The 110,781-nt window shown below is 47.2% G+C and overlaps 4 protein-coding genes, 1 long non-coding RNA gene and 1 other non-coding gene across 16 annotated transcripts; 4 read left to right on the top strand and 2 right to left on the bottom strand.

Moving 5' to 3' along the window:
• Positions 1 to 10,083: 10,083 nt before the first annotated feature.
• Positions 10,084 to 19,051, top strand: LOC103126069 (ribonuclease 8-like). The gene is made up of 2 exons (XM_007536935.3): positions 10,084 to 10,558; positions 18,056 to 19,051. The coding sequence occupies exon 2, from the start codon at positions 18,061 to 18,063 to the stop codon at positions 18,526 to 18,528; it is 468 nt and encodes a 155-aa protein (XP_007536997.1). The 5' UTR covers positions 10,084 to 10,558; positions 18,056 to 18,060; the 3' UTR covers positions 18,529 to 19,051.
• A 1,742-nt stretch (positions 19,052 to 20,793) lies between these two features.
• LOC132533629 (small nucleolar RNA SNORA70) lies at positions 20,794 to 20,924 on the top strand. The gene has a single exon (XR_009545487.1). It is a non-coding gene; the product is annotated as a small nucleolar RNA SNORA70 (small nucleolar RNA).
• A 3,356-nt stretch (positions 20,925 to 24,280) lies between these two features.
• On the bottom strand, positions 24,281 to 36,356 carry LOC132533489 (uncharacterized). The gene is made up of 2 exons (XR_009545382.1): positions 36,084 to 36,356; positions 24,281 to 24,484 (listed from the first exon to the last, which is right to left on the bottom strand). It is a non-coding gene; the product is annotated as an uncharacterized LOC132533489 (long non-coding RNA).
• ARHGEF40 (Rho guanine nucleotide exchange factor 40) lies at positions 35,303 to 59,776 on the top strand. 10 transcript variants are annotated; one of them, XM_060175381.1, is made up of 24 exons: positions 35,303 to 35,659; positions 38,146 to 38,343; positions 38,972 to 40,214; positions 40,359 to 40,529; positions 40,972 to 41,092; positions 41,665 to 41,755; positions 41,840 to 41,926; positions 42,054 to 42,170; positions 43,659 to 43,754; positions 43,840 to 43,955; positions 44,548 to 44,674; positions 48,130 to 48,252; positions 48,356 to 48,499; positions 49,629 to 50,236; positions 50,368 to 50,602; positions 50,960 to 51,046; positions 52,688 to 52,903; positions 53,761 to 53,931; positions 54,724 to 54,901; positions 56,602 to 56,706; positions 56,916 to 57,059; positions 57,535 to 57,665; positions 58,486 to 58,532; positions 58,634 to 59,776. In XM_060175381.1, exons 1-23 carry the CDS (start codon positions 35,657 to 35,659, stop codon positions 58,525 to 58,527), a joined length of 4,554 nt encoding a protein of 1,517 aa, XP_060031364.1. In that variant the 5' UTR covers positions 35,303 to 35,656; the 3' UTR covers positions 58,528 to 58,532; positions 58,634 to 59,776. The 10 variants fall into 10 exon arrangements, with proteins under 10 accessions (XP_060031364.1, XP_060031361.1, XP_060031360.1 ...); XM_060175377.1 differs by having other exon boundaries at positions 35,449 to 35,659; positions 40,398 to 40,529; XM_060175380.1 differs by having other exon boundaries at positions 35,449 to 35,659; positions 38,972 to 40,052; positions 40,398 to 40,529.
• Positions 59,629 to 68,247, bottom strand: ZNF219 (zinc finger protein 219). Of its 2 annotated transcripts, XM_060175386.1 has the most exons (5): positions 67,878 to 68,236; positions 63,126 to 63,217; positions 61,271 to 62,867; positions 60,895 to 61,026; positions 59,629 to 60,688 (listed from the first exon to the last, which is right to left on the bottom strand). In XM_060175386.1, exons 2-5 carry the CDS (start codon positions 63,129 to 63,131, stop codon positions 60,084 to 60,086), a joined length of 2,340 nt encoding a protein of 779 aa, XP_060031369.1. In that variant the 5' UTR covers positions 63,132 to 63,217; positions 67,878 to 68,236; the 3' UTR covers positions 59,629 to 60,083. The 2 variants fall into 2 exon arrangements, with proteins under 2 accessions (XP_060031369.1, XP_060031370.1); XM_060175387.1 differs by lacking the exon at positions 60,895 to 61,026 and having other exon boundaries at positions 67,878 to 68,247.
• A 2,938-nt stretch (positions 68,248 to 71,185) lies between these two features.
• On the top strand, positions 71,186 to 73,728 carry TMEM253 (transmembrane protein 253). Its single transcript, XM_060175389.1, has 6 exons — positions 71,186 to 71,365; positions 71,870 to 71,980; positions 72,076 to 72,132; positions 72,906 to 73,016; positions 73,140 to 73,286; positions 73,598 to 73,728. The coding sequence occupies exons 1-6, from the start codon at positions 71,258 to 71,260 to the stop codon at positions 73,676 to 73,678; spliced, it is 615 nt and encodes a 204-aa protein (XP_060031372.1). The 5' UTR covers positions 71,186 to 71,257; the 3' UTR covers positions 73,679 to 73,728.
• Positions 73,729 to 110,781: the final 37,053 nt, after the last annotated feature.

Consider the following 110,781-nt stretch of genomic DNA (forward strand, 5'->3'; position numbering starts at 1 on the left):
CTAAGCTGGGACACCATTTCTGCGTGTCATGTGAGCAGAGCTGGAAAAAAAAAAAAAAAAAGCTCTGTGGTGGAAAGTCCAGAGAGCCCTCCTATAGTGCCTGAAACCCTGCCCCTCACAGCCCCCTTTCTCTCCCTCTGAGTCCTAGACAATCTGTGTTATGCTTCATACATGCCCAGCCTCAGAGCCCAACTAGGCTGGCAGACTTTTTCTTCCCAGCAACTCCAGGGCTCCTTTCTGCCTGGTCAGTGTGTATGTGATCGAGTGAGTGCGTGAGTGAGTGGAGTGAGTGAATGAGTGATCAGAACACTGCTCGCCCTGGTTTGCGACAGTACCAGGGGCTGAACCCGAGACCTCTAGGACCTCAGGCATGAAAGTCTGATACTCTACCAATGAACAGAAATTAAATCCTGTGGTCAGTATACTATTGACAACCTTTATCTAATTGATGATTTTCAACCCAAGTCCACAAAGGTTCATACTTGGAGGTAACTGATTTTTCCCTTTATTCTCTTTTCATATATATTCCCTACATATTCTCCCCCCCACACATACCCTGTGAACTGTGATGTGAGTGCTCAACCAGTTGCACCGCCACCTGGCCCCTCCATATATGCTTTACTGAGGTCCTTCATTGTGGATACGATGATTTTGGAGACGTCCTTGCCAGACTCTGAAGTGGCTCAAAAATTTTGCGTTTAATGAATCTTCTCAAAATGAGAAGAGCCTACCAATACAACTTTTTCTTGAAAGTTTGATGACAACTGAATAGTGTTTAAAAAATTAAAATTGGGAGCTGGGTGGTGGCACGGTGGGTTAAGCGCACGTGGCAAAAAGCGCACTGACTGGCAGAAGGATCCTGGTTCCAGCCCCCGGCTCCCAACTTGGAGGGGAGTCACTTCACAGGCGGTGAAGCAGGTCTGCAGGTATCTATCTTTCTCTCCCCCTCTCTGTCTTCCCCGCCTCTCTCCATTTCCAACAACAATAACAATAATGACAATAAACAAGGACAACAAAAGGGAAACATAAAAAATAATAATAATAATGAAATTTTAAATCAAGAGGGCGAGCCAATGGTGTACCTGGTTTTACATACATTACCAGCACAAGGGCCCATGTTTGAGCCCCCACACGCCACCTGCAGGGGAGGAAGCTTCACAAGTGGTAAAACAGTGCTGCAGGTGTCTCTCTGTCTCCCTCTTTATGTCCCCCTCTGCTCTCAAATTCTCTCTGTTCTGTCAAATAAAGAAAAAAATTAATTGAATTAGAGGGGCCAGGTAGTGGCATACCTGAATGAGCGTACACATTATAGTGCACAAGGGCCCAGGTTCAAGCCCCCAGCCCCAACCTGCAGGAAGGAAGTTTCACAAGTGGTGGAACAGTGTTGCAGGTCTCTCTCTCTCCCTCTCTCTCTTGCTTACCCTCTTGATCTCTCTCGTTGCAGGTCTCTCTCTCTCTTGCTTACCCTCTTGATCTCTCTCTTTCCCCTTTTCTTTTTTTAATTAACTAATTGATTTATTATTATATGGAGACAGAGAAAAATTGAGGAGGGAGGGGGAGATAGGGAGAGAGACAGAAAGACACCAGCAGCCCTGCTTATCACTCGTGAAACCTTCCCCTGCAGGTGTTGGCACACCTGGTTGAGCACACACATTACAGTGTGCAAGGACCCTGTGTTCAAGCTCCTGTAATGTGTGTGCTCAACCAGGTGTGCCAACACCTAGCCCTTCTCTCCCCTTCTTTATTTTTTAATTTATTTATAAAAAGGAAACACTGACAAAACCATCGGATAAGAGGGGTACAACTCCACACAGTTCCCATCACCAGAACTCCATATCCCATCCCCTCCCCTGATAGCTTTCCTATTCTTCAACCCTCTGGGAGTATGGACCCAAGGTCATTGTGGGATGTAGAAGGTGGAAGGTCTGGCTTCTGTAATTGCTTCCCTGCTGAACATGGGTGTTGACTGGTCAATCCATACTCCCAGCCTGTCTCTCTCTTTCCCTAGTGGGGTGGGGTTCTGGGAAAGCAGAGCTCCAGGACACATTGGTGAAGTTGTCTGTCCAGGGAAATCTGGTTGGTATCATGGTAGCATCTGGAACCTGGTGGCTGAAAAGAGAGTAAACATATAAAGCCAAACAAGTTATTGACTAATCATGAACCTAAAGGCTGGAGTAGTGCAGATGAAGAGTTGAGGATGTAGATAGCTAGTAGGCATATTTTAGTTATATTCCAAAGGGCCTGTGGCTATACTAGTTTTTTTTTGTTTGTTTCTTTGTTTTGTTTTTCCCTGAGCCTGAAATCTGATATACAGGTGGATCTAAGTTATTGTGTGGGGAGATGATGTCATGACTGGAAAAAGGACCAGAAAGCTGGATCAGGGAAGAGAGTAGCTCCCTAATATGGGAAAGGGGTATAAATATTGTTGACTGTAAACCCCATCTCTCCCTTTCTATCTCACCCTTCCCTCTCAATTTCTCTGTCTCTATCCTAAATAAATCTTTTAAAAATCAATTAATTAGTTAATTAAACAATTCAAATGTAACCTATAGTGATAATAGCAGAATATCAATATTCTTAGAGGAGTACTAGCCGGGAAAAAATATGTGGTAGGATGGGAATATTTTGGTTTTGGTCTGCTGTGTTTACTTTGTGAAAAATTTTTAAGCTATACCTTACTTAACATTTGTGTACTGTATGTAAATTATACCTCAATAAAAATTATCTACCTGAAAATATAGCTCTTAATTATTTTTAGTGAAATAAATGCTAACAAGTCAACTGATTGTTTTTTTTTTTCCTTTTTTTGTTATTGATGCCATTGTTGTTGGATAGGACAGAGAGAAATGGAGAGAGAAGGGGAAGACAGACAGACTGAGACAAAGATAGACACCTGCAGACTTGCTTCACTGCCTGTGAAGCGACTCCCCTGCAAGTGGGGAGCCAGGGGCTCTAACTGGGATCCTTACACTGGTCCTTGTGCTTTGTGCCAAGTACGCTTAACCTGCTGTGCTACTGCCCAACTCCCAGGATATATATTTTTCTAAAAAGTTTTTCAGTTAATAGATATTCTTCTATTATTTATATTAACTGTCAGCTAGTTTTTAACTTTGTAATTTTTTTTAATTTTATTGATTTTTTAAGAGAGCAAGAAAAGGAGAGACAGATCAGAGCAAACTACTTAGTGTCATATGATGCCAGGGATTGAACTCAGGGCTCTACATATGCAAAGCATGCACTCTAAAGGCCCGGTGGTGGCACACCTGGTTAAGCACTCACATTATAGTGCACAAGGACCCAGGTTCAAGCCCCTTGTCCCCACCTGCAGGGTGAAAGCTTCACAAGTGGTGAAGCAGGACTGCAGGTGTTTCTCTATCTCTCTCCCTATCTTCCTCTCAACTTCTCACTGTCTTTATTATAATAAAATATATATATATATATATTTAAATGCACTCTAGGCGGAGGTAGATAGCATAATGGTTATGTAAAGAGACTCTCGTGCCTGAGGCACCAAAGTCCCAGGTTCAATCCCCCGCACCACCATAAGCCAGTGCTGAGCAGTGCTCTGGTTAAAAAAAAAAAAAAAAGTAACAAAAAAATGCACTCTACCCACTAAATCACTCCCCTAGCTGCTTAAAATTTTTAATAATTGCTTTTGCAGGGTCAAGTGGTGCAATACCTGATACGACTCACACATTACCATGTGCAAGGATCTGGCTTCAAGTCCTGGTCCATACCTACAGGGGGGAAGCTTCACAAGTGGTGAATCAGTGCTGCAGGTGCCTCTTTTCTCTGTATCTCTCCCTCTCTGTATCTCTATCAAAGAAGAAAAGGGGGGGAAATGGTTGCAGGGAGCCATGCAGGTACCGTAGTAACCCTGGTGGAAAATAATAATAATTTTGGGAGCTGGGCGGTAGCACAGCGGGGTTAAGCGCATGTGGTGTAAAGCACAAGGACTGGCATAAGGATCCTGGTTCGAGCCCCTGGCTCCCCACCTGCAGGGGAGTCGCTTCACAGGCGGTGAAGCAGGTCTGCAGGTGTCTATCTTTCTCTCCCCCTCTAGGTTCTCCCCCCCTCCATTTCTCTCTGTCATATCTAACAATGATGACATCAATAACAACAACAATGATAACTACAACAACAATAAAAAACAAGGGCAACAAAAGAGAAAATAAATAAATAGGAAAATAAATAAATAATAATAATAATTGTCTTCCATATAAGTCTTCATAACCATTATAACAGTTTTCTTAAAATCACAGATATGCATTTATACTTCTTTGATTACTAATAATATTTCAATATTTTTAAATGGTGAAATCACCATTTTTTAAATTTTATTATTTTATTTTTTTTTGCCTCTAGGGTTATCGCTGGGACTCAGTGCCTGCACTACAAATCCACTGCTCCTGGGGGCTGTTTTTTCCCATTTTGTTGCCTTTGTTGTAGTTATAGCTGTTGTTGTTGTTGGGTAGGAAAGAGAGAAATCGAGAGAAGAGGGGAAGACAGAGAGGAGGAGAGAAAGATAGACACCTGCAGACCTGCTTCACCACTTGTGAAGTGACCCCCTTGCAGGTGGGGAGCTGGAGGCTCGAACTGGGGTCCTTAACACCGGCCCTTCCGCTTTGCTCCATGTGCATTAACCTGCTGTGCTACCGCCCAGCTTCCATATTTCAACATTTTAAAAAATTTGTTAGCATAATTTTACTTCCAAATTGCATCCAGAATGTTCACTACTATTTGAAAATGACCAGTCACATAATTATATCAATTATTTTATATAATTATATCTTAATTATCATAGTGTTCTGTGATAATTATTCTAGCATTATAATAATAGGTGTTAATTATTAATTAATAAATGGCCTCACCACTGATTTTTTTAACTGATTAGACTTAACAGTTACCCAGTCTTTCATAGCCAACTTTAGGAATGCCAAGAATAATGTTGAAATAAGCATTTGGCTATTCAGTTTTCCAAAGACCAAAGCTAAGGTCTAAAATAAATAATAGGTTTGGACCAAATACTGAAGTTGGCTGACTCTGGATGAATTCCTACTTGAAATTTGAAGAATGAAAAAAGGAGACTGATTAGTTCTTTTTAAAAATTACATTGCTTAGGGTGGGAACATAGAGAGGGGGAGAGAACATATAAATTCATTTATTTATTCATTAACTGACTGACTGTCGTCAGTGGGTCGTTGACAACCTCTCTGGGATGACTTTTTCAGACAGAAAAAGAGAGACACAGAGAGAGGAATAGACCACACACTGAAGCTTCCTCTACTGCTGTGGAGGCCGGGCTTAAACCCAGCTAGTGGGAGTCAGGCGGTACCACAGTGGGTTAAGCGCACTTGGCACAAAGTGCAAAGACCGGTGTAAAGATCCCGGTTAGAGCCCCCAGCTCCCCACCTGCAGGGGAGTCACTTTACAAGTGGTGAAGCAGGTCTGTAGGTGTCTATCTTTCTCTCCCCCTCTCTGTCTTCCCCTCCTCTCTCCATTTCTCTCTGTCCTATCCAATAACGACAACATCAACAACAACAACAATAACTACAACAACAATAAAACAAGGGCAACAAAAAGGAAATAAATAAATATTTTTAAAAACCTCATTAGTACACATAGCAAAACAGGTGAAATATTTTGCAGGCCCCCATATAGGTGGTTTTAAAGAGGATTGTTTCAACCTAGGCCTAAAAGGTCAGAAACAGAGTCCAGCAAAGTAAACGACTTAAAACCCAGAGTTAGAGTGAGCTGACTTTCCTTAGAGTGAGATTTTACAAGGTAGACTAGGTAGGAAACTTTTCTTTTTAAATTTATTTGTTGGGGAGTTAATGGTTTACAGTCAAGAGTAAAACACAATAGTTTGTACATGAATAACATTTCCCAGTTTTGCACATAACAATTCAGCCCGCACTGGGTCCTCCTCTGCCATCATGTTCCAGGACTGAACCCTCACCCCACCCCCACCCCAAAGTCTTTGACTTCGGTGCAATACACCAACTCCAGTCCAAGTTCTGCTTAGTGTTTTCCCTTCTGATCTTATTTTTCAACTTCTGCCTATGAGAGACTTTTCTTTTTTAAGATTTTATTTATTTATGAGAAAGATAAGATGAGAGGAAAGAACCAGACATCACTCTGGTACATGTGCTGCTGGGGACTGAACTCAGGACCTCATACTTGAGAGTCCAATGCCTTATACAGTGTGCCATATCCCAGACCATGGGAGAAGACCCACGTGCTCTGACCCACAAACCCTATGGAGAGAACAAACTGAGTCAACATGAAAAAATGGGTCTTGATGTTATGGGTAGGGCGTAAGATGAAGAAACACTTGAGATCAGGGTCCTTTCCTACAACTGGATCAGTTGGCCCTCTTCATTATGTCTGTGGTACCAGGAGAATTCAGGTAAGCCCAGAATTACTGGCAGCTGAATCCCAACACAGTAGTAGTGACCACATCCAGGGAACCTTCTCTTTGAGAGAGCCTTTGCCCATTTCATCACACTTCTGTTAGGCTTCTACATAACTGAGCTCTTCAAAAAATGCTCCAAAGACATCATAGTCTCAATCTTTTGCATAACCATTATGCTATCTCTTCAGCCCCATAGTCTCAATCTTTTAAAATTTGCTTCTTGCCCATCCCACCATGGGGAAAATGAGGAAGTAGAAGAGCAGTTACAGTCCATACCAGGATGCTTTCCTGTGCAGGACTTCATGGTCGGTAAGGTTTGGGAACATCCCTGGAGCTGGAGCAGCTGGGGAGGCTCATGAGAAAGCCTACATTGTCAAGGAGGTCTTGTAGGGCGTACATAGTTCACACTGGGCAGGTTATGTAAGATGCCTATCCTCTGATGAAAAATCCTTGACTTCAGGGTGGGGAAAGATAGCATAATGGTTATGCAAAGAGACTCTCGTGCCTGTTCAATCCCCCATACCACCATAAGCCAGAGCTGAGCAGTGCTTTAGTAAGAAAGGAGAGGAAGAAGGAGAAGGAGGAGGAGGAGCAGGAGGAGGAGGAGAAGGAGGAGAAGGAGAAGAAGGAGGAGGAGGAGGAGGAGAAGAAGAAGAAAAAGAAGGAGAAAAACAAGAAGGAGGAGGAGAAAAGTCTCTGATTGTCAGAGAAATGCAAATCAAGACAACAATGAGATATCACTTCACTCCTGTGAGAATGTCACACATCAGAAAAGGTAACAGCAGCAAATGCTGGAGAGGGTGTGGGGTCAAAGGAACCCTCCTGCACTGCTGGTGGGAATGTCAATTGGTCCAACCTCTGTGGAGAACAGTCTGGAGAACTCTCAGAAGGCTAGAAATGGACCTACCCTATGAACCTGCAATTCCCCTCCTGGGGATATATCCTAAGGAACCCAACACATCCATCCAAAAAGATCTGTGTACACATATGTTCTTGGCAGCACAATTTGTAATAGCCAAAACCTGGAAGCAACCCAGGTGTCCAACAACAGATGAGTGGCTGAGCAAGTTGTGGTATATATACACAATGGAATACTACTCAGCTGTAAAAAATGGTGACTTCACTGTTTTCAGCCGATCTTGGATGGACCTTGAAAAAATCATGTTGAGTGAAATAAGTCAGAAACAGAAGGATGAATATGGGATGATCTCACTCTCAGGCCGAAGTTGAAAAACAAGATTAGAAAAGAAAACACAAGTCGAACCTGAAGTGGAATTGGAGTATTACACCAAAGTAAAAGACTCTGGGGTGGGTGGGTGGGTGGGGAGAATACAGGTCCATGAAAAATGATGAATGAAATAGTGGGGGTTGTATTGCTAAATGGGAATCTGGGGAATGTTATGCATGTAAAAAAAAAAAGTAGAAACGCAAAAAAAAAAAAAAAAAAAGGAGGAGGAGAAGGAGAAGGAGGAGGAGGAGGAGAAGAAGAAGGAGAAGAAAGTCCTTGACTTCTGGAGATGGAAATTTCCTCATCTAAATAAAGGCAATCTATTTCATAGAACTCATAAGTAGATTAATTGTGACAATATCTGTAAAGCACTTAGCACAGTGCCGGGCATTTAGGAAGAGTTTGAGGGGTGTTATAATCTATATTTATTACCTGGGTGTCAAATGTTTAGTGGCCAAACCTGTGATGGATGGGGCAGGCCTGATTTCCATGACAGGAGAATAAAGGACTTACAGAAAAGAGGCCAAACTCCTCCTCTTATCTCTCCTTGCCAAAAATTTTTTTCTAGCAAAGAGTAGATCAAGTCAGGTTCAAGGTCAGATAAAAGGGATAGTATGCATTAATTTCTCTAGCCGGAGTACTTTGGCATGGGGTTGGGAGAGGAGGTGGAGGGGGATGCTTTCACGTGTAGAAAGAAACGGAGACCAGGTATTTAGGACTAACTTAAGGGAAGATTTGTCATCTCTGTCCTCCACAAACCCCAAGATGGAAACGAAGGCAAAGACCTTAGGGCCTTTAAAAGAAGGGTTCAATTATCACAGCGGTTGATGATAATAAGAAAGCTCCAGTTATATATCTAATGTCCTCTCCCGAGACATTTAAACTAGTTCTTAGGGAAGCTTTCTCTACTTTCACTTCCTTCATGGAAGAGCGCCTCTATTTTCCTATCCTCTGACTCAGCCCCACATCCTACTTTGTCTTCCCCTCCTCTTAAGCATCATTTTCCACTACTCGCTCGTCTTTGAAAAGAGCCTTTGGTTCATGGTCTTCCACTGTTCTCTAGTAGATCAGTTTAAGTGGAGGGGGGAAAAAATCATAGTTGTTACTATCTAAAGCTTTCACATAGAAACTTAGCTGTGTTTACACACTTAAAATATAAACTGATGGGGGGCCAGGTGGTGGCGCACCTGGTTGAGCACACACATTGCCATGCACAACGACCCAGGTTCAAGCCCCCGGTCTCCACCTGCTGGGGTGAAGCTCCACAAGTGGCAAAGCAGTGCTGCAGGTGTCTCTCTGTTTTTCTCCTCTATCTCCTTCCCTCTCAATTTCTGGCTGTCTCTAGCCAGTAAATAAATAACAACAATAAAATTCTTTGGGAAAAAAAATAGCATAGGGCAGGGGTAGATAGCATAATTGTTATGCAAAGAAACTCTAGAGGCTCCAAGGTCTGAACCTGAGGCTCCAAGGTCTCAGGTTCAGTCCCCCACACCACCATAAGCCAGAGCTGAGCAGTGCTCTGATAAAAAAATAATAATAATAATAGCATAAACTGACGTTGATGTGAATTAAGACATATCCCTACCTGGGCCATGACGTTCAACACAAGATGGGACTTCACATCTGCTTATTGTCAGGCTCCTTTAGTTAATATTTACAAAGTTGTAATGTTGCAAGAGATAGTATCCAGTGACATCAGAGATCGTCTATCTTCTGCCTGTATAATCTAGCAAAGGAGAAAAAAAAAAAAAAAAAGACCCAGAAGACCTAAATGTCTTACCCAAAACAACATGGTTAGTTTAGTAAGAATTCAGTTTCTAATTTTAGTAAGAATTCAGTTTCTACCTGGGCCAGGCAGTGGTGCACATTACAGTGTATAAAGTCCTAGGTTCAGGTCCCTGGTCCCCACCTACAGAGGGAAAGCTTCACAAGTGGTGAAGTAGGGCTGTAAGTGTCTCTCTGTCTCTTGTCCTCTCTATTCCCCCCTCCTCTCTCAATTTCTCTCTATCTCTATCTAATAAAGATTAATAAATAAAAGATTTTTTGAAAAGAAGAATTCAGTTTCTTGTGGTCTGGGAGGTGGTGCAATGGATAAAGCATTGGTCTCAAGCATGAGGTCCCGAGTTCAATACCCAACAGCACAGTACCAAAGTGATACCTGGTTCTCTCTATTTCTCTCTCTCTCTCTCTCTCTCTCTCTCTCTCTCTCTCTCCCTCTCCTATCTTTCTCATTAAAAAACAAAACCTTTATAGAAAAAAATAATAATTCAATTTCATGAAGGACCCAAGTTCAAGCTCTTGGTCCCTACCTGGAAGGGAAAAGCTTCATAAACAATGAAGCAGTGTTTCTTTCTCTCTCCATCTCTGTCTCCTCCCCACCCCCAATTTCTCTCTGTCTCTATCCAATAAATAAATATATAAATACAATTTTTTTTCTTAATTCAGCTTCTTGAACCAGTCAATGATGGTATTATTCATGGTCCCACGTGGACTACAGACATCTTCCAAGGTCAAACTCACTCTCCATGATTTGTAAAATCAACCTACCAATAGACAGATTCCCGGAAGCAAGAAAAAAGCATGTTTATCCAAAAGAATGTTAGGTGCACATGATCCGGACACATTCACAGTGCTGATTCTCACCTGTGGACCACATCTCCTTCACCTGAATGCTCACATTGTGTCAGTCACATGAAAACAAAAACAAGAACATCCAGGAACTAGAGGGCAATTGGTCAAGCATATCCCTGGACCATCCATCCCATTGGCTGTTGAAGGTATAAATAAGGGCACACAGTAAGACAAAGCTTTGTCCTTACGTCTCATCTGCTATTCGGGACCTCCGTGAAACACTACAGAGAGGATTTGCTGGTGTTCCAGGTGTGCCTGTGACATACTGAAACAATTTGTCTTGGGTAAGTCACTTTTCTTTTTTCTTTTAATAGAAGCAGAGAGAGAATGAGAGACCACAGCACTGAAGTTTCCTCAATACAATAGGAGCCAGGCTCACACACATGACAGAACAGTGCAGTATCCAAGTGGAATATTTCACCAGCCCAAGGTCACCATTCTTTTTATTTTCTTTCAATTTCTTTATTGGGGGGTTAATGGTTTATAGTAAACAGTAAAATAAAATAGTTTGTACATGTGTAACATTTCTCAGTTTTCCACATAACAATTCAACCCCCACTAGGTCCTCCTTTGCCATCATGTTCCAAAACCTGAGCCCCAAAACCTGAGCCTTGAAATTATCTTTTATTTTGGTGCAATACACCAACTCCAGTCCAAGTTCTGCTTAGTGTTTTCCCTTCTGATCTTGTTTTTCAACTTTTGCCTATGAGTGAGATCATCCCATATTCATCCTTTTGTTTCTGACTTATCTCACTTAACATGATTTCTTCAAGCTCTTATCCAAGCATACATGTTACAGTGCACAAGACCCAGGTTCAAGTCTCCCTGCAGGGGGAAGGTTACCTGAGTGGTGAAGCCATGCTGCAGGAGTCTCTCTCTCTCTGTCTCTCACTTCCCTCTGAATCTCTCTGCCTCTATCTTATAAATAAATAATTTTTTAAAAGACATCTTTATGTCAATAAATCTTTTTAAAATTTTGTAGAGGGACAGAGACCTAGCATAATGGTTACACAAACATATTTTGTGCCTGTGATGCCTAGGCCCCAGGTTCAATCCCAACATCACATGGCATGATCTGGGTTCAAATACAGCCCCCATCACATGGATAAAACTTTAGTGCTGTGGTGTATTTTTCTCTTTATCTTTATCTTAGTCTCTCTTGTTGGCTGAAAAAGTTGGCTCAGAGCAGTGAAGTCCAATAATGACAAAGTAATATTTCTTTTGGGCCAGGTAGTGGTGCACCTGGTTGAAGATACACACTGCCAGGCACAAGGACCCAAGTGCAAGCTCCTGGTCCCCACCTGCAGTGGGGGAAGCTTCATAAACTGTGAAGCAGTGTTTCAAGTGTCTCCCTTTCTCTTTCTCTCTCTCTCCCCCTCTCTTTCTGTGTGTGTGTGTGTGTGTGTGTGTGTGTGTGTGTGTGTGCGCGCGCGCGCACGCCTGTCTGTCTGTCTGTCTCTCCCTTCCTTCTTGATTTTACTGTATCAGCAAAAATAAAGGAAAAATTGGCCACTGGGAGAGGTGGATCTGTGGTGTAGATACTCATCCCTAGCAATAACCCTGATTAGGGGAAGAAGAAAAAAGAAAAGAAAAAAAGCAAAGAAATATATTTTCAATTACCTTTATTTATTTAAGAGAGACAGTCAGAAGTCAAGAGAGAAAGGGGAGATAGAGAGGAAGAGAGACAGAGAAACACTTGCAGCATTGCTTCACCACTCACAAAGCTTCCCCCCTGTAGGTAGGGAACAAGTGCTCGAACCTGGGTCCTCGTGCATTGTAACATGTGCGCTCAACCAGGTGCACCACTCCCCAGCCCCAAGAAATATATTTGTTTGATGAGATATTGGGAAAGAGAGAAGCAGTGCATCATTCTGGCATATGCAGTGGCAGGGACTGAGCCCAGGGCTCCACTGGACAGGAAGGCTCCTGCATGTGATTGTGACTAAACTATGCTCTGAAGGGTGGATAATATTTGAGGAAAAGTTCTCAGGAGAAAGAAAGAAATCAGAAATAAAGTTGAAAAGAACAAATGTCTAGGAGACCAAAAGGAAGATATATCTATTAGAACTTGGTTCAGATAGGAGGTGGTGGTGATGGTAGTGATGGTGGTGGTGGTGGTGGTGGTGGTTGTTAGAATACTTTGTGTTTAGAGAGAAGTAGGAGAGGCTACTCATAAGGGCTGAGTGAATCTGTGATTAAGAAAAAACATGGAGGTTATAGGAGGAGATTTAAATCTAAGTGTCTATTTCTCTCTCTCCCTTTCTATCTTCCCTTCCCCTCTTAATTTCTTTCTGTCCCATCAAATAAAAGAAAGGAAAATATGGCCTCCAGGGACAGTGGTTTCATCATGTGGGAACCAAACTGCAGCAATAACCCTGGTGGCAATAAAAAAAAAATAGCAATAATAATAATAAATGAAATTAGTCTTATGTAACTGTGACATAAGGTAAGAAATTAATTGAAAATTGATTTTCATAGTTGACATTTCCTATGTAGGAGCCAATATTCTTTTTTTTAATATTTTATTTATTTATTAATGAGAAAGATAGGAGGAGAGAGAGAAAGAACCAGACATCACTCTGGTACATGTGTTGCCGGGGATTGAACTCTGGACTTCATGCTTGAGAGTCAAGTGCCTTAGCCACTGCACCACCTCCCGTGCCACAGGAGTCAATATTCTAAGTCTCAAGTATTGCAAGCCCTTGAAAACCAACCAGGCCCTGGCATTTGGAGAGACATGAGGTGAATGACTAAGATCAAGTAAACAATCAAAAGAATGCCTTCCCAAGGCCTCTAGGGTGTGTGTGTGTGTGGGGGGGAGCCTGGTCAAAGCTGAGTTATCCTGTACTTGACAGAAGGCATGTTTGCAACTTAACTGGATTCAGAACTTGCAAAGTTTGTGGTCAGTCATCTTAATCAGCATGAAATTCCTATGCTAGTCCTTGGCTGCTGCCACCATCCCTCCCTACAAAGCCCAGAGACAGATCAGTTACTGTTAATGAATTACTTGCAATCCTTCCATCTCTACAGGAGAGGATGGGAGAGGCTTCCGTGAGGACCTACAAAAGAGAAATGACTTCCTGGACAAATACCTACACGTATTTGCTCCCTGGGGCCCAAGTCAATTGCTGGCTGGATAATGTTCTCCTGAGTTCAAACACCGACGTTTTGTTAGCTTTGTGGAGAGGAATGGATAAGGGGGTCTCCACAGTGAAATGGGGGAGTTCTGTTGGGAAACCAGGCTACCCTTGGAAGTAGGGGTACAAACATCTCAGGTGTTTCCCATGTGGCTTGCAAATCAAAGCACCCTCAGTGACTTTTGCTAAGTTCAGGAGCATTTTGTCTCAGTGGCAATGAATTCATATAAATGCCAAAGCTGGAGATGCTGGCTGGGTAGGTCCCCAAAGTGATATGGACCTGAGAAGCTATAGTCAGAGCAAGTTCCCCAACTTCAGCCATTTGCTTCCTCCCTCAGTAAGTGCAATATCACTTACTGCCAGGTTTATAATTTACTGACAAGGCTGACAAAATAGCTCAACTGAATAGTGTGCTTGCTTTGCCATACACACAACCTGTTTGAGGCTGGTCCTCACTGCACTGGTGGAAGCTTCAGAACTGCAGTCTCTGCCCCTTTCCCTCTTTCTGTCTCTATTTCTTGCTCTCTCTCTCTCTCTCTTCTTGTTTTGGGACTGTGAAGCCCAGCGAAGCAAATAAATAAATATGTTACTGACTACAAATATATTCGTTTCACTTAAATTATTCTTTGAAAAAGAAACTACACTGCACCATATGTCTCCTGAGTGTCACTTAATAGAAGTAAAAATATTCAATCAAAGGGGACAGGTGGTGGTGCACCCGGTTAAGCACACACATTACAGTACACAAAGACCCAGGTTCAAGCCCCTGGTCCCTACCTGCAAGGGGAAAGCTTCACAAGTGGTGAAATACAGCTGCAGGTCTCTCTCTCTCTCTCTCTCTCTCTCTCTCTCTCATTCTCCTCCTCCCTTCTCAATTTTTCTCTGTCTCTATCCAATAATACATAAATAAAATATTCAATAGAAATAATGAGTGGCCAGGGACTGGGCAGTAGCACAGTGGGTTAAGCACATATAGCAGGAAGCACAAGGACTGGCGTCCCCAGCAGCCCACCTGCAGGGGGAGCACTTCGCAAGCGGTGAAGCAGGTCTGCAGGTGTCTTTCTGTCTTCCCCTCCTCTATTTCTCTCTGGCCTATCCAACAACAGCAATAACATCAACAGCATGGCAACAGTAACAACAAGGGCAACAAAATAGGAAAAATGGCCTCCGGGAGCAGTGGATTCATAGTGTAGACACCGAGCTCCAGTGATAACCCTGGAGGCAGAAAATAAATAAATAATAAATGACCATCCAATTAAAAAAATATTTATTTTACAAAAGAGGAAAACCATAGCACCACTTGGTATATGCCTCAAACCTGGAGCTAGGCTTGAAGCTGGGGCTCCACGTATGTAGTCCTGCTCTCTGCCTACCGAGCAAGCTCTACAGCCACTGATTTCTAGAATTTCTTGAGAGCCAGTCCTTGTGCTTTGCGCCACGTGCGCTTAACGCGCTACACTACCGCCTGACCCCCTTGATTTCTACAATTTCTTTCCAAATACTGTTTTCAGGTGAAGACTGAGCTTGAGATTTGTTGTCTTAACTGAAAAGAGGAAATAACAACAAAAAAAAAATTTTTTTTTTTTTACTTTCTTGCTCCAATAGATTTTTCTCCTGAATGCTACCAGTAAGATTAAAGGAGAATTACTAAAAGACAATGTTTGTGTACCACCCCAAATCATAGCAATACACTCATCCACTCGGCCTCTATGAGCTATAATTTCTCCTTCCTTTTTCAGCTGGGTACTAGACCAAGGAGGTGAGAAGGAAGTTGAAATTCCTAGTGCTTGCTCCGCCACTCACTTGGTGGCCTTGGACAGAAACTCACATCTCTCTAAGGTCTCTTTCAGTTCTGATCCTCTGTAACACCAAGACTTTCTCCAACACAGCAAAAACAGGACCACGGAGGGAGCCCAGCTAAACCCGCTGCTTTACCAGCTGAGGCAGTGACTGAGTCCCTTTCTGCAGGTGTCTGTTTTACTGGTTTTAGTGAGAAAATACTGTGGCACAGAGGGGAGTTAGCCTGACTACCCAATCTCAACGTCAATGCTTTCAGGAACTCCCAGATTAACCTAGGCTAGAACTTTGGCAAAGTTTTCTTCCAAGATCAGGGTTTTGTTTGTTTTCCTTGTTTTGTTGTTGTTGTTGTTGTTGTTTTCTGTTTGTTTATTTTTACCACAGCACTGTTAAAGTCTGGTTTATGGTGGTGCTGAGGAATTAAACCTCCTGAGTTTTAGGTATGAAAGTCTTATGCAGGGAGTCAGGCTGTAGCGCAGCAGGTTAAGCGCAGGTAATGCAAAGCGTAAGGACTGACATAAGGATCCCGGTTCGAGCCCCCGGCTCCCCACCTGCAGGGGAGTCGCTTCACAGGCGGTGAAGCAGGTCTGCAGGTGTCTGTCTTTCTCTCCCCCTCTCTGTCTTCCCCTCCTCTCTCCATTTCTCTGTGTTATCCAACAATGACAACATCAGTAAAACAACAAGGGCAACAAAAGGAAAGAAATAAATACTTGAAAAAAAAACTTGAAAAAAATTAAGTCTTATATATAACCATGATTCTATATCCCTCCCCCCAGTTCTACCTTCTCAGAATTTCAAAAAAAGAAACATGGGAGCGAGAAAGAAAACACTTTGGATGCCAAGAAGCCTTGATTAACATCCTTTATGGTTTTTTATTACACTCTAGCTGTGTAATTGCGGGCAATTTTCCTTCATTTTTTTTTTCTTTTTTGTTTTGTTCTGTTTGTCTGCTTGTTTTGTAGAACTGAAGCCTCACACATCTGCGACTTCACGCCACTCAGAGTCCCTTTTTCAGTCACTGAAAGAGTGGGTCAGGGCATCACAGCACCTGACAGTATTTTCCACTTGGTCCTGGGGCTCAAGCCTGGACCACATTCCTGGCCTAGCCTGTCAGCTACTTCTTTAGCCTTGGTTTGTTTGTATTTTGCTTTGTTTTAGTGTCATGTGTCAGGCTGGGGAAATAGCACTATCTTTAATGCAACAGACTTTCATGCCTGGGATACCAGAAGTCCCAGGTTCAATCTCTGTAACCACTAAAAGCCAAAGCTGAGGAACACTCTGTGGGGTGGGGGTGGGGGAAATATTTTATCTCAAAGCTATCATAAGGGATAAAGAGTGTAAGTATTTATTGGTCATATCTTCTGGAACTGAATATTTTAAATACCAGGGGTATTCTTAAGTATCTGAGACTGTTGGAAGCCTAAAAGAACTCACTTAGAGTTTAAACTTATCAGGAGGTGCTGCCCACGAGATGGCTGAGAATGGTGCACACTGTCTCCACAGTACATAAAGTGTTAGACTCTAAGCATGAGGTCCTGAGTTCAGTCCCCACCATCACATCTGCCAGAGTGATGCTCATTAATAAATAAAAACAGGGAGTCGGCGGTAGCATAGTGCATTGAGCGCAGGTGGCACGAAGCACAAGGACCAGCGTAAGGATCCCAATTCAAGCCCCCCCCATCCCCACCTGCAGGGGAGTCACTTCACAAGCGGTGGAGCAGGTCTGCAGGTGTCTGTCTTTCTCTCCCCCTCCCTGTCTTCCCCTCCTCTCTCCATTTCTCTCTGTCCTATCCAACAACGAAAGAAAATAACAACAATAATAACAACAACAGTAAAAAACAATGGCAACGAAAGGGAAAAATCGATAAATATAAAAAATTAAATAAGTAAAAACAAATAATTCTTGGGGCCAGGTGGTGACGCACCCAAGGACGAGGCCAATGCGCAAGGTTCAAGCCCCTCAGTCCCCACCTGCAGGAGGGAAGTTTGTGAATGGTGAAGCAATGTTTCAGGTGTCTCTCTGTCTCTCACCCTCTCTATCTCTCCCTACCCTCTCAATTATTGATTGTCTCTATCCAATAAATAAAGATAATTTTTAAAAATTTTAGGGGCCAGGTGGTGGCACACCTGGTTGAGCACACATGTTACAATGTGCAAGGACCCCAGTTCGAGCCCCCGGTCCCCACCTGCAGGGGAAAAGCCCTGCAAGTGGCGAAGCAGGGCTGCAAGTGTTTCTCTTTCTCTCTCTCTCTCTTTCCTTCTCTCTCTCGCTCTCTCTCTTTCTTTCTCTCTCTATCTCCCCCCACCCTCTCAATTTCTGACTGTCTCTATACAATAAAAAGATAATTTAAAATTTTTTTTAAATTCTTTAAAAAATAAGATTCTAGGGGCCAGGCAGTGGCACACCTGGTTAGAAGCACATAGTACCCAAGCAAGGATCTGGGCTAGCGCCCCCAGCTCCTCACCTGTAGAGAGGATGCTTTACAAGCAGTGAAGCAGGTCTGCAGATATCTTTTTCCCTCTCTATGTCCTCCTCCTCCTCTCTCAATTTCTCTCTTTCCTGTGAAATAAAATGGGAAAAAATGGGCACCATAAGTGGTGGATTTGTAGTGCCAGCATCAAGCCCCAGCAATAACCCTGGAGGGAAAAAAGGAAAAAGAAAGAGAGAAAGGAAGAGAGAAAGAAAGAAAGAAAGAAAGGAAAGAAGGAAGAAAGAAAGAAAGAAAGAAAGAAAGAAAGAAAGAAAGAAAGAAAGAAAACATTCTTAGAATGGTTAACCAGGCTTCCCCACCTCATGGGGACCTACTCACCCACGTACCCCTGCCTCTGTTCCACCATTTCCTTTAGGAGGGATGACACCAACCAGAACAATCTTCCACCTGCTGCCACTCCTGCTGCTGGGACTGTGGCTGGCTGTGGCCTCCGTCAGTGCCAAGCCCAAAAACATGACCTCTGCTCAGTGGTTTGAAACTCAGCATATCCAGCTAGACCCCCAGAGCTGCAACGCTGCCATGCATGCCATCAACAAGTACACCAGACACTGCAAGAACCGCAACTCCTTCCTGCATGAGCCCTTCTCCAGTGTGGCCACCGCCTGTCAGACCCCCAATATAGTCTGCAAGAATGGCCGGGAGAACTGTCACCAGAGCCTGAACCCAGTGCCCTTGACTGACTGCCGCCACACCTCGGGGAAGTACCCAGACTGCAGGTACAAGGAGAAGCAAATGGATGCGTACTTCATCGTGGCCTGTGAGCCTCCCACAGTGAAGGATGATCAGGACTATGAGCTGGTTCCCGTGCACTTGGATGAAATTATATAATGCCCAGCCCCGTCCCCCGAACTCCTAATGCTGCATTCTCTCTTGAGCTCTTGTTTCCTTGATTTACGAATCCTTACTTTAACAAATACCAGTTCACTCCCACACACCCAGCTTCACTCCACTTAATCCTTTTTTTTTCTACCAGGGTTATTGCTGGGGTTCAGTGCTTGCATAATGAATCCACAGCTCCTGGTGGTACTCTTAAGATTCTTTAGGGGTGTGGGGGTTCACTGAGGCTCCAGATGATGTTGCTTTCAACACATGATACCATGAGGCCCTTCAGGTGCTAAGGACTTTTTAGCATTGGCTGGTGCAGGTTGGGGAATGAGAGCATCTCAACTGAAAAGAATATACAATTAGAAATGGAAGCTAAGGTCAGGGCCTTTGGAGGGCAATGATTGGCCAGTCCAGGAGAATCCTGGGTAGGGGAGATTACCAGAGGAAGGAGGGCAGGAGAACCTGGGCTGTTAGGCAAAAGAATGTGTCTTATTTTCCTGCAATAAAAGCCTTTACTTAAAAAAAAAAAAAAAAAGCCTTTGCTTTTTCTGACTGAGTGTGTGGTATTATTCAGGGAAAGCCTGTCACATGTGTGGGTGGCAGCCGCTTCGCTGCCCTATGGTCAAAGAGAGGGCAGGACTCTGAAAAGGTTGATTTGAGACATGCCTGGGGGTCCCATCTCTGAGCCCCAGGATGTCAGATTTGCAGTCTAACTCTTTATTCAGGCTCAAGACCTGACCTCATTCCTCATTGGTGCAACCTGGAGCAGAAACTTCTGACTTTGTTTTCTTTTTGCCTCCAGGGTTATCTCTGCGGCTCGGTGCCTGCACTACGAATCTACTGCTCCTGGAGGCCATTTTTTTTCCATTTTTTTGCCTTTGTTGTTGCGCTTGTTGTAGTTACTATTGTTATTGTCATCATAGCTGTTGATGTTGTTGGATAGGACAAAAAGAAATCGAGATCTGCAGACCTGCTTTCCCACTTACAAAGCGACCCCCTGAAGGTGGGGAGCTGGGGGCACGAACCGGGATCCTTACACCGGCCCTTGTGCTTTGCTCCATGTGCACTTACCCCGCTGTACCACTGCCCAGCCCCCAGAAACTTCTGACTTCTAAGAAGTGTTTCCTTTCTTTGAGAATTTCACTATCAGGGCATACCAATAATATTTCAAAAAATATATATTTATTTTAATTTGACAGGAAAGAAAGAAATTGCAAGGGGAAAGGGAAAGAGGTAGAGAGAGAGAGAGGGAGGGAGAGGGAGAGGGAGAGAGATGCAGTTGTATGAAACTGTCCCCAGGTGGTGGTCCGGGAGGTGGCACAGTAGATAAGGATTTGGACTCTCAAGCATGAGGTCCTGGGTTTGATCCCCAGCAGCACATGTACCAGAGTGATGTCTGGTTCTTTCTCTCTCTCCTCCTATCTTTCTCTTTCTCATTAATAAATAAATAAAATCTTTTAAAAAAAAAACTTTCCCCAGCAGATGGGGGCTGGGGACTTGAACCTGGATCCTTGTGCATAGTAACATGTGCACTCAACCAAGTGCACCACCACCGGGCCCCACATTCCAAGAATCTTGATCTGGTTAACATCAGTCTTGATCTGAAAGCACTAAGGAGAGCATCTCTAACAATGCTGTGAATGGTAAGTTTGAGATGCAATCTACTGCAATAATTTGATAAAAATAATTTGATAAAATTCAATTATTTGATAAAATATAATAAAAGAATTAACTAGAAAAGGTTAAAAAGAAAAACAGAAAATAAGGTCAAATGTTGCTGCTTGGGGGTGGGTTATGGAGATTGGGTAGTGGGAATTGTGTGGAGTTGTACCCCTCCTACTTATGTTTTTGTTCATTAATCCTTTCTTAAATAAAAAATTTTAAAAAAAAAGTTGCTGCTGCTCCTGCTGTTGCTAAGATCAGCTAACCTGGGAGTCGGGCGGTAGCACAGCGGGTTAAGCGCACGTGGCACCAAGTGCAAGGACCAGCATAAGGATCCCAGTTTGAGCCCCCGGCTCCCCACCTGCAGGGGAGTCTGCTTCACAGGTGGTGAAGCAGGTCTGCAGTTGTCCCTCTTTCTCTCCTCCTCTCTGTCTTTCCCCCCTCTCTCCATTTCTCTCTGTCCTATCTAACAACGATGACATCAACAGCAACAACTAATAACAACAACAATTTTTTTAAAAAAGCAACAAGGGCAACAAAAGAGAAAATAAATATTTTTTAAAAATTAAAAAAAAAAAAAAGATCAGCTAAGCTAAGACCACTCAGCGGCAGCTGTTTCAGCTGACATGCTCAGTCCCCACGGGCCCAGCCTGCCTGCGCAGTAAACAGCAGCCTTCCGGGGAGTGTCCGCAGTCTGTTGCTTGTCTGCATGACCCCAAGGGGCCTTGCTGACAGCCTTCCCCACTGGGCACTCTTATTTTGTAATTTATTAATTAGAAAGATAGGAGAGAAAGAATCAGACATCAGTCTGGTACATGTGCTGCTAAGGACTGAGCTCAATACCTCGCGCTTAGGAGTCCAATGCTTTATCCACTGCACCATCTCCCAGACCACTGGGTATTCGTTTCATGTCTGCCCTCCTGTTGTCCCCAGCCTTATGCTCCAGAGAAATATATGGCACCTTTGGATAGCCCCAGACTAGGTTGCCCAGGGTCCACACTAAGTAGATCGTTGTGTCCAACAGAATATGTGATTCAGGCCCTTCACAGAACCAAGTCCAAGCTCCCCAGCTACCAGAAAACCCTCACCTAGGGAGGGGATGGGATACAGAGTTCTAGTGGTGGGAATTGTGTGAAGTTGCTCCTCTCTTATCCTGTGGTTTTGTCAACATTTCCTTTTTATAAATAAATTAATTAATTTAATTAAATTAAAAAAGAAAGAAAATCCTCATCTTCAAGAAGGAAGCTTTGATAAGCTTAGTGTGGGTGGGTTTGAGGACAGGGTGGATGAAAGGCACCTCATTCCAGACGGCTGTGGGGTCACACACAGGCCTCTGTAATCACAGCCCCCTGAACAAGCGGCAGCCTGGACTCATGAGAGCTTTGGAGCTGCCCTTCCTTTGTCTTTCCTAATCTATCTACTTCCTGTCATGGACTGGGGAAGTGGTGGAGTGGGCAGTGCTGAACCTGGGTACATGAGGTCCTGACTTGGATCCCCGGGATTGCATGTAGCAAAATGATGCTCTGATTCTTGTTCTCCTCCCCGCAACACAGCCTCTCTCTCATGTTAATAAATAAATATTATTTAAAGCCCATGTCCTGGGCTGGGGAGACTGTGTAACAGTCATGCAAAAAAAGCTCACGTGGCTGAGGCTCTGTGGTCCCATGTTCAGTCTCTATTACCACCATAAACCAGAGCTGAAGTAGTGCTCTGGTCTCTGTCTCTCTCTCTGTCTGTATCTTTCTTTATACGTCTATCTCTTATTGCAATAAAATATAGAGGGGTCAGGTGGTGGCACATCTGGTTAAGTGCACACATTACAGTGGGCAAGGACTTGGGTCCAAGCCCCTGGACCCCATTTGCAGGGGGGAAAGCTTCATGAGTGGTGAAGCAGGGCTGCAGGAATTTCTCTGTCTCTCTCCCTCTCTATCTCCCCCTCCCCTCTCAATTGCTCTCTGTTTCTATCCAATAACAAGTAAATAATAAAATATGAAATCCGGGCGTCAGGCTGTAGCGCAGCGAGTTAAGCGCATGTGGCGCTAAGCTCAAGGACCAGTGTAAGGATCCTGGTTCCAGCCCCCGGCTCCCCACCTGAAAGTGGGTCACTTCACAAGCGGTGAAGCAGGTCTGCAGGTGTCTATCTTTCTCTCCCCGTCTCTATCTTCCCCTCCTCCATTTCTCTCTGTCCTATCCAACAACGACAACAACAACAATAATAACTACAACAATAAGGAGTTGGGCGGTAGGGCAGCGGGTCAAGCGCACGTGGTGCGAATCACAAGGACCGGCTTAAGGATCCTGGTTGGAGCCCCCGGCTCTCCACCTGTAGGGGAGTCGCTTCACAGGCGGTGAAGCAGGTCTGCAGGTGTCTATCTTTCTCTCCCCCTCTCTGTCTTCCCCTCCTCCCTCCATTTCTCTGTCCTATCCAACAATGACAACAACAATAATAACTACAACAATAAAACAAGGACAACAAAAGGGAATAAATAAATAAATAAATTTATATTTTTTTAAAAAGGGGAATTGTGGTCCGGGCGGTGGCGCAGTGGATAAAGCAAGGACTCTCAAGCATGAGGTCTTGAGTTCAATCCCCGGCAGCACATATGCCAGAGTGATGCCTGGTTCTTTCTCTCCTATCTTTCTCATTAATAAATAAATAAAATCTTTTTTTTTTTAAAAAAAAGGGGGGAGTCGGGCGATGGTACTAAGCGTATGCGGTGCGAAGTGCAAGGACCCACCTAACGATCCCGGTTCGAGTCCCCAGCTCCCCACCTGCAGGGGGGTTGTTTCACAGGTGGTGAAGCAGGTCTGCAGGTGTCTATCTTTCTCTCCTCCTCTCTGTCTTCCCCTCATCTCTTCATTTCTCTCTGTCCTATCCAAAAACAACGACATCAATAACAACAACAATAATAACTACAACAATAAAACAACAAGGGCAACAAAAAGGAAAATAAATAAATAAATAAATAAATATAAAAAAGGAAAAAAATTTTTTAAATTGCAGTGTGAGGAGAGAAAGCTAAGAATAAGATGCTGAAACACACTGTCACTTAAGGTACAGACAGAAGAACTAGAACTTGCCTATAGTACTGGGAAGAAGCCAAAGGGATTCAAGAATTTTTTTTTTTAATCTTAGATCCACAAGGATGGACAATTATTGCCTGTGACGGGCAGAGTCATTGGAGTTATCTGCAGGATGTTGGAGGGGGTTCTGGGGTGTGCAGATGTGGTGTGTAGCAGAAAGGTTTGCCTAAGGGAGCTGGGAGTTGGAATTTTGGGATACTCTTCTCTCTGTGTCACTTCTTATTTCACCAGGCATCCTTTCCTTATGTTGAGCTCTAGTCTGTGGAGGAAACCCTCTTTCTAAATACGGGGTGGTGTTGGGAGGTGGCAGACAGAGGAGAGAATTGTGTACATATGTGCGAGTGCACATCCCAGTGTGTGGGGTTGTGAATGTGCTTGACATATGTTGGTGTTTATGTGTGTATACTTGGATAATATGTGTATATTTTTCTTTCTTTTTTCTTTATGAGGGTATTAGTGGCTTACAGTCAACAGTAAAATACAGTAGTTTGTTACGCGTATGCTTTTCTTTGTGCAAGTATCTGTCAGGAAAAGTACAGAAATTAAGAGGAAACATGGCAAATTGATAGACTGATTTTTTTTTTTAATCCTCCTCTGCCAGAGCACAGCTCAGCTCTGGTTTATGGTGGTGTGGATGATTGAACTTAGGACTTCAAAGCCTCAGGCATGAGAGTCTCCTTGTATAACCATTATGCTATTGAGCCCTGCCCTGCACTCTCCTGAATGACTTGATACATCCCCATGACTTCAACTGCCACTTACCTCCACACACAAGTTTGTCTCTGCCTCAGTCTCCAAAGTTTCCAGCACATGTATCCATTGACCAGTTGTCACTAAACCCCCTGGTATCATACAGGCATCTTACCCAAAAGGATTCAGAACTGAGTTCATGATCTTCCTTGGTTTCCAAATACACATCCCCTCTGCTCCTGCAGTATCTCACTTTTGGTTAGTGGTAACATCATACCCAGTCATTCAAAAACCTAATCTAAGACACGCCTGCACCAACTCGTTCCTTTTTGTTTATTATCTCCAGTAGTTCCTCATCTATCCCAGAAATTGCCCTAGGAGGACACAAAAGTTCTTGGGTTTTCTTTCTTCCAAATATCCTTGGGCTCCTAGCATGTGCTCAGTACACATTGCAGCACTGGGGCAGGGCCAGGATTTGGAGTTAGGTAAACACTTCAGTACATCTAAGAATTCACTAGCCAATCTAGGAGACAAGAGAAAAGAATGTCTTCACAACACCATAGATGATAACAGAACAGAATGAACCAGATGGAGTCTGTAACATTTTTCTCCCACATCCCCCAGGAGTTTATTCATCCTAAATTTGTCCTCTGTTAAATGTTTATCTCCTTGTCTATGTCTCTGCATAACATTAGACCTTTAAGCAGTCAGGCAACACCAAGGGAAACCCAACCATTCAGTATCTAAAAGTTACGTGTACACTTATCAGTTTCTTACACTATTTATCAGTGACCTCCCGGCACAGTGTGAAAAAAAATACAGAATAGAATAATATTTAAATAGATTAATTAGACCCCAACAAGTGGTGTAGTAAGCTGGGTAGGAGTTCCTGACTTCCGTACGTAGTATCAACAGTTAGATGCGTGTAATTTGAGCGTGAACACCATGAGCTGTGAAATTGGTTTTCTCAGAGAGTAATTATTCAAGTATCCATTAACAGGGCTCAGTGGAGCAGTCAGGGTCTTGAGAAGAGTTACTCAAAAACCTTGGGACAAAAATCTCTGCTGGTTATGTTCTCTGGGTCACTGAAGACACGTTTTTAAAAAAAAAATCATGAGAGTTAGGAGGTAGCGCAGTGGGTTAAGCATACGTGGCACAAAGCACAAGGACCAGAGGAAGAATACCCGTTCGAGCACCCAACTCCCCACCTGCAAGGGAGTCATTTCACAAGTGGTGAAAGCAGGTCTGCAGGTGTCTATCTTTCTCTCCCCCCGCTCTGCCTTCCCCTCCTCTCTCCATTTCTCTCTGTCCTATCCAACAACAATGACATCAACATGTTTACGTTAAGGAATCTGTGCATATTTGGTATTTAGGGTATTTGCATTTTTTAATATGTATTTTATTTATTTATTCCCTTTTGTTGCCCTTGATGTTTCATTGTTGTAGTTATTATTGTTATTCTTATTGATGTCATCATTGTTGGATAGGACAGAGAGAAATGGAGAGAGGAGGGGAAGACAGGGGGGGAGAGAAAGACAGACACCTGCATACCTGCTTCACTGTGGGTGAAGCAACTCCCCTGCAGGTGGGGATTTGGGGGGGCTCAAACCAGGATCCTGGTGCGGATCCTTGCACTTTGCGCCACTTGCCATGTGCGCTTAACCTGCTGCACTACCGCCCAACTCCCCTAGGGTATTTGCATTTTTAAGAGAATTCTGTTTGTTACAGGAACAATTGACCTTGAGATTCTAATTTTAAGTGTCACTGGTTTAGATGTGCAATTTGAAGTAGAATTTTCCTTTAAAGTTAGTTTTGGAACATTTAAGAAAGCTTAAGAAATGAATCACCGTATTTGTAAGCTATTAGATTTCTAAGAGGTCTTTTTTGTTTTGGGTTTTTTTTTTTTTCTTTTGGTATTCAGGAACATCTTGTTGGTTAGCTTAGATGAACAGATTATAAGAGCATGGAATATGCTGCACTTATAATTTTTTTTTGCCTCCAGGGTTATTGCTGGGGCTCAGTGCCTGCACCATGAATCCACTGCTCCTGGATGCCATTTTTCCCCGTTTTGTTGCCCTTATTGTTGTAGCCTTGTGGTTATTATTGTTTTTGTTGATGTCATTCGTTGTTGGATAGGACAGAGGGAAATGGAGAGAGGAGGGGAAGACGGGGGGCGGGGGGGGGGGGAGACACCTGCAGACCTGCTTCACTGCTTGTGAAGCAACTCCCCTTCAGATGGGGAGCCAGGGGAGTCGGGCTGTAGTGCAGCAGGTTAAGCACAGGTGGCGCAAAGCACAAGGACCCACATAAGGATCCCAGTTCGAGCCCCGGCTCCCCACCTGCAGGGGAGTCACTTCACAGGCGGTGAAGCAGGTCTGCAGGTGTCTATCTTTCTCTCCTCCTCTCTGTCTTCCCCTCCTCTCTCCATTTCTCTCTGTCCTATCCAACAACGACAACTACAACAATAAAACAACAAGGGCAACAAAAGGGAATAAATAACATAAAAAATTTAAAAAAAATTTTTTTAATGTGTTAAAAAAAAAAATGGGGAGCCGGGGGCTCAAACCGTGATCCTTATACAGGTCCCTACACTTTGCACCACCTGCACTTAACCCGCTGTGCTACCGCCCAACCCCCTTGGATTTATAATTTTTTTTAAATGTTTAAAGGAATCTTACTAACTATGCTTATGTGTGGTACAAAATTGCTATCACATCCTTTAAAGTTTGTAGCTGAAATATAAAAACTTAAGAAAGAACTGCGATCCTGATTGGCATAGTTTAATTTTCTTATATATATATATTATTTTACAAATTTATTTTGTTATATTTATTTATTTTCTCTTTTGTTGCCCTTGTTTTTTTTTATTATTGTTGTAGTTATTGTTGTTGTAATTGATGTTGTTGTTGTTACGATAGGACAGAGAGAAATGGAGAGAGGAGGAGAAGACAGAGAGGGGAGAGAAAGAAAGAGAGACACCTGCAGACCTGCTTTCACCGCCTGTGAAGTGACTCCCCTGCAGGAGGCGGGGGCTCGAACCGGAGATCTTTCAGCCAATCCTTGAGCTTTGCGTCACGTGCGCTTAACCTGCTGCGCTAACGCCTGACTCCCACAGATTTATTTTTCACAGTGGTGGAGTCCTGCTCATGTGCATATTTACTGGTTCCTAGCTGGTTTATTTATTTGTTTATTTATTTGTTTGTTTGTTTATTTATTTTTCTTTTCCTCCTCTTTTATTTGATAGAACAGGGAGAAATTGAGGTGGGGGGAGATAGAAGTCAGCGAGATTTGAGCATTGTTTCACAGCTCATGAAGCTTCCCCCCCTGCAAAAGGAGTTTTTTCCTCCTTGGCTAAACTTGAAGCTTTGAGACTGTATTACCAAGTAAAGAAAACCCAAACCAACAGATTGTCAAGCAACTGGTTCCTTCAATAAACCAGGCTGCTTGCCTGCAAGTGTGTATGTAAACACATTTGTTCACAGCAGCGCGGGGATGTGGTTAGTGGAGTCAGGAGTGCTATATTCTACAGTTAGACTGACAACTAGAATTCCTTATTTGAAGTACAGATGTCTCTTAGCAGAAATATGCATCAAGACAACGTAACATTCACTTGGCACAGCTTGCAGTCTGGGTTCGGCTTGGGAGGATCTGGAGCCATGACACATACAGATAGAGGAAGTTCTATAACTCAAGGTCTCAGGAAGAGGTGGAATGTGGGCAGAGACCTAAAAGTAGAGAACCGGCAGAGAAAGGGGTATGTCAGAGAACTAGAGACAAAGTGATACCCACCTGCTCAGCACGTCTAAAGACTGGGGGCGGCAGTCGGGGTTAAATGCTTGTGGAGCCAAGCTCAAGGACCAGTGGGTGAGGTAAGGATCCCGGTTTGAGCCCCCTGCTCCCCACCTGCGGGAGAGTTGCTTCACAAGCAAAAAAAAATAAATATATCGCACCAAAGTAAAAGACTCTGGGGTGGGTGGGTGGGGAGAATACAGGTCCATGAAGGATGATAAATGACATAGTGGGGGTTGTATTGTTAAATGGGAAACTGGGGGATGTTATGCATGTACAAACTATTGTATTTACTGTTGAATGTAAAACATTTCCCAATAAAGAAATAAATTTAAAAAAATTAAATTAATTAATTTTAAAAATTTTATTTATTAATGAGAAATATAGGAGGAGAGAGAAAGAGCCAGACATCACTCTGGTACATGTGCTGCCGGGGATTGAACTCAGGATCTCATGATTGAGAGTACCATGCTTTATCCACTGCACCACCTCCTGGACCACTAAACTTTCCACATTTTTTCACCTGCACATTTTTCTAGCCTCAATCCATTGCTCTGAAAACTAATTTTGCTAAGCAAATATTTATTCTGCCCGAACAGTGCCAGGTATGTCTTATGGCAACCCCTGCCTTCTTTGGCTAACTCCCCACAGAGTCTCCTCAGGGCTGTCAGTGTGTGAATTACAACAGCATGAAGTCACCCCTCTACCCCACCCACCCCTGCCAGGCCCCCAGTCTTTTTTTTTAAGATTAAAAAAATATTTATTTATTTATTTATTCCCTTTTGTTGCCCTTGTTGCTTTTATTGTTGTAGTTATTATTGTTAGATAGGACAGAGAGAAATGGAGAGAGGAGGGGAAGACCGAGAGGGGGAGAGAAAGATAGACACCTTGCAGACCTGCTTCACCGCTTGTGAAGTCTGGCAAGCTCTTTATATATGTTGGTTATTAAGCTCTTATCTGATGTATGGCATATAAAGATCTTCTCCCATTCTGTGAGGGGTCTCTTGGTTTGGGTAGTGGTTTCTTTTGCTGTGAAGAAGCTTTTTAATTTGATGTAGTCCCATAGGTTTATACTTGCCTTAGTCTTCTTTGTAATGGGATTCGTTTCATTGAAAATGTCTTTAAAATTTATGCGGGAAAGAGTTCTGCCAATATTTTCCTCTAAGTATTTGATAGTTTGTGGTCTAATATCCAAGTCTTTGATCCACTTGGAATTTACTTTTGTATTTGGTGAAATACAGTGATTCACTTTCATTCTTCTGCATGTTTCAACCCATTGTTTCCATTTGTTGAAGAGACTCTGCTTTCCCCATGTAATAGTCTGGGCCCCTTTGTCAAAGATTAGATGTCCAATTACAGAAGCCAGACCTTCTACCTTCTGCAACCCACAATGACGCTGGGTCCATGCTCCCAGAGGGATAGAGAATGGGAAAGCTATCGGGGGAGGGGGTGGGATATGGAGATTGGGCGGTGGGAATTGTGTGGGGTTGTACCCCTCCTACCCTATGGTTTTGTTAATTAATCCCTTCTTAAATAAAAAAGAAAAAAAATAAAAAAATAAAAAATAAAAAAAAAGATATATATCTAGAAATAGAAAAAAAAAAAAAAAAAAGATTAGATGTCCATACGTGTGGGGTCTCATTTCTGGGCTCTCAATTCTATTCCACTGGTCAGTGTGTCTATTCATGTTCCAGTACCAAGCAGTTTTGATGACAATGGCCCTATAATACAGTTTGAGATCTGGCAGTGTGATGCCTCCAGTTCTGTTCTTTTTTCTCAAGATTGTTTTGGCAATTCTAGGTCTTTTCTGGTTCCAGATAAACATTTGTAGCATTTGTTCTATTCTCCTAAAAAATGTGCTTGGGATTTTGATGGGGATAGCATTAAATTTGTAGATGGCTCTGGGTAATATATTCATTTTGATGATGTTAATTCTTCCAATCCATGAACATGGACTATCTTTCCACTTCTTTGTGTCTTTTTCAATTTCTTTGAGTAGTGACTCATAATTTTCAGTATACAAGTCTTTCACTTCCTTGGTTAGATTTACTCCTAGATATTTTATTGTTTTTGTTGCTATAGTAAAAGGAATTGATTTCTGGATTTCAATTTCTTCTAACTTAGTGTTTGCATAGAGGAATGCCACTGACTTTTAAATGTTAATTTTATAGCCTGACACCTTACTGTATTGCCTGATGATTTCCAAAAGCTTCTTGCTGGATTCCTTAGGTTTTTCCATGTATACTATCATGTCATCTGCAAATAAGGACAGTTTGACTTCTTCTCTTCCAATCTGTATGCCTTTAATTCCTTGCTCCTGCCTGATTGCTATGGCAAGAACTTCCAACACTATGTTGAATAGTAATGGTGATAGTGGGCAGCCCTGTCTAGTACCTGATCTGAGTGAAAATGCTTCCAGTTTTTCACCATTGAGTATGATGTTGGCTGTAGGTTTGCTATATATAGACTCCACTATCTTCAGGAATTTTCCATCTATTCCCATTTTTTGTAGTGTTTTGATCATAAAGGGATGTTGTATTTTGTCAAAGGCTTTCTCTGCATCTATTGATATGACCATGTGGTTTTTGGTCTTGCTTTTGTTGATGTGGTGGATCACATTGATTTACGTATATTAGACCAACTTTGCATGCCTGGGATAAACCCCACTTGGTCATGATGAACAATCTTTTGATATACTGCTGTATCCGGTTGGCTAGAATTTTGTTTAATATATTTTCGCATCTATGTTCATCAGAGATATTGGTCTGTAGTTCTCTTTTTTTGGTTGTGTCCCTGTCTGCTTTTGGTATCAGGGTGATGTTGGCTTCATAGAAGCTGGCAGGGAGTATTCCAGTGTCTTCAATCTTCTGGAAGACTTTTAAAAGTAGAGGTATTAGTTCTTCTTTGAAGGTTTTGTAGAATTCATTTGTAAAACCATCTGGTCCAGGACTTTTATTTTTGGGGAGATTTTTGATAACTGTTTCAATTTCATTAGTTGTGATGGGCCTGTTCATGTTATCCACTTCCTCTTTACTTAGTTTTGGAAGTTGGTAGGTATCTAGGAAATTGTCCATTTCTTCCAGGTTCTCTAGCTTGGTGGCATATAAAATATTTTTTTTAATATGGAAAGTTTATGAAAAAAACTGTTGTTGGGAGTCGGGCTGTAGCACAGCGGGTTAAGCACAGGTGGGGCAAAGCACAAGGACCGGCATAAGGATCCCGGTTCGAGCCCCGGTTCCCCACCTGCAGGGGAGTCGCTTCACAGGCGGTGAAGCAGGTTGCAGGTGTCTATCTTTCTCTCCTCCTCTCTGTCTTCCCCTCCTCTCTCCATTTCTCTCTGTCCTATCCAACAATGACAACAACAATAATAACTACAACAATAAAACAACAAGGGCAACAAAGGGAATAAATAAATAAAATAAATATTTAAAAAAAAAAACTGTTGTTGTTGTCACTGGGGCTTCACTGCTCCAGACTGACTTTTTCAGATAGAAAGCGAGACAAGAGACCACAGCACTGAGGCTCCTTCCAATGCAGTGTGGGCCGAGTTCAAACCTGGGTCTCACACACGGCCTGAGCAGGAGCTCTATCAGGTGAGCTATCTTGCCAGTCCTGAGAGAGATTTTCACAACTCTCTCATGATGCTGAGATTATTTTTTTCCCAGAGAAAGGGAATTTACTACCTATGGAGACAGGCTACACCATTCTCAGGCATCTTGAAAAAGAAGAAGGAGGAGGAGGAGGAGAAGGAGGAGGAAGGGAAGGAGAAAGAGAAGAAGAAGGAAGAACCCTTTCTTATCTACATGAGATCCTCTGTAATTACACAATGCACCACAGAATAAATCCAGTTCCTCACCACACTCAACTTTCTAAATCACTTAGGAAAGTTTCATGACACTTGTCTTCCAATATTGCCTCATTAGGCAGTAACAAGAGCTATTAAATAGTCCCTATGGTTTGATCCAATAATTCCCCCTTGGTAAATATACTAAATTAAAATATATCAAAGTGAGGAGGAATAAATTTGTGCAAATCTGTTTATATTCTGTGCAATAGAGAAAAGTTAGAAATGTCATAACTTGGGAGTCGGGCGGTAGCACAGCAGGTTAAGCACACATGGCGCAAAGCTCAAGGACCGGCATAAGGATCCTGGTTCAAGCCTCTGGCTCCCCACCTGCAGGGGAGTCGCTTCACAGGCAGTGAAGCAGGTCTGCAGGTGTCTTTCTCTCCCCCTCTCTGTCTTCCCCTCCTCTCTCCATTTCTCTCTGTCCTATCCAACAATGACGACAACAAGAATACGTACGACAATAAAACAATGGCAACAAAAGGGAATAAATAAGTGAGTAAATATTTTTTTTAAAAAAAGAAATGTCATAACTTCCCCCATACTGAGAAAACTGGCTAAGTAAATGATATTCTCCTGATTTGGGGCTTTAACTGAAACAAAATTTTCATTTTAACTGAAGACACACACATAACAATTACACCATTACATGGAAATGCACATGGTCAGTGCTATATACGGAAAAAGAGGATGTCAGACTGTACTTTTTTTTATTATTATTTCTTTATTGGGGGATTAGTGGTTTACAGTTGACAGTAAATACAATAGTTTGTACATGAACTTCCCAGTTTTCCACATAACAATACAACCCCCACTAAGTGCTCTGTCATCCTTTTTGGACCTGTATTCTCCCCCCACACACCAGAATCCTTTATTTTGGTGCAATACACCAACTCCAATCCAAGTTCCGTTTAGTGTTTTCTCTTCTGATATTGTTTTTCAACTTCTACCTGTGAGTGAGATCATCCCATACTCATCCTTCTGTTTCTGACTTATCTCACTTAACATGAATTTTTCAAGGTCCATCCAAGATGGACTAAAAATGGTGAAGTCATCATTTTTATTAGCTGAGTAGTATTCCATTGTGTATATAGACCACAACTTGCTCAGCCACTCATCTGTTGTTGGACACCTGGATTGCTTCCAGGTTTTAGCTATTACAAATTGTGCAAAACTGTGATTTTTAAATGGTCTGCAATCTGAAAAAAAAAAAAAAAGGTCTGCAATTAGCACCAAACTTTCCCCCAAAGTAGTAGAGTCAGGGCTTAGATCTGGGCTGTGTATATGGCAAAGCAGGCACACTATACAGGTGAGCTATTTTGCCAGTTTCTTTCATTCTTTCTTCCTAATTTTTGTGTAGATCTAGAGAAGTTTTCCAGGCCCAAGTTTTTCACTTCCTATGTTAAGACATATAGGACAGAGGGAGAGACAAACCCTGAGGAAAGACACCACTGCACCCTTTGCTACCAGCCATGTAGTCGACCCATGGGATGCTAGATTTGAACCTAGGCCTCATGCATGAAAGGCATGTACTCTACTCAGTAAGTTATCTCCTGGCCCCTAGAGATGTAATATATAGCATATCATAGTATATATATATACATATATATATATGTGTGTGTGTGTGTGTATATATATATGAAGGAGAACAAGGGTATCACTCTAACACATGTGATGCCAAGGACTAAACCCACCAGTTTTCCCCAAAAACAATTTGCTGGAGCATAAGAACTGTAAGACCTGGTAAGAAAAAGCTCGAGTCTTTCTCCACACTGAGAAGAGGTGAATCAGGTTTGAAATAAGTGAATAGGGAGTTGGGCAGTAGTGCGGTGGGTTAAGCGCAGGTGGCACAAAGTGCAAGGACCCCAGTTAGAGGCCCCGGCTCCCCACCTGCAGGGAAGTCGCTTCACAAGCTGTGAAGCAGGTCTGCAGGTGTCTATCTTTCTCTCCCCCTCTCTGTCTTCCCCTCCTCTCTCCATTTCTCTCTGTCCTATCCAACAATGATGACATCAGTAACTACAACAATAAAACAAAGGCAACAAAAGGGAATAAATAAATATTATTTTTAAAAAGAAATAAGTGTGCTCAATTTGTTTAACATACAAAAACAATTTGTTTTTGTATGTTAACTCTCTTTTCAGCCACCAGGTTCCAGATGCTAGCATGATGCCAACCAGACTTCCCTGGACAGATGACCCCACCAATATGTCCTGGAGCTCCACTTCCCCAGAGCATCAACCTACTAGGGAAAAAGAGAGGCAGGCTGGGAGTATGGATCAACCAGTCAACACCCATGTTCAGTGGGGAAGCAATTACAGAAGCCAGACCTTCTGCCTTCTGCATCCCACAATGACCCTGGGTCCATATTCCCAGAGGGATAAAGAATAGGAAAGCTATCAGGGGAGGGGATGGGATATGGAGTTCTGGTGGTGGGAAATGTGTGGAGTTGTACCCCTCTTATCCTACGGTTTTGTTAATGTCTCCTTTTTTAAATTTTATTTTAAAAAGGAAAAAAAAACAAAAAAGAAATAAGTGAATAAGTTTATAAAATTGTCTAAGTATTCTAAGCGTTTGGTCTCTGTTGAAAACTGGACAGCATGTGCTGAGTGGACACCAAGGGGTAGCAGAATCTCATTCTCCCAGCTCCCAGGGCACTAATTATAAGGAAGCTGGGGACAGTCTCTGGGGAGCTCTATAGTCCACTGATGAGAGTTCCAGTTTCCTGTTTCCAACTTTCCTGGGAAGATGGTCAATGGGGGCTTCTGCCACGCCTTCAAAGCGAATGAACACTCTCACCTCTTTCGCAGGTCCAGCAGAGTGCAGAAAGTGGAGTTTAGCGTTCAGAAGAGGTGTGAGAACCCATCACCTAAGCCTTACACACCACCACCACCACCATGCAGAATTGCCAGGTACCAGCTCAGAACAGGGTCAAAGCACCTCCCCGCTGTGTTTCAGCCTCCCCAGCCCTCCTGAGACACCCTTGCTGGGCCTTCATTTCCCATGCGTCTGCGGTGGAAGATGGGTGAAACTAGAGCTTTCTTAAGTAGCCAACCCCCTTTGTCTGCTGCAGAGAGCCACCCCATGATCAGACGCCCAGAACTAGTTCGATCACCGCCCCCTCCCTCCCTCCCCTCCAAAAAAAAAGGATATGATGGGGGGAAGGGGTCCTTACTGCCTTCCCTGCGCTAGAGGAAAAGGGAAGATGGGAGCTGGAGAGGGCAAGAGGGCAAGGGGCTGCGAGGAGAGAATTCAGAAAACGCCCGATCAAGTGCACGTTCCTTTGGGGAGTCCTGACCCCGGGCCCCGGCCCCCCAAGAGCCACGAAGTCCACCCCAGTCTGCGCCGCTCCCTAAGTCCCCCACGCCTCCGCCCTCCCCTGGCCGCACAGTGGGGCCCATTGTGGAAGCCCGAAGGCTCAAGGCCCCGGGAGATGGGAGAGGAGGGAGGCGGGTCACCCCCCGGAGGGTGGCAGGAGCCCCCCTGATTTCTCGCTCCACCGCTCCACCCCATGCGGGCTGTGGCGGGGCAGGGCGGCGTGTCTCCTCTGAGCACCAGGTTTTGCCCAAGTCTGGCAACTTGGTTTCCAGGGGAGTTGAACCGCTCAGCGACCTCAGGCCCAGGCTAGCGACCCCCGGGATTCGCGCACACCAGGGTCTCCAGCTCGTCTTCTGCAGGAGCTGAACCCACACAGGCGGTGGCGGGAAAAGCGGCATCCTCGGTGGGGCGGGTCTCCGAGGGCCGGACTCCGGGTTCCCGCCACCCCCAAGAGAGGGGGGTGCGGGGAGACCCCGGCGTGGAGCTGGCGCCCCTGCAGGGGGTCCGGGGAGGGGGGGGCGGAGGCGGGCGGAGAGGGCGGGGCGGGGCGGGGCGGCCGTCTCGGCCCTCCCTGGCGGGGCCCCGCGGCCTGGAGCCGGAGCGGGCGAGCCGCAGCCGAAACCGCGGCCGGAGCTGTCCCCTCGCCAGAGCCGGCGCGACGCGAGCGGCGGGCGGGAGGGAGGGAGGAGGCGGCGCGCCCGGCCCCGCCTGCCGGTCGGAGCGGCGGACGCGGCCCCGCGCCGAACCATGGTGAGTCCCGCGGCGCAGCCCGGGGTCCCCGCCGCCTCCGCGGAGCCCGCTCGGGACCACGGTCCCCCTCCCCGCCCCCAGCCTGGCAGCTCCGGAGTCTGCTTGGCTCCCGGGACTCTCCTCCCCTCCCATCCCCCCCCCTGCTCGGTCGGTCGGTCTGTCTGGCCCAAGGGGACTGACTGTCCTCAGTCTCTTTCTTTCTTTCTTTCTTTCTTCCTCCTCTTCTCTACCCCTCCCCCACCCCGAGGGCTGGCCCCCAGTCTGCACACACAGCACCCCTCCCCACCCCCAGCCCTGCGCGGTGCTGCCTTTGCATACCCGGCCTCCCCCTCCCCATCCCAGCTCCTGGCCCGCGGGAGACCCCTACGGGGCGGTCCCCGCAGCGGCCCTGGAAGGAGCCCGGCCTCAGGGCATGAGAACTGACCTGCCCTGGAACCACCATTTTCCATCCCCAGTCCCCAGCCCGGTGAGCCGGGTCCACCCATCCGGCCCTGGGGGACCGGCCACAGCTGGGGCTGGGGCTGGGCCAGGGCCAGGGACGTGACCAGGGAGGGAAATTCCCTGTGAGTGAGGGGCTCCCTCGGGCCAGTGGGCAGGGTGCGGAGGTGTGTGGGGGGTGGGTGGGGGTGTGCTCACAGTGCCAGGGGGCGTGACGTCTCCCGAGCTGGAGGGAGCGGGAGCACCACCTGGGAGCACTCTGGCTGCAGAGAGGGAGCCTCGCGGAGGGGCGCGCTCTGCAAGGGCCGGGGGACACTGACAGCAGCTGCTCCGAGCACAGGAAGCTACAGGGCGCTGTTAAGGGGGCGCCTAGTTCAGCAGGAGTGGCCACTACTCCGGGAACTTTTGCCCAGAAGTACTCCCCGAAGAATCCAGGCACTGCCAAGGGGAGCACCCACCCTTGGCTGGGGGAGGGGACGCACACTGCAGAGTGGAGGAGGGGGAGAGGCCCTGCCAGGGGGCTCTCCCTGCAGGGAGTGGAGGCGGGGAGGAGCACTGCCCGGGCTGCTGGTCTACCGCGGGAAGGGCACCTCCTGGCAGGGAGGCTGGAGCAAGAAGAAAGAGGAACTGAGCCAGGGAGAGCTGACTCAGTCTCTCTGGTCCCGGCCGGGGGGAATGGAGGCTGGGACTCGGCTCCTGCCTGCCGCCTCCCACCCCAGACCCCTCCTCCCCTCCTGCCGCTGCTGTTTCCTGTGGCTGAGACTCGCTCTGCCATGAGCTCACCGCCCCTAATGGGTTGCAGCTGCCTCGCAGCTCTAGTCTAGTTCCCCCCTCTTCCCCACACCCCTGGCCTCAGAAAGGATGGCCCACTCTGCCTCACCCCCTTCTATCCACCTCCCCCCACCCACGCTCCCAGCGCTGGCGGGTCCCCGGAACACTGGGGGGTTTGTCTGCTCGCCCACACACCTTGGGGCCAGGGCTCTGCTGACGCACTGGATGGCCTTCTCCGGAGTGGCTCCTCCTGCTTCTTGGACTGGCAGGCCACTCTGGAGGGGGGGGACGCAAAGAAAAATAATCCAGTTTGGTCGGCAGGGCAAAGTAAGGTGGGGGGGGGACTTACTTGGTAGAGAGTTTGCAGAAGTCTGCAGAGGGCACCCTCTTGCCGTGCACAACAAAGAAACTTGATAAAAAGGAACTTCAAAGCCATCTTGAAAGAATCATAAGTTTGGAAAGGGATAGCCAGAGGGGTGGCTGTTGAGGGTCTGGGCTCACAGCTGTGGCTTCAGGTGAAGGCTGGCAGAGAAGTTCTCTGGAATCCCCAACTATATACCACCAAGGCCACCTCTTCCTCCACATGCTCCACTCGTAACTTTTTTCTTTTCCTTCTTCTTTTTTTTTTTTGAAGATTTACTTTATTACATCTGAGAAAGAGTTTCACATGAGGCAAAGAAAAGAAAAAGTCAAAACACCACACTGGTACACACGTTATCAAGGATCAAACCAGGAACGGAGGACGTGAAAGTCCGATGCTCTACCAGTTGAGCTGTCTCCCCAGCTATGATTTTTCCTCTTTCAACTGCTCCCACCCAGATTGTGAGCCAATCCTGCATGCTCTGGGAATGAGTAGTTGCTTTAGAGCCGCTGAAAACAGCCTTCCACCCTCTTTCCACCTGGCCACCATCACTAACATCCTCTTTAGATGCATGTCCCCATTCGAAAGTTCCCCCCGATGACGTAGGAACCTGTCTCTTCTCCCAGGGAAGGGCTAGTGCAGTTGTCCCAGTTCACGTGAGGACCTGAGACTGACCTGATCAGAGACAGTCAGCCCTGGACCTCAAAGCCCATACCTCAGAGCTCAGGAAATGCACTGCTCTGAGGACTGGCTCCTCCCCAGCTCTATCCCAGACTTGATCAGCTCAGGAGTTTGTTGGGTGCCTTTTGGAGACACAGCTAACCCCTTATCAGTATAGTCCTCAAGAAGCCACGCTTGAATGAGCTGTGTGTGGGTGAACCATAAAGGACCTACAGCCTGGTCTTGTCCCTCCTAGGAGCCCGAGCCAGTGGAGGACTGTGTACAGAGCACACTCGCCGCCCTCTACCCACCCTTCGAGGCAACAGCCCCCACTCTGCTGGGCCAGGTGTTCCAGGTGGTGGAGAGGACATACCGGGAGGACGCACTGAGGTACACGCTGGACTTCCTAGTGCCCGCCAAGCACCTGCTTGCCAAGGTCCAACAGGAAGCCTGTGTGAGTGGCCGTGATCCCTATTTGATCTCCCCTGAAATCCACTCCCTCACTCCAGAAATGATCCAGACTAATTGTGCCTTACCAGGAGACCCACCTTGCCTGATTCTGTCTTAATCCCCTCCCCTTGACGCACAGCATACACATCCTCACACCTCTGACCCTCGTCTGCCCCGATTACTGACCTCTAAAAACCACCAGTTCCAAAGACTGTGAGCTTCTCGTTCCAATTCCAGATATTTCCCCTCTCACATGTCTGAATTTCTTAAGATGCTAACTTCTCCAGACATGCCTCATCAAAGTCGTCTCACATCTCCAGATAGAAAGCCCTTCCTCATGGTCTGACTCCTCCAAGACAATACATCTGCCAACCATGTCTTGGTGATGACTCACACCTATTCTCCCACACACGGAACCTGGTTTTCTAGAGAAGCTTCCTACCACCAGAAAATTAACCAGCTTCAGCCCTCCCCCATACCACAAATATCCCAAGAGACCCTCTCTCATGGCCCTGGGATTATAACTCACCAAACTAAGGCCAGTCCTGCTGAGGGTGGTCCCGTTTCAGCCGCCTTCTCCTGCTGGTCTCAACCAGCAGAGGCCTGAGCATAGCCTCCACCTCTCTCCCCAGGCCCAGTACAGCGGTTTCCTCTTCTTCCATGAGGGCTGGCCCCTCTGTCTGCACGAGCAGGTGGTGGTGCAGCTAGCAGCCCTGCCTTGGCAGCTGCTGCGACCAGGAGACTTCTACCTGCAAGTGGTGCCCTCAGCAGCCCAAGCACCACGCCTGGCACTCAAGTGCCTGGCCCCAGGGGGTGGACAGGTACAGGAGCTGCCTGTGCCCCATGAAGCCTGTGCCTACCTGTTCACACCAGAGTGGCTCCAGGGCATCAATAAGGACCGGCCCACTGGCCGCCTCAGTACCTGCCTCCTGTCTGCACCTTCTGGGATTCAGCGGATACCCTGGGCTGAGCTCATCTGCCCCCGATTTGTGCACAAGGAGGGCCTCATGGTTGGACATCGACTGGGCACACTCCCCCCAGAACTGCCCTCTGAACCCCCTGACCTCCCTAGCCCTCCCCTCCCAGAGGAGGCCTTGGGCACGAGGAGTCCTGGGGATGGACACAATGCCCCTGCTGAGGGACCCGAGGGCGAGTATGTGGAGTTACTGGAGGTGACATTGCCTGTGAGAGGGAGCCCCACAGATGCCGAGGCCTCCTCTGGCCCCTCCAGGACCCGAACGGTACCAGCTCGCAAAGGTGCTGGAGGGAAAGGCCGGCATCGGAGACACCGGGCATGGGTGCACCAGAAGGGGCTGGGACCTCGGGACCAGGATGAGGCACGGCCGCCTGGTGAGGGGAGTAGCACCGGAGCCTCCCCTGGGTCTCCCTCTGGAGCTGAGGCTCTCCCAGAGGCAGCAGCCTGGGAGGTGGCTGAGCCCCTAGCAGAGGTCTCGGGGGAAGCCTCAGACTCTTGCCTCCTGAGGCAGGGAGAGGCTGGGGGAGCAGGCCAGGCAGCTGAAGGACTGCCTGGCACCCCTAGGAGAACAAGCAAAGGAAACAGGAGAAAAAAGCGAGCTGCGGGCAAAGGGGCTCTTGGCCGAGGAGGGGACAGTGCCCTGCCGAGCCCTGGAGACAAGGAAGAGACCCGACAGCAGGAAGCTCTTGTTACTCCACCCTCTTCAAATGAGCATGAGCTTTCAGGATGCTGTCTGGGTAAGGAAGAGTTCAGAGACTTGGGGAAGCCAGAATCTGTGCCAAAAGGGGAGCTGGAATCAGCAGATGGACAGGAACTCCAGCCCCCAGAAACATGTGGGCCTGTAGAAGAAAGGGCTGAAGAGAATGAACAGGAAGGGCCAAACCTGCTATGCATGGCAGGTGAGCGGGTTGGCCAGTGGGCAGGGGACAACATAAGTGAGACCTAGGCCAGGGAATGGAGGAGGGACGGGTGAGATAGACAGCATAACTGCCTGGCCCACACTACTTACATTATAGTTCTGTCCTCTGCCTGTGTCTGTGCAGGGCCCTTAGGTCCTGAAGGACTCCTCCCTGACCCCCTAGCACCTCCTGTGGAAACAGTACCGGAAGTAGAAGGGGACAGCAGTGTCCCAGAAGAGATGCCTCCAGTGTCCACGTCTGATGAGCCTGATGTACCTTGGGGCTTGATGGCATCAGGGTTCCTTGTCCTGACTGGTCAGTGAGAATGAGTAGTTGAAGGGAAAGATGGGCTTTGGGGGCTAGATGGTGGTGGTACACCTGGTTAAGTGCACATAGTACGAAGCACAAAGATCCAGGTTCCAGCCCCCAACTCGCCATCCCAACTTGCGGGGGGGGGAGGGGCACTTCATAAGCAGCGAAACACGTCTGTAGGTGTCCATCTTTCTCTCTATCCCCCCCTTCTCTCAGTTTCTCTCTGTCCTATCCAATAAGATGGAAAATATGGCTTCCAAGAGCAGTGGATTTGTAGTGCAGGCACCAACCCCAGCAATAACCCTGGAGGCAAAATTTTAAAAAGTGGGGTTAGGACAGAGGGCAATCTGGGGTGGGCTATAGAGGGAAACTGGGTGTGTGTGTGGGTGGGAGGTAGCCACGGCCTGCCCCCAGCCAGGACAGCCTGGCCATTTTGTGTCCTCAGGAGGGGTGGACCAGAGTGGACGAGCTCTGTTGACCATTACCCCACCGTGCCCTCCTGAGGAGTCCCCACCCTCCAGAGACATGCTGAGCTCTGCTCTTCATTACCTCCACTCAGTGCTCAGGTAACCGATGCCAACGGGCACCCTGGACAGTCACTTCCTGAGTGGTGAGGACCCTGACTTCCTCAGTACACTGACCTCTAAGACATTTCTTCAACCCTCAGATTTTCAAGCCACTGACCTCTGACTTTACTGACCTTTGACCTCTCATTCACTCCCCAAATCAACAATGCTGATGTCCGATAACCTAAGAATGACTAGATTTTCAAAAATAACACTGATTTACTCTTCAACAGCTATTTGCTGAGCACCAGATCCGACTAGGCACCATAGTACCATGTTGGCATTGAACTAATATTTTCAGAGTGAAGAATTCCTGACTTTTTCAGACCCCAATTCCATAAGCCAGAGCCATGTGAACACTGAATCTTGGTTGTCATGGCTTCTTGAACACACAGCTTATACTTTGCCCCTTTGCCCATTGCTTCCCAAACATACCAGAAACCTACTTCTCCTGAGGACTGTTAACACTAAAAACAGACCCTATACAACTGCCCCAATAGTGTATACACACACACACACACACACACACACACACACACACACAGCCTCCTTGGTTCTTCCTGCTCCCACAGGCCTGAACTACAGATACTGGGGTTGTCTGTCTTACTGGATCTCCGCAAGGCACCCCCACTGCCTCCAGCACTCATCCCTGTCCTGAGTCAGCTTCAGGTAATCAATTCTGAAACAGGTACTTACGATCCTAATGTTTTCCTGGTGGCCATCCCATAGTTTAGGCTTGTTCTCTACCTTCAGGACTTGGGGGACCCTCCTCTTATTCAGCGACTGTTACTTCTCACTCATGATGACCCTCCAACTGAACTCCATGGGATTCAGGTTTGGAACCCTTCCTTGCTGCCTAGTACCCCATTAGCACTGGAGAGAGACGACTTCGGAGCCCCATGTGAGTCTCTGACTTGGTGGGTTCCTAGATGAGCACCCCTCTGCCTTCATGTATCTACAGGGTGCTGAGTTGCTGTCAGAGAGTGATCTGAAGAGAGTAGCCAAGCCAGAGGAGCTACAGTGGGACATGGGAGGTCACAGGGATCCCTCTCCAGACCACTGGGTAGAGACACACCAGGTGAGCTTTTTCTCTCCCATCCAGAACACAGGGAGCCAGAAATGACTCCGTCATGAACATCCTAAAGGAGAGAGGACAGGTCTGAGACATGAACGTTGGTTGGGAAAAAGAGGCTTCCTTTCTATTCAATTCAATAAGCATATATATGGCTCACAAAACATGAGCAAAATACTGTGTGTGCACCATGGATTATTAGGGCGATAGGGATTAAAAATGTTTGGTTTTGTTTTTGCTGTCATCACCAGGGCTTCACCACTTCCACCAGACATCACTCTGGTACATGTGCTGCCAGGGACTGAACTCAGGACCTCACGCTTGAGAGTCCGATGCCCTATCCAATGCGCCACCTCCCAGACCACCAAATAAATTCTTAATACAGCACTAACCAGCACATAGTTTTTGATGAGCGATAATCAGAAACAACTGGAAAAGAGTGTTGATGTCACTGGGACTCAGAATCTTTTTGCCAGGAGGCAGAAAGGCTGATGATGGCCGCGTGTGGCCTGAGACAAGCTACTGCACTTGTTCTTTCCAGAGATGGTGGCTTTCTCTTCCATGTGCCTACACCCTGGCCTCAGAATTCTCACATGCACAGCACAGCAGTTGTGTTGTAATCTTTCAGTCTATAATTCTAAATGCTCTCAGTGCTGAAGAAAAGAGGTATAAATCTGAGCTGAGCTTTTTAAGGGTGTCTGTAACCTGGTCTCTATGCTGTGATGGAGGAGAGTGACTTGGACTAGGAGAAAGAAAGGTTTCAAAGGGTGCAGACTCAGGGCCAAGAGAAAGGTGACATGTTTACTAAGCTATATGATGTGTCAAGCCCATGCTAAGTATTTACCTGGCATAATCTCTTTATTCTGATTGACATATCACTCAGAATAAATATATATTGCCTCCAGGGTTATTGCTGGGGCTCGATGCCAGCACTACGAATCCACTACTCCTAGAGGCCATTTTTCCCTTTTTGTTGCCCTTGTTATTTATTTTTGTTGTTCTTATTGTTGTTGTTATTGCTGTCATTGTTGGATAAGACAGACAAATCGAGAGAGGAAGGGAAGACAGAGAGGGGGAGAGAAAGATAGACACCTGCAGACCTGCTTCACTGCTTGTGAAGCGATTCCCCTTGCAGGTGGGGAGCCAGGGGCTCGAACTGGGATCCCTACGCTGGTCCTTGCACTTTGCACCATGTGCGCTTAACCTGCTGCACTACCGCCCAGCCCCCTCTGTTATATTTTTCAAAGGTTTATTTTCTTCTTTGTTTTTTCCTTTTTTTCTTTTCTTTTTCTTTCTTTCTTTCTTTTTTGTTTGTTTGTTTGTTTGTTTGTTGTTGTTGTGCTTGGCTTTTTAAATAGTGAGTGAAAGTTAGGAATTCAAGGTAGCACTACCTCTAGAAATTTGGGGGTGTCCCACCTCCATCCTAGGGCTTCAATTCCTTCTCCTAACGTCTCTAAAACCTCTCCTTGGACTCTGTCCTTGTGTGTGCTCCAGGAAGTGGCAAGGTTATGCCGCCTTTGCCAGGGTGTCCTGGGTTCCGTGAGGCAAGCTACTGAGGAGCTGGAGGGCGTGGCAGCACCAGAGGAAGAGGTATGAAATCAGAGGGCTCAGCTGCATGGGATGGAGCGAGGTTGCTTTGGTGAAACCCCAGCTGTCAACTGCTCCCTGTCCCCAGGAGGCAGCAGGAATGCCTGAGCCCCTTCAGAAGGTGTTGGTGGATCCCCGACTGACAGAGCTGCAGAGAGACGGAGGCGCCATCTTGATGAGACTGCGTTCCACCCACAGCAGCAAGTAAGAGGGGCCAAGGGGGTTCGGGACAGGAGACACAACAGAGGGATGCAGACAAACATGAACTGCTAGTCAGTTTCTTTTTCTTAATTTTTTTATTATTATCTTTATTTGATAGAGACAGCCAGAAATCTCAAGAGGGAAGGATATGACAGAGAGAGAGAAAGACAGAGAGACACCTGTAGCCCTGCTTCACCACTCACAAAGCTTTCCCCCTACAGGTGGGGACTGGGGGCTCGAACCCTGGTCCTTGTGCACTATAACATGTGCGCTCAGCCAGGTGCACCACCACTCAGCCTCCCCAGTCAGCTCCTTATTGAACACATGTTCAAATAAGATGTCATCATTTTTTGCTTATTATCTTATGATCTAGGGAGGAGTGATCTTCACATCACTCCTCCTAGGTGTTGGTTATAATCACACAGGGATTTGAAGGATCAGAAATATTGACTGTCTTAGCCAAGATGAAATACACAAAAAGAAGAGTCAGAGTTCAAATGCAGCCCCACAGTCTGCACCATTCCACATCAGGATGCTAGGAGAGGTGGAGGGTCTTGACAGGGCAGTGGTTCATTTTGCTATCCTGCTCTCCCAGACTAGAGGGCCCTGGTCCAGCAGCACTGTATCAGGAGGTAGATGAAGCCATTCACCACCTTGTGCGCCTCTCCAACCTGCACGTACAGCAGCAGGAGCAGCGGCAGCGCCTGCACCGACTCCAGCAGGTGAGCCAAGGCCCCATCCACTCCCTTCTCACCTGGCCCTGGGAGCCCAGCCTCCAGCTTTCCCTTTTGTGCTGATACTTGTAGCTGACCATGTTCTCCTAACCTGGCTTGACTGAGTAGCTCTCCAGATTCAACAAAAGGAAGATGGCGTCTCAGCTTCAGCCAAGAAGAGGAACCAGCTCTCCACTGTTAACATCTGATGGAGAATTCTCAACTTCCTTTTTATTTTATTTTATTTTTATTTATTTATTATTGGATAGAGATGGGGAGAAATGGAGAATGGAGGGGGAGACTGAATGGGAGAGAAACTGAGAGACAGCTGCAGCCCTGCTTCACCACTCGTGAAGTGACCCCCCCACCTGCACCCCTACAGGAGGGGACTGGGAGCTCAAACCTGAGGCTTGTGCGCCACTGCCTGGCCCCTTAATGGAGGATCCTTGTAGACTGTGAGGTACTCAGGAGCCCGAGCAGCTTCTGTGAAGATCTGATTGGCCCAGGAGTACTGGCCTCCTCAAATTAAAAGTAATCCGTGTCTGGGCTGGGAAAACAGCATAATGGTTATGCAAGAGACTTGTTGCATGCCTAAGGCTCAAAAGTTGTTGGTTCAATCCCCAGCACCACCATTTTTTAAGTTACTTATTTATTCCTTTTTGTTGCCATTGCATAGTTGTTATTGTTGTTGCTATTGATGTCATTGTTGGATAGGACAGAGAGAAATGGAGAGAGGAGGGGAAGACAAAGAGGGAGAGAGAAGATAGACACCTGCAGAACTGCTTCACCGCTGCTTCACCACCTGTGAAGCGACTCCCCTGCAGGTGGGGAGCCGTGGGCTCGAACCAGGATCCTTACACCAGTCCTTGTGCTTCGCACCACATGCACTTAAGCCGCTGCGCTACCACCCAACTCCCCCAGCACCACCATTTAATCAGAGCTGGGCAATGCTCTGCCATGACTGCATTGCCACCCATGTTCCCTTGACTCCTTGTACAATGTAACCTCCCAAACCTGAGGCTGGAAAGGTCCCGTCCCCTCCCTCCACACCTTGGAGGGAGAAGGGAAGAGAAGGTGTTAAATGCTTTAGGAAACAAGGTCGCACTGTGGAGAATATTCGGGGATTAGACTGACTTCTCTGAATGTTAGTTCTTCTCTCCTGGGCCAAGAACTCTATGGGGATTTGTTCTCCACCTACCATGTGAGGGAGACAGGAGGCTCTGAAATCTGATTCTTTTTTTTTTTTTTTCCCTCCTGAGTCCCAAGTATACTGAATGAACTACCTTTAGGAAAGTAAAGTGACCTCAGGGTCAATGTCAAGGATGGGAGAAATGACAATTTCCTGGGATTTCTGCATATTGGATTCCTCCATCCCAGTGTCTAAGAGCTATTTCACTTTATGTTTGTTCCTTGACTACTAAATAGTCTCCTATTTGAAAATGTTAGAACAGGGCTGGGAAACAGCTCGCTGCATACAGTGCTCACTTTCCCATGAATAAGGTCTTATCCCCCGGGAGGGAAATCTTCATGAACAGAGGATTAGTGCTGTGGTGTCTGGTCTCTCCCTGTCTCTCTCTCTCTCTCTTTCTCTCTCTCACTCACTCTTAACCCTCTCTGTCTTTCCCTTTATTTTTCTCTCTCCCTCTGTGTCTATCCAAAATTGAAAGGGGGTATGGTGATTCCACCTAGAGCAATGAGTACAGGAACAAAGCCCCAGCAGGTAAGGGCATTGGGAGATTGGGGAGTTAGTGCATAAAATTTTTGAATTTTTGCTCCCAAATTGTAAGGTGTGGACAAGTCTAGAAGCGCCTCTGAGCACCCAGGCTCTCATCTGTACAGTGGGGATGATAGTAACACTTCCTTCCCAGACTGCTAGGTGTTAGGATGATGACCAAGTGGAGTCAGTAAAGGACTGGAGAAGTGTTTATTGTTGGCACTAGTTACGAGAACTTTGTCAGACGTCACATCCTCACGCTAGCTCTAGTCATTCTTCAAAGGGAACAAAAAAAAAAAAAAACCTGGGAGTCGGGCGGTAGTGCAGTGGGTTAAGCGCAGGTGGCGCAATTGCAAGGACCTGCTAAAGGATCCTGGTTCAAGCCCCCGGCTCCCCACCTGCAGGGGTGTCACTTCACAGGCAGTGAAGCAGGTCTGCAGGTGTCTATCTTTCTCTCCCCTTCTCTGTCTTCCCCTCCTCTCTCCATTTCTCTCTGTCCTATCCAACAACAATAAAAAAAGAAAAAAAAAAACCTTCCTCCTTTGTTGTCCAAATACATTAGAACCTATATTAGAGCCCCATAACAGACACCTAGAGCTAGAAGTACACACAAACACACCTACTCTAGGTCCTCAGGCCTGGTGCCTGGAACCCTTGCCCACCAGTCTGTAGGCTCCGGGAACTGAACTTTCTCCCCACCTCAGACACCTTTTTATCCTGTCTTGGACTCACACTTACGTTGATCTCACTTCCAGGAGCCTAACCCACCCCTTCAATGCTCCCTTACTTGAGCTGGTAAAATAGCTCGTCACTACCATAGCACACCTGCCTTGCCAGACCCAACCCCAATCCCACTGCCAGAGGCAGCCGTGTTGTTTCGTTTTGTTTTTTTCCCTCTGTATCTCTGTCTCTTCTGTCTGGAAAAAAAAAAAAATGGCCTGGAGGGGTGGGGAGATAGCATAATGGTTATGCAAAAAGATTTTATTGTTCTAAACTTCCAAGTTCAATCTTGCACCACCATAAGCCAAAGCTGAGCAGTGGTATGATACAAAATAATATTAATTTGTTTAAAAGCCTGCAGCAGCAAAGCCCCAATAAAAGGGGGGAGTCAGGCGATAGCGCAGTGGGTTAAGCGCAGATGATGCAAAGCACAAGGACCGGCATAAGGATCCTGGCTCGAACCCCCAGCTCCCCACCTAAAGGGGGGTCGCTTCACAAGCAGTGAAGCAGGTGTGCTGGTGTCTGTCTTTCTCTCCCCCTCTCTGTCTTCCCCTCCTCTCTCCATTTCTCTCTGCCCTATCCAACAATGACGACATCGGTAACAACAATAACTACAACAATAAAAAAAAAGGGCAACAAAAGGAGAATAAATAAATATTTTTAAAAAACCACCAAAAAGATCCTTTGCTCACTTTCTCATGTGACCCATGAAGACTACTATTATTCACTATTGTAGTTGCCACATTACAGATTAAATAAGACGATTCAAGGCTGGTACTGTGGTATCTCTCTCCTTCTGTCGTTCTTCACCGTCTGTCTTAATCTGGGGGGCAGGGAGTCATTCAGAACTGTGAAGTTTTGTGAGCACAAGGCCCCAGAATTTCCAAATAATAAAAATAGATAAATAATACAGCAGTTCCCCCAAGACTCAACACATCAGGGCAATGGGGCTGGACTGGTTCTTAGCTTCCCTCTTGTGTCTGTCGCACGGCTTCTCTCACCACCCTGTGCTCCCGCCCCCTCTGCCCAGGTGCTGCAGTGGCTCTCGGGCCCAGGAGAGGAGCAGCTGGCAAGCTTCACAACACCCGGGGACTCACTGTCTGCCCTGCAGGAGACAGAGCTGCGATTCCGGGCTTTTAGCACTGAGGTTCAGGTGAGGAGGCAGGACAGAGGCAAGAGAAGGGAGATGCGTGGGGCAGAAAGGGGTGCCGATCTGGGACCGAGGACTGGGTCTGAGCATAGCTTCCCTTCTCCAGGAGCGCTTGGCCCAGGCAAGGGATGCCTTGGCTCTGGAGGAAGACACAGTCTCCCAGAAGGTTCTGGATGTTTTTGAACAGCGGCTGGAACAAGTAGAGAGCAGCCTCCATAGGACCCTGCGGCTCCAGCGCTTCTTCCAGCAGGTGTGAGCAGGTGTCTCCTGGGCCCGCCGTGGCCTTTTCTCTGCCCGGAGAGGCTTAGCGGGTTGTTGTCAAAGGCAGGAGCCCAGGAGTTCTCTGCCACCTACTTGCAGAATGACCTAGAACAAGTCCTTGTAGGGCTGCTGTGAGGATTATGTAGGTAACACGTGAGAAGCACTGAACTTGGAGCCGGCCAGTTACAAATTCTTCTTCTTTTTTTTTTAATATTTATTTTTTGGGAGTCCGGCAGTAGCGCAGAGGGTTAAGCGCATGTGGTACAAAGCGCAAGGACCAGTGGAAGGATCCCGGTTTGAGCCCCCGGCTCCCCACCTGTAGGAGAGTCGTGTCATAAGCGGTGAAGAAGGTCTGCAGGTGTCTATCTTTCTCTCCCCCCTCTGTCTTCCCCTCCTCTCTCCATTACTCTCTGTCCTATCCAACAACGATAACAATAACAACAACAATAATAACTACAATAATAAAAAAATAAGGGCAACAAAAGGGAATAAATAAATATTAAAAATATATATTTATTTATTCCCTTTTGTTGCCCTTATTTTTTTATTGTTGTAGTTATTATTGTTGTTGTTATTGATGTCGTCATTGTTGGATAGGATGGAGAGAGGAGGGGAAGACAGAGGGGAAGAAAAAGAGACACCTGCAGACCTGCTTCACCGCCTGTGAAGCGATTCCCCTGCAGGTGGGGAGCCGGGGGGGGGGGGGGCTCGAATTGAAATCCTTACGCTGGTCCTTGTGTTTTGCATCACCTGCGCTTAACCCACTGCACTACCACGCAACTCCCGCATGAGAGTTTTATATGAGGCAGAAAGGAGAAAGGAAGACAGTCCCCCAGAGCACACACCAGTATATTGCAGTGCCGGGAATCAAACTGGAAACCTCAGGCAAGAAAGTCAGACACTTTACCAGTGGAGCTATTTCCTCAGCCCATCGTCTCATCTAGACTCAGGGTGACACAGTTAGGTGGTGATTCTGGGAAAGTGAGGGGAAGTGTTTGGAAAGAAAAGGGGAGTGAAGGGCACGAGGAAGCCCTCTGTGCAAGGCAGAGGTATCTGTGATTGGGTCGTGAGCCCTCCTCCCTCCTCCCTCTTCCCTCCTTACCCCTCTGGCCTTGCAGGCACATGAGTGGGTAGATGAAGGTTCCGCCAGGCTGGCAGGAGCAGGACCAGGTCGAGAGGCAGTGCTGGCAGCCCTGGCCTTGCGGAGGGCCCCAGAGCCCAGTGCTGGCACTTTCCAGGAGATGCGGGCCCTAGCCCTGGATCTGGGCAGCCCTGCAGCCCTGCGAGAATGGGGCCGCTGCCGTGCCCGCTGCCAAGAGCTGGAGAGGAGGATTCAGCAACAGCTGGGTGAGGATGCCAGTCCTCGGGGTCACAGACGGCGACGGGCAGACAGCACCAGCAGCAGAGGAGCCCAGCGCAGCCCTCACAGCCCCTCGCCCAGCCTCAGCTCCCTGCTGTTACCCAGCAGCCCCGGGCCACGGGCAGCCCTGTCCCATTGCTCCCTGGCACCCTGTGGAGAGGACTATGAGGAGGAGGACACCGAGCTGACGCTGGACGAGGGCCGGGTGCCCAGGACTGTGCTGATCCGAGGCCTGGAGGTCACCAGCACAGAGGTGGTAGACAGGACATGTTCACCTCGAGAACATGTGCTGCTGGGTCGGGCTGGGGCCCCAGATGGGCCCTGGGGAGTAGGCACCCCCCGGATGGAGCGCAAACGAAGCATCAGGTGAGAGTCCAGCCCAATGATACCTAAGGGGCGGGTCCAGCTGCCCTGTAGGCAAAGAGCATGACATTGCTGGGGGTGGTGACACCAACCCCGCGATCCAACCTCCTCTGCCCGCTTTGTGGTACCCGCAGCACCCAGCAGCGGCTAGTGTCAGAGCTGATTGCCTGTGAGCAGGAGTACGTGGCCACCTTGAGTGAGCCAGTGCCACTGCCAGGAACTGAGCTGACCCCTGAGCTTCGGGGCACCTGGGCCGACGCCCTGAACACCCGGGAGAGGCTTCGCAGCTTCCACCGGACTCAGTTCCTGCGGGAGCTCCAGGGCTGTGCCAGCCACCCCCTACGCATCGGGGCCTGCTTCCTTCGCCACGTGAGTTGCCTCTGAAACTCCTTCCGGTTCTCCCTGTCTCACAGTTCAGCTCTGTTCACCTGCCCTTGCTCAGTATTCACCCCCAGCCCCCAACCCATTGCCACAATGTGTGGTTCAAGACTGGAACTCATAACCCCAAGCCTTCCTGGCTCCATTCAGCTGTCTCTGTCTCTGTCTCTGTCCCCTAGTGCTGCCTAGCCTTCACTTTCCTCATTAAGCCTGCCAACCCTCAGGCAGACTGAGTGTCCTCCGCTATGAGCTGTTCCTCCAGGCTTCAGTGAGGGTGGGAGGGGGCAAAGGAAAGACATGTCTCCGGGGCCTTACCAGAGATGGCTTACCTCTTCCCCACTGACACAGGGGGACCAGTTCAGCCTTTACGCCCAGTACGTGAAGCACCGACACAAACTGGAGAATGGTCTGACTGCACTCGGCCCCCCAGCCAAGGTAACCTTTCCTCCCATCCAATAGGAAGGGCAGGGGCCAGGAAAACCTAGAACCTACCCCAACTCAAAAACCTCGGGGAGGAAAAAAGCTTTCCTGGTGTAAACAGGAGCATCGCCTACTAATAGACTCCTGCACTGCCGAAGTGTAAGATGAGCACTGGACGGAGAGCCAGGTGAACTGGGGATCTTAGTTCACCTGACTGGCTTTGGGCGGCAGTCTTGATTTCTTGGGGCCTCTGTGTCTGCACCTGTCAAATGGGGCTATATCCATATATCCAGCTCACAGTGCTTGGGGGGATTGAAAGCCCTATCATCAAAATATGTAAAATAGAGAGACAGAGCGCACTGCGTAGGGCCGATGCCTTACTATGCACATGGCCCAGGTCCAGGTCCCAACACCGCATGAGCAGGCCACAGCCCCGGGGGCAGCTTCAGTGCTATGGCCTGTCCACCACCTCCACCTCTCTCCTTCCCTCCCTCTCTGCCACAGGGTTACTACTGGGGCTCAGTGCCTACACTATGAATCCACTGTTCCTGGCAGCCTTTTTCCCCCCTCCCTTTTTTTAAATATTTTATTGATTTATTTTAATAAGAGCTATCTAGAGAGGGAAGAGTGACCAGAGCACTGCTCAGCTCTGGCTTATGGTGGTGCTGGGGATTGAACCTGGGACCTTGGAGCCTCAGGCATGAGAGTCTCTTTGCATAACCATTATGCTATCTACCCAGCCCTTCCCCCTCCTTTCTAATTTGTATTAGAAAGAGCAGAAAGAAATTAAGAGATGAGTGGTCCAGGAGGTGGCTCAGTGATAAAGCTTTGGACTCTCAAGCATGAGGTCCCAAGTTCGATCCCCAGCAGCACATGTGCCAGAGTGATGTCTGGTTCTTTCTCCTCCTATCTTTCTCATAAATAAATTTAAAAAAAAAAAAAAAAAAAAGAAAGAAAGAAAGAAAGAAAAGAAATTAAGAGAGGAGAGGGAAGAAAAAGATAGACACCTGCAGACCTGCTTCACCAGTAACAAAGCATCCTCCCTGCAGGTGGGGGGTAGGTGGGCTTGAACCCAGGTCTTTGCGCATGGTAATATATGCACTTAACTTAATATACTGCACTACCACCCCCACTTCTGATATTTTATTTATTCATTGAGAGGAAGAGAGAACGAGAGTGTCACTCTGGCACATGCAGTGTCAGAGATCGAACTCAGGACCTTATACTTGAGAGTTAAGCACTTTGTCTACTAGACCACCTCCCAGCTACATCTCCCTCTTTCTGTCTACTGAATGAAAAAGTCAGTCCAGGAGCAGTAAAAGTGTGTGTGTGTGTGTGTGTGTGTGTGTGTGTGTGTGTGTGTGTGTGTGTGTTTTCCCTGCCCTCCCCCCAGGAAAAGAAAAGATGTGAAAGGGATTTCGAAAGTGAAGAGCCAAAGAATATTCAGGCTCATCTGTATTCTGATAAAGAGGATGATGAACTCCCCCGAAAGCCTGTGCTTTCGTCCTGGGGGAGGGGTGTGCCATCTCACCTTTGGGAGTATCTATCTGGGTTTTGTCTATCCCCCCAAAAAAAAAAAACTCCTAAAGAACCATCAGTGTTTCCCACAGAACTCGGCGCCACCCGCCTATCCTTGTCTTCTCCTCCCTAAACTAGGGCTCCACGGAGGGAGGCCCTCACCTGCCCTCAGCCCTTCAGCAGCCCCTGGAGCAGCTGGCCAGGTATGAGCAACTCCTGGAGGAGCTTCTGAGGGAAACTGGGCCCGAGCTGAGTTCTGAGCGCCAGGCACTCGGGGCTGCTGTACAGCTGCTCCGGGAACAGGAGACACGTGGCAGAGACCTGCTGGCCGTGGAGGCAGTGCGTGGGTGTGAGGTAAGACTCCAGCTTTAGTCACTCCAGCTCTGATTGCCTAGCTCTGTGGTCTGATGACAAGAGAACTAGACTTAAAGTCAGAGGGCCTAGAGCTCTCATTCTAAGATGTCCCATGAGCCAACACCTGCCTATTCTTCCCTGTTCCTTGTCTTTTCTCTCTCTGCCCTGCATTCCCTCCTGCACCGGTACACCCAGAATATACCTTACTCTCCTCCACCCAGTCTCTATCCAGCCATGAGGTTCCAGAACCAGTAGGAAGCCCACCTCCTTTGGGATAAATCTCTCTTCCTTTCATAGCTTTGCTGACTCATCCAACTTGCAAAGCCTTCCCATGGGGAGCTGTAAATTCTGCAATGAATTTTACAAGCTGCAAGGTGTGGCAGTGCTGCTAGGCCAGGTGTGCGGTCTATGGTGACTCGTGCAAGGATTCCAGGCTGAGTGCTTCCCTGGCTTTCTGAGTCTGCCTGAGAACCAAGGCGTTAGCACCCTTGCCACTTAAATCCCATCTTTTTTTTTTTTATTATTTATTTTCCCTTTTGTTGCCCTTGTTTTATTGTTGTAGTCATTACTGTTGTTGTTGATGTTGTCATTGTTGGATAGGACAGAGAGAAATGGAGAGAGGAGGGGAAGACAAAGACGGGGAGAGAAAGATAGACACCTGCAGACCTGCTTCACTGCCTGTGAAGCGACTCCCCTTCAGGTGGGGAGCCGGGGGCTCAAACTGGGATCCTTACGCCAGTCCTTTTGCTTTGCACCACATGCGCTTAACCTGCTGCGCTACTGCCCGGTTCCCTTAAATCCCATCTTTATATCTTTAGGGCTCCTGGGCCAATAACCTTTTCATTTCCCTTCCTCAGACAGATCTGAAGGAGCAGGGACAACTCCTGCACCGGGACCCCTTTACTGTCATCTGTGGACGAAAGAAGTGCCTTCGCCATGTCTTTCTCTTTGAGCATCTCCTCCTGTTCAGCAAGCTGAAGGGCTCTGAGGGAGGGTCAGAGGCTTTCGTGTTCAAGCAGGCCTTTAAGGTACATGGGGCCAGGGAACCAGGCCAAGGCAGGAAGTCATGCTCTTCTTGACATGTACTGGAAATTCCACCCCAACCCAGGCTCAGAAGCTGTATCGTGGAGCAGGCTTGGCCTGTGGTCAGCCATCATTGTCATTATGACCTGTGGGGGTCTTACTGGGGGTTTGATCCTTGCTGGAGGTTCAAGAGGCATTCCAGGCTAAAGGAGGACCTTTGCCACTAGGACACTTGTGCCCTTTGAGCCAGAGGTGGCTCCTGAGAATGAGGACAAAGGATAACACACGCACACGTGCACAGATATCCACAGAGATATATGTTTTACACATACACATATGGCCTAGCTTGATTAAAGAGCCAGAGAACATGGAAACCTTACTTGGAAGATCGTCCTAGTACCTAGATAAACATCTGTAGTCATATGGCCCTAGTCCAAACAGCATGGTATGAGTCTTAAGGGTTGATACAATTTGTCCCACCGTACTAGTTCCGACTGCAGGCAATACAGTATAGACAACAAAGCCTAAGGTTTAGATGTATCTAGATGTGGCTTTGAACCCTCTTTTAATAAGCTGTGATAAGCTCTCGGGCAAGCTGCCACATCTCTGGGCATCCCCCTTCTGTGAATTATGGCTGTTAGGAAGACTAAATGTAGAGCACTTGGCACATGGTAGGTGTTGAGCAAACATTTACAGAGCTTCTACCAGATGCCAGGCTAAGTGTGGTGTTTCTCCACGTGGTACCATTGAGCCAGGGCTCGCTGCCTTCACCTTCTCTCCTCTGCTCTTTTTTTCAGACTGCTGACATGGGATTAACAGAAAACATTGGGGACAGCGGGCTCTGCTTTGAGTTGTGGTTTCGGAGGCGACGTGCCCGAGAGGCATATACTCTGCAGGCTGCTTCACCAGAGATCAAACTCAAGTGGACAAATTCTATTGCTCAGCTCCTGTGGAGGCAGGCGGCACACAACAAGGGTACTAGAAAGAGCCGGGGGGGGGGGGGGGGGGCGAGCACGGCTGTGGTCAAGGACATGGAAGAGGCTAGCTGCAGGGCTTGGAGACTGCTCAGGGAAATGCTATAGGGTGAAGAAAGAGGAATGCTTGATGAGGTGATCAAGATTAGGTTTGAGATTGCCAAGGGAGAAATAAATCTAGGGCTGGGGAGACAGCATGATTATACAAAAAGACTTTCATGCCTGGAGCTCTAAGATCCCAGGTTTAATTTCTAGCACAGCCAGAAACCAGAGTTAAGCTATGCTCTGGTAAAAAAAAAAAAAAAAAAAAAAAATTAATTAATTAGGAGTGGGGGTAGGGGGGGGCTGATGGCATATAATGGTTATGCAAAGAGACTCTCATGCCTGAGGCTCTCAAGTCCCAGGTTCAATCCTTCACACCACCATAAGCCAAAACTAATCAGTGCTCTGGTAAACAAAAAACAAAACAGTGGGCCGGGTGGTGGCGCACCTGGTTGAACGCACATGTTACAATGCACAAGGACCCAGGTTTCAGCCCCCATTCCTCACCTGCAGGGGGGAAGCTTTACAAGCGGTGAGGCAGGGCTGCAAGTGTCTCTCTGTCTCTCTCGCTCTCTATCACCCCCTTCCCTCTCAATTTCTGGCTGTGTCTATGCAATCAATAACTAAAGGTAATAAAAACAATTTTTAAAAAAACAATAAAATTAATCGAAAATGTACAAAACAGAATGAGAAAGCCAGCTAACAAAATTTGCTGTATGAGCCAGACTAGATTCTACTTAAGCTTTTCTTTTCTTTTCTTTCTTTTTGTCTTTATGCAGTGCTAGATGTCAGACCTTGGGCTTCATGCATATGCTTGACTGCCCAGTCATCTCCCCAGCCCAAGTTTTTAATTTTATTTTTAAATGTATTTTTCCACCACTCCCATCCCCAAAGGTATTTTAAATATATATATTCTTATTTATTTATTTATTTGATAGGAACAGAAAGAAATTGAAAGGGAAGGGGTAGAGAGGGAAATGACACCTGCAGCCCTGCTTCACCACTCTCAAAAGTTTTCCCCTACAGGTGATGGGGGCCAGGGGCTTGAACCCAAATCCTTATTGTAACATGTGTGCTTAACCAGATGCACTGCCACCCAACCCTTATTTTATTTTTCTTATGAAGCAGGATTGGTCCACCATCCATCGAGTTCTATTCATTGTGTCTTTTTTGCTGTCATGTTGTATCAGGGATTGAACCCAGAGGCTCACATGTGCGAAACAGGTGCTGTGGTTGAGCTCGTACCCTGGACTCATTTAGGGTCTAATTCTCTGAATCTCACCCCACTCATCTGAAAAGAGGAAAGTAACGACTCCATTTTAGCATGGTAGGAACGATAAAATCAGGTGGTCTATATGGAGACACTTGATCCACTGTAGAGGGATATGGTTTAAAAATAGAAACAGAAATGGGTTCCTAATGCCCAAGACAAAAGGAACAAAGCGGGAGATCAGAAGAGGAGTTGAGCAGCAGGGAGAGAAGCTACAGTTACCAGCACGCACAGCAGAGGACCAGCGTGGCTGTCTGTGCTGGGAGAAGCAACAGGAAGAATAAGGGCAGGGAATAGGGGACAGCAAAAGGCAGAGCTGACCAGGACAGAGGCAGGGCTGGAGCACAGCAGCAACACAGGGTGTTGGTAACAGGAGTTCTGTTCCCTAGAGCTCCGAGTGCAGCAGATGGTCTCCATGGGCATTGGCAACAAACCTTTCCTGGACATCAAAGCTCTTGGGGAACGGACACTGAGTGCCCTGCTCACTGGAAGAGGTGAGGGCCAGAGTACTGGGGGGGGGGGGCTCCCTCCCCACAGAAGTCAAGCTCTGTAGGACAAGGGCCCAGCAGGGAGGTGTGGCTGAGCTTTCCCAGAGTGGGGCTGACTGGAATGCCTTCGGAGACTGAGGGTCACTTCAGGGAGGCAGGAGGGCTTTCCCACACCAGCACCCCACTCCCCACCCCACCCTCCCGACTCTCTGCAGCCGCTCGCACCCGGGCCTCCGTGGCCGTGTCATCTTTTGAGCATGCCGGCCCCTCCCTTCCCGGTCTCTCGCCGGGAGCCTGCTCCCTGCCTGCCCGCGTCGAGGAGGAGGCCTGGGATCTGGACATCAAGCAGATTTCCCTGGGTGAGGCACCTCTCAAGGGGTGACTCCCAACAGCTGGGTCATCCTGGTGATGTTCGGCTGCCTGCTGCTGAGTGATGCCCTTTTCTGGTCAAGTCCCTGTTGCCGTGACAACTGTACAGCTTCCCCACTGCTAAAAGAGCCTTCCATCTGGTTGCTAGAGTGATGCTTGCGGCAGCCTGTTGCTAAGGACACTTCCTCTGTGCCTCTCCAGCTCTCCTTGGTTTCTATGGAAACTGCCTCAGCTTCCTGTTGTACCCTTCTGGTTCACCACCAGCACTCCTTACAGACTTCCTGTTGCTTCTTCCCTGGTTGTTCTGATGCTGCTGCTGACAATTTCCTGCCTCTTGATAGGAGGCTTTTCTTGCAACTAGATGGCTTGGTGACTCACAGCTTCCTGTTGCTATGGAATTCTGGTTGCTTAAGGTAATCTAGGGAGGGTGCTATACCCTGCTCTCACCCTAGCTTCTCCCTGCAGCCCCCGAAACACTTGACTCTTCTGGAGATGTGTCCCCAGGACCAAGAAACAGCCCCAGTCTGCACCGCCCACACCCTGGGAGCAGCACTCCTACTCTGGCCAGTGGAGGGATCTTGGGGCTATCCCGGCAGGTAATTCCCTGGGGGCAGGGGGTAGCGTGGTCTCTTTGGTCACTTTCAGGGGGGAGGGGGCTCTTCTGATCACGGAAAGGGCAGGAAACCAGTAAGACTGTGCTCTCCGTGAAGCTAGTTTTTTTTTTTAATATTTATTTTCCCTTTTGTTGCCCTTTTTTATTGTTGTAGTTATTGATATCATCATTGGATAGGACAGAGAGAAATGGAGAGAGGAGGGGAAGACAGAGGGGGAGAGAAAGATAGACACCTGCAGACCTGTTTCACTGCCTGTGAAGCGACTCCCCTGCAGGTGGGGAGCCGGGGGCTCGAGAAGCTACAGTTTTGAATCCATTGTCTAGGTTTGGCTAAGAGGCATCCAGGTTGAAGTGGGGTCTCTAATAAGCCTAGTACAGTAGTGACAGGAAAGGGGAGAATGCACACAGCCTGCTTCAGACTTGGATGAAATCAGCCAAGCTCAAGAACTTTGGGAGGAGGAGCCAGGCAGTAGCGCAGCGGGTTAAGCGCACGTAGCAGCACAAAGCACAAGGACCAGCTTAATGAGCCCAGTTCAAGCCCCCGGCTCCCCACCTGCAGGGGAGACACTTCACAGGCAGTGAAGCAGGTCTGCAGGTGTCTTTCTCTCCTCCTCTCTGTCTTCCCCTCCTCTCTCCATTTCTCTCTGTCATAGCCAACAATAACGACATCAGTAACAACTACAACAATAAAAAACAAGGGCAACAAAAAGGAAACTATATATATTTTTAAAAAAGAAAGAACTTCAGGAGGAAAGATAGGTGGAGTGATCCTGTCAGTTGACGGCCATTCCTCTCCCCCTTAGAGTCATGCCCGAGCCTTGAGTGACCCCACTACACCTCTGTGACTTGGGTGAGTCAGTCCCACCCTTCCTCTTCCTCCCTCCACCCCCAGCAGCTTGCAGGTCAGCTTCCTCCCTCCCCCCATCTCCATTCTTCTCTCCTGGCTTCTAGAGAAGATCCAGACATTGGTTACAGCCCCTGTGCTCAGCACATGGCTGTGGGACTTGATGGAAAACTGAAGGAGCACTAAAGTCCTTCCCTCGGCTTCTTGGGCGGAGGAGTCAAGGCCCCCACATGCCCCTCCGCTCCAGTTATCTCCAGATCCTCGCAGCCTGGTTGGTGCCTTCTGCAGGGACCTTAGCAGTCACGCTTGCCTTCATACTCTGCAGGTGGGGACATCCCTCATGCAGTCCACGGCCCTCCCAGCACAGGTGTCAGCTTGTGCTCTCCCCCACTTTCCACCCCAGCTGTCCCTGAGAAGACTCCCCCTGCCAGGATCCATTCTGGGGGTGTCTCAGGGCATGGAGCTATGCAAACCATAGCCAAAGTGTGGGGCAGGAAACTGCAGGCTTTCTATATGGAATTGCTGTTATTATGTGATTGTTATATTAAATGCATTTACTCACACTTTCTAAAGAGGTGGAGGCCTCTTCTATGTTGAGATGATCCTACAGGTCTGAGCATATTACCTCACCCAGCCATTAGCTAGAACTCAGAAAATTAAACCGCAGCTGCTCCAAACTGGAGAATATATGGAGACTACATTCCCTGCACAGTGACTCTGAGACCATCTCAGAAGCGCTTCCTTCCATGCAGTCCCATTTCTTTTTTTTATTTTTTTCCCTTTTGTTGCCCTTGTTGTTTTATCATTGTTGTAGTTATTATTATTCTTGTTGTTGTTAACAGTCCCATTTCTTGGGGCTGAGTTTAGTCTCATCAAATGGAGATTCAGCACAATCTAGTAGTTCTCAAAATGAAGGCTTCAAACCACAAAGCAGAGAGAAGAAGCCTCTTGGCTACTAGTTAAATGCTGACTCCTGGCCCTCCACCTCAGAGCAACTGAGTTTAAGGAGGAAGGTGAAGCCCTAGATTACAGCCCGGAGAGGTGATTATTTACAGACAGAGTGGCCCAAGGAGTACAGGACACAGGCAAAGAAACACAGGGCCCTGTGCCTCAAGACACCTGTTTATTGGGGACACAACTCTGCGACAGGGATGACAGGGATCGTACCAAAAATAGCGACGTCTACGGGGCCCCAGAAGGGGCTAGAAGGGAACAGTGGCCCCCACCCCCACCCATTGTACAAAAATAAACTTTCACGCCTATGGACCAGCAAAGACTAGCGGAGCGGCTCCTCCAGAGACACAACACTCTGCCAGCCCTGGGACCTCGTTCTTTGATCCTCACCCCTGCCACTTCTAAGGCACTGTGACTCACCCCTGGGCTGGGTGGGTGTGGTCCCATCTTCCTATGCCCTCCGCCCCCAACACCTCTGGTCCGCCTGGGGCTGGGAATCGGGTCCCACGTCGCCCCCTGCTGGCTGCTCTACCCAACTACCTCTAGCGCTCCCCCGCTCCGGCGAGGTGAGCTCGCTAAACTAACCGCCCCTAAAAGGGCTGCCTATCGCTCTTGCCCCCCCAGCCCGACCTCTCCGGACCTCGACAGCCCTGGGCCCTCCTCCCCTTCCTGGGGTGGACTGGGAGGGGACTCCGCCGACAGTGCTCGCGCAAAGGGCGGGGCAGCATCGGCCTGGGGCGGCCGGCGCCCCCGAGCCCTGCGGCTGTGGTGCACTTGCAGGTGCAAGGCCATAAGCTCGGGGGCTCCAGTGGCGAAGGGGCAGAAGAGGCATCGGTGGAGGGCACCCCCGGGCCCGGCCTCGCCTCCCGGCCCCGCCCGCAGGGACAGGTCCAGGGGTTCGGCCTCACCACCTCGCCCGTTGCGCAGGGTCCTCCCGGGGCTGGCAGGCTTCCGGCGGGACCCGGGTGCGGCGCTGCTAGGAGGCGGCCGCGGGCTGGCAGCACCCTCCACCCAGGCCGCAGGCTGGGGCGCCTGCTTGGCTCCCGCGGGCGGGGCCGAACCCCGCTGAGCAGAGGGCGGCGGCTCCGGGGGTGGCCCAGGCCCTGCCCCGCTCCGCTGCTCCCGGTGGTGGCGCTGCAGATGATACTTGAGCGAGCCGGACTGGGTGCCCGCGTAGTCGCAGTGTGGACACTTGTAGGGGCGTTCACCTAGGGAGGGGTGCGATGGGGCCAGAGTTAGATCACCGCATGCTCCTTCACCTCACAGACCGCCTCCCTCAGGAAAATGAAAGGGAAAAAGAAAAAAAAGATCGCCTCCCACCTCCTCTGGTATTCATCAAAAAGCCTGTCCCCTCGCCCAGCCGGGCCCTTGCTCCCAGCCCTGCGGGCCCTCCCCGTCAGGTAGCCCTCCTCACCGGTGTGCACCCGCAGGTGCACTTTGAGGTGGTGCGCTGAGCGGAAAGACTTTCCACAGAAGGGACAATCCTTGCCAGTGGCTCCCCGGCTCCCTTCAGATCGGGTCCCTCCAACCAACAGCCCATTCTCTTCTGCAATACAGGTTACTGGAAGTCAGTGTCCCCATATCCCACAACCATGCACAACCATGCACCCCTACACTCAACTCATAGGGATGTTGGGAGCAGCCAGGAGCTGATTCGTGGAGTTGAGCTGCTGCCCCTGCCAGGTGGTAAAACAAGGGTGGAGGTGGGGCAAAGGGGTCTATTTAATGATGACGGAGATCAGAAGGGCCCAGAATGCAAGAACCTCCGAGAGAAACGCTCCCTTACGTACCCTGGGCAGCAGCAGGCCTCGCCTGGGCCCCGGTAGCAGGTGCTGAGTGCCCCGGCCCCTCTCCCGGGCGCGGATGCAGTGAAGCCAGAGGGCCCAGCGTCCTGCCCCGGGCCCAGGTCTCCTCCTCCGCCTCCACCACCTCCTCTTCCTCCTCCGGAGGCTCCTCGGTGCGGTGCTTCCGAGCGCGGGCCGGGAGCGCAGCCGGCAGGGGGCGGAAACTCCCGAAGCCGCGGCCGGTGCCCGGCTCTGCGCCCTCGCCGTTGGGCCGAGACTCGCCAGCTCGCAGGCTCAGGTAGCCCAGGAGGCTCGGGGGCTCCCGGCGCTCGGCCGTGGTGGGCGCCGGGGCCAGGAGCAGCGCGGGGCCCAGTGGCTCGTAGGTCAGCAGGCCCAGGTCGGGAGGCTGGGCCGGGCGGACAGGCGCAGAAGCAGGCCCTGGAGCACGCAGGGGACCCAGCTTGCTAGCGTGCACCTTCATGTGGTTCTTAAGGAACCAGGGCTCCTTGAAGCAGCGGCCACACACGGGACACGCGTGGTCGAAGGAGGCCTTGTGCTTGCGCATGTGGCCCTTGAGGAACCAGGACTGCGTAAAGCTCTGGCCACACACTTGGCAGCGAAACTCCGGAGGGGCTGGGGGCTCCTCGGGAGGCGCAGGAGCCGGGGCAGGGGTTGCCTCCTGTTCGGGCTCCGGCTCTGGCTCCGGGGCTGATCTGGATTCCGGCTGCGGTGGGGGCTGGGGCTGGGGCTGGGGCTGGGGCTGGGGCTGGGGCTGGGGCTGGGGCTGGGGCTGGGGCTGGGGCTGGGGCTGGGGCTGGGGCTGGGGCTGGGGCTGGGGCTGGGGCTGGGGCAGGGGCTGGGGCTGGGGCTGGGGCAGGGGCTGGGGCTGGGACTGCGGCAGCGGCAGCGGCAGCGGCAGCTGCAGCGGCTGGAGCGCAGCCGCGGCAGCCGCCAGGGGGCGCTCAGGAGCTCCGTGGGCCGTCAGGCTGTGGTGCAGCAGCTCCTCCTCCTGGCTGGAGCCGAAACTGCACAGGCCGCACTTCCAGGGCCTGTGCAAGATGTGTAGGTGGCGTTCACGTTCCGCCGCGGTGCGGAACTTGCCTTTGCAAAAGGGGCAACGGAAAGCACACGACGACGAAGCCTGGGCCCGCGCTAAGCCTTCAGTCGCAGGACTGGCCTGCATGCCTCCGGAGCTGCGGGGTCTCCCCAGCCGGGCCTCGCGCAGCAGCGCCCGCTCCTCCAACTCCAGCAACAGGCGCGCGGCGGGGCTGCGCGGGCGCTCGGGCTGGTGCATGCGCAGGTGGGAGCGCAGCAGAGCCCGCTGCGCCGCGCGGTGGCCGCAGTGTGGGCACTGGAAGGCCTGGGCGCCCGGATGTGCCCGCAGGTGCAAGGCCAGTATAGAGTTGAAGCGGAAGCGCTTCCCGCACACCGGGCACGGGAAGCGCCGTTCGCCTGCTCGACTCTCAGACCAGCTCACCGCTCCCATTCCCGGAGAGCCGGCGCTCACGCCTGGCCCGTTGGAGTAGTGCTGCAGATCCAGTTCGCCGTCGAAGGCAGGTGGCGAAGGCGCTAAGTGGCCGCCTGGAACATGGGAACGTGAGCCCTAAGGAGAAAGACATGAGTAGGCCAAAAGGCTGAGAAGAAAGTGCTTATCAAGGCAAAGAAGGGTGAAAGACGCCAGAAGAGAGACAGGGGATAGGGTGTGAACCGAAAACACAGGGTGTCCTTCCCACTTACCTCGAGGAAGATGGGGGAATGAATGGGAATTGAGGTGCAGGGGCCATGGAGACAATGGGACCAAACAGGAGGTGAGAGGAAGAGAGAGTGTGGGTACCTGCAGGTTCGGCTGTGCTTCACTCACCTCCATGGACCCCCTTCACATTCTTTGGTTCTGGGAAGTGCAGGGAAGAGGAGGAGGAAAAGCTGCTAGTGAAGGCAACAGGTGCTGAAGAGCTAAAGCAAGGGAGACAGATTGAGAGGAAAAGGTGAGCGTGATTTCTGGCACAGGACAGTCACCCAGCCAGAGTCTTAAGAGACCCCTGTATTCCTGCAACATTCTCTCTCCGAGCACCCGGAGGCAAGGAGAGGCATCTGTCTTCAAACAGTTCACTCCTTGCGTTGTCAAATCTACAAAGCTTCCTGATAGGCCATTTTCTTTTTCTTTCCCCAAATTCTATTCCCGCTCAGGAGCCACCGCCACCAACCTCTGGCAGTAGGGGACCTTCACAGTCTGTCCTACTCTCAATTCTATTGGACTGTGAAGCTTGATAAGAAATGTGCGTGTGTGTGGGGGGGGGGTTTGCTGCTCCCCAGTCATCTAAGAGAAACCAATTGCTCTTGAGTCCAAACTGACCAGCTAGCCAAACATCCTTCCAGGCTCCATAGCCCTTCCTTCTGCCCTTACCCTGTCTTTCTCTTTCCCCCTCATCCATCCTCCCTCCCTCCCTCCCTCTGCCTGGATTCCTGATCCATTCATTCCCATTCATTACAGAGACTCATTCATGCATGGGAGAGAAACACCTCCCAGCAGCAGAGTCTGGAGACAGACAGAGGGGGAGGGGCATGAAGGGGGAGAGAGCCAGAGGGAGAGGGAATGGAAAGAGAGTTGGGGGAGGAGTGGAAGTTAAGGGGTGCTGCAGGCCTAGGGAAGGGGTTAAAAATCTGCAAATACCACATACAGTTCCTCCCCAGGTTTCAAACCTTAGAGCCTGCAGTTTGAGGGGCAGCTCAGCCCCTTTGTCCAGAGCTGTTCCTAGGCAGGCTTTTCTCCTCTCTGCAGGGGAGAGGCTCCCTCACACAAGAGGAGGATTACACTGGCTCTGAGCTCAAGAGGCTGGAGTGAGGGACGGGGGGGGGAGGGGGGGCCGGGGCTGGGCCATCTGCACAGATAGGGGCTCAGCACATGCTCTGAGCAGGAAAGGGTTAAAATTCTCCAGGCTAAAATTCCCTGGGCCTGGGATGTGCAGGGAGCTCCAGTTCAGAGGACACAGAAGAGCACTCAGAGGAAGGGGGGGGGGGGGGCTACACACAATCCTGATTCTAAATCTACAGGGGAGCAGTAAGATTTAAAAGCAACCCCAGAATTCAGATTCATGAAAATCAACGTGGATACAGGAAGGTCAGTCTACCTTGTTATTTACATGCAGAATTGTGTCTGGTTAAGCCTAGATTCATAGTGGACCTAACCTTTTTTTTTTTTTTTTTTTTGGCCTGAGATAGAATTTTTGAGATATAAAGAACTTCCTAACAATAGGCATTGTGAAACTGAAGTGGGTTACTGAGAAAGAAAAGGCTTCAAGCATTACTTTGCTTAAGAATCTTTAATAGAAGACAACTGGGCCAAGAGCCATCCCTGCTTATCAGCCAAGAGAAAAGGCTCTGGAAGCCTGAAACACCTTTCGTTTTTGCCATTTGGTGGATGTGCTAAGAGTCCATCAGAGGGAGACAGGCGCCTGTTATATGTGGAATCTGGGTTAAAGAAATTTTATTCACTGGAGTCTCATTAACATGGTGCCCCTCACCCAAGGGTCACTAAACAACCTTCAACACCACTTTTAATATTTGTATTTCTGTAGCTCAAAATTAGGGCATTCATCCTCATCTTGTGGACTCTCCAAAGAACCCTTTCCTGGGACCTAGAGCCTAGCCAGGCTCCTTGGGTCGAGTCATGAAAGGTGAATTCGACTATGGGTGTTAACTCTACTGTGGTTCCTTCCTGACCATCACATTAGTAATCCTGCAACTTTTAGTAAAGTCACTTAGCCTCCCAGCTTACTATTTATCTGAAAAACAAGGGGGGTGGGGGCTCGGGGGCTCGGGGCTAATTTATACTAATGGCCACTTCCAGTTGTAAAGGTTTGTGGTTCTGAGTCATAGTGCTCTTCTGGACCCCAGAGGGAGGTTAAAACAAATGGCCATCCCTTCAGTACCATGGAGAGTGCAGAGGGCTACCAGAGAAGCCACTTAGGCCACCAGGGTACCATAGATAAGAGTTTGGGAGTGCTAGAGGGGCCACATTTACCTTTTAAGCACAATAGATAAGGCACTCAGAAAAGCTAGAGGATTTTTAAAAGTTCTTATCACTATCTGGGGAACACAGAGGGGGAGGGAGAAGCAACAGTGGTACCAGAGGGCTTATTGTGGCCTTTTGGATGTCACTGGAAATAGATGTAATGGGAAGGCTTTTAATTAGCTGAAGGAGTGTCCTGACGGCTACAGTCTGTACATCCTGGAATGCGTTACTGAGGCGTCGTATTTGGGTCCATCACATTCTGTCGCTCTCCTGGGGATTCCCGGAACATCCTGGTGTACAGCCAGTCTGCTATATTCAGAGGAAGCAGATGGTGGGGGAAGGGGAGGGGGAGGCTGGGAATACTGCATGGTCATAGCTGACTAACCTATGGGCACATACTCTGATTCTGAGAAGATTCTAGGACCCTGAAATCGCCTGCAGGATAGCAAGCAGATGACCTCATGGGAGGCTGACCTCATATCCACAGTAAGTAGAATAGGAGCAGCAAAAAAGTTCCCTCCCCCCAAAAAACAAAAACACAAACTCTGCTTTGCACATAGCTATGTCCTAGAATGAAGAAAATACAGCGGTGTGTGAGAAGATCCAAACTGAAGCTAAATGCCCAAACAGTGAAAGTCTGCCCAGAGGGTGGCCTCCAATCAACAAAACCCATGGAGAGACCCTCACTAAGTCGAGTCAAGAACTCCTGAATCAGCTCCACACCAAACCAAATCCCATGTACATGATCCCATGATTTTTTTCTCAACAGAAGGAGGGTCCAAGAGTCTGAGCTGGCTTCAAACCCAGGTCATGAGTATACTGCCTGTGACGATGATCACAGTTTTCAATGTCCCTAAACACCATCCACCAAACTTGGCATTAACAGTAGCACTGACCTACTTCCCACCCCCACTGGGAATCAGGGGTTATCTTGTCCTTATTTGGATTCTATAGGGAAACTGGCTCAGGCATAGGGAGAAGTCTTTCCAGAGAACAACAAATTAATTTTATGTGCTAAGACAGCTGGTGGGGAAGGGGACGTGAACCATCAGGTCTTACTGTGTAGGGAAGGGGGCTGGCGGAAAGACATAGAAATGGCAAGGGCAGGTACATAGAGGCATCTGCTGACCGGCGGCCCAGAAAGACTGTCCATTAAAGCTTGTGGTTCAAAAGTTGGGGGGGGGGGTCAACAGTGTTAAAGGGCCTTTGAGCTATAGCTGTGACTAAGCTTCTGTCAATGCTCCCCTCCCCCACCCCCACCCCCTTGAGAACTTAACACTCCCGGGCCTGCTAACAATTATGATTAATAGTGCACTAGTTGGGGTTAAAAGGAAAGGAGTACCCGAGGAGGTCTAGAGCCACAGCCCCCATGGTCAGAAGCACAGACACATGCCAACAGTTGGCAGTTATGGTCTCCTCTCCATGACGTGCAGAACCTGATTAGGTGCTGGCTTCTCCCAACAGACCCCCACACCGCAGCCGGCCCACCTTTCAAGCTGATTCATGGTAAATCTCGTCCCCCTCCATCCTCACTGTCCTGGGCTGGGGGGCGGGGGTGGGCATGGGACCTCAGCTATGGAATCCAAATCCCCCGCAGAGGCGAAGATGAAGACCTCCTTGCTCATCCACTGCCACCCCACTGTACTGAAGCTTAGCCCAGAGGCATGTCCCAACTTGACCCCTTTCTGAAAGTTCTGCAGGATCAGAATTTGGAGGCGGGGGGCGTGTGGCGTGTAGCCACCCCGAAGTCCCCTTACCAGGAGCTGACCCTAGAAGACCTGAGTCTTAGCACCTTTATGAGCCTCAGACTAGTGGCGGGGCGGGGGTCCTCGGAGGGGAAAAATGCCTCCCAGAAGTGGGCTGGCAAGTAAAGCAGGAACTGTGATCCTGCACGAGAGCGTGTCCCAGGAGCACCCCAAAGCCTTCCCGGGGAAGATAAGGCAGAAGGCTGGCTGGGGGTAGGGTTGGGAGATTGGGAGGCCAGGGCTCAGCTCCCCGGGCCTGGAGAACAAAAGCTGAGTTGCAGCCGCCTCCGCTGCTGCTGCTGCCGCCGGCCGAGCTCTTTGTGACACTTTGTTTGGGACGCAGAGAGGGAAGCACCCCCCCACCATCGTCGCCCCTCCCCCACCCCTGCTCCCGGGGAGTTCAGGTCTCTTCCCCCCTCCTCCATCAGCCCTACCTGGGCTGGTGGGGGGGCGGGCGCCCATCCACTCTGCTTCCCGGCGCGGCCGCCCCGCACCCCGGGGCCCTCGAGCCCTGCCTTCGGGCCCCTACAAAGACGCCCGCCTACCCTCGCCGCCCCCCCCAAGCTGGCCTTTCCCCCTCTGGCGTCCGCTTTCTCCGCTCCCCCACCTGGCCGCCCCCCCCAGACGCCCCCGTCGCCCCGGCCCCGGAGGCCGCCGCCCCCACCCCGCCCCCCCAGGAGCTCCGGGCGAAGTTTGCTCGGGGCCGCGCCGGCGCCCCTCCCCCGCCCCCGCCCCCTGCACCTGCTCCGAGCCCCGCGCGCCGAGCGGGCCCCCCCGCCCCGAGGGGGGGAGGGGGCCGGGGGCGGGGGCCGGGTGGCGGAGGGGGGGGCGGGAGCGGGGGGGAGCGGCTACTCACGAGCCCCGGGCGGGCGGCGGCCGAGCGGGCGGCGGGCGGCGGCGGGCGGCGGGCCGGCGGCGCGGGCGTCAGCGTTACGTGGGGCCGGGGGAGATGCGCCGGGCCCCGGCCCCCCCGCCCCCGGCCCGGCCCCCGCCCCCTCCCCGGTCCCCCGCCCCCGGCCCTGGCCCGCATTGTGTGCGGCGGGAGGCGGCCCGGCCATTAGCATGCGGGGGGCGGCGCGGAGGGGCTGGAGCCGCGCGGCGCGGGCGCGGGCGCGGGGCGCGGGCTCCGGGGACGAGGAGCGGGGGACCCCGGGAGCCGCGCGAGGCGGCCGCCAGGGGCGGGGTGCGGGCGGCCGGGAGCCGGGGGGCGCTGTCGGGAGGAGGAGGGCGGGAGGGAGCGGGGGTGGGGCGCACAGACGATTCCTACAGGAGACTGGAAGAGATTTTGAAAGGTCATCTCGTCCTTCCCCCAGCCTCCGAGCAGGACTGCCCCTCCCACCCTCAACCCGGACATACCAGGGAAGGAGTTGGCTGGGCCGTTCTTTCTGCCCCAACATGCACAGACTCGGGAAGTTCTTCCTGGGGTTTTATCTCAAAGCCTCTCCCTTTACAATTTCTCTCTTTTTTTTGGGGGGGGGGGGGCGGGGAGGAGGGGCGATTATAGAGGTAGTTAATGTCAGCCATATAAGAAACATTATTAAAGTTACTCTTCGAAGGATCTTTTCTGTTCCAGATAAACAGTTCTTGCTTGCTCCTCTCTCTCGACTGCTTTCCCATTCCTTAAGTCATTTTAGTGGCTCTTCAATACAACAAATATTTGCTGAGTGCTTACTAAGTACCAAACACTATGCTTAACGCTGTGTGGGGGTGGGGTGGCGGATGAACAGATGAAGGGATGTGATTTTTAAACAGGGGCGACATATTAAAAATAATAAACAGGGGCTACAAACTTGTGGGCACTATATTCAGGTTTAATCAAGATTTACTGAATTCCTGTTCGCATACTTAAGTGTATAATCCTTTCTCATAAAACCGTGAAAAAAAAAAAATCAGGCCGCCTTACAGGTAAGGAAAATGAGGCCCAAAGAGCGTCCCTCCCTTGACTGATGTACCAGCTCAGAGACCTTCAGGGCCAGCCCATAAGCCCACATTCTGTCGTGTGTGTCTGCCAAATATTAATGCACAGAGGGGTCAAGGAGAAAGCAGACACGCAGTGGTTCTCGGGATCCCTTTAAACATGCTTCCCACTCACCAGAAAGAGAAAGAATGAACATGACACTCCAATGAGTGTTGGCCTAGCACTGCGCAAGAGTTTTTAATTTACAAGGAGGGCCCCTGGCCTCTTGGGACCCTTTCTCTGCTTCTCACACCCAGGGGTATTCCGGCACTGTTTTCTCTTACCACAATCAATAAGTGACAACAGCCTCTAACGTTTACTGAGCATGTGTATATGTCAGGTGCCCAGCTAAGCTAGTTCATATACATTTCTCCCAGGGAACTGGTTGAGATAGATACTAACTTTCCTCTAGAGGTATGCAAATAGATTAAGAATCGTGTCCAATGTTACTCAGCTCTAAGATTTGAACATAGGTCTGGTTGCCTCCATACCTCAGGCTCTACCTAGACAGACCCATCTACAGAGTATGTATTGAGCCCAGCTGTTCTGCCTTTTACTGTAAAAGTAATGCCATCAGCTTAACTTCTAAGCAAGCCCTTTGGTATACAGGCATCAGGCACACCAGTGTGACCTCATCAGCACCACTAATGGTTATTAAGTACCCACTATGAGTCAACAACCCCTCCAGCAATATTGTTTCTTCCCTTTTGTTATCATTCAGTTTGAACACATATAGGTATAATAATGTCTCCAAGGTCACATAACTGGAAAGTGGAAGAGCTGAGATTCTAGTCCAGGTCACCTGGTCGCAAGGTAACTTCTACCTGCTAAAAAATCAAACTAATGGGCAGGGGAGACAATATAATGATTATGCAAAAAGATCTCCACGCCTGATACACCGGCGGTCTCAGGTTCAATCCCTAACACCAACATAAGTCAGAGCTGAGCTCTAACAGTGTCTTTGTTGGCCATTTGGATATATATGGCTTCAGGTTATCATTGAGTCAAAAATAGTCCTCACTCGTGGTTTGGGAGGTGGCACAGTGATAAAGCTTTGGATTTTCAAGCATGAGGTCCCAAGTTTGATCCCCGGCAACACATATGCCAGAGTGATGTCTGGTTCTTTCTCTCTACTCCTATCTTTCTCATAAATAAATAAAATCTTTAAAAAAAATAAAATTAAAATCCTCACTATAACTAGGGTTCTCCATCCCTAAGGTCAGTGTTTGATCCACAGCAATTTTAAAAAAAAGTAGGAGAGAGGAAACGTTTTCTAGAATAGTAGATAGTAAAGTCAGATTTCCCTAGAGACCAAGCGGGGCACATTGGGGAATGCGCACCGCTTACCATGTGCAGGAATCAAGGGCTCAAGCTCCTGGCAAGTGACGGAGCAGGCCGCAAGTTGCTCTCTTTGTCTCTCTCCTTCATCTCTCTCCGATTCCGTCTCTATCACAATGTAAAAATACATAATAAAAATATCAAGAAATGTTCTAATTTTGATGAAGCAAAGAAAGAGGGGGAGTAGATGGAAATGTGGGGAATCTGGTGGTAATGTCCTTGAAGATGATGAGTGAGCAGCAGAGGAATGGAGGAAGGGAGGGCTGGGTGCCTCTTGGAGTGAACCGAGGGTAATATCTACCCTGGCCACTCCCTGGACCCTACCGTCCTCGGTCCCCATAGAGACCTTTGCTCCACCACACCCCGGCCTCAACAGTCTGACTCTACTGCCAGGACACTTTGCTGTCCGGTCTGCGCTACCAGACCCCCGCTAGGAGCTCCAGAGCCAGCTGGGTCACCCCTTTGGAATAGCTGCTTCAGAGTAGGTAGGTATGAGACCATGAATTTCAACTCCCTGGAGATTGAAAACTAGAAAAGGGGGAGTCAGGCTGTAGCGCAGCGGGTTAAGCGCAGGTGGCGCAAAGCACAAGGACCGGCATAAGGATCCCGGTTCGAACCCCGGCTCCCCACCTGCAGGGGAGTCGCTTCACAGGCTGTGAAGCAGGTCTGCAGGTGTCTATCTTTCTCTCCCCCTCTCTGTCTTCCCCTCCTCTCTCCATTTCTCTCTGTCCTATCCAACAACAACAACAACAATAATAACTACAACAATAAAACAACAAGGGCAACAAAGGGGATTAAATAAATAAAATAAATTAAAAAAAAAAACTAGAAAAGGAGCGGTTGAAAATGATATTGCTGCAAGTCCTATGTCCTGATAGGTTCTATGGTATATTTTTTTTTCCCAGCCAAGGAAGCACCAAGTTCCAGTGATCAAGGGAGGTATGGAGGAGAGAGATGATCGGCCAGAGCAGGAGAGACCCAATCTTCGTCTGGAAAAGCTACAGCACTGGGCAAAGAGCAGGCAGAGTGGACACCTCTTAGTGCTGGCGGTGAGGCCGGGTTGCCAACCTCAGCTTCAGCATGTCCACTTGTAACCCAATTGAATTCATCCACGTTCTGTGAGCCTCTTCCAAAGGCCTGAAACTCTAAGAGGGAGGAGGGAGGGGGAAATCTAAAACGAAGAAAGCAAAAGACCCTTAAATCTCCAAGTCGTTTCTATCATGAGAAACACACGTAGATGATTGAAACGATTTGGGATGTTGGGAAAAAGTCATGACATACTTTTCCATGTTTTTCTATGTAAAAATGCATCCTGACTTTCCCAACTACCCGATAGAGTGTGTGTGTGTGTGTGTGTGTGTGTGTGTGTGTGTGTCTCGGGTGAGGGGGACACTAAAAACTAGATGATACTCTCTTCCTTCATTGTTCTTGGTTGATGACTTTCTGCCATTATGTATTTCTTCCAAAACCTGGTCTCTAGAAAAGTCAGGTGTTGGGAGGAGGAAAAGGAGTCTGTGACAGTTCCCCTTCTATCACCTGCTCCTGGTCCCCAGGTGAGCCAGATGTGGCTGGCAGTGGCTGCAGTGCTTTTGGCTGTCTCAGTTGCCTGCCTGAGGTCTGCTTGTTACATGACCACAGCGCTGCCAATTGGGCCTGGAGCTTTGGTAAGACACACACACAAGAGGGTGAAAGGAAGGTCCTGGGGATCCCCCAACCCCAATGGAACCAGAGCTTAACGCTGTCCTTTCTCACTATTCAGGGTTTTCTCACTGGGACCATTACCCTTGAGCTTCGCAGAGCACCCCGACTATGGAAGGTGAGGATGCAGTACCACTACTACTACTCACACACTCACACACACACTCACACACACACACACACACACACACACATTCACACACACTCACTCTCACACACACACACACTCACACACTCTCACACACAACAAAACACACCTCACCTACTCCCAGGAAAGAAGTGGCACACTAAAGTCTTAATTAACCCTACCAGGTCTCAGCCCCTTACTGGCCTAAAAGACAATGGAGCAAGAAAGTTAGGGACACTGGGCGGAGAGGTAATAATGGTTACGAAAACAGACTCTAAGGCTTGAGGCTCTGAGGTCCCAGGTTTAATCCCCCCTACTAGCATAAGCCAGAACTGGGGCAGTGCTCTGTTAAAAGATAAATTAATTTAAAAAATAAAGTGGGGGGGGGGGGCCAGGTGGTGGCGCACCTGGTCGAACACACACATTGCAGTGCGCAAGGATCCAGGTTCAAGTCCCTGGTCCCCACCTGCAGGGGGAAAACTTTGCAAGTGGTGAAGCAGTGTTGCAGGTGTCTCCCTGCCTCTCTCCCTCTCTATCACCCCCTTCCCTCTTGATTTCTGGCTCTTTCTATCAAACGAAATAAAGATAATAAAATATTTAAATAAATGAATAAATAAAGCGGGGAGGGGCTGATGGCCCTAATGGCGGTGAAGGGAAAGGAGCTGAGTTTTGCTTTCCATAGGCAGTGGGCAGAGCTTGAGACCGCAGTGAACTGCAGTGTGCCCCTTAGGGTGGGCAGAACTAAGAGGCTGGCTCACTGGCAGGTGCAGGCCATGATGATACTCAACACCTTCAGTCTCATCTTGGGGCTCATCGCAGTGGTGATCGAAGTTATGAAGACAGTCTTGTGGCCGGACCCAACGGCCCCTTCCCAGGTACCAGTGAACAGAGGAGAAGGCTGGAGGATGAGGGGGCAAAAGGCAATGGAGATGGGAAATGGGCATTGGCCGACAGGCTCTTGGACCTCTGCAGTATCCTCAGATCTTGTCTGCCTACAGCTGGCTGGCTTGCTGGTGCTGGAGCTCAGCACTGAGGCCTTCGCTCTAGGGGGAGTGCTGGCCTCAGCATACTCCCTATTCCTGCTAAGCCAGAGGAAGCCGGGGTGCTGCAGGAGTCGGAGGCTTCGCTACCAGGAACTACCAGAGGTATTAAGGGCAGGCAGGAAAGCTTGAAGCTGCTAGTTCTCATTTTTCCACTGGCTTTTTCCTGGTCAGTGGCATTTCAGGGAAAACAAAGAGGCAGGGAGAAGGAATGAGGTCTTGGAATAAAACTTGACTGGTTATCTGATCTGGGACATTTCTCCCCTGGTTGGGGGGTGAGGAGGGCTGTAAGAGGGAATCGGGTATCTCTCTACAGCATTAGGAAGGCTTATGAGAACGAAGGTGAGAGAGGAAGAGAAAATACTTCTGACTGGGGTTTCTTCTGTCGCACCCTCACACCTCTTTCTGGGTTTCAGGGTCTCCATGAATTGGAGGAAGTTCCTCATTTGGAGAGTGGCCTCACCGTGGCTGGCCAGGCAAGCGGAACACAGGAGTGAGCTGCCACGGGCAAGCAGCTAGGAACTGGCTTCCCACCCTGCGAGAGCATTCCACCCCGAGTGCCCCGGGGACCCAGAGGAAGTCCACCGGAGTGCCTTCATTCTGCACTCAGATTCGGCCTGGCCTTCTCTTCCCCACCGGGAAAAGCCACACCTCACTGCCAGCAAAAGCGGCCCACCTGCACAGACGTTCTCCAGTCAGCTCGCTGCAATGCCCACCTTCTCCCATTCTGCCCCACTGTCTCCACCCAGAGCCTCACAGCTACCTCGTTTCATCCGCCTTCCACCTGCCCCTCAGCTCCTGTCCACCTCGCACAACCCCACGCGCGCCACGCCCGCGTCCCCGTGCGGGACGCCCCCTGCAAACCAATCCCGGGCGCAGCCGGGCTCCCTCCCAGCCGGCGCCTTTGTAGCGCAGAGACTCGGAGTCCCAAGATGCCCCGCGAGCGCGCGGCCTGCTGGGAAATAAAGAGCCTCTCCCTCCGCGGTGGGGGCGCCGTGCCTCTGCCGGGCGGCGCGAGGGAGGCGCTGCGAGCCGGGCCTAGCCGAGCGCTTCCTCGGACTCGACCACTGGCGCGGCGTCCAGGGAGGGAGCCGGGCGGGTTCATCCAGCGCCGGGCGCCGCCTCCCCGGCCGTGGCGACTGAGAGCTGGCTGGAGGCCCGCACCCCTCCCTCTCGCAGCTTCCGAGCTGGGCCGCGGTCGGGGGCCGGCCCTCGGCGGCGCTGCAGCTCCCCAGATGCGGTGGCCGCCGCCCCCCGCCTCCCGAACAATGCTCGGGTCCAAAGTCCTGAGACTTGGAGCGCGCGCGAGAAAGGGGTTGGAGATGATGAGTCAGACGCCCGGGGCCTTCCTGCTCCTGCTCCCCCTCCCCCGGGGCCTGGCCTCCTCGGGCTCCCGGGCCCCGTGGGAAGACGGGTGGACCTGGCAGGAAGAGGGAGGGACGCGGCGGCCAGACCTCAGGCTCTTCCCGCCTTCAGCTCGCCAGCACGCTGCCGGGAGCCCACACCGCCGCCTCCCTCGCCTCGCCTCGCCGCGCCTCGCCGGGCAGCCTGCGACCTTTGACCCCGAGGGCGGGGGCCCTGGGGGCGCGCCGCCCCCCCGCTCGGGACCTTGGCGAGTGTGCGGAGAGCTCGCGAGCTGCGCGTCTGGGAGGCCCGGCCAGACTGCAAGACCCAGTAGCACCAGCCGGGCGGCTTGCTGCGGCCGCCGGAGAGAGACTGAGAATTGACCAGAGCTGGAGTACTAAGAGAACTCACCCCAAATTCACATAGTGCCCAGGATGGCTGTGCGCCTCACACTCATATATTGTTCCCACTTGAGAAGGCTTCTGTCCCTAGAGAATGGTTTTTCTCCGGGCTTAGCCATGCCCGGGCACCAATGAGGAGCGAGCACAGCCTGGCTGCCTTTTCCTGACATTGCAACGGCGCCAGCGGCAACTCCTTTCTGTTGGTGACACCTTGGGAGTGGTAATAGTCGCCCTATGACAAGGTTGTGTGAGTGCTGGTGGGTGGGGACAGTTCTGGGATTAGGCACAGGAATGGAGAAAACAAGATCAGTGCCTCCCCTTTCTCCAACCCCCAGCCTAACTGCCAGAATAATGGAAAGCTTAGATGTGAAGGACTCAGGACATTTTCTTCATAGTCAAGAGGAAATGGGAGTGTTCAACCAACAAATTGATCACTGTCTTCCAGATGAGAACAGTGGCGCTATATACATATACATACACATATATATACATATATGTATCAAAAGTCTTCTAAGAATTGTATTTTAGTCCAATGACCATGCAAATGAATCTTTTGTCTGTCAGGTTATGGTAGGTTATGGGGTCGTTAACAATGCCTAAATCTCAGTGGTTTAAAACCACAGAGGGGTGTGTGTGTGTGTGTGTGTGTGTGTGTGTGTTTAATTTGTTGACTGTGGAAGCTGGGACGCAGTGCCTATTGCAGCTAGAGAAAAGGAGAGAGATTGCAAACACCACAGCCCACCCAAAAAAAAAAGTACCCCTCCCAAAGCAGGTGCCCTACCTGCTGAGCCCAAAGTTTCTCTTAAGACTGTATGTCTAGGATCTGTAAAATAGCTCACTCAGACAGTGCACTACTTTGCTGTGTGTGAGGCCCAGGGTCAAGCCCACCTCCCACGGCCTTAACTGAAGATTGATGGTGTAGTCTCTTCACCCTCTGCCTCTATCTGAGAGAGAGAAAGGGAGGGAGGGAGAAAGAAAGACTGTCTAAAATTAGACAGGCCAAGGTACCCACTTCAGTGGAGCACTACCATTTCAGAGCCTTCCATGTCACCACGACTCCTTCTTTCCTCAATATGAAGTAGGCAAGGGTTCTTAAATTCTTTTTTTAAAAAATATTTTAATTTTGGGAGTCGGGCAGTAGCTCAGCAGGTTAAATGCACGTGGCACAAAGCGCAAGGACCAGCATAAGGATCCCGGTTTGAGCCGCCAGTTCCCCACCTGCAGCAAAGTCGCTTCACAGGCGGTGAAGCAGGTCTGCAGGTGTCTGTCTTTCTCTCCTCCCTCTCTGTCTTCCTTTCCTCTCTCCATTTCTCTCTGTCCTGTCCAACAACGATACCAACAATAAAAACAAGGGCAACAAAGTGGAATAAATAAATATTTAAAAATATGTATTTTATTTATTTATCAATGATAGGGATAGGAAGAGAGAGAGAGAGAGAACCAGACATCACTCTGTTGCATGTGCTGCCAAGGACCGAACTCTGAACCTCATGCTTGAGAGTCCAGTGCTTTATCCACTGTGCCACCTCCCAGATCATGGTTTCTTAAATTTTTCAATTAAAATAATTTAAAATGTCTGATCTGGGAGGTGACATAGGACTGGCATAAGGATCCAGGTTCAAGCCCCTGGCTCCCCACCTGCAGGGGGGTCGCTTCACAAGTGGTGAAGCAGGTCTGCAGGTGTCTATCTTTCTCTCCCTGTCTTTGTCTTCCCCTCCTCTCTCCATTTCTCTCTGTCCTATCCAACAACGACATTAATAACTACAACAACAATAAAAAAAAAAAGACAACAAAAGGGAAAATAAATAAATATTAAAAAATTAATTTTAAAAAGGAGTTAATCATTACCAATTCTTGAACAATTTAGCATTTGGAACTAGTCCAGGAGCTATGCCCACATCTACTAAGTGAAGTTATTGTTGTGTCCAGAAATTCAAGTCCCAATCTCATGCAAAGAAGACCAGAATCACATGCAATAGCAAGAGCCTTTATTGGGAAGCTTAAGCTTGGGCCACTGACACCCTTCCAAGCAAAGGGAGAGTCTGCGACCCCAATCACCTCTCATCCCACCTTTTTATAGTTATCACAGGGTGGGCACAGGTGGAAATATCCACACGGAACAAGGAGCAATTGGCCTTGGGCCAACAGCTGTTCTCAATATTTGGGGCCCCCTCCAACCCCACAGTTATTTTAATTTTAATTTATTCTTATATTTATTTATTTATTCTTACCAGAGCACTGTTCAGCTCTGGCTTACGGTGATGTGGGAGATTGAACCTACTGCAGAACCTCGGCTATGAGAGTTGTTTGCTTAACCATTTATGCTGTTTCCCCCAGGTCCCTAATGAATTCCTTAATAGGAACCCTTCTCACCTCCATCTCTTTCCCTACCCCCAATAATGGGACTGAAAGTACGGAATTCTAGAATCTGGTTTTGTCATGTAAGTCTGGGCAAGTCACACCTCTGGACTACATTTTAGTTACATGGAGATTAGATTATAATCACAGTAGTTAGCTTTTCTACTTTACAGGAAGATCCAGTAAAATCACACATGGAAAAATTGGAAGAATACTTTAGGGGGCCAAGCAGTAGCATACTGGGTTAAATGCACATACTGTGAAGTGCAAGGATCCAGGTTCAAGCCCCCAGCTCCCCACCTACAGGGGAGCCACTTCTCAAGCAGTGAAGCAGGTCTGCAGGTGTTTATCTTTCTCCCTCTCTATCTTCCCCTCCCCTCTCAATTTCTCTCTGTCCTATCAAAAAAAAAAATTTTTTTTTTTGAAAAGACAGCCACCAGTAGCAGTGGCTTTGTCCGGTACACAGCAATAACCCTGGAGGAAAAAAAAAAAAAAACCTTTAAAACTCTAAAGTACTTTTTTAAAAAATATTTATTTATTCCCTTTTGTTGCCCTTGTTGTTTTATTATTGTAGTTACTGTTGTTGTTGTTGATGTCATCATTGTTGGATAGGACAAAGAGAAATGGATAGAGGAGGGGAAGACGGGGAGATACAGACACTTGCAGACCTGCTTCACCGCCTGTGAAGCGACTCCTCTGCAGGTGGGGAGCGGCGCACTTAAAAAGGAATCCTTATGCTGGTCCTGGCGCCATGTGCACTTAACCTACAGCCCGGCTCCCCTAAAGTACTCTTTTTGTGGCCTTCATGGGGCTTCACCACTCAGGAATGGCTTTTTCAGACAGAGATAGAAACAAAGAGGCAGGAAGAGAGTGAATGAGACCAAAGCATTGGAATTTCTTCCAGTGCAGTGGAGGCTGAAATCAAACCTGGGTTTGGCACATGGCAAAGCAACACACTATCTAAGTGAGCTGTTTTGTCAGCCTTAAAATTATAAAGTGCTGTGGTCTGGGAGGTGGCACAGTGGATAAAGCTTTGGACTCTCAAGCATGAGGTCCCCAGTTTGATCCCCAGCAGCACATGTACCAGAGTGATGTCTGGTTCTTTCTCTCCTCCTATCTCTCTCATGAATAAATAAAAAAATTTTTTTTAAAAATTATAAAGTGCTTTAGCAGTTGAAAATAAATTGCCTAGTGGCCCAGGAGGTGATGCAGTGATAAAGCTTTGGACTCTCAAGCATGAGGTCTCGAGTTCGATCCCCAGCAGCACATGTGCCAGAGTGATGTCTGGTTCTTTCTCTCTCCTCCTGTCTTTCTCATAAATAAATAAAATCTAAAAAAATAAAATAAAATAGATTTGCCTAGGGACAAAGAGTGATGTAAATTAAGTGATTTATTTTTACATTGGAAATGAGTAATAGGGAGTGGTGGCAAACTAGAGAACACACATTCTATTTATTTTTAAATGAAAAATAAAAGATTTATTTATTTATTCATTCACAAAGCGAGAAAGAGAGAGCCGGAGCACATCTCTGACATACATAGTGCCAAAGATCAAACTTGGGGCCTTCTGCCTGCAAGTCTGATACTTTACCCACTGCGCCACCTCCAACTGCCACACGTTCTATTTCAAGACTTTCCTCCCACTCAGCTCCACCTAATAATTGTCATGTGGAACTCCGGGCCTGCTATTGCTGTAATTCCAATTTTCCAATAGAATTCAGAAAGTCTGAATTAAATGTGAACTAATCTGGTTTGTAAGTGCTGAAACTAAGTCTTCTAAAGCTAATAACTTTAAAGTTGAGGCAGCGTGGTGGACAACTTTGTCAGTCTTACAGAGGCCTACCCATTGCCCCGGTTTCTTGTTTTTATCAGCCTTAATTAGGCTAATTTAGTGTTCAGCACAAAGGGCCTCTACTAGCTTGACAAATGCAGGTTCATTACGGTTGGATGCAAGCACACAAGGATGGGTTTGGGGCTTTCTAAGGCTTTGGCAACTATTACTGTTGTTGTCGTCACAAGCAGTGAAGCAGGTCTGCAGGTGTCTCTCTTTCTCTCCCCCTCTCTGTCTTCCCCTCCTCTCTCCATTTCTCTCTGTCCTATCCAACAACAATGACATCAATAACAACAATAATAATAACCACAACAACGTTAAACAACAAGAGCAACAAAAAAGGGGAGAAAATAGCCTCTAGAAGCAGTGGATTCATGGTGGAGGCACCACCGAGCCCCTGTAATAAGCCTGGAGCAAAATAAATAAATAAATACTTCAAATGCAAGAAGTAAATAAACTTTGACTGAGACGGAGAAATGCAGCACTCCTCCACGCCTCATGAAACTTCTTCCTCCTGCAGGTGGACACTAGTGGCTAGAAGCCAGGTCCCTGTGCACGTTAACACTCGCACTTAACCAGGTGCACCGCAACCCTGCCCCAACGTCTCTCTCTGTGTCTCCCCCATCCATCTCAATTTCTTCCTGTCCAATCAGTTAAAAAATAAATAAAATTTAAAAATTACAATTTTTTTGAACTTGATAACCAGAGCAACCCAGGAGGTGGTACAGTGGGTAGAGTTCCAGCCTTGCATGCAATCATGACCCCCAGTTTGACTCCTGGCATCACATATGTCCAAATAACACTGTAGTTCTCTCTCACTAATACAGTAAGGAAATTGCAGCCCAAGAGGTGCAGTGGAAAGGGCTTTGGACTCTCAGGCATGAGGGCCTGGGTTCACTCATATGTACTGGGATGATGTTCTCTCCTCTCTCTCTCTCCTTTTCCCTCTCTGATTAATAAATATATATATGCATATATATTTTTCCCTCCAGGGTTATTGCTGGGGCTCGGTGCCTGCACCATGAATCCACTGCTCTTGGAGACCATTTTTTCCCCTTTTGTTGCCCTTGTTGTTTTTTATCGTTGTTATGGTTATTATTATTGTTGTTGTTGCTGCTGTCGTTGGATAGGTCAGAGAGAAATGTAGAGAGGAGGGGAAGACACAGAGGGGGAGAGAAAGATAGACACCTCCAGATCTGCTTTACCGCCTGTGAAGCGACTCCCCTGCAGGTGGGGAGCCGGGGGCTTACACATGGGCTTAACCCACTGTGCTACCACCCAACTCCCAATAAATAATTTTTTTTTTTGCAATACACTATCTTTCTTTTTTATTATTATTATTATTATTTTCTTTTTTATTTAAGAAAGGATTAATTAACAAAACCATAGGGTAGGAGGGGTACAACCCCACACAATAAATAATTTTTTAAGCAATCAGTCTGGGCAGAGGTACACAGCATAATGGTTATGCAAAAAGATTCTCATGCCTGAGGCTTCAAGGTCCCAGATTCAACCCCCCAGCACCACCATAAGCCAGAGCTGAGCAGTGCTCTGGTAAAATATAATAATAATAATAATAATAATAATAATAATAATAATAATAATAATAATTGATTACCAGCTTGCTTGTAGTCCTTTACAATCTATATGTTAAACAAATGAGGTTTAGGGGCAGGGGTAGGTAGCATAATGGTTATTCGGAGAGACTCTCATGCCTGAGGCTCCAAAGTCCCAAATTCAGTCTCCCACACCACCATAAACCAGAGCTAAGCAGTGTCCTGGTGAAAAATAAAAAAATTTTAAAAAATAGAAGAAAAGAAAAAATTAGTTTTAGGATGTGCGGTACAGCCCTCGAGACCTATTCTGAAATTTGAGAGTCTTGAAGAAGCTAAACATGTTCTTAATACTCCCTGTGTGTTTTTTTTTAATTGTATTTATTAGCACAAGAGAATGAACCAGAGCATCACTCTGGCATATGTGTTATCAGGAATCAACCCAGGGACCTGATGCATTAAAGCCCATCACCCTTTCCACTGCACTATCTCCCAGACACCCTCTTTTTAAAAATACATTCTTCTGGGGCTTTGGTTGTTAGGAAGCAGTGCCTCACTTATTTGACATTATCTGGGTAGTTACAACTAAGGAGAAGGTGGACTATATAATGGAACCAGCATTACATGAGAAGTCCAAAGATGGGAGATTCAGTCCTGTTGCTACTAATACCCCTTTCCTGTGTGTCATCTCCTGTCAGATGCAACTTAACACTATCTGAGGCTTGTCCTGCGGTGCTTCTAATCCCCTACCCACCCCCCAGCCACCTTGCCTATTGTCACAGCTCCTGGCTGCTTCATAAACACATTTCTTTGCTGCAATGCTTCCCCAAGACCACAGTATCTGCTAGTCTTCACCAGTTTTCCAGCTTCTGTGGAAGTCGTTCATATTTACTTGAATTGCTGGGCATCAGAATATCACTGAGCAAACATGGCCATGACAGCTGCTGCTGGTGTCAGTTATAAAAACCTTGGACCCCTAGCTCCCTCCCTTGTTTGAAGCATTAGAGAAATAGCTGATTCATATGCGGCTGAATTCTGTAGTGGTTAAAAAATTGTCTGTATTGATGAATTTTGTTCCTGTTTCTTTGAAATAGATGAATATGGACCATTTTCCACATTTGCTGATGGTTCAGATTTTTTTTTTTTTTGGTTACAGGTTGTGTTCTCTGCTGCCATCTTGTGGCATATCAGCTGCCCAGGTGGAGGTCTCACCTAAGGAACCTTTGTGCAAGATAATGGCGGGCAGCATGATTACAGAAACACTCTCTGCTGATTGGATGCTTCTCAAATCCCTCCTTATGACGAATCGGCCAGGGCACAAGCAACCTAGAGTGTGACACCTGGACTACCTGAGGGGGGGAAGCCAAAGTCCTTCCGGGTTACCCGGGCCCCTTTGGGCCTCTATTTTATACGATCCTGGGTTAGAGTCATTGCAATCAATAAATGTCATTCCACAGGATGATCAGTCTTCTGAGCCGGACCAGAGCCCCACAGTTTCTCCCCACTTGCTGCTACCTAGGGCTGGAGTGGTCTTAATCTTTCGGAGAAGAGATTATCCCTTTTAAATTCCTGGAAATCTGGGGGGGGGGGTGTGAGGGTGTGTGTGTGTGTGTGTGTGTGTGTGTACCCTTTCCCCTTTCTGATAAATTGGTTGTTTTTAAAAATAGTTTTGTTTTATTTACTATTGGATAGAAACAGAGATAAGTTGAGAGGGGAGAGGGGAAAGGAGACAAACCTGTAGACCTGCTTCACAACTTTCGAAGTTTTCCCCTTGTAGTTGGGGACCAAGGGCTTGAACCTATGTGCTTGCACACTTAACCGGGTGCGCCACCACCCGGCCCTACTGATAAATTGTTGAAGTAAATATTCGACTATAAACTGAAAGACTGAATTAAATGACCTTTAATTTCTTTTTTTTAATCATCTTTATTTATTTATTGGATAAAGACAGCCAGAAATCAAGAGGGAGACAGAGAGAGAGAGAGAGAGAGAGACCTGCAGCTCTGCTTCACCACTCACAAAACTTTCCGCCACAGGTGGAGACTCACATCACAGGTGGGGCTCACATCCGGGTCCTTGCACATTGTAACATGTGCGCTCAACCAGGTGTGCCACCCTGGCCCCATGACCTATAATTTCTCCTCCAAGACATAGATTTTGTTTCTCAGTAGTGGTAATATTTTTCATTTGGCCCACCATGTGATCTAATCTCAATAACTGACTGGGTAAAATTGTGTGGTAAAGTGGCATGTATTTCTCTGGTTCCTAAAGTAGAGTTTGAGGCTAGAAGGGCTGTTGGAGGGAGAATGTGCCCATAATTTCTATCCAGTAGATACCAGTAGCAGCCTTTCTCCCAGTTGTGGCAACCGAAAACGTCTCCAGATATTGCCAGACATTCCCTGGGGAATAAAATACTCATCCTTGAAAGCCATTGGTCTAGCAGGATAGCATAAAGAAAACATAAAAGAGCTTTATGTCTGGGGGGCCAGGTGGTGGCGCACCTGGTTGAGTGCAGGTATTACAATGCACAACCAACTGGGTTGGAGCTCCCGGTCCCCACCTGCAGGGGGAAAGCTTTACGAGTGGTGAAGCAGGGCTGCGGGTGTCTCTCTGTCTCTCTTCCTCTCTATCACCCCTTCTCACTTGATTTCTGGCTGTCTGTATCTGTATAAATTTTTTAAATATTTATTTTATTTATTCCCTTTTGTTGCCCTTGTTTTATTGTTGTAGTTATTATTGTTGTCATCGTTATTAGATAGGACAGAGAGAAATGGAGAGAGGAGGGGAAGACAGAGAGGGGGAGAGAAAGAAACCTGCAGACCTGCTTCACCACTTGTGAAGCGACTCCCCTGCAGGTGAGGAGCCAGAGGCTTGAACCGGGACCCTTACGCTGGTCCTTGCGCTTTGCACCACCTGCGTTTAACTCGCTGCACTACAGCCCAACTCCCATATATATATATTCTTTTTTTTTTTTTTATAAAAAAAGGGGGCTTTATGTCTGACTTCTTCAAGGTTCTTTGATGGGGCCAGATAGGGCACATCTTTTCAGGTGTGTGGCCCAGTTTCTGGAGAAAGCTTTGAACCTGTGGTATCTCTCTCTCTGTCTGAGTGAGAAGTTGACACAAAAACAGTGAAATTGCACAATGACCGGTTTAATAATCCCAGTTCGAACCCCCAGCTCCCCACCTGTAGGGGAGTCGCGTCACAGACAGTGAAGCAGGTCTGCAGGTGTCTGTCTTTCTTTCCCCCTCTCTGTCTACCCCTCCTCTCTCCATTTCTCTCTGTCCTATCCAACAACAATAATAATATCTACAACAATAAAACAACAAGGGCAACAAAAGGGAATAAATAAATAAATATTAAAAGAAAAGAACAGAAGGTCAGGCGGTAGCGCAGCAGGTTAATCACACGTGGTGCAAAGCATAAGGATCCCCCCGGTTCAAGCCCCCGGCTCCCCACCTGCAGGGGAGTCACTTCACAGGCGGTGAAGCAGGTCTGCAGGTGTCTTTCTTTCCCCCTCTCTGTCTTCCCCTCCTCTCTCCATTTCTCTCTGTCCTATCCAACAACAAAAGACATCAACAACAACAATAATAACCACAACTAGGCTACAACAACAAGGGCAACAAAGTGGGGGGAAATGGCCTCCAGGAGCAGTGGATTCATAGTGCGGGCACTGAGCCTCAGCAATGACCCTGGAAGCAAATAAATAAATAAGAAAGAAAGAAAGAAAGAAAGAAAGAAAGAAAGAAAGAAAGAAAGAAAGAAAGAGTGAAATTGCTCATGTGGAGGTCCCAGCTCTACAATTTAAAAATAACAGTGAAATCTATATATTTCACATAAGACACACATGCACACACATATGTTTTGCCTTCTGTCAGTCTTATTTCCATTTTCTGTTGGAGTCTGTGGAAGAATAGCTTAAGCCGCTCTGTGGTTGTTGCTACCCATTCAGTGGCCTGAGAAGCAGGAGCTGTGTGTTCAGTGTCCGGTGGAGCCCTTGTGTCTGCGGTGAGAAAACGCTGGGCAGGCAAGAGGGCTGAAGGCCTCCTACCCTGAGCACATTGTTCTGGGCTCCACAGATAAGCAGGCCCCTGCACACGACTATTTACACACTGACTTTCTCTCCCTTTCTCTCTCTCTCTCTCTGATAGATGGTGAGAAACAGAGAAAGAGAGAACAGGAGAGAGATACCAGCAGCACCAGCAGGGCACTGGACCTGAGCCCTCACACATGGTAATGTTTACGCTGTACTGGGTGAAATACCAGCTGATCAGCTCTGGTTTATGGTGGTGGGGGGGAGTGGGGAGGACTGAACTTGGGACTTTGGTGCCTCAAGCATGAGAGGTTTTTTGCATAACCATTATGCTATCTACCCCCCTGCCCTCTTTCTTTTTTATTTAATATTTTATTAATTTACTAGGAGAGGGCTGGGGACACAGCATATTGGTTATGTAAAAAGACTCATGCCTGAGATACCAAAGGTCCCAGGTTCAACTCTCAGCACCACCATAAGCCAAGGCTGAGCAGTGCTCTGGTCTCTCTCTGTGTATATCTTTCTCACTATATCTCTCTCATGAAAAACTAATTAAAACTGTGGTCCGGGAGGTGGCGCAGTGGCTAAGGCACTAGACTCTCAAGCATGAGGTCCTGAGTTCAGTCCCTGGCAGCACATGTAACAGAGTGATGTCTGGTTCTTTCTCTCTCTCTCTCCTCTTTATCATTAATAAATAATAATAATTAAAATTAAAATAATAATTTATTAGAGAGGGAGAAAGAGACCCACATATCACTCTGGTGCGCACACTGCCAGGGATTTAATTCAGGACCTCATGTTTGAGAGTCCAATATTTCATCTGTTGTGCCACCTCATAGAGCACCGTTATTTATGTGAGACAGAGAGGTGTCTTATGGTGGTGACAGGTTGAACCTGAGGCCTCAGGCATGAAAGCCTGGTTCACTACCATTGTGCTATCTCTCCAGTCCTCAGCTGGCTTTTCAATGTCATGAGCTGCCAGCAGAAACTTCTCCTAGGTTCCATTTATTCATGAGGTAGATGTACTGTTGGGAGTCAAGGTTGGCACCACCTATGTGGGCTCCTGCTGCAAGAAATTTGAGGACATTCTCCTCCTGTGAATCTTTCCCTTTAAATTATGATGGAAACTCTGGTGTGAATTTTCTTTTTTCTTTTACTAGAGAGTGAGAAACAGCAGGGCCAAGTGGTGGCACACCTGGTTAAGCACACACATAAGAATGTGCAAGGAGGGAGTTGGGCTGTAGCGCAGCGGGTTAAGCACAGGTGGCGCAAAGCACAAGGACCGGCATAAGGATCCCGGTTCAAACCCCGGCTCCCCACCTGCAGGGGAGTCGCTTCACAAGCGGTGAAGCAGGTCTGCAGGTGTCTGTCTTTCTCTCCTCCTCCTCTGTCTTCCCCTCCTCTCTCCATTTCTCTCTGTCCTATCCAACAACGACAACAACAATAATAACTACAACAATAAAACAACAAGGGCAACAAAAGGGAATAAATAAATTAAATAAATAAAAAAAAAAAGAATGTGCAAGGAGCCATGTTCAAACCCCTGGTCCCCACCTGCAGGGAGAAAGCTCCACGAGCGGTGAAGCAGGGCTCCAAGTGTCTCTCTGCCTCTATTTCTCTGTCTCCTCTCTTTCTCTCTGTCTCTATCCAATAATAAAATCAATAAAAAATATTTTAGGGGGGGAGTTGGGCAGTAATGCAGTGGGTTAAGTGCAGGTGGCACAAAGCACAAGGACCAGCATAAGGATCCCAGTTCGAGCCCCCGGCTCCCCACCTGCAGGGGAGTCGCTTCACAGGAGGTGAAGCAGGTCTGCAGGTGTCTCTCTTTCTCTCCCCCTCTCTGTCTTCCCCTCCTCTCTCCATTTTTCTCTGTGCTATCCAACAACAAAGATATCAATAATAACAATAACTACAACAATAAAACAACAAGGGCAACAAAAGGAAACAAATAAATAAATATATTTAAAAAACAACAATAATGTCCTCTCCTCTCCTCTCCTCTCCTCTCCTCTCCTCTCCTCTCCTCTCCCGGATCAACTAGGAATACCAGAGGAGACCACCCGGACCAAAACAGGACAGGACTAGAATGACCACAGGAACCCAGTAAATCACCCGTGAGTACAAACACGCGTGGCTGGTGACAGAGAGGAGAGAGGGGCCTAAGGAGAGATTAAGTGGCTGCTTAGTTCGACAGTTTGTCAGTGGAGACACCACCTCCAGTCTGCTCCACAACAAGGGGACAGCTGAAGGGAGGAGGAGGCTCCCCAGAGACTCACCAAGTACAACTCTGAGTCTCCATTGCTACTGCCCTCAGAGTCTGGAGCAGCAACAGGGAGGGACACCAGGGTACAGAGATCTGACCGGGAAACTCAGGAGAAGACCTATGCCTCTCGGTGGCATAGCTGAGGGGCTGTGAAAGTCTCTTTGCATAACCACTGGAGTATCTCTGCCACACCCTGCTTTATCTCTTGGTCAGGAGTCAGTGATTAAGCCAAGAAGCCTATTGATAGTTTAAAAGCCCTCAGGCTCCCATAGCCTACAGGGGGAAAAAAAAAAGGCTTTTACACCACTGAACTCCAACTCAGGGATTGAAAAAACTGTTAACTTATATAAAATGGTTAAAACAACAAGAAAAAATATTGGAGACTCGAACCAGGACAAGAGTCCAGCTAAAAGTCCTCCAGAGGGTGAAGCACAAAACAACGAGTTCAACATCCAAACATTAGCTAAGGAAATAATAACAGGAGTGAGTAAAGAATTTGAAAAAATTGTAATCAGAAATGCAGGAACAACAAATGAGAATATGGAAGAAAATTCTAATAATCTCATGGTTATTAGAGAGCTGAAAGCTGAAATCGCTGAGTTAAGAAGGCAACTAACTGAACAAGCTAAAACAGTATCAGAGCAGGGCAACAAAATAGATGAACTCCAGAAAGCAGTAGAGGGCAGAGAGAATAGAATCAATGAGGCTGAAGACAGAATTAGCAAGATTGAGGATGAATTAGAGACAACTAAAAAAGAAGTAAGAGATCTCAAAAAGAGATTAAGAGATGCTGAAAACAACAACAGAGTCCTATGGGATGACTTCAAAAGAAACAATATACGCATTATTGGCTTACCAGAGGAAGAAAGAGAAGGGGAGGAAGAAAGCATTCTCCAGGCCATAATAGCTGAAAATTTCTCTAGTCTAGACAACACCAAAGACATAAAGATTCAAGAAGCCCAGAGGGTCCCAAACAGAATTAACCCAGACCTAAAGACACCAAGACATGTCATACTTAGATTGGAAAGGAATAAGGATAAAGAAAGGATCCTCAAGGCTGCAAGAGAAAAACAAAGAGTCACCTACAAAGGAAAACCCATAAGATTAGCAGCAGACTTCTCCATACAAACACTACAGGCCAGAAGAGAATGGCAAGATATCTATCGAGTGCTCAATGAGAAAGGCTTTCAGCCAAGAATACTATATCCTGCTAGATTGTCATTCAGACTAGATGGAAGCATCAAAACCTTCTCAGACAAGCAACAGTTGAAGGAAGCAACCATCACCAAGCCTGCCTTGAAAGAATTTCTGAAAGGTCTCCTATAAACAACCAGACCACCACAAATAGAACATATATCAAAACACTCTAAAACTCTACAAGAATGGCGTTAAAATATCTTCAATCTTTGATATCAATAAATGTCAATGGACTGAATTCACCTATTAAAAGACACAGAGTAGGAAGATGGATCAGAAAACACAACCCAACAATATGTTGTCTACAGGAAACTCACCTAACGCAACAAGACAAACACAGACTTAAAGTGAAAGGATGGAAAACTATCATTCAAGCCAATGGCCCACAAAAAAGGGCAGGAACAGCTATTCTCATATCTGACATTATAGACTTTAAAATAGATAAGATTAAAAAAGATAGGAATGGACACTACTTACTGCTCAGAGGATCAGTCAATCAAGAGGACTTAACAATTATTAATATCTATGCACCCAATGAGAAGCCATCTAAATACATCAAACTTCTACTGAAAGAGCTACAGCAATATATCAACAGTAACACAATCATAGTAGGGGACTTCAACACCCCTCTATCTCAACTTGACAGATCATCCAGGCAGAAAATCAATAAAGACATAAGGGAGCTAAATGAAGAGATAGATAAACTAGAACTATTGGACATTTTCAGAGTCATTCATCCCAAGAAACTGGAATACACATTTTACTCAAATCCACATGGATCATTCTCAAGGATAGACCATATGTTAGGCCACAAAGACAGCATCAGCCTATTCAAGAGCACTGAAATCATCCCAAGCATCTTCTCAGACCACAGTGGAATTAAACTAACACTTAACAATCAACAAAAGATTAGAAACAGTGCGAAAATGTGGAAGCTCAACAGTACACTTCTTAACAACTTCTGGGTCAAAGAGGAAATCAAGGAAGAAATCAAAATGTTTCGAGAGTTCAATGAAAATGAAGACACAAGCTATCAAAATATTTGGGACACAGCTAAAGCAGTCCTAAGAGGGAAGTTCATAGCTATACAAGCACACATTAGGAAACAAGAAAAGGCACAAATAAACAGCCTGATTGCACATCTTAAAGACCTAGAAGAAGAACAACAAAGGAATCCTAAAGCAACCAGAAGGACAGAAATTACTAAAGTTAGGGCAGAAATAAATAACATTGAGAATAGGAAAACCATACAAAAGATCAATGAAAGTAAATGTTGGTTCTTCGAAAGAGTAAACAAAATCGACAAACCTTTAGCCAGACTCACAAAACAAAAAAAGGAGAAGACCCAAATAAATCGGATAGTAAATAAAAGAGGAGAAATCACAACAGACACTGCAGAAATTCAACATATCATGCGAGGCTTCTATGAACAACTATATGCCACCAAGCTAGAGAACCTGCAAGAAATGAATGATTTCCTAGATACCTACCAACTTCCAAAACTAAGTAAAGAGGAAGTGGATAACATGAACAGGCCCATCACAGCTAATGAAATTGAAACAGTTATCAAAAATCTTCCCAAAAATAAAAGTCCTGGACCAGATGGTTTTACAAATGAATTCTACAAAACCTTCAAAGAAGAACTAATACCTCTACTTTTAAAAGTCTTCCAGAAGATTGAAGACACTGGAATACTCCCTGCCAGCTTCTATGAAGCCAACATCACCCTGATACCAAAAGCAGACAGGGACACAACCAAAAAAGAAAACTACAGACCAATATCTCTAATGAACATAGATGCGAAAATATTGAACAAAATTCTAGCCAACCGGATACAGCAGTATATCAAAAAAATTGTTCATCATGACCAAGTGGGGTTTATCCCAGGCATGCAAGGTTGGTTTAATATACGTAAATCAATCAATGTGATCCACCACATCAACAAAAGCAAGACCAAAAACCACATGGTCATATCAATAGATGCAGAGAAAGCCTTTGACAAAATACAACATCCCTTTATGATCAAAACACTACAAAAAATAGGAATAGATGGAAAATTCCTGAAGATAGTGGAGTCTATATATAGCAAACCTACAGCCAACATCATACTCAATGGTGAAAAACTGGAAGCATTTCCCCTCAGATCAGGTACTAGACAGGGCTGCCCACTATCACCATTACTATTCAACATAGTGTTGGAAGTTCTTGCCATAGCAATCAGGCAGGAGCAAGGAATTAAAGGCATACAGATTGGAAGAGAAGAAGTCAAACTCTCCTTATTTGCAGATGACATGATAGTATACATGGAAAAACCTAAGGAATCTAGCAAGAAGCTTTTGGAAATCATCAGGCAATACAGTAATGTGTCAGGCTATAAAATTAACATTCAAAAGTCAGTGGCATTCCTGTATGCAAACACTAAGTTAGAAGAAATTGAAATCCAGAAATCAGTTCCTTTTTCTATAGCAACAAAAACAATAAAATATCTAGGAATAAACCTAACCAAAGAAGTGAAAGACTTGTATACTGAAAATTATGAGTCACTACTCAAAGAAATTGAAAAAGACACAAAGAAGTGGAAAGATATTCCATGCTCATGGGTTGGAAGAATTAACATCATCAAAATGAATATATTACCCAGAGCCATCTACAAATTTAATGCTATCCCCATCAAGATCCCAAGCACATTTTTTAGGAGAATAGAACAAATGCTACAAATGTTTATCTGGAACCAGAAAAGACCTAGAATTGCCAAAACAATCTTGAGAAAAAAGAACAGAACCGGAGGCATCACACTGCCAGATCTCAAACTATACTATAGGGCCATTGTCATCAAAACTGTTTGGTACTGGAACATGAACAGACACACTGACCAGTGGAATAGAATTGAGAGCCCAGAAATGAGGCCCCACACCTATGGACATCTAATCTTTGACAAAGGGGCCCAGACTATTACATGGGGAAAGCAGAGTCTCTTCAACAAATGGTGTTGGAAACAATGGGTTGAAACATGCAGAAGAATGAAGCTGAATCACTGTATTTCACCAAATACAAAAGTAAATTCCAAGTGGATCAAGGACTTGGATGTTAGACCAGAAACTATCAGATACTTAGAGGAAAATATTGGAAGAACTTATTTCCGCATAAATTTTAAAGACATTTTCAATGAAACGAATCCAATTACAAGGAAGACTAAGGCAAGTATAAACCTATGGGACTACATCAAATTAAAAAGCTTCTTCACAGCAAAAGAAACCACTACCCAAATCAAGAGACCCCTCACAGAATGGGAGAAGATCTTTACATGCCATACATCAGATAAGAGTTTAATAACCAACATATATAAAGAGCTTACCAGACTCAACAACAAGACAACAAATAACCCCATCCAAAAATGGGGGGAGGAATTGGACAGAATATTCACCACAGAAGAGATCCAAAAGGCCAAGAAACACATAAAAAAATGCTCCAAGTCTCTGATTGTCAGAGAAATGCAAATCAAGACAACAATGAGATATCACTTCACTCCTGTGAGAATGTCACACATCAGAAAAGGTAACAGCAGCAAATGCTGGAGAGGGTGTGGGGTCAAAGGAACCCTCCTGCACTGCTGGTGGGAATGTCAATTGGTCCAACCTCTGTGGAGAACAGTCTGGAGAACTCTCAGAAGGCTAGAAATGGACCTACCCTATGACCCTGCAATTCCCCTCCTGGGGATATATCCTAAGGAACCCAACACATCCATCCAAAAAGATCTGTGTACACATATGTTCTTGGCAGCACAATTTGTAATAGCCAAAACCTGGAAGCAACCCAGGTGTCCAACAACGGATGAGTGGCTGAGCAAGTTGTGGTATATATACACAATGGAATACTACTCAGCTGTAAAAAATGGTGACTTCACCGTTTTCAGCCGATCTTGGATGGACCTTGAAAAAATCATGTTGAGTGAAATAAGTCAGAAACAGAAGGATGAATATGGGATGATCTCACTCTCAGGCCGTAGTTGAAAAACAAGATTAGAAAAGAAAACACAAGTCGAACCTAAAATGGAATTGGAGTATTACACCAAAGTAAAAGACTCTGGGGTGGGTGGGTGGGTGGGGAGAATACAGGTCCATGAAAAATGACGAATGAAATAGTGGGGGTTGTATTGCTAAATGGGAATCTGGGGAATGTTATGCATGTAAAAAAAACAAAAAAAGGAAGAAGAAGTAGAAACGCAAAGCAGAAATTGACTGAGTTTGGAGTATGGCACCAAAGTAAGAAAGCAGAAGTATACTAGAGTTTGCAGTGAGTACCTCCCTAATACTTCCTCTCCACTTTTCCAAGCTTTGGGTCCATGATTGCTCAACAATTTGTTTGGCTTTGTATGTTAACTCTCTTTTCAGTCACCAGGTTCCAGGTGTCATCAGGATGCCAGCCAGACTTCCCTGGATTGAAGACACCACCAATGTGTCCTGGAGCTCAGCTTCCCCAGAGACCCATCCTACTAGGGAAAGAGAGAGGCAGACTGGGAGTGTGGACCGACCAGTCAACGCCCATGTTCAGCGAGGAAGCAATTACAGAAGCCAGACCTTCTACCTTCTGCAACCCTCAATGACCCTGGGTCCATGCTCCCAGAGGGATAGAGAATGGGAAAGCTATCGGGGGAGGGGGTGGGATATGGAGATTGGGCGGTGGGAATTGTGTGGAGTTGTACCCCTCCTACCCTATGGTTTTGTTAATTAATAAAAAAAAAAAAAAAAAAAAAAAAAAAAAAAAAAAAAAAAAAAAACAATAATAACTACAACAACAATAAAACAAGGACAACAAAAGGGAATAAATAAATGTTTAAAAACAAAACAAAAAATGTTTAAAAAGAGTTAAGGAGCTGCAGGATCACTCACCTGGGCAGTGCACCTGCTCATGCAAATTCCCACTAAACTCATGTGATTTGAAAGTTCTTATTGCTTCATACCTTTGCTACAATTAACTGTTAACCGTCGAGTCAGGCAGTATCGCAGCGAGTTAAGCGCATATGGTACCAAGTGCAAGGACGGGCATAAGAATCCCAATTCGAGCCCCCAGCTCTCCACCTGCAGGGGTGTTGCTTTGAGCGGTGAAGCAGGTCTGAAGGTATCTTTCTCTCCCCCTCTCTGTCTTCCCCTCCTCTCTCCATTTCTCTTTGTCCTATCCAACAATGACAACGTCAATAACAACAACAATAATAACTACAACAACTTTAAAAAAAAAGGGCAACAAAAGGAAAAATAAATATTTTAATAAGTTAACTGTTTACCAAATGGAGAGAGGAGGGGAAGACAGAGGGGGAGAGAAAGATAGACACCTGCAGACCTGCTTCACCACCTGTGAAGCGACTCCCCTGCATGTGAGGAGCCGGGGGCTGGAACCGGGATCCTTAAGCCGATCCTTGAGCTTTGGCCACCTGCGCTTAACCCACTGTGATACCGCCCAACTCCCTGGGTTTTGTTTTGTTTTGTTTTGTTTTTTTACCAGTGCACAGTTCAGCTCTAGTTTATGGTGGTGCTGGAGATTGAACCAAGAGCTCTAGAGCCTCAGGCACTGCCTTCAAGACACTTCTATCCTAGAATTTCATGTTTAAAGTCTCACCAGGCTAAGTGTGGGCTTATTTTTCAAACAGACACACTCCGAGAGTCCAGAGCACTAAAGCCTGCTCCAAAGTGGTGAGGGCCTGCCTTGAAACTGGGTCGCATACATAGCAAAGCAGTAGACCAACTTATTCCGGTAAGCTATTTTGAATAAAGTATGGAAAGCATTTGAATTTCTGGCACACCGAGAAAGTTCAGAGACGATGATGATTTTTTCCTAGAGCACTGCTCAGCTCTGGCTTATGGTATTGAACCTGGGCCCCAGATATGAAAGTCTGTTGCATGAACTATTGTGCTTTTTCCCAAACCCACAGAACATTACCTCTAATTATTTTCATAGGGGATAGAGATCTAACTCTATAGAGTCAAACAAGAAAAATAAAGTGAAAAAATGACAAATTTTGGCAAACCACCAACCATAAACAATATAAACAGAGTCGTGCAGACTAAGCAAAAGTCACTGAACAGGATTTCAAAAGACTGAATGTTCTGCCGGAATCAAATATGGCTGTTGGCTCCGCTATGAAATTGCCTCTGTGAACTGGCGTCAAGCCAGCAAGGCAGACGGCTTAAAGGGGCTGAGGGTGTGGAGAGATGGGCATGGTACAGACCTGAAGAGGGCACATGGAGAACTTGTCTTAGGAACATTAGCCAAGGAAAAATACCAACCCAATCCTTCACAAAGACACCCATCATTTCCACAGAAAAATAAAATAAGGCAGTCACCCTAGACTTAAACACCATTGAGACCACAGAGAAAAGAAACCCCACTCTAAGGACAGAAGTTTTGGAAAAGTATCTTTTCCGTTCAGAATGGGAATAAGGTCTTGGACTTGCCACCTAGCCACTATACCGTCCTCTCCTACACGAGCTGCTCTGCTCTCTGTGATCCAGCATGACCTCAGCTCTAGAGACAGCTCAACACATTGTGCTGTTTGCTGGGCACCACCCGCTGCAAAGACTTTGAAGCCAGCTGATGTGGTTGGGGTAGGACCAAAATGGACAAAAGTACATCTCCCTTCCCCAGCCCTGAGGAAAAAATATGTGAATAATACAGCAATAGGATATATTGGGAAGGTTCCAGAAAAGAAAGAGTTGTATTCATCAAGTGAAAGTTGTAGGGGCCGGACGGTGGTTCCAGAGCAGTTGGTCACAGAACCTCATTTAAATATATATGTATATATATATATATAATTTATTTATTTATTTTCCCTTTTGTTGCTCTTGTTGTTTTTCATTGTTGTTGTAATTGTTGTTGTTATTTATGCTGTTGTTGTTAGATAGGACAGAGAGAAATGGAGAGAGGAGGGGAACACAGAGAGGGGGAGAGAAAGACACCTGCAGACCTGCTTCACCATCTGTGAAGTGACGCCCCTACAGGTGGGGAGCCGGGGGCTCAAACCGGAATCCTTAAGCTAATCCTCGCGCTTTGTGCCACCTGCACTTAACCCGCTGCGCTACTGTCCGACTCCCAGAACCTCACTTCTATTGACAGAGACTCTAAGCCATGGGGAGCCTAGAGAAGTCTTCTTCCTGAGTCACATATAAATATCCTTTTCTTGAATATTTGTCCTAGACATCCTCTCTCTCTCTCTCATTTTCCTCATCTGTACAATGAGGATAGCAAGCACTTAGCTCACAACATTGTTATGAGTACATGGTATTCATTTAAAAAAAAAAAAAAAAGCTCTATTTGTTTATTGGACAGAGGCAGCCAGAAATCAATCTCTCTCTTTCCCTCTCCCTCTCCCTCTCTCCCTTCTGTTTTCCTTCAGGGCTATTGCTGGGGCTTGATACCAGCCCTACGAATCCACTGTTCCTGGTGTCCATTTTTTTCCATTTTATTGGATAGACAGAAATTGAGAGAAGAGGGAGATAGAGGAAGAAAGATAGACACCTGCAGACCTGCTTCACTGCTTATGAAGCGTCTCCCTGCATGTGGGGAGCCAGGGGGCTAGAACCCAGATCCTTACGCTGGTCCTTGTGCTTAGAACTTCTTCCAGAAGTTTAAAGTTTCTAGAGTATTCTGGGATGTGCATAGTGACTGAGCACTGGACTTGCATACAGAAGGTCCTGAGTTCAACCCCAACATCACATGTGCCAGAGTGATGCTCTGGTTCTTTCCTTTGTCTTATATTAATAAAAAAATTAATACATTAAAAAATTCTAGTGTGGCGCCCCGTGCCTTGACCCCCGTGGAGCTTGACAAAGTCAGATGCCACGGCCATGAGGATGACAGACTTCAAGGAAGCTGCATACCCGGGAATGGGCTAGGACACCACAAAGGGAATCTATGTTGGAATGTTTTGATGATTCTGATGATTGAGCTAGCTGTAGTAGCTTGGGAACCCGGTAACTTTCCAGAAGCAGCCCCTATGCATGATAAATCCCCTAAGACTAGAAGATGGCACCCCCCACACAAACATACTAAGTGTGCACTCATAAGACTCATGCTCCAAAAATCCAAGCCAAAAGAATTTACAGGACAAACAATAAAGTCACTGATAAGCCAGCTGATTATACAAATGTCAAGGGAAAAACAAATTAACTAAAAGAAAATAGTGCTACATGTACAGTACAGAGCAGGAACTATGATTCTAGGCAAAACCACAAACCCCGATGCTTATCTTTTGCTTTCGTTTTGTACCAATGTTTATGTAACTGTGAAACTGTATAAAAGCAGAAGTTCTAATCAAGTAAAATTGAGTTAAGAGAGATAATCATACTTGAGAGTGTGTAGATAAAACTAAAAGACTGTCACAGTAAAGTGAAAGTAAAAAGAAAACTGCCACGCCCCACTCAACTCCAGAACAATGGGTCTGACAGGGTCAGCACCCTGGAAAACTCTCTTCAAGGAAGAAGAATTCTGGGAGTGGGTCTTGGCATCCTGACCAGATCTAAATTGGAAACTCTGATTATTGTTTTCATTATGTACATGGTAATGATGCCGTGTAATCGGGGATGAACAACCCCTGTTCCCAGATTAGATACAGATGAACAGGAAATGAGGTGGACGAAGTTATGGGTCATCAAATACATAAAGTTTCAGGAAAAATTCTTAGTAATACTTACCTCCTCTTATGAAATATGTTAAAACTCTACATAAAATACTATCTGCTAAGCCTATTACTCAGAAATGCATCACCCCATAAAGTACGACATTTCTGTAAAAGCGCAAGGCCATCTAATCAAGAAATGAGCTTTACTTTCTGTTTCAGATATTGTTTATGTAAGACTGAAAGATATATAAACTCTCACTGGATGAATAAAAACTGAGCTCAGACTCACCCTCCAACAGAGTGTGGTGTGTTTTCTCCCCTGCGCCGACTCCTGACCCACCAGGTGGTTACCTTCAGAGTTCCCTGATCCTTCCTGCTGCTCTTCCGCTGTAGCGGTCCGTCACATTCTAGAAATCATACTACCTGATGATAATCAAACACCATAGAACTTCCTTCTTCAAAGTTATTTGAAATGTTCTTAAACATGTGGTCCAGGAGTTGGTGTAGTGGATAAAGTGTTGGACTCTCAAGCATGAGATCCTGAGTTCAATCCCTGGCAACACATGTACCAGAGTGATGTCTGGCTCTCTTTCTCTTTCTATCCCTCTCATTAATCAATAAATAAAACATTTTAAAAAAGTGTTCTTAAACAAACCATCTTAATTCCAGAAAAGGGCATACTTAATGGTAAAAATGTTGCTCTGGGGGTAAGAACAAAGGCTTTCTTTAGGAAAAAATGTCAAAGTTGGGCAGGGGTAGATAACATAATGGTTATGCAAAGAGACTCCCTCATGCCTGAGGCTCTGAAGTCCCAGGTTCAATCCCTGCACCACCATAAGCCAGAGCTGAGCAGTGCTCTGGTAAAGTAATAATAATAATAATAATAATAATAATAATAATAATAAAAATGTCAAAGTCAGGCACAGTGGATCCATTACCTAAGTCTGGAGATGAAAGCCTGCTACTGAACCTGAAATGGAATTGGCGTATCGCACCAAAGTAAAAGACTCTGGGGTGGGTGGGTGGGGAGAATACAGGTCCAAGAAGGATTCTGAGGACCTAGTGGGGGTTGTATTGTTATATGGGAAACTGGTGAATGTTATGCATGTACAAACTATTGTACTTACTATTGAATGTAAAACATTAATTCCCCAATAATAAAAAAAAATTAAAAAAAAAAAAAAGAAAGCCTGCTACTGATTTCAACCTCTCACATGGTGAGGGCAGTGCAGCAGTCCCACCCCCTGAAAAGTCCCACCCCTCACACCTGATTTTGTACCAGAGGGAGGTGTGCTAGAACCACCCCCCCCCAGCCCTGGGGGGCAGCCCAGCAGCTCACAGCTGGAGAGGATGATGTGTTCATAGGGTTCGGAGGCAGGTGAGGAAATGAAAATTATTGGCCCCACCTAGACCCAGGAACAAGCCTGCAGAATTTCCTAGTAGCTCCAAAAGTCCCCACCCCGGAGAAATCAGGTAACTGGGAAATGGAATACGAAGGGAGTAGAGATAAACCAGGTCCCTGGCAATAACCCCAATGGACACATCTACCTTCACCCTCAACTTCACTCTCCTGTAATTATCATCTGTATTTCCTCAACAGTGGAAAACAAATTACATTTTAGCCTTTTATGCTTCTATTTTAAGTACTAAGCATGCCATGACCTAGATTACAGTAGTGGCCTGGGAGGTGGCAGGGTAGATAAAAGTGTTGGACTCTCAAGCATAAGGTCCCAAGTTCAACCCCCAGCATCACATGTGCCAGAGTGATGATCTGGTTCTCATTACTCTTTCTCTGTCATAAATAAATAAATCTTTTAAAATATATATAATATTAAAACGACAGGCACATAATTTTGTTCCCAAATATTTTAGGACATTCTAATGATCTTTTTAAAATTATTTTTATTTATTTATTGGATAGAGATAGCCAGAAATCAAGAGGGAAGGGGGAGGTAGAGAGGGAGAAAGACAGAGAGACACCTGCAGACCTGCTTCACCACTTGCAAAGCTTTCCCTCTGTAGGTGAGGACTAGGGGTTTGAACCTAGGTCCTTTGGCATTGTGATATGTGTACTCAACCAGGTTTGCCACCACCCGGCCCCTATGATCTTTTTTTTTTTTTTTAATATATTTTCCCTTTTGTTGCCCTTGTTTTCCTATGATCTTTCTTTATTAAGCTATAAGTTAATAGCATGTAATAAAAGAGCATACTTTGTATGATTTGAATACTTACAAATTCAGTGGGGGTTGAACCTGGGTCCTTGTGCACTATAATGTGTGTGTGCTCAATCAGGTGTGGGTTGCCACCACCTCCCTACACCTGAGTCCCTTCTATCCTTCCTTTTTTTCCTTTTTTTTAATACCCACCCCTCAAAGTGAAGAACAAGGTAAGTGATTCTGTATTGTGGTTACTGTTTCCTGTCTTTCAAAGATCACTTTTTTCCTTTGTTGCCTGGTGTTCCTTATTCTGCAAATCACTGGTTCATAAAGACACTGTCTTTTTTTTTTTTTTTTTTTTTGCTGGGCAGTGGATTTAGTCCCCACTGCTTTGTCTTACCTGGAGGCAGCTAATGCTTTTCTGATGAGTTTCTTAATGTCTTACTATGAATATTCTCTGCACAGCCATGTTATATGATAAATAAGTAAATAAGTTTGGTGCTTAACCCCTCAAGCATAGCTTCAGAGGCCTCTCAGGGTCCCCGTTAGTACTCTCATATTCCATATTTATCTGTTAGATGATTTGATCAATGACTTTGCCCCTCACTAGACTCAAAGCACAATGAAACATGGCATCAGTCATGGATTGTTCATTTCTTTCTAGCTTTCTAGCTTTGCAAATGTACCTTTTGGTCAATAGCTACTTAGTAAATGAATGGGTTCAACCTATTAGCAAAACTCACTGCATTGCTTTTAACACAGAATTCTAGAAGACTTCAACGTGTCCAGATTTAAAAAAAAGATGTATTTGTTTTCTGGGAGAAACAGAGACGAAGATCAGAGCACCAGTCTACTCTGGCATGTGCGGTGCCAGGGAGGAAACCCAAGGCCCAGACAAGGACGGAGCCATGTTCCTGGTGGCTACTCACAACTTGATTATTTTATGAACTTATACTGTGCCAGTCTTCCGACATCTCCACATGCATCCATTCTATTACTTATAGGGAATGCTGAGGGGCCAGTCTGTGGCATAACTGGGCAGGCACTCATATTAAAGCATACGAAGATCCAGGTTCAAGGCCCTGGTCCCCAGCCGCAGGCAGAAAGCTTTACAAGTGATGAAGCAAGGCTGCAGGTGTCTCTCTGTCTCTTTTCCTCTCTCCCTCTCCTCTCAATTCCTCTCTCTAGCCAATAAGTAAATTATACAAAAAAAGAGAATCTTGACAAAAGGACATTTTTCCCTCTAGAGTCAATGTCACATGTATTTGGGATTTCATCACATGAAGGTTGAAGTCAGATTTTCATTTGTTTGCTTGCTTGTTTTTAACTTTAGACAGAGAGCAAGGTGGGGCTGGGGAGTCTGCTCCACCATTTATGGAGATTCCACTGCTGTCATTGTGCTTCTGTGTCGTGCTGGGGTTCACCCATAGCGTTTTGCATGCCTTGTACTCTACTGGGTAGACTCACATATCAACTGACTACTCACAGTTCTTTTGGACCCACTAAGACCATTTTATGTTAGACTTTACTTTATGCCTCTCAACAAGAGAAGCAGGGCTGGTCGATGGGATAACTGAACCCTGGGTTCTAGATTCTGTGACACTGCAGATGGTGGGGATGCGGGTGATGCAGACAAGCAGATGGAGAGGATGCAGATGGCGGGGATGCGGGTGATGCAGAAGAGGGAGAGGGAGATGATCATGCAGATGGTGGGGATGGCGGTGATGCAGAAGAGCAAGATGGAGAGGATGCAGATGGCGGGGATGGCGGGGATGCAGAAGAGCGAGATGGAGAGGATGCAGATGGCGGGGATGCGGGGATGCAGAGAGCGAGATGGAGAGGATGCAGATGGCGGGGATGCGGGGATGCAGAGAGCGAGATGGAGAGGATGCAGATGGCGGGGATGCGGGGATGCAGAAGAGCGAGATGGAGAGGATGCAGATGGCGGGGATGCGGGGATGCAGAGAGCGAGATGGAGAGGATGCAGATGGCGGGGATTCGGGTGATGCAGAGAGCGAGATGGAGAGGATGCAGATGGCGGGGATGTGGGGATGCAGACAGCGAGATGGAGAGGATGCAGATGGCGGGGATGCGGGTGATACAGAAGAGCGAGATGGAGAGGATGCAGATGGCGGGGATGCGGGGATGCAGACAGCGAGATGGAGAGGATGCAGATGGCGGGGATGCGGGGATGCAGAAGAGCGAGATGGAGAGGATGCAGATGGCGGGGATGCGGGGATGCAGACAGCGAGATGGAGAGGATGCAGATGGCGGGGATGCGGGGATGCAGAAGAGCGAGATGGAGAGGATGCAGATGGCGGGGATGCGGGTGATGCAGAGAGCGAGATGGAGAGGATGCAGATGGCGGGGATGCGGGTGATGCAGAGAGCGAGATGGAGAGGATGCAGATGGCGGGGATGCGGGGATGCAGAAGAGCGAGATGGAGAGGATGCAGATGACGGGGATGCGGGGATGCAGAAGAGCGAGATGGAGAGGATGCAGATGGCGGGGATGCGGGGATGCAGAAGAGCGAGATGGAGAGGATGCAGATGGCGGGGATGCGGGGATGCAGAAGAGCGAGATGGAGAGGATGCAGATGGCGGGGATGCGGGGATGCAGAAGAGCGAGGTGGAGAGGATGCAGATGGCGGGGATGCGGGGATGCAGAGAGCGAGATGGAGAGGATGCAGATGGCGGGGATGCGGGGATGCAGAGAGCGAGATGGAGAGGATGCAGATGGCGGGGATGCGGGGATGCAGAGAGCGAGATGGAGAGGATGCAGATGGCGGGGATGCGGGGATGCAGAAGAGCGAGATGGAGAGGATGCAGATGGCGGGGATGCGGGTGATGCAGAGAGCGAGATGGAGAGGATGCAGATGGTGGGGATGCGGGGATGCAGAAGAGCGAGATGGAGAGGATGCAGATGGCGGGGATGCGGGGATGCAGAGAGCGAGATGGAGAGGATGCATATGGCGGGGATGCGGGGATGCAGAAGAGCGAGATGGAGAGGATGCATATGGCGGGGATGCGGGGATGCAGAAGAGCGAGATGGAGAGGATGCAGATGGCGGGGATGCGGGGATGCAGAGAGCGAGATGGAGAGGATGCAGATGGCGGGGATGCGGAAGAGCAAGATGGAGAGGATGCAGATGGCAGGGATGCGGGGATGCAGAAGAGCGAGATGGAGAGGATGCAGATGGCGGGGATGCGGGGATGCAGAGAGCGAGATGGAGAGGATGCAGATGGCGGGGATGCGGGGATGCAGACAGCGAGATGGAGAGGATGCAGATGGCGGGGATGCGGGGATGCAGACAGCGAGATGGAGAGGATGCAGATGGCGGGGATGGCGGGGATGCAGAGAGCGAGATGGAGAGGATGCAGATGGCGGGGATGCAGGGATGCAGACAGCGAGATGGAGAGGATGCAGATGGCGGGGATGCGGGGATGCAGAGAGCGAGATGGAGAGGATGCAGATGGCGGGGATGCGGGGATGCAGAAGAGCGAGATGGAGAGGATGCAGATGGCAGGGATGCGGGTGATGCAGAGAGCAAGATGGAGAGGATGCAGATGGCAGGGATGCGGGTGATGCAGAAGAAGCAGATGGAGAGGATGCAGATGGCGGGGATGCGGGTGATGCAGAAGATGCATCCCTCTTCTGCATCACCGCCATCTGCATCCTCTCCATCTCGCTCTTCTGCATCACCCGCATCCCCACCACGTGCATCATCAGAAGGAGATGTGTTAGCACTAGGGGGAAGGGGGAGAAGGGGAGATAGGGTTAGTGTTAGGGAGAAGCGGAAAGGGGAGATGGAGGAAGGGGAAGAGGAGAAGGGGAAGGGGTGAGGGGACTGGGGGGAAGTGGATGATGCAGAAGAGCAGGATGTGGTGATGCATTCTCACTCCTCCATTTGCACTCAGTCTCTGCCAAGCTCAAGGGGTGTTGACTGACTCCCTTACTATCGCAAATTCTGAACAAATAGCCTCTGGTCTCACCTGGGCACCTTTCATTTATCTCCACAGTTTATTAATGAAGTTTTTAGATTCAGAATTGGGATTTCAAGGCAAGTCTTGAAAAGCAGGAACTGGTTGGAATGAGTAGAGTTTATGACATAATACTTTTGGAAGGTGCTGTGAAGAGAAAATCTTACTCACTAGATGTGAAGTCATTATCCTTGACATGCAAGTCATTTGATAGGCTCACAGTGTTATTTTCCACGAGTAGGTATTCCCTGGAGCAAAGAAGTAGGTTGTTTCTATTGGGTCTTAGTAATACCTAACACACAGAGGAAAGCATGTCTGGTCCAAGAATTGGTTAACAAGAGAACACAGAATTATGTTGTTTTTCAATTACTGGGAACTGGTGTAGGAAACAAAAAGTTAACTTGTTCGATTCAGCTCAGCCTTGGTTTTTTTCTTTCTTAATTCCATTTAGAGACTATGGTCCATTACTGTTATAACGTCCCCACTCGCATTAACAAAGACCTCGGCTGCTATTCTGTTATTGCCCCAGCCCGGAGACTACTAGACTAGGACAGACTTAACAACTCGAGAGGAAATTGTTTCCCATTTCTTCTTCCAAGTACTTCTGTTGGTGGTAGTGCTGAAAAGCAGTGAATTTGGAGAGTGTTGAGGTCAGATTGATTTGAAATGTCTGCTGCGGTCCCAAGTGATGAATAGCAAGATTTTAAATTTTACACTTAGGTTTCAAAAATGTACATATCTGCTGTGCTTTGCATCTTCATATCCAACCGCCTACCCACTGGTTAACATTGTACCATGTCCTACAACCACGCCAATCTGCAAATGTCTAAATTTTGTGTTATAAGTGGGAAGGTTTGCTAATTGAAGCATCAGATGGGCCTCAGGACCATGGTCAGTACAGCTTCCAGGTAACCATAACCATGTTTCAGATTAGCTCTTAATTCAAGACAACCTCCTGGCCATTTGACTAAGGGAACTGACCCTGACTCTGGAATAAAAGGCATAAGAAATGGAGTTGAGTGAAGAAATTGATAGAATGATGAAACCTAATCACTTGACTCTTACTTGCCTCAACTTTTGTGCTCCTGAGTACAGAAGTAACAATATAGATAAAAATCCAAATTGGCACTTGATTAACTCATCGAGCAAAAACAGAAAAATAGACAACGACACTTTTAGTTCTTTTAGGATTAATTCTTTACGAGGTGCTGTTTAACTCCCATACTTCTCCCTTTCTCCCTGTACTTTGTCTCTCTCTCTCTTTTTTTTTTTTTTTTGCCTCCAGGGTTATCATTGAGACTCGGTGCCAATACTACAAATCCACTGCTCTTGAGGCCAGTTTTTCCATTCTATTGGATAGGACAGAGAAATTGAGAGAGGAGGAGGACATAGAGAGGGGAAGAGAAAGACAGACCTGATTCACCACTTGTGAAGTGACACCCCTGCAGGTGGGGAGCCAGTGCCTTGAACCCAGATCCTTGTGTGGATCCTTGAGCTTAGTACTATATGCACTTACTTCTAATATCTTCAATTGTCTCATGGTCATTCAGAGACAGCATTAATTATATAAAGAATTATAGTGGGAGTCGGGCTGTAGCGCAGTGGGGTAAGCGCAGGTGGCGCAAAGCACAAGGACCGGCGTAAGGATCCCGGTTTGAACCCCGGCTCCCCACCTGCAGGGGAGTCGCTTCACAGGCGGTGAAGCAGGTCTGCAGGTGTCTATCTTTCTCTCCCCCTCTCTGTCTTCCCCTCCTCTCTCCGTTTCTCTCTGTCCTATCCAACAACGATGACAACAACAATAATAACTACAACAATAAAACAAGGGCAACAAAAGGGAATAAATAAAATAAAATATTTTTTTAAAAAAAGAATTATAGTGACGAGCAGCAGATCGCTTTCTCTCCTCTCCTCTCCTCTCCTCTCCTCTCCTCTCCCGGATCAACTAGGAATACCAAAGGAGACCACCCGGACCGAAACAAGACAGGACTAGAATGACCACAGAAACCCAGTAAATCACCCGTGAGTACAAACACGCGTGGCTGGTGACAGAGAGGAGAGAGGGGCCTAAGGAGAGATTAAGTGACTGCTAACAGTTCGACAGTTTGTCAGTGGAGACACCACCTCCAGTCTGCTCCACCAACAAGGGGACAGCTGAAGGGAGGAAAGGACTCCCCAGAGACTCACCAAGTACAACTCTGAGTCTCCATTGCTACTACCCTCAGAATCTGGAGCAGCAACAGGGAGGGACACCAGGGCACAGAGATCTAACCGGGAAACTCAGGAGAAGACCTATACCTCGGTGGCATAGCTGAAGGGCTGTGAAAGTCTCTTTGCATAACCACTGGATTATCTCTGCCACACCCTGCTTTATCTCTTGGTCAGGAGTCATTGATTAAGCCAAGAAGCCTATTGATAGTTTAAAAGCCCTCAGGCTACCATAGCCTACAGGGGAAAAAAAAAAGGCTTTTACACCACTGAACTCCAACTCAGGGATTGAAAAACCTCTTAACTTATATAAAATGGTTAAAACAACAAGAAAAAATAATGGAGACTCGAACCAGGACAAGAGTCCAGCTAAAAGTCCTCCAGAGGGCAAAGCACAAAACAACGAGTTCAACATCCAAACATTAGCTAAGGAAATAATAACAGGAGTGAGTAAAGAATTTGAAAAAATTGTAATCAGAACTGCAGGAACAACAAATGAGAATATGGAAGAAAATTCTAATTATCTCATGGTTATTAGAGAGCTGAAAGCTGAAATTGCTGAGCTAAGAAGGCAACTAGCTGAACAAGCTAAAACAGTATCAGAGCAGGGCAACAAAATAGATGAACTCCAGAAAGCAGTAGAGGGCAGAGAGAATAGAATCAATGAGGCTGAAGACAGAATCAGCAAGATTGAGGATGAATTAGAGACAACTAAAGAAGAAGTAAGAGATCTCAAAAAGAGATTAAGAGATGCTGAAAACAACAACAGAGTCCTATGGGATGACTTCAAAAGAAACAATATACGCATTATTGGCTTACCAGAGGAAGAAAGAGAAGGGGAGGAAGAAAGCGTTCTCCAGGCCCTAATAGCTGAAAATTTCTCCAGTCTAGACAACACCAAAGACATAAAGATTCAAGAAGCCCAGAGGGTCCCAAACAGAATTAACCCAGACCTAAAGACACCAAGACATGTCATACTTAGATTGGAAAGGAATAAGGATAAAGAAAGGATCCTCAAGGCTGCAAGAGAAAAACAAAGAGTCACCTACAAAGGAAAACCCATAAGATTAGCAGCAGACTTCTCCATACAAACACTACAGGCCAGAAGAGAATGGCAAGATATCTATCAAGTGCTCAGTGAGAAAGGCTTTCAGCCAAGAATACTATATCCTGCTAGACTGTCATTCAGACTAGATGGAAGCATCAAAACCTTCTCAGACAAGCAACAGTTGAAGGAAGCAACCATCACCAAGCCTGCCTTGAAAGAAGTTCTGAAAGGTTTCCTATAAATAACCAGACCACCACAAATAGAACATATATCAAAACACTCTAAAACTCTACAAGAATGGCGTTAAAATATCTTCAATCTTTGATATCAATAAATGTGAATGGCCTGAATTCACCTATTAAAAGACACAGAGTAGGAAGATGGATCAGAAAACACAACCCAACAATATGTTGTCTACAGGAAACTCACCTAACGCAACAAGACAAACACAGACTTAAAGTGAAAGGATGGAAAACTATCATTCAAGCCAATGGCCCACAAAAAAGGGCAGGAACAGCTATTCTCATATCTGACATGATAGACTTTAAAATAGATAAGATTAAAAAAGATAGGAATGGACACTACTTAATGCTCAGAGGATCAGTCAATCAAGAGGACTTAACAATTATTAATATCTATCCACCCAATGAGAAGCCATCTAAATACATCAAACTTCTACTGAAAGAGCTACAGCAATATATTAACAGTAACACAATCATAGTAGGGGACTTCAACACCCCACTATCTCAACTTGACAGATCATCCAGGAAGAAAATCAGTAAAGACATAAGGGAGCTAAATGAAGAGATAGATAACCTAGAACTATTGGACATTTTCAGAGTCATTCAGAGCAAGTTGTGGTATATATACACAATGGAATACTACTCAGCTGTAAAAAATGGTGACTTCACCGTTTTCAGCCGATCTTGGATAGACCTTGAAAAAATCATGTTGAGTGAAATAAGTCAGAAACAGAAGGATGAATATGGGATGATCTCACTCTCAGGCCGAAGTTGAAAAACAAGATTAGAAAAGAAAACACAAGTCGAACCTGAAATGGAATTGGAGTATTACACCAAAGTAAAAGACACTGGGGTGGGTGGGTGGGTGGGGAGAATACAGGTCCATGAAAAATGATGAATGAAATAGTGGGGGTTTTATTGCTAAATGGGAATCTGGGGAATGTTATGCATGTAAAAAAAAAAAAAAGAAGTAGAAACGCAAAGCAGAAATTGACTGAGTTTGGAATATGGCACCAAAGTAAGAAAGCAGAAGTATACTAGAGTTTGCAGTGAGTACCTCCCTAATACTTCCTCTCCACTTTTCCAAGCTTTGGGTCCATGATTGCTCAACAATTTGTTTGGCTTTGTATGTTAACTCTCTTTTCAGTCACCAGGTTCCAGGTATCATCAGGATGCCGGCCAGACTTCCCTGGATTGAAGACACCACCAATGTGTCCTGGAGCTCAGCTTCCTCAGAGACCCATCCTACTAGGGAAAGAGAGAGGCAGACTGGGAGTATGGACCGACCAGTCAACGCCCATGTTCAGCGAGGAAGCAATTACAGAAGCCAGACCTTCTACCTTCTGCAACCCTCAATGACCCTGGGTCCATGCTCCCAGAGGGATAGAGAATGGGAAAGCTATTGGGGGAGGGGGTGGGATATGGAGATTGGGTGGTGGGAATTGTGTGGAGTTGTACCCCTCCTACCCTATGGTTTTGTTAATTAATCCTTTCTTAAATAAAATAAAAAAAAGATAGTCTAAAAAATAAAAAAAAAAAAAAAAAAAAAAAAAAAGAATTATAGTGTCAGGGCCACTGGTTGAGCACACACATCACATAGTACTTAAAAATCTGGGTTCGGGAGTCGGGCTGTAGCGCAGCAGGTTAAGCGCAGGTGGCGCAAAGCACAAGGACCGGCGTAAGGATCCCGGTTTGAACCCCGGCTCCCCACCTGCAGGGGAGTCGCTTCACAGGCGGTGAAGCAGGTCTGCAGGTGTCTATCTTTCTCTCCTCCTCTCTGTCTTCCCCTCCTCTCTCCATTTCTCTCTGTCCTATCCAACAACAACAATAATAACAACAATAAAACAACAAGGGCAACAAAAGGGAATAAATAAATAAAATAAATATTTAAAAAAAAGAATTATTACAAAAAATCTGGGTTCAAGTCTTCTGTCTCCACCTGTTAGGAGAAGCTTCATGAGTAATGGAACAGTATTGTAGGTGTCTTCTCTCTCTCCCTTTCAATTTCTTTCTCTCTATCCAAAGTAATATATATATATAAAGGACCATAGTGTCAATTCTATGTGTACTGGTATTGTGTTTATACAAAAACGTGTTTCCTGATAAGGCAAGGTCATCTATCCATCCATCCATCCATCCATCCATCATCTGTCAGTTTTTATACTGATCAGCTCTAGCTTATGGTACTGCCAGGGATTGAACTTGGGGTCTTGTCGGGCATTAAGCCAGCCCCCCCCCCATCCTGCATTGCTGATACTATGGCCTATTTACATAATCATAGTTTTGCCTGAAAGATCCCCACCCATCCCATTCATCTATCTTCTTTCTGCCTGGAGACCAGCCCTGTCTGCAGGGTAACATTAATCCCACTGGTTAAAACCATCCCAAAGTTGCTAAGGAACTTCTACCTTCCCAACGCACCTTTTTCCTCTCTCCACCCCCTTTCCTAGCCATTTCTGTTTTCAACTTGCCACTTCGGTTTTATTCTATAAAAGCCACTTCTGTTTCTGGTTTCTGCCTCTTCTGAGTACCGACCTCGAGGAGGTAAGGCCTGCAGACAGGGAGGCGGACGCCGGCCATTGCCGTTTTTGGCTCCACATGGCTGAATCTGCTGCACTCACGCCCGATTCTGGGGCTCCCGTGTGAATAAAGATTTGTATTGCTATCACCACGAACTTGGGTCCTGGGTCATCTCTCTCTCCGGCAACGCTAGCCCAGCAGGGCCTCACAGCGCCAGGCATGAAATATCTTGTTGTATAGCCATTATGCTATTTTCCTGGCCCCCTGATATGACAAGGTCTAAAACGACTTAGATCTCAAGCTGGGAAGACAGTATAATGGTTATGCAAAAGATCAGTCCCAGCACCACCATAAGCCAAGCAATGCTCTGAACTTTGTGTCTTTCTTTATCTCTCTCATTAAAATAAAATGAAAAAATAAATATTAAAAAAGAAGACTGATCCCACCTGCAGAGGGAAAGCTTCATGAGTGGTGGAGCAGCATAGGTCTCTCTCCCTTCTCTCTTGATTTCTGTCTCTAGTCAATAAATAATAAATAAATAAAATACTTTGAAAAAAACGACTGAGCTCCCAAAACAACTGAGAAATCTCTGATGGCAATCAGGACTATCGTTTCCTTGTGGAAGAAAAATATCTTGTGGAAAAATTGAGTTCTTATAATAAATTCTATAACAGCAGCTTAGCTGTAAATGATTTTTTAAAAGTCACTTGATTGTGCAAACCAGTTAGGGCAGAAATATTTTAATGATATTTCAAGAGCTTAATGCCAACCATCAGTATCCAATAAATGAAAATTACTTTTAGTGATACATCTGGAAATATGACATTTTTGAGCCAAAATCTCTCAAGCTCTGCATAAAAGCTGAATTTTTATGTGAACCCTGTGCCTGTTATAAAACTCCTGATAGTTGTTATAGAGGGGGAGAAGATAAGTTAGATACTACTTGGGGTATTGAAAAATGAGCAGAATGTTAAGACGCATTAAAGTTATTGTTTGTTCATCAAGGGAAAGAGAGGGAGTAAATAATTTATTAGAGGGAAAAAATTACTTGAAAAGCAATATTTTAACAAGCAGAAAGGCAAAATGGAATATATTTTGAAATAGGATTAGTGACACTAGAATGAAAAATGTAATGTGTCAAAATCACTATTTTAAATGGAAAAACACTCATCTCAATGGAAAGTTATGTCATATTCCTATAGAATCCAAACTTTATCTTCATTCTTATCCATATATGCACTTCCCCTGTATACTGGCAGCAAGGCATTAGTGATATTCAAGTGAATAAGATGGTCAGTGATTCCCATTTACAAAGACTTCATTTACCGGAATTTTCATTAATTGAGTAATTTGTGCACTGTTTATGTGAAGTTAAACGAGGCCTACTTCTGTGTAACAGAAAATTTGAAATAATAAAAGTGTGAACAAGTGTCTTGTGGGCCTGCAGATAGCTAATGTGTATACTGCATCTCTTTGCCATGTGTGTGACCCAGATTTGAGGCTGACCTCCACCGTAATGGAGACAGTTGCAGTGTTGTCATTCCCTCCCTTCCCTTATTTCTCTTTTTACCTGAAAAAGTCAGCCAGCCAAAAGTTGATGGGGGGGAGGGGATTGTTTTATGTCAAAGGAGATCATCCTGACCTCAAATTGTGAGTCCATCACTTTGAATAACTTCGTCATCTTTTTTTTATTATTATTGAATTGTCTGCCATTTTATATCAGTGAAGGAATGGAATCAGCTTTTGCAGTTCCTTTCACTTAAAAGAATGAGTTGAAATACATAATGTTAGTGGCTTTCATGTTGGTTCAAAAGACAATCAGAGCATGGTCATAAAATTTTTCTTTTTTTTTTTTCTTT

This window comes from Erinaceus europaeus, chromosome 16 (genome assembly GCF_950295315.1).
Source record: "Erinaceus europaeus chromosome 16, mEriEur2.1, whole genome shotgun sequence".
In the NCBI taxonomy this organism is placed as follows: Eukaryota; Metazoa; Chordata; class Mammalia; order Eulipotyphla; family Erinaceidae; genus Erinaceus; species Erinaceus europaeus.

What these genes read in the sequence shown, in the direction of transcription:
- ZNF219 (XM_060175386.1), bottom strand. An exon ending in GAGGCCTGCTGCTGCCCAGG is followed by an intron (nt 61,027 to 61,270) that starts GTACGTAAGGGA and finishes CCTGTATTGCAG; the next exon opens with AAGAGAATGGGCTGTTGGTT. An exon ending in GCACCTGCGGGTGCACACCG is followed by an intron (nt 60,689 to 60,894) that starts GTGAGGAGGGCT and finishes ACCCCTCCCTAG; the next exon opens with GTGAACGCCCCTACAAGTGT.
- ARHGEF40 (XM_060175381.1), top strand. An exon ending in TCATCCCTGTCCTGAGTCAG is followed by an intron (nt 41,756 to 41,839) that starts CTTCAGGTAATC and finishes CTTGTTCTCTAC; the next exon opens with CTTCAGGACTTGGGGGACCC. An exon ending in TGCCCTGCTCACTGGAAGAG is followed by an intron (nt 56,707 to 56,915) that starts GTGAGGGCCAGA and finishes GACTCTCTGCAG; the next exon opens with CCGCTCGCACCCGGGCCTCC.
- LOC103126069 (XM_007536935.3), top strand. Translation starts at nt 18,061, where the DNA reads ATGACACCAACCAGAACAATCTTCCACCTGCTGCCACTCCTGCTGCTG.
- TMEM253 (XM_060175389.1), top strand. Translation starts at nt 71,258, where the DNA reads ATGGAGGAGAGAGATGATCGGCCAGAGCAGGAGAGACCCAATCTTCGT. An exon ending in ACCCAACGGCCCCTTCCCAG is followed by an intron (nt 73,017 to 73,139) that starts GTACCAGTGAAC and finishes GTCTGCCTACAG; the next exon opens with CTGGCTGGCTTGCTGGTGCT. An exon ending in GCTACCAGGAACTACCAGAG is followed by an intron (nt 73,287 to 73,597) that starts GTATTAAGGGCA and finishes TCTGGGTTTCAG; the next exon opens with GGTCTCCATGAATTGGAGGA.